The 144,179-nt window shown below is 36.0% G+C and overlaps 6 protein-coding genes, 1 long non-coding RNA gene and 2 pseudogenes across 14 annotated transcripts in view; 4 read left to right on the forward strand and 5 right to left on the reverse strand.

Moving 5' to 3' along the window:
* The first annotated feature begins 2,201 nt into the window (after positions 1–2,201).
* Positions 2,202–28,698, forward strand: LOC125668397 (cysteine-rich venom protein latisemin-like). Of its 2 annotated transcripts, none has more exons than XM_056149011.1 (12): positions 2,202–2,445; positions 9,591–9,691; positions 12,056–12,099; positions 12,726–12,804; positions 15,932–16,023; positions 18,308–18,401; positions 19,121–19,263; positions 19,541–19,626; positions 21,048–21,130; positions 22,671–22,775; positions 24,985–25,104; positions 27,985–28,698. In XM_056149011.1, exons 2-12 carry the CDS (start codon positions 9,652–9,654, stop codon positions 28,104–28,106), a joined length of 1,008 nt encoding a protein of 335 aa, XP_056004986.1. In that variant the 5' UTR covers positions 2,202–2,445; positions 9,591–9,651; the 3' UTR covers positions 28,107–28,698. The 2 variants fall into 2 exon arrangements, with proteins under 2 accessions (XP_056004986.1, XP_056004987.1); XM_056149012.1 differs by having other exon boundaries at positions 2,403–2,527.
* A 2,649-nt stretch (positions 28,699–31,347) lies between these two features.
* LOC125668407 (uncharacterized) lies at positions 31,348–35,646 on the reverse strand. Its single transcript, XM_048902558.2, has 3 exons — positions 35,484–35,646; positions 34,305–34,389; positions 31,348–31,964 (listed from the first exon to the last, which is right to left on the reverse strand). Exons 1-3 carry the CDS (start codon positions 35,502–35,504, stop codon positions 31,576–31,578), a joined length of 495 nt encoding a protein of 164 aa, XP_048758515.2. The 5' UTR covers positions 35,505–35,646; the 3' UTR covers positions 31,348–31,575.
* An 8,493-nt stretch (positions 35,647–44,139) lies between these two features.
* LOC130050114 (uncharacterized) lies at positions 44,140–46,898 on the forward strand. The gene is made up of 2 exons (XR_008798515.1): positions 44,140–44,419; positions 44,715–46,898. It is a non-coding gene; the product is annotated as an uncharacterized LOC130050114 (long non-coding RNA).
* Positions 46,899–50,183: 3,285 nt separating this feature from the next.
* LOC125668372 (uncharacterized) lies at positions 50,184–61,915 on the reverse strand. 3 transcript variants are annotated; one of them, XM_056149013.1, is made up of 6 exons: positions 61,594–61,915; positions 60,501–60,615; positions 60,087–60,281; positions 59,144–59,373; positions 55,538–55,709; positions 50,184–53,902 (listed from the first exon to the last, which is right to left on the reverse strand). In XM_056149013.1, exons 2-6 carry the CDS (start codon positions 60,610–60,612, stop codon positions 51,135–51,137), a joined length of 3,477 nt encoding a protein of 1,158 aa, XP_056004988.1. In that variant the 5' UTR covers positions 60,613–60,615; positions 61,594–61,915; the 3' UTR covers positions 50,184–51,134. The 3 variants fall into 3 exon arrangements, with proteins under 3 accessions (XP_056004988.1, XP_048758447.2, XP_048758456.2); XM_048902490.2 differs by lacking the exon at positions 61,594–61,915 and adding an exon at positions 61,259–61,575; XM_048902499.2 differs by lacking the exon at positions 61,594–61,915 and adding an exon at positions 60,976–61,292.
* Positions 61,916–68,304: 6,389 nt separating this feature from the next.
* On the forward strand, positions 68,305–69,906 carry LOC125657615 (leukocyte elastase inhibitor-like). The gene has a single exon (XM_048888309.2). The coding sequence runs from the start codon at positions 68,598–68,600 to the stop codon at positions 69,720–69,722; it is 1,125 nt and encodes a 374-aa protein (XP_048744266.2). The 5' UTR covers positions 68,305–68,597; the 3' UTR covers positions 69,723–69,906.
* A 6,461-nt stretch (positions 69,907–76,367) lies between these two features.
* On the forward strand, positions 76,368–77,991 carry LOC125657622 (leukocyte elastase inhibitor-like; annotated as a pseudogene).
* A 23,443-nt stretch (positions 77,992–101,434) lies between these two features.
* Positions 101,435–102,488, reverse strand: LOC125657626 (heat shock 70 kDa protein 12A-like; annotated as a pseudogene).
* Positions 102,489–123,029: 20,541 nt separating this feature from the next.
* Positions 123,030–134,510, reverse strand: LOC125657604 (heat shock 70 kDa protein 12A-like). Of its 5 annotated transcripts, none has more exons than XM_056149019.1 (7): positions 134,303–134,510; positions 134,137–134,211; positions 128,771–128,840; positions 128,352–128,672; positions 127,629–127,865; positions 126,728–126,875; positions 123,030–124,151 (listed from the first exon to the last, which is right to left on the reverse strand). In XM_056149019.1, the coding sequence occupies exons 4-7, from the start codon at positions 128,670–128,672 to the stop codon at positions 123,097–123,099; spliced, it is 1,761 nt and encodes a 586-aa protein (XP_056004994.1). In that variant the 5' UTR covers positions 128,771–128,840; positions 134,137–134,211; positions 134,303–134,510; the 3' UTR covers positions 123,030–123,096. The 5 variants fall into 5 exon arrangements, with proteins under 5 accessions (XP_056004994.1, XP_056004992.1, XP_056004990.1 ...); XM_056149017.1 differs by having other exon boundaries at positions 128,752–128,840; positions 134,303–134,439; XM_056149015.1 differs by having other exon boundaries at positions 128,352–128,840.
* Positions 134,511–140,790: 6,280 nt separating this feature from the next.
* LOC125657624 (uncharacterized) overlaps positions 140,791–144,179 on the reverse strand; it is a 7,030-nt gene continuing 3,641 nt past the window's right edge. The window contains exons 2-3 of the mRNA XM_048888321.2: positions 143,739–143,862; positions 140,791–141,230 (exon numbers count right to left, since the gene is read on the reverse strand). Of these exons, the coding sequence (XP_048744278.1) occupies positions 140,839–141,230; positions 143,739–143,862 (516 nt within the window). The 3' untranslated portion in view covers positions 140,791–140,838. The remainder of the gene's footprint in view (positions 141,231–143,738; positions 143,863–144,179) is intronic.

Here is a 144,179-nt window from a genome sequence, read left to right on the forward strand (position 1 = left end):
TTAATGATAATATTCAGAATGTTATTATAAATGAATTTATATTATATGTAGGCAGGTCCTTAGGGGTAGAGTGGGGTTTTCAAAATTTCAATTATTCTCTGTAGAAATTCTCCGTGAATGAACACATTTTTTGAATATCATTTAAGAATGATCTAAATAGCATTTTCATTTCATTTCCGCATGTTAACGGTTATAACGGTTCTACAGCGGGGGACGTCTTAAAAGTTTGGTCAAAGATTAATCTCCACTGAGATTCGGCTTGGCTGAATATTTGGACTGACGCCTTCACCGAATCTCGGAGCAGTCCTTCATAATTCATGTCTGGAATATTGAATATTGTTTTACGTCCCTCTCGGGAATATTTCACTCATCTGGAAATTCACTTTCAGCTTCGGCCGGTTCTAGCAATTAATGTGCACTTAGGTGACACTGCTGTTTAATAATGCTGCATTAAGTAATAAATGTATGGCTGGACCAACAGAATAAGTATCGAACCAGTATCTACACAGTTACTGTCCTCAAAAAACGGAGGAACCAACTCCTTAACTGGCAATGCAAATTTTTGGGACGATTGAATACGAGTTACCGTACCTATATTGGATTCATAAACTTCACAAAAACTCACACAAACTTTCCATATTTATGTAGCAATACAGTGAAACTTCTCCAAACCGGCCCCTCAGAATACCGGTTCTCCCTGAATATCGGCCGATTTTCAAAGTCCCGGCAGAAATCTTAACATTTCCTTACAAAGAAAGTCTTACAAAACCGGCCACCCCTGAAAACCGGACATCGGCCACTTTTTAAAGTACATTCGTTAACAAACATGTGTAATTTGCCCTTAACATACCGGCCACTTTTTGAAGACAAGAAAATCTTGGCCAAAGGTTAATTAAGATCGTCCAGGTGTGCAAATTGACTGACCGACTGGCCAGGTATGAAATTATCCATCGGAGGTGTGAAAAACACTAGTGGCCTCTTTAATTTCTATTGTTTACCTGTGCTGTCAAGGGTGTTAATTGACACTTAACTATTCCAAGAGACCCTTCCAAATTCTGTACAAAATGTAAAACACAGTTGGGAAATTATTGAATGAATACCGTATCAAACGCCATATTGTTTCACCATACTTTCGTATGGATATAAGCGGTAGTTAATAAAGAACAAACCCATGACTGTTAATGATAATTATTAAAAGATAGATTAATTTTCTTGGTTTCCATAGACTTAAAATTCCAAAGAAATATATTCAAATTACAATTTCGTATTTACTACTGTACTTTTTATAAACGTCAAAACAAAATTGTTAATGATATAAGCGATGAATGTAAACAGAGTTTTTATAGGTAAGAGGAATTCCAATAATAGGCCTATGTGTTTTCTTTATGTATCCTGTTATAGATTTTCAGTTTAAAATTAGATGATTTCAGCGAGAATATTTCTTGTAATTCATAATTATCTTTAGGCACAAGCGGACTAATTTAATCTCCACCGATAATTGATCATAGATCACCAGGTCAAGGTGAACAGTACCTACTTTGTGAATATTGAGATAAAATGTCTATAATTGCTAAATTCTCGGTATACCGGCCATCCCTCTAAACCGGCCGTTTTTTCCGGTCCGAGAGCCGGCCGGTTTAGAGAAGTTTCACTGTATTCCATTGTCGCCTGCATATGACATATGGTGTTTATGTGTCTCAAGAGTCGATACGCATGAGCTTGTTCTGCGTATGATCAGTTTTTAAATCATGGCAGGCTATTGGCATGCAAATGAAGTTAATGGGATTTCAACAGCCTTGTTTAAAGTCTTTCGCAAATTCTATGGTCGTTATAACGATCTAGTTTGCCAATACAACCTGTCATTGGGTTAAATGCTGTCTGATGTGTTTCATACCAATTGTTAGGCCGCACTTTTTACATTGGTATTGACTACAGATTACTAAGATATAGGGCTCACGGCGGGCGTATATATATATATATATATATATATATATATATATATATATATATATATATATAAATCAAATGTATAACCCATTCGCTTATAAAAACTTGTGAAGCAAAGTGGTCCGGGTTGGGCCCACAGATTTTTCTGATTTGTTCGTATTTACTTGATATATGAAAAAACTTGAACATGGCAAAATGCCAAATAAAAGAAATAGTGATAGTGCACATATAGAGGTGTATTAAATACAGTTGTACAAAGGACGAGACGAACAGGAAGCACGATAAGGACCTATAGTTTGTGACATCTTTTGAGCTATACTTTTAATTTTGCAAATACATGTATGTGCAATACGAGAGATCTTCCACAATTTTGGAAATTTGCCAAAGGACAATGATAGACTAAATCATATTTTAAGAGGTTTGAGAATAGATAAGGCTATATTTTGGAGCATTCTAGGTGGTATACCATCAGGATCCGGACGTTCGTTTATATTCAAGGTCAGTAGCTGATCCGGTACTTCTTGATCTGATATGATAAAATTATCGAGATGACATAGAGGAGGTCCTGGATCATGTAATGGTACTTCAGGCTCTTGTTGTGTGTTGGAGATATTGATAAATGTATTAGTTGATCATGAGGTAGAACGTAGGTAGTTTCCTGCAAAACCTTGAAAAGGTACTAGTATATAGAAATAATAGGCAATAGTCGGATTGGGTTAAGGAAACGTCAAGGCTAATATTGTGGCAACTTTTGGCGATATATCTGAGACAAAATGGTTCCTCATTTAGAATTATGGACACTAGAAGCTGCAGTTCCTCGGGGCTCTAGAAGCTGGGCTTCCTTGGGGCTCTAGAAGCTGGGTTTCCTTGGGACTCCAGAAGCTGGGCTTCCTTGGGGCTCTAGAAGATGGGCTTCCTTGGGACTATAGAAGTTGTACTTCCTTGGGGATCTAAAAGCTGGAGGTCTTTGGGGTTCTAGAAACTGGTGTTCCACAGGGATCTAGAAGCTGGGCTTACTTGGGGCTTTGTTACGGCACGTTTGGTCGCATTGGCACGTTCGGTCGCCTGGCGACGATACGTGCGGCACGTTTGGTCGCCGACGACCATTCGTTCCGCACATTTCGTCGCCAGCGACCAAACATGCCGCATGTATATCGTCGCCCGGTGACCGAATGTGCCGTGAGGGTGGACACTAATGGTCGTCAATTTTAGGCCATACCCTAGCACGAATGGTCGCCACCCAAGCCCCCTGTCCCAACAAAATGGGTGTGTGTTCATGTGTGTGTGTTTGTGTGTATGTATTTGAGTGACGGTGTGAGTGTGTGTGCATATACGTGTATGTGTGTATATATATGCGTGTGTGTTTTGCATTACACATACACATACGTACACACTTTTGTGACACAAATCAAGTACGATACAAAGCCAACAAACAAAAAAAAAAAAAAAAACTGGACATTTCTGGATGGAATTTGATGGGAATTTATTTTGCAAACACACGAGTTGCAACATTTTAGCAAGACAATACTCTTACGTACCATCCTTATGGCACGCCGTTTTTATATTCATTCCTCTTCAAAGATAACTCATAAATCTTAAAAGACATCTTATAAAAGATATAAAATATCTTAATATGTTTTTATACGAGATATCTTATATATAAATATATCTCATATAAACTTTATAAGATGTCTTATTAACGTTTTTGATTTAAGATATCTCATTAACTCTTATAAGATATTTTATAACTTTTATAAGGTATCTTATAAAAGAAATTTTATAATATATCTAATATATTTTATAAGATATCTTGTAAAACATATAAGATATCATATGTTTTATAAGATATTTCTTAAACTTTATAGGATATCTTATATTTTTATAAAATATCTCATAAATGAATTTTTATAAGATATCTTATAAACTATATAAAACATCATATTGTTGTGTAATACTTGTACTTGAGTGAAATCTGTGACCTAGATTGTTGTAGAGTTCGATGTTTATCACGTAGTAGAAAGATGACGAACTGTGTCTTTCAAGAATGTACCAAAACATTTATTCTGATTATGAATACAATGTGAATTTAGCCGATGATAATACATGTACTACCATTTGTTATTTTGTTATGGTTTGATAAGAAAATAAAATCTTTGAATTCGGCATAAACAACACTGCCTGTGCAGTGCACAGTTTTAATTTTAGTGAACATAATATTCATGAACAGCACTTTACCGCTTACCATGTTAACTTATTGTAAAAAGAATCCATCAGTACTATCATGATGAACACAATAAAACAAGGAATTTAAGCCAACTACTGTACTAGCGATAAGCATGAAGTAAAATGTACAAAATAGCTACAGAATTGGTACTTTTACAAAGTACGAATCAAATTGAACAGATGGAGTAAGCAAATCTATAAATTTGCAACTTCATAGGTACATGTATGAAGCACTTTTCATACATGAAATTGGTTCTCCCAAAATACAGCCACTATCTTTTAAAGAGAGAGAGAGAGAGAGAGAGAGAGGGAATGTGAGTGTGTGTGAGAGAGAAAGATTACATGGGATGATGGTAGGGGCAGCGCGGAGATAGCCCTGACTTGTTTAAGAGTAGGCGTCTATGGAGGAATACTAGTTTTGTGGGTATATCCATGCCATTATTCGTGCACTCTCTCCTCTTGTAGGCCTACCCTTTTACCCCATATTTATGAAATGCAAGATTAGGCCCTATATTATCTGCACACTTGAAACACGTCGAAGATTTAAAGAGCTGTTTCGAATCGGAATAAGATGTACTGTGATTCTTTCTAGGGAGCGTCCACTAGTTTATCATTGTTAATCGAAGGGTATTAGAAAGCGCCATATCTCACTTATAGCTATTACATGCCAATTCAAAAGACTCGTTCAGTTTGATCAAACCGGAAAAAATTGATGAAGAATTTGGAGAAGAAGGTGGAGGAGATTAGAAGGGAGGAAGAGAAGGAAGGGGAATAGATGCTGGAGGAGGAAAAAAAAAAAAAGGAAAGTTGGGGTACGTTTGGAGTTGGGGCCTGGGTGGCGACCATTCGTGCTCGGGTATGGCCTAAAATTGGCGATCAATCGTGTCCACCCTCACGGCACGTTCGATCGCTCGGCGACGATACGTGCGGCACGAATGGTCGCCGGCGACCAAACGTGCGGCACGAATGGTCGTCGGCGACCAAACGTGCAAACACGACCAAACGTGCCGTAACAGGGCTTTAAAACTGGACTTCTTTGGTGCTCTAGAAGCTGGATTTCCTTAGGGCTCTAGAAGCTGGACTTTCTATGGATTCTAAAAGCTAGGCTTCCTTGGTGCTCTAGAAACTGTGCTTCCTTTGGGGCTTTAGAAGCTGGGCTTCCTTGGAGATCTAGAAACTGGAGTTCTTCGGGGTTCTAGAATCTGGTGTTCCTGGTGGTTCTAGAAGCTGGCATTCCTGGGGGGCGGGTTCTAGAAGATGGAGTTCCTTAGTGCTCTAGAAGCGGGGAATCCTTAAAGCTCACTCTGAAGGAATAAAATAATGTTCCAGAACGTATGTTTGATTGTAATTGTGAGACCTGTTTTGTTAATTTTCACAATCCAGAAGTCTTTTGGACATCATTATGGTATTAACGAACATTATACACGTGATCACGTGTATGTAGAACTAACTCTTGAGTCAGCCGTGCTTAACTATAGCCCAGTCATTTCAATTGTGTTGAATATTTGACCACGCCATTGATATATATGAACTGGCACAAAGCGTTGACCTTGACATTTGAGTTCTTAATGAATAGAGGGGTCTATCTTGAATAGTTCAAGCGTTATGACCGGGTTAAGGAAATGTTTGAGCATAACTGTGCAGAATGCTATAAGTTTAACTGTGTAGATAATGATTCAATACTTATTCTATTTGTCCAGATATGTTATATGTATACTACTTCAACCTGTCCTGTTTGAAAATTTGTATGTTGATTCTAATTTTGAAAGGGTTTGGGAAGGACTACATTTTGTGGCGGAAGGATTCTTTAATAAAAAAATATATATCTAAATTTGCACGATTTTACAGTTTTTGTTTTATGCAACATATTGTCAATAATTATACATCTAGGTATTTATTCAATTTTGTGATTTATGATACAAATAGTAAAGATTTGGAACTGATTCAAATGTTGTAAATTCATTAATTTGGTTTATGCATTTTTGTAAACAGTACACCGAACATCTCTACTGATTTATCCGAAATATTTTATTCAGGAAAATTCAGCATTTTTGACCAATTATTCAATGTGTGATTTATATGCAACATAAGAAAATAACACTACCCCTACTACAAGTGTATATTCTAATATTTACATTTGCAACTGTTTTCTCCTACATAACACTATTACGAGCAATACGTATTTATTTCTGGATAAATCTACTACGGGGTCAACAAAGGTCACGGCTGTGCGTATGAACATTTGTTAAAAGTAGGTAACAGGTACTACTTTTACTAAGGCAATACACATCTAGCAATCGCTCTCACTTACTACAGAAATCTTTCAATAGATGAAATCAACATCACAATATGTATTTACGGTTTTATTTGTATTCCAAGCAGTGAACTTTCATCAATAATTGATAAAAACATTTCTGTAAACAATGTCTTTAGTTACTATCCTACTAGGCCTAATGTATGTCTAAAATTTCGTCTGCTACAACTTCACCCTGGTCATCGGTGATGCGGAATTGTACCTACTGCTAGACGATGACATTAGGCTTTAGCAAAAAGGTCATTCACAGGATGTATGGCCGATAAGTCGTCAAAGTGCATTAGACCTACACACCACACTGCTTCCGTGCCACAGCAGCCATAGTGCTTGATGTCGGTTTCCAAGTTTATGTCGGGACATCGAAGCGAGGCGTCGTTAAAAACCTATTACAAAAAATTATCGAGTCAAAAGAAGCGTTCAGTGAGCTCATGTTTATCAACAATTACATATCCAAATCCAAACCGTCCCTTACCTTCGTGCAGTTCCACATTCTCTGCGATGTTCAGTTCTTTCCGGAGATTTATCTGAGCTGCGTCCTCTGTCCTGTCTATAAAAGATTTGTCTACACCTGACGACTGCCGCCCTGTTCTTCATGTTCCTCCATCTCAGTCTTCTGTTAACTCCGCAATATCCACAGAATATCTTTCAAAGTCGGTCTTCAACGTCTTTCTTCACTTTTCAAAAGTCAAAGCGCATCACAACTCTAAGTGTAACACTGCGCATCCCCGTTTAAATCATAATTCCCCCACTCCCTAAAATTAGACATATGGAAGAGTTTTCCATTATATACTCCCGAGTTAATGTATAAGTATATGTTGATATACTTGCTTTCTAGCGTCTTAATAATTAAAACAGTTCTTCATTTTATAGAACTTTGTTTTGTGTTGTCGTCATTTTGAACATCTATGACGCTTCGTTGTGGACGTCAACAATTTGAAATGTATGGAAACGTGTTGTTAACACAATTCAGCAATGTTACCAACCAAAAATGTAAATATAAGTAATAAGGTATCATTTAAAAATATTTATCGGGATATAAATACGGGTTGGTACATGATCAAATTTTCCATAAAGCCCTTCGGGCTTTATGGAATTTGATCACGTGACCAACCCGTATTTATATCCCGATAAATATTTTTAAATGATACCTTATTTCTTAATTGAACTCTCGAATTCCATAGCATGAATTTTTCCGTATCTTAAAGAGGTTCGCACCTGACATTTGGAGTAATTTCAATTTTTGGGGAAGTGTATTTTTGATTTCTACATTGAAGGAGAATTAGGAAATTAAAAAGAAAAACTGGGGTTACAACGCTTGTTATTGAGCTATATTGTTCTAAACATGACCTTTTTGCATTTAAAATTTATTCAATTAAACTTGATGTTTCTGTTAATGTCAACACAACATAAGCAACACAAATTAATCAGTACATAAAATAGATACATAATCATGTCTTCTAACACTACAAATATAAAAAAATAATAATAATAGTAATGGAAATATACGAAAAACTTCATGATATCAAAATTGAGAGTTTAAAAGGACATATTAGGGGTAATGTCAATTTCTAAAATTTTACATAATTTTCAAGGTTTGGTCTTCCAATTTAAAATACAACTAAAAAAAAAGTGGGGTTGGAAATCAAATTTTTGAATTATTGGCTAAAATACTAAATTTTTATAAAAAAAAAATTCGAGTAAATTAATTAAAACTTTTTTAAGAATCGGTGTTCTGTTTGGTAAATATATATCAACCAAGTTAATAAATTACAATAGTTGAACTAGTTCCAAGTCTCAACTACCTGTATCATAAATTATAAAACTGAAATACACGTATAGGGGTATAAAATAGACGATACATTGGATGAAACAGAAACTGTAATATCGTGCAGAATTAGAACTGTTTGATTAATGAATCCTTCCGCCACAAAAAATAGTCCCTGTCAAACTCTTTCAAAATTTGAATTGAAACAAAAAATTTCAACTGGATAGGGTTCAGCAATAGATGTGTACTATATTTGCACCAATGTGATCAGTATTGAACCAGTGAATACTTAGTTGTAGCATCCTGCGCAGTTGTACTCAAAAGGTAACTTCCTTAAGTGCAAAAAGGTCATTATTATTTCAGTTTTTTAAAAATATGTTTATATACTGCAAGAAGACATGAGTGTGTATTTATTTGATATAAAGATTGATTCGTGATGCTTACACCAACAGACATATCGAGTTTTTGTGAATAAATCGATAGTAAAAATAAGTGCGAAAAGGTAAAGGCTAACACACTGCAACTCAATAACAAGCACTCCGACCCCAGTTTTTAATTTTAATTTCTCCTTCAATTTATGACACAGCCCAGTAGTTAAGTACTTCGTTACTAGCTTGAAAATACGGATGTATATTTAATTGATGTGATGAAATTTAGAAATTCATTTCAAAATTAAGGATTATCTCCCTCATGCATAGCTCTGATCCTTAAACGAATTTGACTCCAGTCTTTGACACTCTGTTTTTTCTCTTTAGTTCTTGCAAGTTTATTGTTATTTCGGATTTCCAATATTTCGGCTTGAGCATCACTGAAGAGACATTATTTGTCGAAATGCGCATCTGGTGCATCAAAAATTGGTACCGTATAAGTTTTACGCGTCAACCGTAACTCGACACGTGTGTGACGGCATAATCCTATTACGTGTTTTACGTCATCAACGTTCTAACGTTAGACGTTTTTATGATCCTTCACTCACCCGTAAGTTTTATAATTTTCTTTTCCTTTCTAATAAATCTAGGCTCTTTTGATAGCTGAAACTGTTTTTTTTTTTTTAATTCCACAACGATGTCTGGGTATATCTCGTTATAATTTTCAATAGTTTGACAAATAAAATGAAAATTTATAAAATGAATAAAGTAAAAGAAGGAATACCGAGGATTTTGTGATATATATTATGATTTAAACAACAATCAACGAGATAGTTTGAAAATACAATAAATTCCTCACTAACCAATTAAAATCAAACATTGCTTTCATCAGTTACGACGTTATATTTAGGACATGGATCATTAATCTCTATAGGTTTTCTCTGTCAGGCGCGCTGTGTCATTTTTCCTGTAGGTAATCTAAAGCTCGGGGCGTTGACTCCTTGTTTAGACATCTCAGCTGTTGGACCTTCGGAATGGAACCAAGCACCTGCCTAGCTCTGCTGGCGTGGACAGGTAAGAGTAATTAATGAATTTTAACTGATTGGAATTCTGGGTAAAAAAAGAAATCTTTAAACCTTTTTTTTTTCAATCACATCAGCTTTTCTGTATTTTTTTTTTTTTTCATATGAAAAAAGAAAAAAACCTCACACGGGCCTTTCTGCATTCTCATTTCACGCAATGCATTTTAACGCACACGAGACGTGTTTTATGCATTTTTTTGATTGTGATTTGATGACAGATGAGTGCACGCGCAACAGATGTCCGAGTGGATAATATCTATAGATTATGCATAATTCTGTTAATGAAGTTAAAGTTTGGAGAATAAAGTTCAAGAAATAACACTGAGACTCTTGATGTGAAATAATCGTAGTCAGAGCACAGCAATATAGTAGTAAAACATCAGATAAACACAGCCCAGCATAGATATACTAAAACATCTTATAAATAGAATACAGCACTATTGTAATAAAAGATCTTATAAAATATTTGATTACTTTATTACCATGATTATTCACGTTTGATTGATATACACATATTTATGAAATGAATATATCAATGTCACACACGGTGTATCGAGAGTACGACGAGGAGGACATTGGAAAATAAAACTGATTGGTTTCCAATTATTCATTTTCCTTCCCTGAAAATCAGTTCTCAGTCGCGAATCCAGGTATTTTTTTCGCCCATGGCAATTTGTTTTTTCGGAAAAGGGTGATAGGGGTCTACCATTAAATAGTTCAATACGGAAACTGTATGAAATATAGACAAAAGTTTGTTTTGTTTTTCTAACTTGAGGGGAGATGAATCCATATATGCGTTTTCAAGTCGTTTGTAAATTTAAAATTAGGATAAATTACTGAATTCAATAAATGAATGGAATTGTTTTGTATGTTTCCTCTCTGAAATGTTTTCGTTTTTATGTTGATATTCTTTTAAAGGTAATAAAGTCACATAACGATGAATGGCACGTATTGGTACAGATTCGATCATCTGAATTGTTATTTATCTTAATTTGTTTATAGGTATTGGTTAATGGGGATGACAGCGAGTTGAAAACCATTAACAAACTGAATTCTATTGTTGAAAAAAGAATTAAAAACCAAAACATACACAGTATAATAAATAAAAAGAACTATAAATTCAAAAGATGGCGAAAAAAAATAACAAACCAAAACAAAGATAGTATGGATCCAGGCATGTTCAAATCACCAGCCCCCGGGGCCAGGACGGACCCACAATCAAAATTGAACATAAATTAAAAATTCTATGATAGTCTCCCAAGAATGATATCCGTTAAAGGTCGTATCCGAAAGACCTGTTATTCTCACTTCTAATTGCCGAGTGTTTGGCGAAGGAGCAATCACTACCTACTATGTTAGTCTTAGGTATGACACGGCCATGGCACGATCGAGGATCCGACTCGCGACCTCCCGGTTACGAAGTGAACGCTCTACCACAGAGCTACCGCGACCCTTGGAAGTTATCTTGTGTAGTGGGTAATTTTAAAATTTTCTTTTCAAGAACACAATATTGATTTACAAGTACATGTAGATTAATCAATATGAAAGTGTTGTCATGTAGCAGAGATTCAATATTACTCGCAACAGAATTGACGAACTTACACTGTCCCAAACTTACGAGACTTAATCCATGTATGTGCAAAGTGACACCGGCGAGTGTTGTGGCCTATGAACACCCTTGTAACTAATACAGAAAAGTTTGAACTGAAAAGAGAACATCGACTTCATGAATCAACTTTACATAAAACTTGAAATACCACTGTTGACTGAAACAAAATATTTCTTCTGCATTTCTCAAGTACTTTTCAAGTCCTTTGTAATTACATGAAGTATTATTATTATTTTTTTTTTTTTTTTTTAGATCTGTGTCGCGTTGAATAGACCCAATGCTTTCTATCAATGTGATTTCCCCCCAAACATTTCACACGTGAGAATATCACCCACAAAGTGTTCAATACTTGCACACGTATGTAAAAACAGTTTGGGACAGACAGAATAGCGTTTTATTATTTATCAATATACGGCGATATATACATGGACTTGTCACGGTCTATCAAACATTGTAGGTTTCGCCATTTAGGAAAACACAGAGATATGTACATTGTACAGGCACGGAGAATCAGTCTCTCCCCCCTCTCTTAGACTGTCCCAACTTCGACTGTACGATCAGGTTATAATAGGGTCATCCGTGGATCGAGAGCGCGTTAGAGTAACTGGTCTGTCCGGGCCTATTATACCTACCTCTCACCTGTAATTACAGGTGCTTGTTGATGTTTATTTTTGTCCACTGTGTCTGTGATGAACTACATTGGGAGCGTATTGTTGGACTTCTTGAAATGTTTGTTTCATGTTTTAGGTGTGTTATCTGTGATAGCTTCCGGTCATCGCCTCAAGAGATCCGTACGTAATGAAATTATTTTGAATATTTTTGAGAACAATATTTATCAGTGATCTCTCTCTCTCTCTCTCTCTCTCTCTCTCTCTCTCTCTCTCTCTCTCTCTCTCTCTAACAAATATATATAACAAAGACGTTGCTAATTGTTTTTGGTATATTTGAACTGCCTGATAAACCATGTAGACATGGAGAAAGTGCTAACAGTAAATGATTGGTTTTTTTATGGAATTTGTCATTCTGATTTTCATTGCTTATTTACAACTGTACCGAATCAACTTCTAATATATATATATATATATATATATATATATATATATATATATATATATTAAAAGAAATAGAATAAACAGTACACAAAGTTAAAAATTTAACGCAAGCGCTTTCATAAACACAATTTGGATATATATATATATATATGTGTGTGTGTGTGTGTGTGTATTTTGTATATTGAAACAAGCGATTGGCACTCTTCAGTAGATTGGAGGGTGGGCACTCTTCAGTAGATTGGAGGGGTGGGATGGGTATGCGAGAAGTGTCGGCTGGGAACTACTAGTACAATATATTCGTTCAGACCTCTTGTCTAGACAAAAGAATCCTTCGCATTGTTTCAAATGTCCACTGTTTGTTACAGACAAGCTGCGCTAAGAAGTATGAAGTCATCCCAAACCATTCAGCGTGTCTCCCTAAGTCCTCCACGGCGAGCGCGTCAGGTACGGTGATTTAGACAGCTACGGTGATTTAGACAGGTAAGGTGATTTAGACAGGGATTAAGACAGGTACGGTGATTTAGACAGGTACGGTGATTTAGACAGGTATGGTAATTTAGACAGGTACGGTGATTTAGACAGGTACGGTGATTTAGACAGGTAAGGTGATTTAGACAGGTACGGTGATTTAGACAGGTATGGTGATTTGGTTTAGACAGGTAAGGTGATTTAGACAGGGATTTAGACAGGTATGGTGATTTAGACAGGTACGGTGATTTGGTTTAGACAGGTATGGTGATTTAGACAGGGATTTAGACAGGTACGGTGATTTAGACAGGGATTTAGACAGGTATGGTGATTTAGACAGATATGGTGATTTAGACAGGTATGGTGATTTAGACAGGTACGGTGGTTTAGACAGGTATGTTGATTTCGACAGGTACGGTGGTTTAGACAGGTACGGTGATTTCGACAGGTACGGTGATTTCGACAGGTAGGGTGATTTAGACAGTTATGTTGATTTAGACAGTTATGTTGATTTAGACAGGTACGACGGTTTAGACAGGTACGGTGATATGGTTTAGACAGGTAAGGTGATTTAGACAGGGATTTAGACAGGCACGGTGATTTAGACAGGTATGGTGATTTCGACAGGTACGGTGATTTCGACAGGTAGGGTGATTTCGACAGGTATGTTGATTTCGACAGGTACGGTGATTTCGACAGGTATGGTGATTTTGACAGGTATGATGATTTAGACATAGACAGGTATGGTAATTTATACAGGTATGACAATTCATACAGGTATGGTAATTTAGACAGGTATCATGATTTAGACATAGACAGGTATCATGATTTAGACAGGTATGTTGATTTAAACAGGTATGTTGATTTAGACAGGTATCATTATTTGGACATAGACGTATATGGTGATTTAGACATAGACAGGTATGTTGATTTAGACATACACAGGTGTGGTGATTTAGACAGGTATGTTGATTTAGACAGGTATGATGATTTGGACATAGACATATATGATGATTTAGACATAGACATATATGATGATTTAGACAGGTATGATGATTTAGACATGGACAGGTATAATGATTTAGACTTAGACAGGTATGGTAATTTATACAGGTATGACAATTCATACAGGTATGGTAATTTAGACAGGTATCATGATTTAGACATAGACAGGTATCATGATTTAGACAGGTATGTTGATTTAAACAGGTATGTTGATTTAGACAGGTATCATTATTTGGACATAGACGTATATGGTGATTTAGACATAGACAGGTATGTTGATTTAGACATACACAGGTGTGGTGATTTAGACAGGTATGTTGATTTAGACAGGTATGATGATTTGGACATAGACATATATGATGATTTAGACATAGACATATATGATGGTTTAGACAGGTATGATGATTTAGACATGGACAGGTATGATGATTTAGACAGGTATGTTGATTTAGACATAGACAGGTGTGATGATTTAGAAAGGTATGGAAATTTAGACAGATATGTTGACTTAGACAGGTATGATGATTTAGACATAGACAGGTGAAAGAAAGGTGAAGATAACGAACAGTGATCAATCTCACTACTCCTATAAGCAATACAAAATAGTTAGGCAAACACGGACCCCTGGATATACCAGAGGTGGGATCAGGTGCCTAGGAGGAGTAAGCATCCTCTATCGACCGGTCACACCCGCTGTGAGTCCTATATCTTGATCAGGTAAACGGAGTTATCCGTAGTCAAAATCAGTGAACCAAGAACGGTCTAACAATCGGTATGAAACACGTCAGACTGTATAGGATGTTTTGCTCAGTGATATAGACGCGTTGTGTTTTAACCGGTAACCTTAACACTTTTATATTGTACAGAACATTGTGCTCAGTGACATAGACGCGTTGTGTTGTAAACGGTAACCTTAATACTTTTATATTGTACAGAACATTGTGCTCAGTGATATAGACGCGTTGTGTTGTAAACGGTAACCTTAATACTTTTATATTGTACAGAACATTGTGCTCAGTGACATAGACGCGTTGTGTTGTAAACGGTAACCTTAATACTTTTATATTGTACAGAACATTGTGCTCAGTGATATAGACGCGTTGTGTTGTAAACGGTAACCTTAATACTTTTATATTGTACAGAACATTGTGCTCAGTGATATAGACGCGTTGTGTTGTAACCGGCACCCTTAACACTTTTATATTGTATAGAATGTTGTGCTCAGTGACATAGACGCGTTGTGTTGTAACCGGTAACCTTAATACTTTTATATTGTATAGAATGTTGTGCTCAGTGACATAGACGCGTTGTGTTGCAACCGGCACCCTTAACACTTTTATATTGTATAGAACGTTGTGCTCAGTGATATAGACTCGTTGTGTTGTAACCGGTAACCTTAATACCTTTATATTGTACAGAACATTCATAGGCGTAGCTTGGGTTAGAATATTACCGAGGCAGGGGGTCTGGGCTATCGACATTTTAACAACGTAAAAGGTGTTTTTTTTTACCGAGGCAGCTGCCTCGGTTGCCTCAATGGAAGCTACGCCACTGACATTGAGCTCAGTGATATAGATGCGTTGTGTTGTAACCGGTAACCTTAACACTTTTATATTGTATATAACGTTGTGCTCAGTGATATAGACGCGTTGTGTTGTAACCGGTAACCTTAACACTTTTATATTGTATAGAACGTTGTGTTCAATGATGTAGACGCGTTGTGTTGTAACCGGTAACCTTAACACTTTTATATTGTGAAGGTGGTCCTGTTATTTGATTTCTGTGTATTGACGTCATCAAAAGATTATATTTGTACTTTGATAATTAGCGATGCTAGTATACCAACATTATGTTATGCAGTTTGAATGAACTATCTAAGTCATTGTTGGTACATTAAAACAATACCCATTTGAATGGGAGCATGTGTGTATGATGTAGTGTTGTGTACAACTCTTTTTAACATGTAGGTTTTATATCATGGGGAAAAGTCAAATGTTTTGATCGAGAAATGAAATACATTGAAACGTGATGGGTTTTAATGATATCTCTGAAGTTTGTCAGCTCAATTATCATTACAATTTCTTTACATAATTTTAAGGCGTCTCAGATGCTGACAAGAGAGCCATTGTTGATAAACACAACGAGTTCCGATCAGGTGTGCAGCCCACAGCAGTCGCCATGGCTAAAATGGTGAGTTGGATAAACCTGCACATGCGCGGTGATTGTTGTCAAATTCAAGGGTGCAGAACATACTATTTAAGTACACTTATTATATTTAGTGTAAGTCATTAAAACGAGATGTGTTTATGAAACACTGATGCCCCCGCATGACAGCACAGTAATTCTGGTAACAAAAGAAAGATCTTGCCACAAGGAATATACATGTGAAACATGCAAGCTCAAGAACTAATCTTTCAAAAGATATAGCCAAGGTTATAACGTTTTTGCGGACAAACAGACAAACCAACCAGGGCCGTAAATTACATGGAGGCGGAGGAGGCAGCTGCCTCCTCCAACTTTTGAGCCAAAAAAAATTTAAATTTAAAGTTCATTAGAATTTATGTTGTTTCCAATAACTAAGAACATGATACCTCCCTTAAAAAGCATTCCAAATCTTTCTTTTAGAATGAGTTAATCAAGTAACATCTTAGAAGGCGCTAGAATCAAGGATTTTGCACGAAACGTGTTCAGTGTGCACAGTGTGCACAGACCCCCGCCTATTTTCCTGCCTCCTCCAAATTGAAGGTTAATTTACGGCCCTGCCAACCAGTAGGCGCCCTCTGAAATCGCGGATTACGGGGCATAAAAAGACTGTTTATGTTGGACTCATCAAGTTTTGTTTCATCTAGCAGCATTACATTGATAACAGCATTCTTACTCAGGAAACTTGTCAAAGGTAGCTCACTACACTAAAGCTTATACTATTTACGACTCTACGTCACAAGATGGCGATTTAAATGTTTTGTGAAAGTATTTGTATCGATCGATTTGTTTGTCTAACATTGTAGTTCAGAAGTTAAAGCATTGGGTTGGAAAAAGAGAGAGAAAAAAGCATTGGGTTGGCGAACCGCATATCTCGAGTTCAAATCCGCCAAGTCTTTTGTTCATATGTGTTGAAATATTTTTGTTGTTGAAAATTATGGTTTTTATCCAAATTGGCATATTTTCTGCCTTTTTGACATGTATACTTATCATATACATTGTATCATCATATCTTTTAATGATTAAATCAATTCGTACTGATTTGAAAAACTATTTCTGGGTGTAGTGAGCCACTTAAATTGCATCTAGATCGACTCTTTTCCAATGTCCCTTTGACGTTTTATGATTAAGCAGGGCAAATGTTTATTTAATTAAGTAATTTCTCAGCCTTGATCTAATGTCACTTCATGTGAAATTTGAACTAAAAATCATAAATTGTTGCAAATGAAAGAAATACGATTGATTTTGATTATAATTCGGGAATTTCTCAGAGGCCCTACAAGCTATGTAGGTGAAGTGCTACAAATTTCTCAGGCGCTACCAGCTATATAGCCGAAGTGCTACAGATTTCTCAGAGGTGCTACCAGCTATAGGGGAAGCGCTACTTTGTCAGAGGAGCTACCAGCTATATAGCCAAAGTGCTACAAATTTCTCAGAGGTGCTTTCAGCTATAGGCGAAGCGCTACAAATTTCTCTGAGGCGCTGCCGCTATAGGTGAAGTGTCACAAATTTCCCAGAGGCGTTACCAGCTATATAGACGAAGTGCTACATATTTTTCAGAGGCGCTACCAGCTATAGGCAAAGCGCTACAAATTTTTCAGGCGATTCCAGATAAAGGCAAAAAGCGCTACAAACTTCTCAGAGGTGCTACCAGCTATAGGGGAAGTGCTACGAACTTCTCAGAGGCGCTACCAGCTATAGGGGAAGTGCTACGAATTTCTCAGAGGCGCTACCAGCTATAGGGGAAGTGCTACGAATTTCTCAGAGGCGCTTCCAGATAGAGGCGAAGTGCTACAACCTTCTCAGAGGCGCTACCAGCTATAGGGGAGGTGCTACAAATTTTATATTGTGTATGACGCTCATGGCCAGTGTGGGGCAATATCATGCCCATACCTACCGTGACAATTAAATGAAATAGCCATGATTTAAGTCTGTCTTTGTTTCTCTATTTACAGTCGTGGGACGATGAAATACACTCACGAATTAAAATTTTTCGCTTTAATTTTTCTGTTGTTAAAATACATGTAAAAACTCTCAAAGATTCACAGATCAGACGCGAATTCATGTCCACGAGTTTTGACGTATACGAGTGATTTCGCTATATCAAGTACTCGCGTAAAGTAGTCATGATTTAAGTTAGTGTTGGTTTCTGTGTTTACAGTCGTGGGATGATGAACTGGCCATAATTTAAGTTAGTGTTGTTTCTGTGTTTACAGGCATTTGATTATGAAATAGCCATGGTTTAATTTCGTGTTTGTTTCTCTGTTTACAGTCGTGGGACGATGAAATAGCCATGGTCGCCCAGAAGTATGCTGACGCCTGTAAAGGACTCGTTCATGACGGTGGACGACAACGGGGCATCCCTGGTAAGTGACTCGATCCTCAGGTATCAATGTGTAAGCAAACTAAACGCGGCGACCTTCATACCCATCAGTACTGTATTCCAAGCGATTAAATCAATCGCACCAGGAACCACGAGCTCGTTATCAACTGATACAGATTAAACGGAGGACATTAAAAATCCATGCGAGGAGAGCAGGCAAAAAATAAACGATGAGGATGTCAATATTCAAATAATGTCAGTTAACTTAATTAGCAACCATACATCACATATGATGTCAGCTAACTTAGCAATGATACATCACATGATGTCAGCTAACTTAGTAACGATACATCACATGATGTTAGCTAACTTAGCAACGATACATCACATGATGTCAACTAATTTAGCAACGATACATCACATGATGTCAGCTAACTTAGCAACGATACATCACATGATGCCAGCTAACTTAGCAACGATATATCAAATGATTTTATTACACCTTCCCACTTCAAACGGCCGCCTGGATCTCAAGTACATCTGAATTCTTTATAGTGAAGAAATGCATTCGTCAGCCACTTTATTGCTTCGAACTAAACTCACCAAGGAAAATATACTTGTAACGCCTCCCATAACTAATATACAATTAGTGCCTCTAGAAACTGAACACAACAAAGCATGTCTAGAATATTAGTAATACAAATTTATTTAGATGTGTCGATTGTGTGACCTTGACATTAACTACATGCTATTTGATGACAGGTCGTTTCTCTGTTGGCCAGAACTTAGCCAGCGCCTCCTATGACCTGGGGTGGCCTAAAGTTGTGAAGCTGTGGTACGACGAAGTAAAAGATTTCACCCTGGGTGGGACCAACCAGCTTTCCCTAGTGGGCCACTATACACAGGTAACGTCCAAATAGCCCTTCTGACATAATACCTCTGAAGCCTCTGACAATGTCTAAAAGCCATCATACAAAGAGTTGTAATCTATTTTCTGCTGAAACACAAGACCTGGAGGGGATTTCAGCATTCCAGTATCCCTCTACCAGAGAGAGAGAGAGAGAGAGAGAGAGAGAGAGAGAGAGAGATTTATTGTGTGTTTCAACACAACACAATCAATGGTAGAGGACCATATAAAACAGCTGTAGATATGATAAACTGACATTTGATATTTACGTCTAGGTTGTTTGGGCGAAATCAATAAAAATCGGATGTGGATACGCCATATGTGGTTCAACAAGAAGTTACGTCTGCAATTACGGACCGGGGTAAGCACAATTTCATCTGATTGAAGATGAACGATCAGAAACTGTGTTGGACTGAATATACCAGTAAACCAGTGGCGTAGCCTGAGTTAATTAATGTGTACGCCTATTGTACGACGAGGGGTCTGGGGGCCGCTCAAGGCCCCCAGCGGGTCCAGGGCAGCACCCTGGTAGGGGGTCCGGGGGAGACTAATGTACCGCAGATACTGCAGACACTTATTTTTCACCTATGTTTGTAGCATTTAATAGGTATTTTTTTGTTTTTTGATGTGTACGCCCGGGCGTTTTGACGTAAACGTAGCTACGCGCCTGTAAACAGATGCATACTGAGGACACTTTCCAGTTACCTGTTAATATCTGGCAGTGTCGCCTTCATCACGGGATGTCGAGTGATTTCATAACTTCCGTGTTTGCCAGCGAGGCAATGTGTTAACGAAAAGCACGTTTACAAAAGAATTGGAAATTCATTCAGTTCATGTACAGCCGAGAATATTTCGATGGAAATATAATCTCAAGATATTTCACGCAAAGCTTTTTATTAGGTCACCTGAGTTACATCGTCGTCCGTCGTGCCTTAACAATTGAATTTGTTTAACTTCTTGTTAAAACTACCTTTCCAATTATCTTCTATTTGGTATGAAGCATCTTTGGGATAAGGGGGATAAATTGTAAATTTCAGGACTCCTACACTCCAAGCCTTAAGGGCGGGGTAAAAAACTGTCAAAAAATGACAAATTTTCAAAAATCTTTTCTACAACCATACATCTGTAAAAATATTTTAATGCATTGTCATGTAAAGCAGATAGGCCTCTACCAAAATTGTAAATTTCATTATCCCCACTCCCCAGGGTAAAGGTTCTGACCTAAGGGTACGGCGAAATTTGGCATATAGTGTTTATGGTTCTAAATTTAAGCTAAGTGAATATTTAGAAGGAGCAGGTAGCCCTTTACCAAAATTGTAAATTTCATGATCTCAGGCACAAGTCTTTCATTAGCTAGGACACTTTCTGGGGCATTTGTGTTTCTAGAACATATTGTTTTATACTGCTGCTGAGTATTGAAACTTAGCTTAGATATGCAGAACAAGAAAATTATAGATTTTATAGTCCTTGGGGCTAGTGATACTTTTACCGTAACTAAAAATCAGGTTACCGGTAAGGCTTGTGGGCCTCTTGTTCTTCATTGAGATGGAAACTATACCAAGAATTAAACATCGAGTGAGTAGAACTCGATGAGATCAGACTGATGTGATGAAATATTACTTTAGAAGTTTTACAAGCTGTACGCTTACAGAACAAATGGCTTTAACATATATCCACTCTATATATGAAACTTTTTATTTTATTTCCTCTAGAAATATTTTATTTGGTAGTTCATTTTTTGCACAATACTTTAAGAAAATGATGGGATTATATTTTGGACAGAGGTAATTTGGACATAAACAATCCCTACACATCTGGAACGTCATGCAGCCAGTGTCAAAGTAACTGTGCCAATAATTTATGTGGTAAGTAACTGTGTAAGAGTTATCGTCCTTCTTTGTTCGGGATATCGCTCTTATAAACTATTTGCACACGCTGAATGTAATGTAAGTATATAGTACTTTAATCAGACTTATCTTTTTGTATTCTCTTTAGAGAAGTTGAGAGGCATAGCCTTCATCGACTTCTCTTCGCAAACATTCATCTTTTCATGTTTTGATTCTGAAAAACGTGTAAATGCTGGAGTCGGTGACGGTTTATGCTTCCACCGACCTTTCGACTCAGATGTGCCTGGATTTACGCAATAGATAAGTTGTTTTCAATTATTTACATGTAACAGTAATGCACAAAACTGCCACAAGGAAATCAACACTTACTTGCTTTTAATCCATTTTCAACATGTCCCCTGTCCCGGGTTTACGTCAACTGGTATTGGGAGAAGCTGTCACAATAGGGGACCAGTTAAGAGAAAAGCAGAAAAGCAGGCTGACGTTATCAGAGTTGTGATTTAAACCCGGGACAGGGGACACGTTGAAAATAGCACATCTGAGTCGAAATGTCGGGTGAAGCATAAACCGTCACCGACTACGGCATTTACACGTTTTCCAGAATCAAAACACGAATGCTTGCAAAGAGAAGTCGATGAAGGCTATGCCTCCATTCTCTACCCAGAGTTCCGTGCGCTCCTCGCACTACACCTCTGTCAACGGCTTTATACAGAAATCTTGTAAAAGTTTCTAACATCCAACATTTATGTTTTGGACTAAATATCTAGTTATATTATGAAATGTTTTTGGTGCAATTAAATTGATGCTTACTGTAAATTGTTTAAAATCGCCGTTTTCTGATCCTAAAATTGAAACTACTTCGTAATATGCGTATGAATGTAGGACATTCACGTGGTGGAGATTTAAATATAAACATGGAATCAAAAGTAAGAAAGACTTTAAAAATACGATAAAATTTTTAAAATAAGAGACAAACAGCTAAATGGTAAATATGTACTTATCAACGTGCCAGTGGGCTATGAAAAGAGTCTTATGTATCACCTGTTGCCAGAACTTTTAAAAGGAAAAGAAACCGAGAATGATTGTTTATATCATGTGATTATATTGTCACATGATTCCAAGCGTTGACAGAGGTGTGTTTAAAGCTTGCGTAACGCGCCCTCTGGTGAGAGAATGGCTATGCCTCTCGACTTCTCTAAAGAGAATAATCTATTTGATGTCCTTATCATAATTTCTTGGGAAATCTTTTTGTTTAGAAAAGTATTTTCGTCTATTTTGTTTGTATGGTTTTTATTTTCGCCACCGTGTACCGTGACTTCCTTTATAAGTTATAAGCTTCCGTTTTTTAAGTTTTATCCGAGAGACCCGTCAGTTTCACCTCTAATTCTGAGCGCTTAGTGAAAGAATAGCCACTACCTAAGTTAACTCAGTCGCGCCGTTGCCATGGTTACCGCGATCAGTAGAAGCCAGCTACCAAAGAAAATATATTCCTTTGCATGTTGTATGAATTCAAACTCTATCTACAATGTTTCAGAACTTTTTTGATTTTACTTCCTAGATTGTCAGGGGAAGGCATGTGAAAATGGCGGTACAATGGATTTCAATACATGCACATGCACATGCAAAACGCCTTCAACAACGTATTTTGGGCCATCCTGCCGATGTAAGTGTTGAACTTACACTGGAACAAACATTGTTTCTTTTTGTATCAAAGTGTTTAACCTTGTGACCTTGAAGTTTGACCTTTCATTTGATACTATGTTTGACATCGGAATTCGGCTCAAATTTTAAAAAATTAATTCAAACTTTAACCTTGCTTATACTTTATGAATGTTAAGTGAAAGGGCTGTCATATTTCATATGCGCAGTCCTTGTGACAAGACTTTTTTGGGGACCAATTTTTATTATTATACTTTCATGTAAAATACTCGAATCTGATTGGTCGAGAAGCATTTGAAAAAACATATTGTTACCCTCTGAGAACAGAAAGCACGCGCCCCAGGGTGATAGTATCTAGCAACGGGTAACAGTACTTGACAACGGGTGATATTATAAAAAATTATCACATGCGTCAAATTTATGCGCTTACGGTTCGCCGTAGATCGTTTGTAAGATCAAATGTACACAGACGAAAGTTTTCTGCTTTCCAGTTTACATAATATTCAGTATAATAAAACAAATATTGCATGTAGTTGTGGGTAACATTGAATTTTCACCCTTCGAGAAACCATTGTCAACCTCGGCTTCGCCTCGGTTGACAATGGTTTTCTCGGGGTGAAAATTTTCAATGCTACCCTCAAATACATGCAATATTTATATATTACCATATTAGCTCACCAGAGTTAAAAGCTCAAGTGAATTTTCTGATCTGCCTGCTTTCTCAAAAGCCTCAGGACCAAAAATGTTGAACTCTTCCTGACATAGTGTAGATTCCAGTTTGCTTAAATCAAGTCCCCAAGTTTGGGTGAGGCCACATTACAAAATCAAAGTTTTACATAGGAATATATAGGGAAATCCCGATGACAGCAGTGCCATGATTAGTCATACTGTTATGCAAGCATACCCACCTTGGTGAATCACGTGACCTTGACATAATAATGGCGACGAAAGTCAACACAAGGGAAAATTCAAACGAGTAACACATTAATCAATAACGAATTGTCGCGTGATTATATGAACATTTGAAAGGTTTTCTCAGGAACAAATCTATAACAAATCTATAATAAATGGTAGTTCTACGTGCGATAGAAGCATAGAACAATGACATAGTTTGTTGGCGATCGGAAAGTTTTTAACTGAAAAAAAAACCCGTCAGTGTTGTCTGCTTCTATCGCTAGTACAACAATCAGTTTAGTATGGACTTGTTCCTGAGACAATTCTTCAAATGTTGATAGAAGTTATGTGACAATTTGTTATTGATAAAGGTGTTACTCGTTTGAGTTTTCCTTTGTGTTGACTTTCGTCGCCAGTTTTGCGTGTGATTAATCATGTTTGTAACGTGATTCGCCTCCGTGATACCCAGGTAGTGCAGTAAGGTTGTTCAAATTATGGTCCTCAGGAGTAGGGTAGGGCCACAATAAGGGATCAAAGTTTTAAAGAATGTAAAGAAGACATTTTTTAAAATCTTCATCGCAATAACAGAAAGCCATGATGAGTCATATTAACATAATAGCATCTTAAAAGATGTTCAAATTCATTTGTTTTGATTTGGGAGCCTCGGGGGGTATGGTATGGTGGTGCCACCATAGGGGATCAAAGTTTTATATGGGAATATACAGGAAATTAATTTAAATAAATTATTTTCAATATGTAGCAAGGAAACACTGATCACAAATCATATCACAATGCAAACGCAAGTTTCCCCCACTGGGGTTAGGGTAGATCAAATGTTATATAAAGCATCTACAGGAAAGAAAATCTCTCAAAAAGTCTTCTTTCAAAACAGCAAGGTCATGTTAGTCATATTGGTATTGAGGCGTCCCCTTGTTGTGTGAATTCGGTTATGTTGTGATCAATTGGGGCTAGGTTGGGGCCAAAATATGAGGTTAAGATTTTTCAATGGAATAACGATAGTAAAATATGTTTTTAAAAAAGCATTACAGTTGAACGACATGAGGGTCAAGGGGACTCAAGTGAGCGATGTGGCCTGTAGGCTTTTTGTCAATATCGATCCAAAGGGAGGATTGCTATCTAGGATGAATATGTTTAATAACCAAGTTTCTGTAATTTATGGGTCAAGGGACTGATGATGTCATATCAATAAAAACATCTATTTCTAAAATATACATTGCAAATTTCATTTCATAATATTTTACTCTATTTTGTAATTATTTATTATGCAATATATAACATGGTGTTTCTTTCTCGTTTAGTGAATTGTACGGGACAGAAGGACGCATCTTATCTGTGTGGGCCACAGTATACCCCCGTCATGTGTGGTACATACACTAATGTACCCGTGGATTGTCCCGCGATGTGTGACGTCTGCCCGTGTAAGTCTTAGAGCTAACCTGCACCTTTTGTACTTACAGCTACTTTGATTGATGTCATAAGATACAAATTGTTAGGTCATTTTTTACACACTGATTTTGACTACCGATTACTCCGTTTACCCGATTTTATAGGGCTCACAGTGGGTGTGATCTGTCGACACGGAATGTTTACTCCTCCTAAACATCAGATCCCACCTCTGGTATATCCAGAGGTCCGTGTTTTACCAAACTCTTCATTTTGTATTCCTTATAGGAGTTATGAGATTCATCACTATTCGTTATTTTAACCTTTTCATACAGCTAAACAGTGCGCGAGTAGCCACTTTGAATATACAAGAGTTAACACTGGGAATAGAATCTCTCACTTGAAGTTTCAGTGATATAAAACACCTTGGACTTTATATCACTTTAATTTTGGAAAATAAAACAACAGTCGTTGTACTTGTGCATCTTGGATTGCTGAGTCTGATTGAGATCAGCTAAGGGTATTCGAGGAAGACCCAGGCTTGCCGAGCCTGATTGAGATCAGCTGAAGGTACCCTAGGAAGACCCAGGATTGCTGAGCCTTATTGAGATCAACTGAGGGTACCCGGAGAAGGTCAAGGATTGCCGAGTCTGAGAGTACCCAGGGAAGGCCCAGGTTTGCCGAGCCTGATTGCTATCAGCTTAGGGTACCCAAGGAAGGCTTATGGTTGCTGAGCCTGATTGATCATGTATCAGCTGAGGGTACTCGAGGAAGGCCCTTGATTGCCGAGCCTGATTGAGATTAGCAGAGGGTACCCAGGGAAGGCCCAGGATTGCTGAGTCTGATTAAGATCAACAGGGGGTACCCGAGGAAGGACAAGGATTGCCGAGCCCGATTGAGATCAGTTGAGGGTACCCGGGGAAGGCCCAGGATTGCTAAGCCTGATTGAGATTAGCAGAGGACACCCGAGGAAAGCCCAGGATTGCCGAGTCTGATTGAGATCAGCTGAGGGTACCCTGTGAAGGCCCAGGATTGCCGAGTCTGATTGAGATCAGCAGGGGGTACTCGAGGGAGGCCCAGGATTGCCGAGTCTGATTGAGATCAGCAGGGGGTACTCGAGGGAGGCCCAGGATTGCCGAGTCTGATTGAGATCAGCAGGGGGTACTCGAGGGAGGCCCAAGATTGTCGAGTCTGATTGAGATCAGCTGCGGGTACCCGAGGAAGGCCCAGGATTGCCGAGCCTGATTGAGATCAGCAGAGGGTACCCAAGGAAGGCCCAGGATTCACGAGTCAAGGTTTTGTGATTACGTACACTCCAAACAAACCCTTGACGAATGTAGCTATGTAAATTTCGGGTTCAAGCTTTACAATGCGTAATATGCTAAAATAAACTGTCCAGTGAAATGGTCTCTTTTCAATACGAATTTCGGACTGGGCACAAAGGTCTTTTCACCTTTTGTTCGCAGTTATCATTGTTACGTCTATCACGTGTTTAGAATGAGAACCGCATTTTGATTGGCTCCATTGTATGACTTGGACCCAATGAAATGCGGACTCCTAAGGCCGAAATTTCAATAGCTACAATCGTCAAGGGTTTGTGTGGAGTGTACATAATCACAAAACCTTGACATGTGAGGATGTTTATTATTATGCGACATACATTTTTTTTAATTGGTCTCGAAATTTGGGAATGACTGTTCATCAAGGTGTTCATATCGATTTAACTCACACTGTAGTCGAGCAAAAAGTCACCCTAAAACCCGTGCAGTCATTGTATGTATTAGTAACGTTACAGCCGGAATTACAGTAACGCTAGGTAACAAATTACATAATCAAATAACTCATTTTAATTACTGCTACCACTAATGAAATTATTAATAATAAAATTTATATAGCGCCTTATATAAAACAAATTACTCTAATTTTACAATTGAATTGCATTACTAATTGAGTTTGCTTGGATTTCCTTCCTTGGAATCAAGTTGAATTACAAACAAAACTCGCTCGATTGACTTCAGACGAAATTGGAACAAGAAAAAAATTACAATTACAAAATGTCCAAGTTTTCCGACTTCTCGTTCTCGAATGATCAGGTTAACTGAAAGTCGTGGTAGTTGTTTGAAAGGTGAAGATAACGAACAGTGATCATTCTCATAACTCCTACATGTACAAGCAATACAAAATAGAGAGTTGGGCAAACACGGACCCCTGGATATACCAGAGGTGAGATTAGGTGCCTAGGAAAAGTAAGCATCCCCTGTCAACCGGTCACACCCGCCATGAGCCCTATATTACACCACAACTAGTGACGGTGTTTTTCAGTAATTTTACACCACGGCTAGTGACGGTGGTTTTTTTTTTTTGGGGGGGGGGGGTTGTTCGGTTTTTTTATAGTAATTTTACACCACGACTAGTGGCAATGTTTTTTAGTTTTTGATTAGGGGCGGTGTTTGAGTAACAATACACTGTTATTAGGGGCGGTGTTTGAGTAACAATACACTGTGATTAGGGGTGGTGTTTGAGTAACAATACACGGTGATTAGGGGTGGTGTTTGAGTAACAATACACTGTGATTAGGGGTGGTGTTTGAGTAACAATACACTGTTATTAGGGGCGGTGTTTGAGTGACAATGCACTGTGATTAGGGACGGTGTCTGAGTAACAATACACTGTGATTAGGGGTGGTGTTTGAGTAACAATACACGGTGATTAGGGGTGGTGTTTGAGTAACAATACACTGTGATTAGGGGTGGTGTTTGAGTAACAATACACTGTGATTAGGAGTTGTATGAAGGTCCAATAACACACTGCTTGTATGTTAGGACCCAAAAGATGGGCGGACTGTCGAGTACAATGAACACATTTCTCTTTATACAGCTACGTGTGATTTAAACAATAAACATGGTGTTTTTCAGATGCCGGGGTTGGATACGATAGTTCTAGTTCGCCCGGCGGTGGACAAAGTAGACTGGAGTCCCAGACGCAGTTATCGTTCCTGTCTACAATTCTCTTCATTGTACTCCAGTTTACTCTTTAACGTGCAGTCTATCACCTGAATGGTAGATTTAGAGGAGGTGGGAGACGCGTTATTTACCAAAAGGATTTCATATTGTCATTTAGGGGCTGTTACCTCCCTTTTGGGGGCGGAAAAAGTACCATTACATGTCGGAACGCCAGCCCAGACAACTAACTATTATACCTTCAATATGTGCAATGTATACATGTAACATAATACTGTTTTCTATAGTTGGAACAGTTAAATTAATACTCATTCGTTAATAAAGTCACTGTTAGGTCTGGGTGAGTAGGTTATGATATTGATGTGTATTTTGATTTACTCTGTGGCAATGACGGGGTGCTTGTTTCACTGTAAGTCTAATGTCAGTCTGTCAGAAATGAAAAATTGACTATTAGTTAATACAGTTCAATCTCTCGTAATTTTTCTATCTCTATGTTAATGCTATTTTCATGTATAAGATATAATATGTAATCTACACGGTGTAAGTAACTGATTATAACACACGAACGGTGAGGTGACGTCATTTTGTTATTTGTTTATAAGAGGTTTCTATGTAACTGTATCAGTTTGTTAATTATGACATTCATATAAACTGTATGTCAAAATGGAATGTAACAAGAATTATCTTTAACCACAGGGGCTAAGCCCGTTTTGGGCCCGAATTCTGTGATACCATAAATATAGAAAGGGGTCTAACTCTGACACAGATAAAAAAAACTAACCACTCGCTTCAAATGCCTAAAAAATCCTAAACTAGGTCAGATATGAGTAGTTTGTCTTTTTCCGTGCATAAATTAATGTTTTAACTACTTGCATGCCAAATCTCAAGTCACTTATTTTTCCTCAGCCGCATCAACTGTTGACAAGATCTGCCATTTTAATGAATACACTAAATACCCGAAATGTGTAAAACTTTAAAGAAGGGGAAATGGGTGATAATAATCTAAATGAAATAGAATAAACAAAAACAAAAAATTAAAAAAGCCAAGAAATAATGTTCAATTTCCTTCTCTCAGTGCAATATCACAAGAATAATGTTTTGATCAGTTTTAAGGTATTTGAGATTTTAAGTCTATCGGGTATTTAGTGCGTTCATTAAAACGGCAGCTCTTGTCAACAGTTGATGCGGCTGAGGAAAAATAAGTCGTGTAACGTCTACACGAAGAACATTATTAAAATATGAGGAAGTAAGTAGCGTATAATTGATGTGAAATTTTAATTGACAGGTCCGAAATCTTCCATACTAGTCTGAATTTCGCTGCTGTCATAGGCGAGAAACGACTCCATGACCTGGACCGGTAAATGTCCTAGTAAAAATAAACAAGTGAAATCGAGAGAACGATGATGTATATCTTTGTTATTTTAAGAACCAGTGACTTGAGATTTGGCATGCAAGTAGTTAAAACATTAATTTATGCAAGGAAAACGACAAACTACGCATATCTGACCTAGTTTAAGATTTTTTAGGCATTTGAAGCGAGTGGTTAGTTTTTTATCTGTGTCAGAGTTAGACCCCTTTCTATATTTATGGTATCACAGAGTTCGAGCCCAAAACGGGCTTAGCCCCTGTGTCTTTAACACAATCTCCAAAGTCACGGGCAAATCTTCACGACTTGTTGCTTATTACATGTAGCTGAACAGCACAGCAAGACATGTACAAACGCAATCCGTATTGATGAAACTGACGTTGTAGTTTGTAGATAAGTTGAATGAGGGTGAAGGGGAAGTAGTTCACTTTTATTTAGCATATCCATTGTGGTCGCTGTCTGTCACATTTCTGAGAAGCCGATCGGTTACATTGGTGCATATGGTTGAGCATATCCTGTTTATGGGCACACAGGTTTTTGAATTTCGATTCATGTCCAGGCGGTTTGAAAGGGGACCAGAAAGAGTCGGAATTTTGCGAATACTTGTAACTGGAGCACCTTTTATAGTTCAGGGAGAATAATTATAACGTTCTAATGGTATGGTTCTGTTCAGGGAGAAGGATTTTGACGTGATGGAATGGTACTGTTTATCCTGTAAATGTCAAGTGATGGGATGCAATAAATGACCTATATTTTCCGGACTTTTCTTCATGATATGACACGGAAGTTCTACAAATGACCTATATTTCCCGGACTTTTCTTCATGATATGACACGGAAGTTCTACAATTGACCTATATTTTCCGGATTTTTCTTCATGATATGACACGGAAGTTCTACAATTGACATATTTTCCGGACTTTTCTTTATGGTATGACACGGAAGTTCTACAATTGACCTACATTTTCCGGACTTTTCTTCATGATATGACACGGAAGTTCTACAATTGACCTATATTTTCCGGATTTTTCTTCATGATATGACACGGAAGTTCTACAATTGACATATTTTCCGGACTTTTCTTTATGGTATGACACGGAAGTTCTACAATTGACCTACATTTTCCGGACTTTTCTTCATGATATGACACGGAAGTTCTACAATTGACATATATTTTCCGGACTTTTCTTTATGGTATGACACGGAAGTTCTACAATTGACCTATATTTTCCGGACTTTTCTTCATGATATGACACGGAAGTTCTACAATTGACATATATTTTCCGGACTTTTCTTTATGGTATGACACGGAAGTTCTACAATTGACCTATATTTTCCGGACTTTTCTTCATGATATGACACGGAAGTTTTACAACTGACCTATATTTTCCGGACTTTTCTTTATGGTATGACACGGAAGTTCTACAATTGACCTATATTTTCCGGACTTTTCTTCATGATATGACACGGAAGTTTTACAACTGACCTATATTTTCCGGACTTTTCTTTATGGTACGACACGGAAGTTCTACAATCGACCTATATTTTCCGGACTTTTCTTCATGATAGGACACGAAAGTTCTACAATTGACCTATATTTTCCGTACTTTTCTTTATGGTATGACACGGAAGTTCCACAATTGACCTATATTTTCCGTACTTTTTTTTATGGTATGACACGGAAGTTCTACAATTGACCTACATTTTCCGGACTTTTCTTCATATGACACGGAAGTTCTACAATTGACCTATATTTTCCGAAGTTTTCTTCATGGTATGACACGGAAGTTCTCTCTGATGGTATGAATGACGGGCGAGTAAAGGCACAAACCTATCCATTGCTCTTCATTAGTATTATCCTGTCTGTGAGGTCGATGTCGGTAAGGTCGATATCGGTAAAGTCGATGTCGATGGGTCAATGATCATTGTTTAAAAAAACTAACACAAATAGTATTTTTGTTTTGTTTTGAACATATTTTATTGATGAAATCAAAAGGATTGGGAATAAGTTCTGACAACTTACACAAGTAGTAAAAGATTTTGAAAATAATCCTATAAAAGATAGGGGACAAAACGGAACATGATTTTGCTTTCAAAGTCAAGATAAGGGTTGTCCACATTTTAGATATTCAATGAATGTCATCGTAACATAAACAGAGTTTAACGTTTTATTAAATAAATCTAAGCCAAACACCAGTGTGGACATACAGTGTTATAACAAAGAATTTCCGCCATTCTGTTTGTAAACATGTGGCAATTATTCTTCATCTTGCTAAATTTACCGAACACGCGTTCATAGTTTCGTGCGCATCCAATGATGCATTGCACTGGTAGAACACTGTAGCCGGCGGGTTTCTTCTCCATTTTGGTCGGACAAAAATCGCCAACCATTGGGTGGGTGTTTCTGATGACGACACTAGCGTGGGGGCGAGTTCCAAACTCTAAATAATGACCGTCGTACCAAATCCAGCGATGGGAAATGCCGAACGGGTTACGGTGTACAGAGCGGGACACACGGCGCGGAAACAGAGACATGCACCAGATGTTCGTTTTTCCGAAGTAAAATGGCTCTGAAACAAGAGAAATTTAAAACCCTTGAGTTTGATATGTTAAAGAATCAACTATAAAGAAACACAAACTTATGAAATGTCGAGTTTTCGACTGAGAAGTTTTGAAAAGGAAGTGTGTAGTTGAATAATAAAGGTCTACGTTGTTAATATTATGGAGGTTAAAAACAATGGACGCTTGCATACTGAGTATACTACGCATCTGTTTTTATATCCTCAGATTACAATCAAACTACTATATCTTTTATATTTTGTAATTCATCTTGTTTAGGTCAGTATTTTTATGAAGAAATTACATGTATAGGTTTATATTCTGTTTAATAAGCTCATTTTTCGTGTCAGTTTTTTCAGCTTAGGCTGGTGCAAAAAGCCAGGATGTAATATACACCTTTAAGAAATAGAGTACAGGGTAAATGAATGCTATAAACCCCCTTTAATTTTCACCACTGTTTAATTTTCGCTATTTCTATTGTAAATCAAAATTTTATGACTTTAACTGTTCAAAGCGAATATACCAAAAATATCAACATTAAACCGTCGGACGGCGTGAAAATTCACGTACACGAAAATGTGTGAAATTGACAGCTATTCGAGGGTGTTTACACAGCGTTACTTCATCACAGAAAAAGTGCTCATTTTCTGCATATTCAATCATATATCTTAGTTGGTAAAATATTTTTAGCATACAGTTCGCCTCGGGGAACAGGAATTTTGCTGACTCCCGTTATGAATAAGTCAAGTAGGTGTGTAATCAATTCATCAACCTAACGTACTTTTTCTGCAGGGAAATCAGTCGTTTTACAATGATTTTCAGGGATCAGCTAGATATATAGATTTACTCTTACACAGTGAATGGTCATTTGAGGTATGATAAACAACATTGAATTCAGCCCTTTAGTGGCCAAGGAACAAACTTCAATATGCTTATGATATCTACAATATAGATTCTATCGGGAAATGATAAATTTATGGGGAAATAAGGCTTATCTTTCTTTTACTTAAATTCGTGTTCTATTATAATGGATGGTGCATGACTAGTTAAGACAAATTGATGTTAATGAAGCGTATCCGGAAGTAATAGGAAAAGTCAACGTGTCGTTTATTTGTAGTTCGATTTGCATGTCAACACTTTGCAGAGACGTAGGTAACAAATAAATTGTTAAACGATCTTATTTTAAAACATAAATGAGCGGATGTTTTAGAATATAGTTAAGCAGTTTTTATGTCAAATTATTACATCTCTGCTGATTTTTCACTTTATAAATGCAAGTCGACATATTTTACCGATTCACTGCAAAAAGGTGCGCCAATCCTATTCGGAACACCTAGCATGAAAAGTTCTGACAAGTTCCAAATGGAATCATTAATATTCATTGCATCTCAATTGAATTTGTCCCCGAATAAGAACCAGTTTACGGTAACCAAACGACAACAATCGTGGCGAATAGGTCACGTGGATCCAGTTTTCAAACTTTATTCTGGTCTTAATGTTTGTATCGGTATAATGTTACGGTTAAAGTACATCGTTGAAGTAGTCTGCAAGATTCCAGATCCCCTTAAGTAAGTCCATTTCCCTGGGCTTCACCTCGAGAAATAGGCTAACTCTCGGGGCATACTACCCTAAGTCCTCTATGTCTCCGCACACAAAGACGGCTTGTGTACTCACGAACTCTGGCGAAAGTTTGGCTCTCGGAGAAATGGAATCTTACTGACTCACTCAATGATAACTTTAAAAAATTAGGCACCCCTCCCGTTTTATCATGGCAGTTAATCGAGCAGCATGAAGTAGCTCAGGGTGTGCGTTTGACCAAAAAAAATGTAAAATTGCATGACTGCAACACCATTCTTGCTTAAGTTTAACTTTTTCATCGTCACTGTGGAACAAAACCCATCAAATTCAAACTGAAGCGGATATAACCAGACATGATATTTATTTAAAACTCATGAATTTAAAACGACATGAAAAAATGGATTTAACAGACACTGTAAATCAGTTCGCAGTCGATGTTGTCCTGCATATTTTTTTTCGATCATGTGTAGATTTAATTATCTAAACTCTGTTTTTGGTTATGTGTAGATTTAATTATTTAAACTCTGTTTTTGGTTATGTGGAGATTTAACCCCGTTTTTGGTCACGTGGCGGATTCTGGCTTGGTAAATCGGAACACCTCATACTTTACTCTGTTACTTCGTAGTAAAGGGCGATGGGTTTCGATTGCTGTCTTGGTGTGTATTGTCGGTTATATTTTTGCCTAAACTTATTATTCTTTCTTGATCATGATTCTTAGTTATGATATTACTCAAGAAAGACACTGTGCACTTCTAGAAATTCGACAATCTTACTTCCTACTGGTTGGCAAACGGCGGTTTTCTTCTGAAAAAGCCATGCTGACGTCCCCTGAAGAACAGCGGAAATAAGGAAGAGTCCCTGCAATACAACAAACATATACCATTTACGTATAAATCCTTTTCAAGCTTTAATTAGCTACGGTAGTGATTGATTGCAAGACATCGCGTGGGTTATCAAATAGTCAAGAAAATATTTATTTTCGGAGAGGGCACTGAGGGAGAAAATAACTATAAATAAGGTATACACAGGTAAATGTTCACAACATATTCAGAATAAACTCTGGAACACATATATACAAAAAGAAAGAAGACGAAACTCTAACAAACAACCGAAAAATCCGAAACTTTAAAAGATGAGTCCAGTTTAATCAACAATTATCATAATTAGTTGTTTACGTCATCTATGTTATATGTACATGAAAGGTGAAGATAACGAACAGTGATCAATCTCATAACTCCTAAAAGTCGTAACTTGTAGACATGATTGCGAGGCATGCCAAGAGGCTTTTACACTCAATACATATAAGAGTAAGTTTCAATTTACATTCATCATATGAAATAGCTATACGTGTACATTTAAGAAATGAATTTTAGTTTGAAAAAAAAAACACCCCAACAACATAAGGGCATGATCTGCGTCACTACGCCAGCATACTTTTCATGAAGCGCGTTCGTGAAGTATGCTGGCCTAAAGCATATCGCAGTTCACGCCCTCGTGTAATTTTCAAAAAAGAAATCCACTTTTTAATATATACATTGTACACGTTCATTTCTGTCAGAATATTCTCAGCCGTTAAGAAAGTTCTACTATACTTTTCAAAATTCATACGCACATTGTTCACATTCATGAGGAAATGGCTAAAATGGCTACCATTTCTATTGGTAGAGGTATCGAAGGCAAAAACATTGGAAATGTAAATATTTCTTGATAACATCGCTGACCTTTCAACTTAGCTTGACATTAATCTTACAAAATATGATATAAGGCGAATCTGACGATAAACATTACCCCATTCCTCCCATGTTACGTAACACCGTGTAAAGTAAGGTTGCAGTTTGACCAATAGAAAGAATGAGACTAAACTTCACGAGTTGTGTATATAATCATATAATAAAGCGAACTTTACACACAATACAGATACAGGAGGCAAATGAATTTAAAGTTTTACTCACCAACACACCGTTACTCTTCATTCTGAATTTTATTGCACTGAGGACGGGGAAGCCATTGTCATCAGTTTTAAAAGCTTGTGTTCAATGAGAGTTAATGACGGTTAGTAAATCCATCACGAAACAAGATGAAATTGTATGTCTTACCTGATTAAGGGTTAGGTTTGTTCGGCGGTATGTATGCACTTCCTTTTGTAGGTTAATTACATTAATTATGTTAATGAATGTTTCTCCCACACCTCTGATTCGAACGAGTGTTAATTAGGGTTTTTCTCAGGGTACAACTGCACGTATAGAAAGCTAGCTTTTGTGTAACTAAGCCCGGATGTACAAGTGCTCGTTGATATAAGATAGGTAAATTTCATGCTTATAGAGAATTTATGGTAAAGAATGATCACAGCGGACTCTGCATTATTACACGTAATCTACTGATATTCAGCTTTGAGTGGGTCTTATTGTATACTGAGTGATTCCAGACACAAGTCCTGAAAACTGATAGTGTCCAGTACAGTCCAACTGAGGTCAATATCTACCGGTGAGGTCAATATCTACTTGTGTTTACAAATTCACCAAATTTGTATTTTCATTGTTTGTTGTTGTTTTTTTTTGTTTTTGTTTTTGTTGTTGTTGTTGTTGACAAAACAACGAAATTTAATGATCGTCAAAGACATGGTTTTTCTTTTTATTAGAAAAATCCCCCAAACGTTTTGCTGCCCCTGATTTTACATCTCAGTCAACTGTACTGCACCAGGAACTCCCTGTAACCAATCAGAGATTGTCGTGTACCTGCTTGTCATGCAACCCAATGAATTATTCATCAATTGATGTTAGTCAAGCAATCAGAGCTTGTTCTACATGTTTATTGTCTTCTTCAAAAATGTTGAATTTACCGGGTAAAAATAAATCAAAATTAATCCTTTTCTCTCCCTCCATCCGCGCTAAAAGAATAGCAATAAGGGATTTTCACGCAGTCTGTGTAAGTGAAGGAAAAGGAACATGTATGAGGACTCCAGAATGTTGTTAGATATCATTGAAGTGGTACACACATGTAAGCATCACAAAAGGACCCGCTTTGTGGTATTATTTGCTGGGTTTAAGGTCCCTTAAAGACGTTCGCAACTGAGATTTGGAGTAATGTCAATTTTTTGGGGGAAGTGTATTTTTGATTTTTACATTGAAGGAGAATTAGGAAATTAAAAAGAAAAGGGGTCGCAACGCTTGTTATCGAGATACAGTGTTCTAAACATGACCTTTTTGCACTTAAGATTGGCTCAGGATTTATTCAATTAAACTTGATTTGCCTGTTGGTGTCAACACAACATAAGCAACACAAATCAATAATTACATAAAATAAATACATAATCATGCCTTCTAACAATACAGATAAAAAAGTTTAATACTAGTAATGGAAATAAATGATTATCTTTTTGCACTTGATATACAAAAAATCAAAATCAAAATATCAATTTTGAGAGTTTAAAAGGACATATTAAGAGTAATGATCAATTTCATAACTCCTATAGACAATACAAAATAGAAAGTTGGGCAAACACGGACCTCTGGATATACCAGAGGTGGGATCAGGTGCCTAGGAGGAGTAAGCATTCCCTGTCGACCGGTCACCTCCGCCATCAAATAGTCCCTGACAAACCCTTTCAAAATTTGAATTGACACAAAATGTTTTACCTGGATGAAGATCAGTAATAGATGTGTAATATGTTTGCACCAATGGGATCAGTATTGAACCAGTAAATACTTAGTTGTAGCAGCCTGCGCAGTTGTACTCAAAAGCTCATGAGCTAACCTCCTCAACTCTTTAAAAAAGGTCAACAAAGCCCAAATTCTACGTTGATCTGTAACCCATTGATATAATCTCATGTATACCTTTTCATATCAATAACTGTAAGGACAGTCCGAAAAAGTCTGGAAAACAGTTATTGATAACAATTATTAATAAATACATGAAATATGCTAAGTTCAAGCCGTAATACTTCAACCATAGGTGATATAAGTTCACAAGAATTCAATAGCTTCAGGAAGAATCCCCAAAAGCTCGGAAAAATGTCAGTGCACGGACAGACCCAAACACGGACTGATCAATATAGGGCACCTGCCTAAGCGGGGACTAATAACTGGTTGGCACCCTCTCTTTTTTCTCTGAATGTGTGTGATTATATAAAGCACTAATTACAGAAATAGAATGACGTATCTGACACGCCTAATTACTTCAATGGACTTTTCTGTACAAATTCATCCGTAAAGTTTATCACATCATTCAAAATAAATTCTTTGTCCAGGTGAATGTACGGTGCTACATTTGTAAAATCATGAAGGTAAGTCAACGAAGTTTTCATTTCTGGGACTATTTACTCCATTCGCTAAACAATCAGACATTTCGTTTGTCACTTGGACAAGTTAACACGAACAGTATCAAGGGTGTATTCATACTCACACATGTACTTGTTATAATAGTCAGTTATTGTGTTTAGTGCATGAGTTCTAATACTATCCACTGCTAGCAAATGTCCACCTGTTCGTCCGTCCGTAGACGTATTTTTTTCCTGAAAAATTTCTCAAAAGTTGTTTAATTACTTTTTACAAATTTTCGTGGAAATGTTGTACACTATCATGTAAAGCTGTTCTCCTGCTATTTTTAGATTGATTCGTACAATGTTTAGAAAGTCATATAACCATCTGTAATCATTTCTTCAGGATTTTTCTAGTACATACTCTGCCAGAATCCTTTTCTACATACAAAGACCAAGTGGGGTGTATTAGTTTCATCTTGTCTGTCTTTCATTCTTACAACCAATTGGTCTCACTTAGTTAAGGATGGAATGAAGCTCGTGACCAAAAAGTTATGTTATGCAATTGGCATTTTCTCTTTTTTACAAAAAGACAATAACGAGATCAAATTAATTTAGTGTATAATAAAAATTACGTGAACGTGGCGTGAGTAATACAACTGGTTTAGTACTCGCAGTCTTAGCATATATAATCAGTACATACGACTGCTCTAATGCTTGCATTACGTACATGTGTTATCAGTAAGGCGACTTAACGGATCGTGAGACGAGAAAAACTGAAGCCCTGTACACACCAGGTGTGGTACAATAAAGATCCCTCCCTGCTCAAAGGCCCTGAGCACCGAGTATAGGCCTAAATTTTGGTGCTCTTCACTGGCAATGGTGACATCTCCATATGAGTAAAATATTCTCGAACAGGGCGTAAAACTACAAATAATCAATCAATCATTTAAATTGTACCACTAATCGGTTTAATCCGGAAAAATTAACCTGAGCAGTACCATTCTAAAACTACTTTTAAATTTTACATTGCACCGCGTACATACGTCATTCGTCCTGTCATATTGGTTGTTCACATCAGAATAAGTTTTATTTGTCTATATTACCATCTTGTCATTGATAGAATTTCGTTTGTACATATTTGATTATCTTTATTTACCTTTCGTAATTGATACTGAACAGAAAGATAACGGTTCACAATGGATGGCAATTCCAGAGTATCATTTTTCGAGAAAATACTATGTGAAGCTCTGAATGCATCAACGAAAGGGTGGGTAGCACTGAAATTCCTAGTCATGTTGAAAAAGAAAAGCATAGAGGATGTATGTTTACCATCCGTATCTCAGAGCGATTTTGAAAGCAAGATTTTCAATGACGATCAATCTTTGACCTTGTATCCTTCTGACGCTCCTCAAGGTCAAACTCCAGTGAAAGTGTTAGGTGATGGTAATTGTTTTTACCGCTCAACTTCCCTTTCAATATTTGGATGTGAAAAGCACCATGTTGAAATGCGAGTTAGAACTTTATTTGAAGTGGTTCATAATGAGAATTATTATACTTTCATGTAAAATACTCGAACCTGATTGGTCGAGAAGCATTTGAAAAAAACATATTGTTACCCTCTGAGAACGGAAAACACGCGCCCCAGGGTGATAGTATCTAGCAACGGGTAACAGTACTTAACAACGGGTGATATTATAAAAAAATTTTATCACATGCGTCATATTTATGCGCGTACGGTTCGCCGTAGATTGCTAGACGACGTCGTTTGAGCGTTTGTAATAAACGCGAGTACCCGCATCGAAATACGAAATATCGCATGACAGTGATTGATTAAATGTCAACAGACGTAAGTTTTTCTGCTTTCCAGTTTACATAACATTCAGTATAATAAAACAAATATTGCATGTAGTTGAGGGTAACATTGAAATTTTCACCCCTCGAGAAACCATTGTCAACCTCGGCTACGCCTCGGTTGACAATGGTTTTCTCGGGGTGAAAATTTTCAATGTTACCCTCAACTACATGCAATATTTATATAATGGTATTTGAATGCTAAAAGTTTGGGCAAAATGTTGGAAAGTGCATTCTTGATGCCATATTTTATCAGACTTCGCTTTCAGATAAATGCATAGTAACTGGTAATGCAACAACATCTCTGCGGAATGAAATTCTTAAAACTGCAAAATTAGGCGAGTATTCCTCATTGATGCACATTTATGCTTTTTGCAATGCAATTTGTAGGCCCATCCGAAGCATTTTCCCAGAGATGATAAATGCTGCTATCTACAGAGACTGCCATAATCAGCTAGTAAAGCCGTTCAAGGACTACGATGTGACTTGGAATGAAATATGTGTGATGTGGACTCATACATCCAATGTGATACGACAGAGTTGGTCTTCCATCGGATGTTCTTACCGAGGGTTCAAGAAACCCTAGCAGCTCTGATTTGGAAAGCGGTTATGAAGCGGAGCTTCTGTATATGCTCGAAAATCCTTTTACATTCAGAATGGGTGATGGAGATTTAAAACGTAAGAAGTCTGAGCTTGAAGATAGTCCAAGTAATAATTCAACGCCCAAAAAGCAAAAACTGAACAAGGACGGAACAGAAATCTTAGAACATTCTGTCGGATGGCCTAGACCTGATATATAAGAGTTTCCTTTCCAACCCACCAATTTCAAATAAACTTTTATCAAGTTTAGGGGGTCAGAAAAGGTCTTTTCAGGGATCTAGGTGTGAGAAATGAAAATGGCTCCACTATGATGTGTCCTTAGATGCAGCATTTTGTTTCTGCTGTATAACATCTTACAAGGTGGTATGTTGTCCAATCATAATAAGGAGAAGTCATTTTTGTCAACGGGATTTCGTAATTGGAAGAAAGCCACAATGCGCTTAAAAAACATGCCAACAGCAAGTGTCATAGAGAAGCAGTTGAGAGATCGTTTACACTTCCAAAAGTATTTAAGGATGTTGGTGAATCTCTCAGTAAACACAACTCGGAACAGAAAAAAGACAACAGAGATTGTTTCCTGAAAATACTTGGGAGTTTAAGATATCTAGCAAAACAAAATATTCCAATCAAGGGGAAACGGGAGTTCTTCTAATTTTCACGACTTGGTTAAACTTCAGACAAAGAGTGATCCTGTTTTGCAGGCATGGATTCAGAGAAAAACTGACAAATATATTTGTTTCAATACATGTTCAAAACGACGCACTTAAAGGGCAGTTCGAGCAGATGCTCTTAAGAGTGTAATACTTAACTACAAAGTATCATTGGGCGTATGGGAGGAATCGATGGAGTATGTAAAAGTTTCAGACATGAGATGCAAAATAAGAGGAGTTATGACCTACATAAACAAATTTGATTTCCTCTTTGGTTGTCTGTTGGGTGAACAGTTGCTCCGTCATAGCGATATTCTTAGCAAAGCCCTTCAGATAAAAACTTTGTCTGCTGCAGAAGGTCAGAAATGGCTCTCGGCACGATGGCAATTCTGGAATCTCTTAGAACAGACGAAGCTTTTCTCTCATTCTATGAAGATGCCACAGATTTTGATATTGATGATCCTGCAGTGCCTCGTCGAAGACGTCCTTCGAAAAATATTGACGAAGGATCTTTGTATCACCACGACACTTGCGAAGATTTGTACAGAATTAAATATTTTGAGGCGATTGATTTACTTGTGAATGGGATTAAAAATCGTTTTGATCAGCCAGGATATGCCAAATATATGCAGCTGGAATTGTTGTTGTTTTTAGGGACCAGGGGAGGAAATTCTGATAAGGAATTTGAGCGGGTCACAAATTTTTACAGTACAAATATCAATGCCAAAATTTGAGAATTCAATTTCAAACACTCAGGTGCAATCTCCCCTAAAGACATCACTCCTTCCATTCAAACAATAACCGAATTCATCAAAACAGAAGGCATTACTCTATAGCAAAATTGCAATTTTGATTGAACTTTTCCTTGTAATGCCAGCAACAAATGCTACCAGCGAAAGAATGTTCAGCACACTGCGCCGCATGGAATCATATCTGCGATCAACTATGACCCAAGTTGGACTAAATAACCTGATGATCCTTCGCGTATATCAAGAAGAGACGGAGAATTTAAATCTACAGGGCGTGGTAAATGAATTTGTTAGTGAGAATGATCACACAGACTATCCGTTTTTGGAGAAATCTAATGAAAGGACTGAAAAGTTGGGACATTTTGATGAGCCATTAGCCAATTCCTGCGCACTCAAGTACTGTAGTTTCAGTTACAATTTGTATATGAATTCAATAGTCAATAGGAAGTAGCTTGTGTGTGTGCTCGACGTAGATACTTTTTTGTTCGTTTAGCCCCCTCCCCCCTTTTCAATTTGCTTCCGACACCTATGCATATCAATAATAACAATTGTTTAGGTTTGGTCAATGAAATTATTATATATCTCCTCCTCTGCATGAGTGATACTTTTATCAAAGAAAGATGGAAAGATGGTGATAATCGATTTCTGTTTGAGCTATTTCATTATGCAAGGTGAAGATAACGAACAGTGATCAATCTCATAACTCCTATAAGCAATACAAAATAGATAGTTGGGCAAACACGGACCCCTGGACACACCAGAGGTGGGATCAGGTGCCTAGGAGGAGTAAGCATCCCCTGTTGACCGGTCACACCCGCCGTGAACCCCATATCCTGATCAGGTATCCGCAGTCAAAATCAGTGTGCCAAGAACGGCTTAACAATCGGTATGAAACACGTCAGACAGCATTTGACCCAATGCGAGGTTGTATTGACGAACTAGATCGTTATAACGACCATAGAATTTGCGAAATGCTGACTTCAATCGAGACTGTTGAAATCCCTGTACCATCAACTTGTTTGTCAGTAGCTTACCTCGATTTAAAAACTGACTATACCCAGAACAAGCTCTTGCATATCGAATCAGTTGAGATATATAAACACTAACAAACTTACTAAAATTGTTTGTCCTTGTAGTTTGGTTGCATGATGTCTGGTACTCATCCTTTAGACAATATATGACGGCAACGATAAGCATTTATACCCACCGCGTGAGGACGAACATATGTTTTTTCATTTCACTGTGCGTAGGACTTCATCAAAGGGAAAGAACTAATGAGCAGCTCAGAAATTGCGTATTCGACTGTTTTATACGGATATTATGTGCATACCTTGTCAATGTCACGACTGTTTTATACCCACACTACGTGTATACCCTATCAGTAATTAGACTGTTTTATACTCACACTACGTGTATACCCTATCAGTAATTAGACTGTTTTATACCCACACTACGTGTATACCCTATCAGTAATTAGACTGTTTTATACTCACACTACGTGTATACCCTATCAGTAATTAGACTGTTTTATACTCACACTACGTGTATACCCTATCAGTAATTAGACTGTTTTATACCCACACTACGTGTATACCCTATCAGTAATTAGACTGTTTTATACTCGCACTACGTGTATACCCTATCAGTAATTAGACTGTTTTATACTCGCACTACGTGTATACCCTATCAGTAATTAGACTGTTTTATACTCGCACTACGTGTATACCCTATCAGTAATTAGACTGTTTTATACTCACACTACGTGTATACCCTATCAGTAATTAGACTGTTTTATACTCACACTACGTGTATACCCTATCAGTAATTAGACTGTTTTATACCCACACTACGTGTATACCCTATCAGTAATTAGACTGTTTTATACCCACACTACGTGTATACCCTATCAGTAATTAGACTGTTTTATACTCACACTACGTGTATACCCTATCAGTAATTAGACTGTTTTATACTCACACTACGTGTATACCCTATCAGTAATTAGACTGTTTTATACTCACACTACGTGTATACCCTATCAGTAATTAGACTGTTTTATACTCACACTACGTGTATACCCTATCAGTAATTAGACTGTTTTATACCCACACTACGTGTATACCCTATCAGTAATTAGACTGTTTTATACCCACACTACGTGTATACCCTATCAGTAATTAGACTGTTTTATACTCACACTACGTGTATACCCTATCAGTAATTAGACTGTTTTATACTCACACTACGTGTATACCCTATCAGTAATTAGACTGTTTTATACCCACACTACGTGTATACCCTATCAGTAATTAGACTGTTTTATACTCACACTACGTGTATACCCTATCAGTAATTAGACTGTTTTATACTCACACTACGTGTATACCCTATCAGTAATTAGACTGTTTTATACCCACACTACGTGTATACCCTATCAGTAATTAGACTGTTTTATACCCACACTACGTGTATACCCTATCAGTAATTAGACTGTTTTATACTCACACTACGTGTATACCCTATCAGTAATTAGACTGTTTTATACTCACACTACGTGTATACCCTATCAGTAATTAGACTGTTTTATACTCACGTGCCCGTGTTGTAAGTAATAGGAATAGGAATGTTTTAATTCTCACACTACGTGCACGTGTTATCAGTTATAAGACTGTTTTTATTCTCACAGACCGTCTACCTGTTGTGTGGATCCCTGCTGTTCATAAGACTTTCCTCCCTCCCCGTTATAAAACCAAGAAGAGCTGACTGCAGGTATCTTGAACGTAAGTATTTAAATTATACCAAATACTAATTCCTTCCGGTTAGTCAGAGTTGGACATTCCCAAATGGCGAAACCACAGGGAATAAATTCATACAACAGTTTGTTTCTTCGTGAATGAACTGACTTCAAGATCTCGAGTTGAACTGATCTTAATATCCCATTACTGGTACACAGTGAAGAAATGATCGTGGAAAATCCTGCAAACTTGACTACATGTATGAGGTTTCCCCCGATTTATTGCTGTATTGATGACCAAGTAACAAATGCAGTTAGATGATCTTATTCTTTACTTTCAGATGGATCGAAGCCTTATTTCATTGGAAGTACACACTTAATATGTCTCATGTAAAATGCAGGTATCGAGTTAGCTAAAGATTTAATTACATCTGGGAGAAGAAAGAGAGCTCTTCAGGTTCAGGAGATAGATATGTCACATTCCTATCTGTATTATGACGGAGTGTTATTAGAATTCGGAGTAAATGGAACAAGAATAGAACCAGAGGGTCTACCAATGTTCTCTCAGAGTTGTCCCTCTGCTTATCTCCCTTTGCCGGCCGGGTTTTCTTATTTATCTGTGGACTGTGTTGTGAAATGTGCTATGAATTATCATCTGCGGTTTGGAAATTACAAACTCTTCACAAACAACTGTAACACATTTACAAACAGACTGTCGGATATTCTCTGTCATGAAATCCACTGTCCGTCCTGGTGTTAGAAACATTAAGAGACAGAGAGTTCCTTGTTAGGTATCCGTGCTGAATCAGGGAAATAAGAGATACATGTAAATAGTATATCGTCTATAGTAAACTCATGTGATGTATATACATACTGTACATATTATCTATGTTTTATTTGGTAGAAATAGTTTGGTCAATCTATATAATTATTTTTTCTCGTGTACTGAAATTAAACAGTAGTCTGGGCATGTCTTGATGGTGATCGCTTTTTATCTGTCACACGTGATGAAAGGAATGTACATGATAAGTGTTCTATTTGCCCATCAAATTTGTTTCAACATTAAGATGACGGTTTGCCGCCATTTTCAGTAGTTTGACATGAAATTGTTATTTTCGTGCAGTTGTCCTTTTAGAAACATTAAACGCAAGCCTGGATAAACTTTGTATTTAATCTATTTATACCATAGCCTTTTCTCTCCAATACATGAATTTGATTGTTTAAAGCTCCGTTCTATGTTTTCTATACATGAAAATGTTCATGAAAATAAGTATTCTGATTAAATGTTAATTTCTTTTAAATGCCTCTCTTTCAATGCTATGTACTTCGATCAAAGACAGATCATAGCTCTGTGCTGTTTGACATCTTTCTTTGAAGTAAAATGTTTCGTCTTTCATTAAAGTGTTAGAAGTTTGACGTGGATCATAACATTATCCTGTCCAGATTTTGTGCTATCTCTGTTCTACATGACATTTAGGAGATTGATCACCGTTCGTTATCTTAACCTTTTTCATAGCACTGATTACATATTTAGAACAATATAATTGACTGCGGGTCTGAAACCTGACTTCACATAAAAATGTTTGAAATAGTCGCCAAGGACAGGAAAGAGGGAATTTTTTGATATCGATTTCATTGAAATTGTTGATTCTTTGATATATCGATATCCGATCAAAATATATAACAAGAACACCTATTGATACAAGCGTCGAATTCGGCCTCATCTACTTTGTAACTATCAAAACAATGTAAAGTGAAAATAGAAGATAACGAACAGTGATCAATCTCATAAATACATGTACCATAAAGAATACGAAATTGAGAGTAGGGCAAACACGCCCCCTAGAAATATCAGAGGAGGAAGCTTCCCCTGTTAACTGGCAAATTACACAACGAAAGCCAATAAATCCTTCATGTCTTAAATTGAAGCTTATTTTTCTCTGCATTAGTCTTTCACATTTTAGATAAAGTCTTGCTTTAGATAATATTCCACTGTTTTCAGTAGCTTCAATTTCTAAAGACATAAAAAAATACTTACATGTAAAATGTATTTATTAATATATATTTATAAAATACCAATTTCAAGTTTTAATGAATATATATATATATATATATATATATATATATATATATATATATATATATATTAAAAAGTAACTTATCTATACTTGGAAATTAACAAATTTTGCCAATAAACCCCGAAACCCTTGCTCCAGAGTTATTACTTGCACTTTTAATATTGTTTCACATGTGAGGTGAAATCCGGAAGCTATTGTATAATCTTACTTCATTGGTAAATATCGTAAAATTGATTAAAAATCTTTCATTTTCGATAAAGTACCCTGGAATAGGAAAAATGAGAAAAAAAATGAGAAAAAAGTGGCAGATGTAAGCCAGTTTTTTAAAAAAAAAATGAAAACTTAAGACAATACGATGTGAAGTAAATCTGTTGTTTATCGATGCTTGATTTTGATCTTACAGTAGAAATAAGTTTTGATAGTTGTTGAATAAATAAAATATGCCTGTTTGTTTCTTCCAATTCGTGAATTTAATCTGGAATTAGCCGTATGGAAATTTGGAGAACGACGCGAGGCAACACCACAACCAATCGCACACTGTCGAGCCTTTCCGGCAAGCCGAGAAGTTACAATTGGTTTACAACACGATCAGCATAAAATTGTGTTGATGTTCAGTGTTAGTTATACTTATAAAAGTTTTAACTAGGCCCATGACACCCCCCTCCTGTGACCTACGATCTGACTCATCGATAGGTCGTTTTAAATACGATATTCTTCTGATATTGTCGATGTTCTTCATGTTTTTTCCGTGATTATAGAAGTCAGTGTTTCGACTTTTTGTAATAATCTAGCAACAGTTACTGATATATAAAGCTAGTAAACAACATTGTCTTTGTTTGTAAGGGTCGTTATTACAACTGTATTTTAAACGAACTTGTCATTAATTCCACTTTTGGTAATTGCACTTATACTCCAACTGCCCTTTCGAAAGATGAAGTTCTTCAAAGCCATGCTTCAGTTTTAGACACATTTAATATTCCAGTCAATGGATCGAATGAATATGAATTACCGTACGTCTACTGGATTCCTAAACTACATAAAAACCCTTAGAAACAAAGATACATTGCTGGATCCAGTAAGTGCTCTACCAAGCCCCTATCTTTGCTCCTCCCGAAAATATTAACAGCTGTGAAGGAGAAACTTACTGTGCAACTTCATATGCCAGAAGTGGTATTAATCAATTGTGGATTCTAAAAAATTCTAAAGAACTTTTTAGTAAAGTTGAAATCGCAGAATTTTCCCCAAATCAATCACATTAAAACCTATGACTTTTCAACACTATACACGACCATTCCTCACGATAAATTAAAGACCAGACATTTTGATATCATAGAAAGTTGCTTCTTCAACAAAAAAGAAAACGGAAATATTGATATCTAGTGATCAGTCATTCAAAAACTTACTTTATTAAACACCACTCTGATTCCACGCACAAGTACTCTGAATTTGAAATAAAAAATATGCTAGAGTTCCTCATTGACAATATCTTCGTGGTCTTTGGTGATCAGATCTTCCAACAGTGTTGGAATTCCCATGGGCACGAATTGTGCTCCTTTGTTAGCTGACCTGTTTCTATATTCATATGAAGCAGAATTTATTCAAAAATTTCTACATGAGAAGAAAAAATCTCTCGCTGTAGCCTTCAATTCGACATTTTGATATATCGATGACGTTATGTCTATTAACAATAATAACTTTCATTCATATGTCGATTTGATATATCCCTGTGAGCTCGAAAGGACACCACAGAGTCGTCCACTTCTGCTTCATACTTAAATATTTTATTGAAAATAGACATTAACTGCAAACTGACAACTCAACTGTATGACAAACGGGATGCTTTCAGCTTCTCTATCTTCAACTTCCCATATTTATGTAGCTATATTCCATTATCACCTGCATATGGTGTTTATATATCTCAACTGATTCGATATGCAAGAGCTTGTTCTGCGTATAGTCAATTTTTAAATCGAGGTAAGCTACTGACACATAAGTTGATGGTACAGGGGTTTCAACAGTCTCGATTAAAGTCAGCATTTCGCAAATTCTATGGTCGTTATAACGATCTAGTTCGTCAATACAACCTCGCATTGGGTCAAATGCTGTCTGACGTGTTTCATACCGATTGTTAAGCCGTTCTTGGCACACTGATTTTGACTGCGGATAACTCTGTTTACCTGATCAGGATATGGGGCTCGCGGCGGGTGTGACCGGTCAACAGAGGATGCTTACTCCTCCTAGGCACCTGATCCCACCTCTGGTGTGTCCAGGGGTCCGTGTTTGTCCAACTATCTATTTTGTATTGCTTATAGGAATTATGAGATTGATCACTGTTCGTTATCTTCACCTTGCATATACAAACACATGATATAAACACAAAAAGTTTTTAATTTTGTTGAACATGTATTATGATGATGCAGGTCTTGAAAGTAAATAATAAGTCGAAAACTGTCCAATATGTCAGATATCGAATGGTCTGAGACTGTTCTGGGAAAATGCGCCTAATAACTTTTAACATTTTACCGAAATTAGGTTGTACACTACGTGGCAATGCCACTGTTTACAATATAGCAGTTTATCTGTTTGTCATTCATAAAGTGTATTGTTTTCGATTATTGCGTTTGACGAAAAGAAATGACGTATATTCATAAGTTTGCGCTTAAATTGTCGCACTGAACAAAAACTACCATTATAAACACATTCCCAATACTGAGTTTCAAATTTTGAAATTATGAACGACTGTACATTTTGTCTTCGGTCACCTATTTGGCATGACGGATTCCGATTGCATTCGTAAAATCATCATCAAATTTTCATTTCGTAGAGAGATCATTTATGTTACATAAGGCAAAATTTAATTCGGAGCTACAAATGACTTCTTAATAATCAAGTTTTATTTACTGTATTATTCTTATATTCAATTGAATTAAAGATATCGTTCATATAATTCATGGATATGCCCAAAATATTCAAACACGCATTAAAATATTCCCTCGTCTCTACAATATTATAATATTATTTAATTGTAATTTCCTACGCTTGCGCGAGGTTCCAAATAGTGAATATAGAAAAACCCGAATAAAACAAAGCGTGCAAGAAAGTGAAAATGAATATTACAAACTTCTTACTTGAAATAAAACCATGAAGTTAAATTGTCTCTTTCTATGCGAATGCCAACAGTACCAATAAACAGATTCTGTATACCAAGACTTAGTATTATTATTTATCAAAATCGTGATTAGATAGTATGGTGGCTTTAAATATGAATATGTCCTACTGCAGGCAGAGAAATCTAGGTAATTGATATTGGACGACAAGCCGGGAGGCCATGTACCCTGCCAAGAATAGATGGGATACAAAATGGCTTCAATAGATCTATACACTTCACCGCTTCGTAAAATAAACCTTATTTGTGTTTTTTGTTTTGTTTGTAATGATCACTCTGCAGTAGGATATATTCGTTATATGGATTCTTGGCAGAGTATATGAACATTCCCTGTCAAAATATGTATTCAGCCTAACGGCTCAGGAGAATATAAACTTTGACAGAAAAAGTGAGTCCATATACCCTGCCAAGGATCCATTTAACTAATAATATATATCAGTTCATCGTCTTATAATGTAGACCTGCAGTAAATCCGCGTCGTCTGTCTGAAACCAGAACACAATCACCCACCTTCTGGTGGCCGATAATAGCATTAATATTACTGTAACCGAGCAGGAAGGCAGATATTGGTTTTATTAATTTATTGAGTAGAAAATAAAGGCATTGGCCTACAATAACAGATAGATAATATTACAAATCAATAAAGAAAAACATAAGTGAGATATGACAATTGTAAATTGTACCAACAGTAAACGTTTTAGAAGCATACTATACTTTATAAAAATATGTACATGTGTTCTGTAAATAATTTAGATTAAGATCTTACAGACTCATATAATAATTACGACTTTGAAAGCAAAATTACAATAAAGTAAAGAACTTGCAATCAAAATAATTATGTATATCGGTTCTTTATATGGAAATGAAACATATACTTTAATATAGAAATAACATACCATAAGATACGGAAGATATCAGCTGGTTGTAACTCTTCAAAACGTATTACTGCTCTAACTACATAGGTAAGCGCGGTAGATTTATACATATACTGAAATACTATTATTGGATAAAGAAATATGAAATGACCAATGAAATCAAAGAACAAATGAAATAACAGAATAAAACTTTACTCAGCCAAATCAATCCAGATGCGCAATTGAACTTACGGTAAAGTGAATTTTAAGATTGTATTTAGCAAAACGATCAATGCAAAATATCAAAACGAATAAATACATATAGAAATTCATATTTATACTATCACATTACTGTAGTGAAGAAAATATGACTGATCTCAAATGGACGTAAAATGATTTAGATTCGATCAACCAACACTCCTTTTAATTACGCCTGTGCGTGATGTGTCACTCATAAGGAAAAACAGAAATGATTATACACGATCAAGAAGATTTGTAAAATATACAATGATTAATTTTCTAAAGCATTTATTAGCTAAAAATATAGCGTTAAACATAAGTCACAGATAGAACTAGTATATTTGTTCTAAATTGAAGTCATTTATATCCGATACATTACAGGAAATGTAATACAAAGATTATGTGCATTTGCAGTAGCTGATTTTAGTAGAAATAGTTCAACAAATAGTCCACAACCTGTTCGTGACCACACTGACATGCAATTTCCAGACCCTGGTTTATATCAGCACCGTGTTGTACAAGACATCTAACTACTTCTAACTTATCTTTCTCTGCAGCACAGTAGAGGGGGCTATCATTAGAGGAGCTCAGTAAATTAATATCCGCCCCATGTTCTATCAGATACTCCACAATATTCAAGTGACCACAACTAGATGCAGCATGAAGTGCGGGATCACACAAGACGCCTACCTGATTCACATCCACCTTATCGGTTAGATATTTCACAACATCTAAATGCCCACCAGAACACGCACAAGATAAACAGCTCACACCAATATTGACATCCGCGTTTTTCTCCATCAAATATATAACAATCTCCAGATGACCTGCACCTGATGCACTAGACAATGGAGAATCGCCATCATTGTCACAGAGATTGACATCTGCCCCACTCTCAATTAGATTCTTCACAATCTCCAGATGACCTTTATAGGATGCAATAGACAATGGAGATACACCATCATTGTCACAGAGATTAACATCCGCCCCACTCTTAATTAGATACTTCACAATCTCCAGATGATCATTAAGGTATGCAATAGACAATGGAAAGTTGCCATCATTGTCACAGAGATTGACATCTGCCCCACTCTCAATTAGATTCTTCACAATCTCCAGATGACCTTTATAGGATGCAATATACAATGGAGATATACCATCATTGTCACAGAGATTAACATCCGCCCCACTCTCAATTAGATATTTCACAATCTCCAGATGACCATATCTAGACGCAGCATACAGTGGAGACATACCCTTACAGTTACAGAAATTGACAATAGCACCATGCTTAATAAGATTCTTCACGATCTCTATATAACCAGCAGCGGAAGCATAAAACAACGATGGACCTATCTCGGCGTAAGAAAAATTAACATCACATCCATGAGTGATTAAATTCGCTACAACTTCATCATGTCCAAAGAGGCAAGCCACCGTTATAGCGCAATTCTGCTCGTCGCTAGCTCCTTCTCTCAACAAAACATTCACAATGTCACTGCGACCATTTAATGAAGCCACAAATAACGGTCTAGACTCTTTATCAGCGTTATCATATTTGTGATTGATACATTCAGGTTTCACGTGATCTAACACTAGGTTGACCATTTCTACATCACCACTAGCACAGGCCAGTGCTAAGCAGGTTGACTGGGATTCCAGGTCCTTACCAAACATGATTTCTGAAGTTTCTGTAACGTTTGCGCCACTACCAGGAATGTTCCTGTTCTCACTGAGGGTCTTACTGTGGACAAGTTCAACGACACTGGATAATAGATGCACATGACCATATCCAATTATCCAATACAAAACCTTAAAAACTTGTCGATTTAAAATCTTAAATTTACAATCCCACTCAGACAGTGTTCTTTTCGTAACCCCACGACCATTCTCCAGGTTGTCGAAGACCATATCTGATATTTTCTCCATTTCATTTGATTTTCTATTTGTTTCTTCATATAACATTTCGCAGTGGGTATCCTCAAAGAGCAGTGTCTTGATTTCGTGAAGAGAAAAATCACGGCAAACCTTGCAAAACTCGGAAACGAATGCTGTAGATTTCAATATATTACAATTAAACACTTCGTACAAATGGAAACGCCTTATATCACAAATAACACAATTAACCAAAACAGGAAAGTGAATTTCTGAGACAGCAATGCGACTTTCATTGACGATTGACCCATTCTCATCAAATTCTATAAACTTGTAGATAAAGCTGGAAGTAACGTACTTAATCAGACAGTCTGGAAATTGTTTACCGAAATGGACTGCAACAATTTCAAACAGTTTGTCATGAATAAAAGAAAATCTACCATCAGTGTCCTGCACTAGATATGACCCAACCAATACTCTCAGCGCGTTTCTAAGTTTCCAGTCAGAGGTTGACTTGTTTACTCTGCAGCAGTTGTAGACATCCTCTAGGCATCCTAGGTCTAAATCATGTGATGAGACACGGTTATCTTTCATGACACAGTAAACCAGGGATGCATATTGCATTTTCTTCATTTCTCGCATTTTATTCAGCTCTGAGAATAAACATCGATATGGTAAATGAAAAAAATTCTGGCCCATTTCTTGGTATTTTTCGTCAGATGAAAACAACCGACAAAGCAGAGGGAACATTGGTAATGAGTTAGACAAACAAAAATTCTCAAAACATTCCTGTCTTAATTGTCTATGTCTACAATGAATGCCAAGCATGGCATTTTTATCCTCATCGGTCAACTGATGTTCCTCATCACCCAAATCAATGACATGATCTAAATGTGTAACCAAACTATCCAGTTGTTTTGACTCTTTCAAAACGACAGACCTACATGTCATCAGCAATTTTGATCCTGATTCAAGTAGATTGAATATTCTTTCGGACTTTGCCATCCAACTGTTATACAAACCAACGTCAACACCATGGACTCCTAAAACATCATCTACAACAAATACTTGTTTAACACCCAGGTTTCCACAAATGATAATCTCGTCAATTGACGACATCGGAAGGATCTCAAATCCCTCGCGAGCGAGCTGCAAAGCGACATGGCGGATGAGAGATGTCTTTCCTATACCACCTCCTCCCGTGACTGTCACGTGATCTAATCTCTTTATATTTTCAATGATTGTTTTATAGCTGTGAATTTCTAAGAAGAACTTGTCATCTTCTCGCCATTTCTGTAACAATTTCCTATGTTGCTCTGTGGAGAAAAAAATATTATGAAAACCGCTTACAATTTTTAGATTGGAGATATTTTCTTTCAATATTCACCATGAAATAATAACCATCATATTTATATCGCTAACGATTTGTTAACATAAGAATGAATTTGAGTGCAATACCTAGGCCATTACTGAACGCCAATTTATTAAACACTCTTGTTACAAGATAACGGTTTTACACTCTGGCATTGAACCAGGATAGCGGGCAAAATATTGTTATGTTAAGGTTGTTAGCCGGGGTCGATGTTTTATTAATCAAAGACCAATTAATTATTTATCCTGATTTACAATAAAGGACCAGAAAAATGTTGATCAAAATTTGAAATTTTTTACATGCATTGTTGGACGCAGTTCTGTGGAGATTGAAAATGTATGTTACGGTGTTCCACGGTGTCATATAAGTATCAATAATTCATTTTGTAATCTTCAAGACCAAATGAATAAACACAAAAGAACAGAAATCCAACATTAAACCTAACATTAAATATTTGATGCTATAAGATTACATTTTAGAACTGTTTACAGAATTTTAAACGTTTTATTGATTGATTGATTTTATATTGTTTGATGTCTCGCCTATTCTGGGCGCTTACGGCTTTCAGTGATACGGGGCTTTGGATTTTGCGGTCTTATTCGAAGGACCGTTCCATTAAGTCGCCTCTTACGACAAGCAAGGGGGTACTGAAATGAGTATTCACAAAGTATGATTTACTTCATATCATCGGGAACGCATAATCTTGGGAATATATATTTGAATTCCATCGCTTTCAAACTCAAATACTACCGGAAATATTTCAGTTAAAATGACTCACTAAAGCTTGATTCTTTTTTTTTTTTTATCAAATCAGCACATGATTCAATCAAAAAGATACAATAAGTACATGTATATATGCCACAAAGGCAAATATATGCAATTTTGAATAGAACAAAATTTATTTCAATACATTTATACAAAAGACACTACCAGATTCCTTATAACTTGAGATTTTATCTAATCATAATATTGTATTTATGATTTTTTTATATTGTAGTTTTTAGGATTCAGTGCAAAGAAACTACATATAATTTTGCGCTTTATAAATGAATAAAATAATAATAATAATTGTGGCATGTTTGTAATGTTTTATTAGTCACAATTCCTTAGCATGAATTGCAGTATGTTATATTTTTAACTATTTTATATGATGTTTTGGCATAATATTTTGTCATTTATTAGTTAATAAATGACCATTCTAATTCCTCAAACCGTGTGATGTGTTTAATTGTGTCAAACAGAGCACCACCCTATCAGTAATCCATAAAGACATTATGGGATTTGAGCCAAGGATTTGCGCGTCAGTAATCCGATATCTTATCTACTACTATATAGATATAAACGAATCGATCGATACAAACAATTGTACAAAGGATTTGGGTCGTCTTATTGTGACGCAGTGCCATAAAATGTATCAGTCTTGATGTAGTGAAATACTTTAAAAATCATTTCTAGCATGCAGAGAATTTGCTTTAAAAATGACAGTGTTTAGTAAGATGCGATGAATGGCGAAGATAACGAACAGTGATATGCTCTTTAAGATGTAATTATGAAAGTCTATATAAAGAATTTTGTGAACCTTTTAGATTTGGTGGAATGTGATGTGCAATGGATATCTCCACGTCGTGAACTCTTTCGCGTAATGCTGCTAGATCCAGTCTTAAGGAGTTTCTGGTTGAACAATCCAAGATCTTGTCTTTCAAGGAATCAAGTTTTCTGTCAAGCTGACCTTTTCCGAGTCTTCTTATTACCTAAATGTGAGACACATGAACAAGACAGTTATAGAAAGATGCAAATTTGTTGAGTATTATTTTTTGGCTAGTTATACTTTGTCCTATAAATAGTAACATTTGATTATTGACAAAGTGTGTGATAAACTATATAGTCATGCCGTGATTTATGATCTATCAATATAATTCTATATTTGAGGAAAATAATTTTCTAAATATTCCATTGTAACACCGGTCATACACTTCGTCATATCATATTCTAACTTAACCAAGACGGATGCAGTTCCCTAAGGTTCTACTGTTGTAATATCTTTCAAAGAAACGTTTTTCATAGATTTTACAACTGAAATTCTAAAAAAGATGTTAAAATATTTAACTATTCAAAATCATATACAACATTTTTCTTCTCTAAAATTGATGTAAAGATGCTAGTGCCCGGTTTAGTGACTTGAAATACAGAATGGAGGAGTAGTATGAAAGTAAGTATGACAGTATCTTCGTAGTCTTTAGAGATCAGATCTCTCGGCAGTCTGTTGTAATTCTGATGGGCATAAATTTTACTTCATTCTTATGAGACGGAAGTTATTCGAAATCTTCTACATGAGAAGGAAATTTCGCTTAATGTGGTCTGTAATTCGATATTTAAATACATGTACATAAATCACGTTCTATCTATTAAGATATCTATTTCATTCATCACTGTATGTCGATTTAAGGGAACAAAGAAAAAAGCCCCACAGAGGCTTCGAAATCTGCTTCCCATTTGGATATTTTACTGAAGATAGACGTTAACTCCAAACTAAAGCTCAATTTCATAACATACGAAATGACTTCAGACTCTCCATCATCAACTATCCATTCTTATTTAGCAATATTTCATTATCACTTGCATATGATCTTAATGTTTCTCAACTGATTCGATACATGCATAGCTCTTATCCTTAGACGAATTTGACTCCACTTTTTTTGGCACGCTGTTTTTTGCTATAATAGCTCTAAAACTTCATTGTTATTTCGGATTTCAAACATTTCGGTTGAGCATCACTGAAGAGACATTATTTGTCGAAATGCGCATCTGGTGTATCAAAATTGGTACCGTATAAGTTTTACATGAGAGCTATTTCTAACTATGATCAATTTTTAAACCGAGAGAGGCTACTGACAAGTAAGTTGATATTACAGAGCTTCAAAGGGCTGGTTGGAAGTCAACATTTGGCAAATGTTATGATCTTTATATTAATCTTATTTGCAAATGTAATCTTTCATTCGGTTGAATGCTGTATGACGTATTCTATACCAATCGTTAGATCGTTATTTACATACAAATTTTAAGTGACTCTGTTTTTGATCAACATATAGGGTTCCCATCGAGTGCGGTTGGTGAACAGGGGGTACTTAATCCTTCTAAACACCTGATCAAACCTCTAGTGTTTACAGGGGTCCATGTTTGTCTTACTGTCAATTATGTATTCTTTATTTATGAATTTGATCACTGATCATCATCTTCACTATTTCATACCATCAGAAACTACGAGGGTGAGTCAATCAGTAACCAGCCTACCGAAAACGTATTTCCGGTTGAGATCCACCTCTTCTTTTTCGATGTAATTGCCTTCTAGTGTGATGCACTTAGACAAAAGGTGTTCAAGTGTCATCAGCCCAGAACTGAAAAAATCAGGGTCCTTTCCATTGACCCACTCCTCAACTGCCATTACGACTTCTTCGTCAGACCGGAAATCACATCCATGGATATCCTTTTTCAGGTTTGGGAATAGAAAGAAGCCGCTAGGAGCTAGGTCAGGCGAATAGGCAGGATGTGGTATTAATTCATGGGCTAGCGTTAGGTGTGTTCTCAGCTGGTCTAGCAAGCTTGCATAGTACACTCCAGTTATTGTACTTCTCTTGGGTACAAAGTCCAACATAATAACGCCTTCTGCGTCCCCAAATACTGTGGCCATTAACTTACCAGCAGATGGTTGCATCTTCAATTTCTTTGGCCTCGGGGACCCAGAACCTACCCACTGATGACTCCGAGCTTTATTCACTCGCTAATAATAGTGAACCCAAGTCTCATCTACAGTCACCAGACGCAAAAGAAAATCATCTTTTTACCTAAAACGCTTCAAAGAGGCGCTGCATACTGATGCTCTGATTGCCATTTGCTCATCGCTAAGGGATTGGGAAACTAACGGGCTGTTAGCTTTCGCATATCTAAACGATCATGTAAGATTGTTGAAACGCTACCATGTGAAATGCCTCATGCCTGCGGTATTTCTTCAAGCTGAATTCGCTTATCAGAGTATACCAGATTCCCAACTTTCTTACACATTTCTTCGTCGGTGGCATCCAGTGGGCATCCAGACCTGGCTTCATCTTCTAAAGACGTTCTACTGCGTTTGAATTCCCCTACCCAGAATATCAACCTGAGCATAAGATGGTGCAGAATACCCATAACCATCGGCTAACTCGCCGTGTATTTCCTTGCATGTTTTACGTTTTAAATACAAGTACCGAATTATAGCAAGATACCCAACTTTAGATGAAAAGCATGCCTTTGCATCACTAGCCATGTTTGACATTCAATATCTTATTAAAGAAAGGCTCGATACGGGTGCAATTTTGTATCCATGTGTAAAACATGTATTGAAACAAAGCATGAAAATCGTGACTGTCTAGGTCAATCAGAAATGGGATAGGCTGGTTACTTATTGACTCACCCTCGTATATTGACCATTTGATATCACATCAGCTTTAAAAGTAAGTATAGTCGTCAACATGGCAAAGTACCTTGACCTAAAATTGTCATACACTGCAGAGGACTTGTCTGTGTAAAATTACATGGACTGATTTGTTTCAGAGCTATTGTGTTTGGGTTTTATTTTTCTGCCGAGTTCCTGTTATTTATTGATCGTTCAAAATAAACTAATTGTTTAACCACTGTATTTTTTTTTTTTAATTTTTAACACGTCACTGAACGCAAATTATCTTTTGTAGCCACTATAGGTTCTGTTGATGGTTTGGAGTCATTCAACAAGAAACTTACTATTAACCGCTGTAGGTTCTGTTGAAGGTTTGGAGTCATTCAACAAGAAACTTACTCTTAACCGCTGTAGGTTTTGTTGACAGTTTGGAGTCATTCAACAAGAAACTTACTCTTAACCGCTGTAGGTTTTGTTGACAGTTTGGAGTCATTCAACAAGAAACTTACTCTTAACCGCTGTAGGTTTTGTTGATGGATCATTTAAAATGAAACTATTTAGCAGTTTCTATTGATGGGGTCATTCAATCCAACTGTTTTAGCTACTGATGGGTCATTCAACCTAAAATTACGATATCCGAAGCTTTAGTTTCTATTGATTTATCATTCAACTCATAATCAACTGTTTTATCTGGTGTACGTTTCATTGACTGGTCACGACCCAAACCTTTTAGCTGCTGTAGTTTTATGTACATACCTCGCTTAAATCCTTCCACTTTCTTTTAAACTCCCCATCGCTGACTGACGGTGGACAATGACTGAGAGAATTTCGACATATCCGGACTCGTTCCAAGTCATCGGCGGGCTCTGTATCTGAAGGTTCCGGTTCTTCTCCCCAACCTTTCGTTGGTCTCTTAACATCCGTAGTATTTCGTATTATCTTATAGAAAAGAGTGATGTCAAAATTTTCGGACGTGACTGGATTCTCTGTAAAATTTTTAATGAGGATGTGCTTAAAAGACATATGAAAATGTTCTTTAAGCTACAAACTATGATATTCTCACACATATTGCTAGTACTTGATTGGTCGCAATGGCTCGGTGGTTGAGCGCTTACTTCATTAACGGAAGGTCGAAGATGCGAGGCTCGCTCATGCCTTGGGTGCCTCCAACCTACGACGTCAAATAGGTAAAGTGATCCATAGCCACATACATACAGTAGTATATAGAGGTAAAAGTCACGGGGGTTTTGGATGATAATGTATAAATTGAGCTTCTGTAACACAGAAAACTTTAGTGCGATGAAGAACCTTCACTGCTACAATATTGACCGCCATGCATATGTCTAAATTTCAGGCACTTTATCTACACGCTTACAGTGAATTTCTGGGGATGAACAATTTTGATTTGTTATAAATGTAATTCGTTAAGTTATATCCAATATGTTCATTAAATTGTATATATTTTAAATTTACAGGAAATGAAATGTAAGGGTGACCTCATTATAAGCGTTTTCGTTATAACCGAGTTTTTCTGTAAAGTAAACAAGTTTATATATTTTTCTGTGAACATGAACAAAGGTAACAGATATTTGGCCTATTGCCGCATTTGCTTTTGTTTCAACAAATGAATAGTAAAGATTCGTCCATTGATTTACCAGAAATCTATTGTATGTTGCAAGATCAAGAATTAATTCTTTACCTGGAAACAATATGCCCTTTTGTTCATCGCTACAATTCTTGAAAGCTTTTCTCTTGTGTCGTTTTAAATGTTTTTCTAATTTCCGTGGTGGAACTATGGTATCAAACCAGATACGAACAGCGTCCACTGCAAGGTGAGCTTGCAAGAAATATCGAAGGAAATTGTCCTCTTCTCTGGAAATACCAACCACGTGATCTGAAAAGTTTCTGACATGGAGTGACTCTAAAGAGTTTGAGGACACAAATGGAGATTAACCACAACATATGATGCTAAGATTCTGTTTATATTCAATTTAATAGAGTTATATTTCAAATGATTGTCAATCGCAGGATTTCTATAAAACACTTTCTAATAACATAGCAAAGCCGTCATTGACGAATCAAATGCATACACGCATAGTGAGTGAGTTTTTACCATTTATCATCGCTGAGGCTTCAGATCCTCCATCTTCCAGTGAGTCGTTTACATCTGAATCGTCCGACGTCTCTGACTCAGAATCGTCTGTCCCCGAAAGTGTTTCAGCCATGTTCTATGAAAATTTTCAATAGAGTATTATCTTAATATTCAAATATCTATTGTATCACCAGAGCGTGTCACCAAATTAGAGATCAAAACTAGGGAATTGTTTTGTATACATAAGCACCAATTGTAGAATGTGAAAAGATTTTCTTTGCAGTTATAAGGCATATTAAGAAAGGAAATGAAACAATTGAATTTCACTCTACATGAATTAACTAAAACGGAATTATGCTTTGTTTATCCTAGGAGACTAAGTTTCATTATGTAATGGATCGCAACAGCCCATGGCCCCAGGACTGTATTACAGTACTTATTGTATCAAACTGAAAGTAGAAATTCCAGAAGTTCGTTCTCGCTCTATATAAGTTACCTATAACGGAATTATGCTTTGTTTATGCCAAGTTTCATTATGTCATAGATCCCAGCAGTCCAGGACAACGTTTTGTAATAGGCGGTGTTATAATGGACGGGAACACTCTTCCGGAAGTGTATAATCAAAACAAAAATCTTTAAGAAATAGGCATGGTGTTGTTAATGCATAAATTCAACAGATTATAAAAGACCCAGAGTACACAACAAGAACATAAAACCTTACTGATTACAGAAAACGAATTATTTCTTAAATTTCTACAAGATTAATAAAATAAACCTACCAATAAAGGTACGTTTTTCAAAACGAAACCAGAAAATCCGGTATGGACTTTACTTATCTTTCTAGTCTAGGTCACCTACACGTTTGTCAATGCAGTGTTCTACGAGACAAACGTCTAGGAGCATTCTACGATAAACATTTACACTCCATAACGAGGCTTATCCGAATTCTGATAAAGCAGCTGATTGGTTGATCAATGCATAACGATGACGGATGCAGTCGAACAGAAGATAAACAAAGTTTTATCAGATTTAAAAATCGAATTCTCACTGAAACCTTTACAGAAAGAGTGTTTACTTAAATTAGCAAATAGGTCAGACGTGTTGACAGTATTACCAACAGGCTATGGGAAATCGTTATTGTATACGATTCTACCGCAATTAATGTTTGAAGAAGACCTGCATAGTAATACTAGTTCTCGTGAAGTCAGCATAATTCTGGTCATATCGTCACTGGTTTCTCTAATGAAGGACCAAATTTCGAACTTCCAAAAACTCAACGTTTGCTTTCTTTAGAACAAGCGACACATAAACTGACATTTGGAACAACAGTTGTGGTCTTTGTTTTCTTCGGTGTCGCTTTCCGTTTTTCGATAGCGCCCCCTCGCGGTGTAATATTTTTAAATAGAACGCTCCAAGGCGTTTGAGTGGGAAGTCAAACGGCTTGTGTGACCTAGGCTACTTATCTTTCTTGATTTACATAACCTCTATACGACAGCCGACACGGGTCATTTAATTTAGAACTGTCTACCTATAGTTGTTCTTCGTTATTCACCCACACCCACACCTCTGTCTACGTCTCAGGTCATGTGGCATTCTTTTAACCCCCCCCCCCCCTATCTGAATAAGTATATATATATATATATATATATATATATATATATATATATAGGTAGGTATCAGGACAACTCGCCCCCAAGACAACTCGCCCTCAAGACAACTCGCCCCCTCATCGGGACAACTCGCCCCAAAGACAACTCGCCCTCAAGACAACTTGCCCCCTCTTCGGAACAACTCACCCCCTCTCTTGAGATATCTCGCTCCTTCATATCATACATATAATACATGTTTACAATTGTTATTTTTGGTCTAAATCCAAGAGGTGTTTAGTAAAAATTAATGAATTTCTTATGGATAGTATATACATCACAGACAATAAGACATCTTCACATAAACACCGAACTTCGTGTCTTTTTATGCAAGACGAAAGATTTTAGTGAAAATCTGGTGTTTGGGTTCAGTAAATTCATCATCACTTTTATGTACATGTAAAATATATAATTTCAGCGGAAACAAGTTAGCGTTTGGTATAGGAAGAGTATTAGCTTGGTCTACAGCTGACGTAGTATAATTAGCAATAATCTGAGTCTGTTGTTAAATCTAATTGTTTGATTTCCCCCAAGCTGTTATAAATTTACTTCAAACGTTATGAGGTACTCATCATCAGAGTTCTTTACACTTTGAAATCGCCGCGTAAAAAGAATCACCCCGCGTAAAAAGAATCACTTCAATCAGTAAAGCAGAGCCGTTATACAATTTCTAAAATGGGAATTTTATTATTTTTCAACGGGAATTAGTTGAGAAACGCATTAAAAGATAATTACATGTATCAGAATATTCATGCTTCACCTTTACACTTATGTACATTGTATACTGTATCGATAAAAAAAACCAACAACAAAAAACCCCACACACACCCAAACCCCAAAATTTTCTCAGTATTGGAGACATTTAATCAATTACCTGAAGATCAGTAAATATAATTTTCCTTGCCAATTGATTTATGAAAAATATAACTTTTTCAGAAATGCAATAATAAAATCTGTGCATAATTCTATTAGAATTTACCATTGGTGTTAAAGTATGTAATAAAAAGACGTATCTTTATAGGGTTAAAAGTGTAAATAACACACACACACACAACATAAAAATAAAATGTGATAATATATTTATATATAATATTGGGGGCGAGTTGTCTCAAGAGAAGGGGGCGACTTGTCCTAAGAGAGGGCGAGTTGTCCTAAGAGGGGGCGACTTGTCTTGAGGGCGAGTTGTCTTGGGGGCGAGTTGTCCAGCATTATATATATATATATATATATATATATATATATATATATAATTAAAATGTACTTTCTGGAAGTCAAAACGGCAATAAGACTTTTATAATTATCGTTTCATTTGTCCTCATAAATCTTGCTTATATTCCAAGTGTTTGATATGATTTTTCATACATGTAAATGACAGTATCAATATCTAAAGTTTTGTTAATTTAGTTTTTTTCTCTCCAAAATTCATTTCCGATCGGTAGTAACTTACCACATTTTGGTTCTTTGGTTTACTTCTTTTTTTTCCCAAGAACCCCTTCACGCTTTCAGGGACTATAGGCAGTACAGAATCGCTGTGATTTATGTAAGAAATACATCTAGATATTACTTCCGGTCTCATAAAGATTATGAGATATGTTATAAAAATATTTATGAGATACCTTATAGAATATATAAGATATTTTATAAAGTTTATGAGATATTTTATAAAGCATATAAGATAATTTATATCTTATCTTATATGTTTTATAAAACATTTGATAAAGAAAAAATAAGAAATCTCATATCTTTTATAAGATATCTTATAAAAAATATGATATCTCATAAACTTTAGAAAACATCTTGTAACTTTTATGATATATCTTATAAATTGATGAGATATCTGAATGGAAAAACGACATGCATAATTATAAGATATCTTATAAAAGTTGTTATGTGAGATACTGTATCCTATAAGATATATGAGATATCTTATAATTTTTTTTAAATAAAAGTTATTATACGTAATCTTATAAAGTTTATGAGATATCTTATATACTATGTAAGCTATATAATATATTTGATAAAATATCTTACAAATAAAAAATAAAAAGATATCTCATATTTTTTATTATAAGATATCTTATTATAAAGGATACAATATATTAGAGGATATCTTATAACGTTTATAAGATATCTTATAAGATTCATAAGATCTCTTTAAAAGAGGTATAAAATAAAGTAAAAACCAGTATGCCATAATTTGTTTTACTATCTTTAATTACATATACATGTATATAGTTAATTTAATGTTACGTACATCGCTAATGTAATATTAATATCTGTGTGGGGGTATTAGCAACACTTTCTAATGTTTATTGATATAACATTGTGCAATGGAAACTATGATGAACATTATATAATGGAGAATGCGAAACAGATTGGGAGGCTGACCACGTGTTGATTATGAGGGACAGTATCCATGGCGCGGGTATACAATATGGGACACTTAGTAGTAACGGACAGTATCCAATTTGTGACACTTGTTGATAGCAGTAGATTGTATCCATTACCCGGGTATATATTCTGTGACACTAGATTATGAGGGACAATATTTATGGACCGGTTATCTTGATAGTGACGGACAGTATTCATGGCTCGGGTATATATTCTGTGAGACTTGATAGTGACGGACAGTATCCATGGCCCGGGTATGTATTCTGTGACACAAGATAGTGACGGACAGTATCCATGGCCCGGGTATGTATTCTGTGACACTTGATAGTGACGGACAGTATCCATGGCCCGGGTATGTATTCTGTGACACTAGATAGTGACGGACAGTATCCATGGCCCGGATATATATTCTGTGACACTAGATAGTGACGGACAGTATCCATGGCCCGGGTATGTATTCTGTGACACTAGATAGTGACGGACAGTATCCATGGCCCGGGTATGTATTCTGTGACACTAGATAGTGACGGACAGTATCCATGGCCCGGGTATGTATTCTGTGACACTAGATAGTGACGGACAGTATCCATGGCCCGGATATATATTCTGTGACACTAGATAGTGACGGACAGTATCCATGGCCCGGGTATGTATTCTGTGACACTAGATAGTGACGGACAGTATTCATGGCCCGGGTATGTATTCTGTGACACTAGATAGTGACGGACAGTATCCATGGCCCGGGTATGTATTCTGTGACACTTGATAGTGACGGACAGTATCCATGGCCCGGGTATGTATTCTGTGACACTAGATAGTGACGGACAGTATCCATGGCCCGGATATATATTCTGTGACACTAGATAGTGACGGACAGTATCCATGGCCCGGATATATATTCTGTGACACTAGATAGTGACGGACAGTATCCATGGCCCGGGTATATATTCTGTGACACTTGATGGTGACGGACAGTATCCATGGCCCGGGTGTAGAATCTGTGACACTAGATAGTAACGGACAGTATCCATGGCCCGGGTATGTATTCTGTGACACTAGATAGTGACGGACAGTATCCATGGCCCGGGTATATATTCTGTGACACTTGATGGTGACGGACAGTATCCATGGCCCGGGTGTAGAATCTGTGACGTGTAAATATTCGGCAGATTCCCCATTATATGATCTATGAAGAACAATGCGAACTACATCTTCCTTGCACCAGCGTTATTATCGAGCCGGTCTATTTGTGGTGGTGTTAAAAAGTGCATATATAGGGAGCATAGGGAATTACATTTCATTGTTTCGATAGAATAATTAATGTATAAAAGTTCTGAATAAAAGATCTTTAAAACATATTTAAAATAATACTTTATTACTATTATCTGTACGTTTCATTTTAATTCATTAAAATCAAATATTATTGATTTACGATTTTGCCGAAAGCTTTTACAAGTACTCCCCGGAATAGCATGTGTAAAGTTTACAAACAACTGATTGTGAGTTTCCAGTTGTTGTCGGTTCCTTTTTATTTCCGTGCAGAATCACGGGTAGTGTCCACACTAGTGGGCCCCCTTCCAGGTATCTGGCTAGCTACACGCATGGCAGATCTCACCTCAGATCTCCATTCTTTCCGGTCTTGAGGGTCGGCAGTAGAGAGCTTCCATTCTCTACGATCTTTCTCTGTCAGTTCTCTCCAAGATAGCATTGGCCGACCAACTCTACGTCTCCCAGGAACTTGTATATTTAGAGCGCACTTGACTGCACTGCTGGATCTGACAACGTGGCCATACCAGTGGAGTATCCTTTCCCTTAAGATGAGGTCGAGGTCATCGATGTCAAGCCGCCCCAGCAATTCAGTTGAACTTACAGTGGCCATATATTCAGGCTTGATGTTACAGATCTGTCTTATCATGGCCCTGTCATTGCGTAGTAGGCGATGAAGATTTGGCTTAGTCAAATAATATTATTAATATATATATATATATATATATATATATATATATATATATATATATATATATAAACCAAAAACCGTTTTATTTTAGTTTGTTATGTTACAGACATAACATGACCAGCCCAGTAAATAGCATCACCATCATCACGTGATACAGATCCCGGGGTAGGTCTTACCATTGCACTGTATTGATAAACTATGTGACACATTGAGCACATTTCTGAAGTATGTTTGATTTCTGCAACCCATTGAAACTCAAAATCTACTAATATTCATGCTGGCTTCCTCAAAGCAATTTTCCTTATAAGCAGCGGCGGATCTAGGATTTCGGCTTAGAGGGACGTGGAAGAAATCTGAGAAACAAGGGATCTGTGGGCCGCTTTTAGATCCCCATTGGGCCCTAGTAGGTCCCAGGAGGCATCCCCTCTCCCCGGAACGTCCCGTGTTTTGCTATATGTTTGATGATGAATCAGGCGTAAAACTGATATTCAAGTACACAGGCTGTTATCTAATGTAGGAATACATATTGTGTTTGTTTTAAAATTTCACCCCACAATCCTGTATGATAACACTGCGGGCTCCCTGTGTCTTGCGTCCTTTTTCATTGACAAATTTGGGTAACATGCAAATATTTATACCGAAAGGTTGAAGATGTGGGGAAATAATTGATTTTTATTATTATCTCAATTTGATATTGAACAAAGTGTTAATCGGGAATATTTCATGATCATATTCATTCCTTTATTCACTCATGTACTGTGATTCAATTTCTTCATGAAAAATTGATATTTACATCAGTCCTCCCGAAATCTTCAGACACTAGCCTAGTATCACTACCTAATTAGAGTGATTAACTTGCTCAATGTCCAATATCTCTAGCCCGTAAATAAAATGTATATGTACACACAAACATTTAAGGCATGAAGATGAATTCAAAATACATGAAGATGTTTTAAAAGGATTGTAATGTTTGGCAAACACAAATCAGATCCAAATGCAGAAAAAGGGAGGGTGGTAGATTTTTACAATGTAAGATTTTTATTGATCCAATATCTATCGCTAGACGGGTTAGTGCTGAGACATTTTGTACGAGACAGTATACTTATTGGGGAGTTGATTAGTTCATCTTCACGGGTTTTAATTAAGACCCCTACATTGCACATGTATAAATTTATGATGAACATCTTTCGTCAATATTAATTCTTTCTCTGAACTCCCTCGACATACATGTTTTAGTACTTGTCAGATTTTTGAGGAGCGCCTGTTGATTTGAAAATGACTAATTTTACGTTCTGCTGCATTTTCAACTGGGCTCATCGATATCCACTAAACTTCATAATACACATCTTAGGAAAGTTTTATAAGCATGCCTGCTGCTGGTATATATTTTTGTACTTGGTGAAATTTAAACCGGTCAAATTATTTTCAATTGGATAAAGGAGGGAAAATCTGTTTTTGAATTTTTATTTAAATATATATTTTTTTCATTGCTTTGATTTGAATAAAAAATAAAAATAAAACGGCTGTTCTAGAAAACTCGATTTTTTTTTATTTGTTGTAATATATATAATCCACTTCAAAACATTTCACTATTTCCCCATGCTGCATTACATGTATACAAATAACCTATCAATGTTATATTTTGTATTTGTCAGCACAAACCTTTGTAGAATTATATTTATTAATTTAGAATAATTTCATATTCTATATATATATATATATATATATATATATATATATATAAGAAACTCTGACTATTGTTATGTGTGTTCCCGGTGCATTGGATTATAACAATTCTCAGTGACACTGTACACTCCCCTACTGCGAACCCCGGGTTAAAGGTCAACGCGTACGTTATACATGTAAATAAACATTCCAGGTGTCGATCTAGTCTGCTTTATATGACGCATGTGTAAACAAGGTTTACTGCGGGACAGGTATACTGTGCACGTAAAAATTATCCCAGGATTAATAATATAACTTTATTGCTCATAATAAAAGTGGCAGAAAAGAAGAATTTACATCCTGCGTGCTGTCTCACGCCATTTTCACACGGAAGGAATACTTCATTCACTGAACGCAAGTTGTCGTTGGATTTAGATTGAGATTATAACAGTTTATACAATGGAAGGTGCTGTGAATGAGTTTTCGTTTAAGCTGTACCGAGTTTTATCCCAAGGAAATGACAATCTTTTCCTTTCTCCGTACAGTGTGTCGGCCGCCCTAATGCTAACCATGCTGGGCACCAAAGGGGAATCCGAATTACAAATTAAGCAGACACTGGGCGTCTCCGGAATCTCCGATCCCCATCAAGCGTATAAAGAACTGCACGAGACACTGACGGGCAAATCTAAACAAGGGGCTAAACTTGCTATAGCAAACCGAATCTTTTCCAAACTCGGTCTGGATATTAGAGCGGAATATAAGAAAGAGTCGTTAGAGAATTACAATAGTGAAGTGGAGTTGCTAGATTTCGTGGGAAATTCGGAGGGATCCAGAAGAAGAATTAACGCATGGGTTGAAGAACAAACCAATAACAAAATTAAAGATCTGATTCCAGAAGGAGGGATTAACGCGCTTTCCCTAATAGTACTGACGAATGCAATTTACTTCAAAGGTGATTGGGAAAACGCATTTCAGTCCTCAAGAACAAAAAGAGAACAATTTAACATTTCCGAGACGAAAAAGGGCATGGTGGACATGATGCACATGGAAAAAAAGAAATGGTTGGTCGGGATATCGGATTCCTTTGACTGCAAAGTTCTCAGTCTCCCCTACAAAGGAGAGGAACTGAGCATGATCATAGTTCTTCCAAATAAGGTTGACGGATTATCCAAATTAGAGTCAAGCCTTTCCTCGGACACTTTTAAAGAACTTACAAAGGAAATGTTCCGAGAAGACGTTATTGTCTCCATACCAAAATTCAAACTGGAAAGTTCGTTCCAGCTCGATAAAGTTCTTTCAGAGATGGGAATCACCGACATTTTCTCCCGAAAGGCTGATTTTGGCGCCATGATGGATAATCCACCAGAGGGCACTTTTGTTTCTGACGTCATTCACAAAGCATTCGTAGAGGTAAATGAGGAAGGCACAGAGGCTGCCGCGGCTACCGCTGTAATGATGAGAATGATGTGCATGCCAATGGACCCTATTGTATTTAATGCAGACCACCCATTCTTGTTCCTTATCAGAGAAAATTCAACCGGAAGTGTTTTATTCATCGGTCGTTTTACAGAGCCAGCCAAGTAACTGGTGAAAATCTTGCGATTACTCAGACTTTTTCCATAGAAAACGGGAATGGTGTTATTAAGTTTATGTGTACATTCCTTGTGAAATATTCATCTGGTTTTATATACACTTACAAAAATTTATCTCTAATTTCTTTGATGTATAATGTGTACTTTTTATCACAATATATTTGATCAATTAATCACCTTGAGTTTGAGTCTTGATCACATTGGACTAAGATATAAGATCATTGTATTGGTGTGTTTTGTCAATTACAACAGTCCCACGTGTACTGTTACAGACATAAATACAACAGTCCCACGTGTACTGTTACAGACATAAATACAACAGTTCCACGTGTACTGTTAAATACATAAATACAACAGTCCCATGTGTACCGTTACAGACATAAATACAACAGTCCCACGTGTGCTGTTACAGACATAAATACAGCAGTCGCACGTGTACTGTTACATACCTAAATACAATAGTACCACGTGTACTGTTACAGACATAAATACAACAGTACCACGTGTACGGTTACAAACATAAATACAACAGTCCCACGTGTACTATTACAGACATAAATACAGCAGTCCCACGTGTACTGTTACATACCTAAATACAATAGTTCCACGTGTACTGTTACAGACATAAATACAACAGTCCCACGTGTACTGTTACATACCTAAATACAATAGTACCACGTGTACTGTTACATACCTAAATACAATAGTACCACGTGTACTGTTACAAACATAAATACAGCAGTCTCATGTGTACTGTTACATACTAAATACAATAGTACCACTTGTACTGTTAGAGACATAAATACAACAGTCCCACGTGTACCGTTACAGACATAAATACAACAGTCCCACGTGTGCTGTTACAGACATAAATACAACAGTACCACGTGTACTGTTACAGACATAAATACAATAGTACCACGTGTACTGTTACAAACATAAATACAGCAGTCTCACGTGTACTGTTACATACTAAATACAATAGTACCACGTGTACTGTTAAATACATAAATACAACAGTCCCATGTGTACCGTTACAGACATAAATACAACAGTCCCACGTGTGCTGTTACAGACATAAATACAGCAGTCGCACGTGTACTGTTACATACCTAAATACAATAGTACCACGTGTACTGTTACAGACATAAATACAACAGTACCACGTGTACGGTTACAAACATAAATACAACAGTCCCACGTGTACTATTACAGACATAAATACAGCAGTACCACGTGTACTGTTACATACCTAAATACAATAGTTCCACGTGTACTGTTACAGACATAAATACAACAGTCCCACGTGTATTGTTACATACCTAAATACAATAGTACCACGTGTACTGTTACATACCTAAATACAATAGTACCACGTGTACTGTTACAAACATAAATACAGCAGTCTCACGTGTACTGTTACATACTAAATACAATAGTACCACTTGTACTGTTACAGACATAAATACAACAGTCCCACGTGTACTGTTGCAGACATAAATACAGCAGTCCCACGTGTACTGTTACATACCTAAATACAACAGTCCCACGTCTACTGGTACAGACATAAATACAACAGTCCCATGTGTACTGTTACAGACATAAATACAACAGTTCCACGTGTGCTGTTACAGACATAAATACAACAGTTCCACGTGTACTGTTAAATACATAAAAAAACCAGTCCCATGTGAACTGTTACGGACATAAATACAACAGTACCACGTGTGCTGCTACAGGCATAAATACAGCAGTCCCACGTGTACTGTTACATACCTAAATACAATAGTACCACGTGTACTGTTACAGACATAAATACAACAGTACCACGTGTACTGTTACAGACATAAATACAACAGTCCCACGTGTACTGTTACAGACATAAATACAACAGTCCCACGTGTACTGTTAGACACATAAATACAACAGTCCCACGTGTACTGTTACAGACATAAATACAACAGTCACACGTGTACTGTTACAAACATAAATACAACAGTTCCACGTGTGCTGTTACAGACATAAATACAACAGTCCCACGTGTACTGTTAAATACATAAAAAAAAACAGTCCCATGTGTACTGTTACGGACATAAATACAACAGTCCCACGTGTGCTGTTACAGACATAAATACAGCAGTCCCACGTGTACTGTTACATACCTAAATACAATAGTACCACGTGTACTGTTACAGACATAAATACAACAGTACCACGTGTACTGTTACATACTTAAATACAACAGTCCCACGTCTACTGTTACAGACATAAATACAACAGTCCCACGTGTACTGTTAGACACATAAATACAACAGTCCCACGTGTACTGTTACAGACATAAATACAACAGTCACACGTGTACTGTTACAAACATAAATACAACAGTTCCACGTGTGCTGTTACAGACATAAATACAACAGTCCCACGTGTACTGTTAAATACATAAAAAAAAACAGTCCCATGTGTACTGTTACGGACATAAATACAACAGTCCCACGTGTGCTGTTACAGACATAAATACAGCAGTCCCACGTGTACTGTTACATACCTAAATACAATAGTACCACGTGTACTGTTACAGACATAAATACAACAGTACCACGTGTACTGTTACATACTTAAATACAACAGTCCCACGTCTACTGTTACAGACATAAATACAACAGTCCCACGTGTACTGTTAGACACATAAATACAACAGTCCCACGTGTACTGTTACAGACATAAATACAACAGTCACACGTGTACTGTTACAAACATAAATACAACAGTCCCACGTGTACTGTTACAGACATAAATACAACAGTCACACGTGTACTGTTACAAACATAAATACAACAGTTCCACGTGTGCTGTTACAGACATAAATACAGCAGTCCCACGTGTACTGTTACATACCTAAATACAATAGTACCACGTGTACTGTTACAGACATAAATACAATAGTACCACGTGTACTGTTACAGACATAAATACAACAGTACCACGTGTACTGTTACAGACATAAATACAACAGTCTCACGTCTACTGTTACAGACATAAATTCAGCAGTCCCACGTGTACTGTTACATACCTAAATACAACAGTTCCACGTGTACTGTTACATACATAAATACAACAGTCCCATGTGTACTGTTAGACACATAAATACAACAGTCCCACGTGTACTGTTACAGACATAAATACAACAGTCACACGTGTACTGTTACAAACATAAATACAGCAGTCCCACGTGTACTGTTACATACCTAAATACAATAGTACCACTTGTACTGTTACATACCTAAATACAACAGTCCCACGTGTACTGTTACAGACATAAATACAACAGTCCCATGTATACTGTTACAGACTAAAATACAACAGTACCATGTGTACTGTTACATACTTAAATACAACAGTCCCAGGTCTACTGTTACAGACATAGATACAACAGTACCGCGTGTACTATTACAGGCATAAATACAACAGTACAGCATGTACTGATACAGACATAAATACAACAGATCTACGTGTACTGGTACAGACGTAAATACAACAGTACCACGTGTACTGTTACATACTTAAATACAACAGTCCCACGTCTACTGTTACAGACATAGATACAACAGTACCGCGTGTACTATTACAGGCATAAATACAACAGTACAGCATATACTGGTACAGACATAAATACAACAGATCTACGTGTACTGGTACAGACGTAAATACAACAGTACCATGTGTACTGGTACATACATAAATACAACAGTCCCACGTGTACTGGTACAACCATAAATACAACGGTCTCACGTGTACTGGTACAGACATAAATACAACAGTACCGCGTGTACTGGTACATACATAAATACAATAATCCCACATGTACTGGTACAGACACAGATACAACAATCCCACGTGTACTGGTACAGACATAAATACAACAGTCCCACGTGTACTGTTACATACATAAATACAGCAGTCCCACGTGTACTGTACATACCTGAATACAACAGTTCCACGTGTACTGGTACAGCCATAAATACAACGCTCCCACGTGTACTGTACAGACATAAATACAACAGTCCCGAGTGTACTGGTGCATACATAAATACAACAGTACCGCGTGTACTGGTACAGACATAAATACAATAATCCCACATATACTGGTACAGACACAGATATAACAATCCCACGTGTACTGGTACATACATAGATACAACAGTCCTACGTGTACTGTACAGACATAAATATAATAATACCACATGTACTGGTACAGACAACAGTCCCACGTGTACCGGTAAATGTGAAGACATCAATACAATAGATCTACGTGTTCTGGTACATATATAAATACAACAGTCCCACGTGTACTGTACAGACATAAATATAATAATACCACATGTACTGGTACAGACAACAGTCCCACGTGTACCGGTAAATGTGTAGACATCAATACAATAGATCTACGTGTTCTGGTACAGACATAAATACAACAGTCCCACGTGCACTGTACATACATAAATACAACAGTCGCACGTGTACTGTACATACATAAATACAACAGTCCCAAGTGTACTGTTATATACATAAATACAACAGTCCCACGTGTACTGTTACATACATAAATACCAGAATCCCACGCGTACTGTACATACATAAATACAACATATCTACGTGTACTGGTACAGACATAAATAAGATTTTCAAGGGAAAGGAATAGTGAACGATTTAGATTGTTGAAGGAGTAAAGGTTGCAAAATAGTTAGGATATTGAAGGAGTAATAATGGTGCATGGAGTTACGAAGTTTCGATAGCGTTTAAGTTTTGACCTGGCAGCGCTTTACCTCTTTGCGCCATTCCAAAACTTCTCGCCGCTGAAACTGTCAATGTGTGAATAAGTTGTTAATTGAAAATTCAATGTTTTGTAATTAACAAACTGCCCTCATCAACCAAATATTCCTTATTCATATTAAAACACGCCTGTTGAACAACTGACGATGTGAAAAAATTATCCCAGATTTTATCCCTACTCCGACTCCCGATCCAATTTCACAAGGAACCTTAGCAAATTGATTAGACTTAGTTTGATCGTAATACTCTTAAGATAAAAAAGAATTATATATGAAAAAACTTTGATCCACTTTACAATTTGTATTCACTGAACCCCATGTTTATGGAAAGGCTCACGTGTGCAAAACACGAGCTATCGCATGCCTATCCAAGCCAGTGATTGGCTACCAAACTTGAGGCCCCCAACGGGTTAAAGTTCTGCGAGGTCCCCAACAGGGTAAATACACATATATACGCTTTAAACATAAATGTTATTATATTCCCATATATTGATTATTGGTCATGAGAAGTAAATCTCGAGAACTTCCTTATAATTTTGTATGTAAGAATTTACGTTGTGACCCCACGCTACCCTCCATGATAATGGTTTGAATAAATTGGTATCTGTACCATCTGAGGATGATTGCTAATTAATGTAACTAGTCATGACATTTACAGTCTTTAAAGCACGTTCATTTGTCCCATTGACTGGAATACCATATAGCGATTTTTTCCGCAGGTCTCAAATTTGGTGATTTCCTGGTTCAAAAGTATGCTAATAATTTTAGCGGAATAAATTTGGCGGACATGTTATAATCTATCTCTCTTGCAAATGCTGAAGTCGAAAAGGGGTGCATATTTGGAAAGTGAAAGTTTGGCGGAATTCTATATAATCGCTAAAATAAGCCAAATTTAATCACCCCGCGGGAAAAAACCGCTAAATGTACTTAAAACTGAGGCATGGTTTTGAAGAATTTCATCTTTTGAAAGGACAGTTAGAGTATAAGTATGATTACTAAATGTGGAATTTATGCCAAGTTCGTTTAAAATACAGTTGTAATAATGAGCCTTACAAAGAAAGACATATTGTTACAAGCTTTCTCAGCTGGAACCAAATCATCTTCCTAATTTAGCAAATCTAATTCTTTTATCACTTTTGGTTTACTAAATACAGCAGGATAGGTGGTTATGTATTCCGTTGTGCTTTAGTTTTATTTCATATGCACACCATTTGGAGGTATTACAAATGTGTACATGTATTAAAGTTTGCAATTTTAGTATCTCTTTGGACTTGAAATAGATTTGAAATATTCAAACCAGTGAACCTGACTTTGGTTAAAGGAGGACGGAAGCACGGTTTTTAAGGAAATCTTTTCGAATATCATTACCTTAATTTGAACATACGAAATGAAATTATCAGTTTTTATAGCGAGTTATTCTAGTTTGTGTTTTAATTATATACATAATCTACTTCAAAAGATTTGACTCAATACAGGCACTAACGTCTCTTGCATTTGCTTTTCCTTACTACATTTGTAAAGTACGAAACTTTCAGATAAGATCTACCGTACAATAGCTATTAGATTAATTTCGTATTTGCCTTTGTTTCGGTCGGTAGGTGAACCTTCAGAGAATTTCATCTTGACAATGTATTCATATTACACCCCCCCCACCCCCACCCCCAAAAAGAAGAAGAAAAAACCACTGTGTAAATTTTATTTGAGTTTCCCGTATTGAAGTATTACAATCTTCAATTGTTCATAACACGTCGATACAGTTATCAAGTATCTATTTCCTTTATTGTGAACCATGGGTTAAAGGTCAATGTTATAGATGTAAATTACATCCCAGAGGTCAGGGGAGGGTCTAGCCCACTTTATGTCGGTATGTGTTAACAAGGTTTACTACAGGACAGATATACCGTGTACGCACAAATTATCCTTGGATTAAAAAAAATAGATTTATTGGAAATACAGACAGAACCAAATAATTTACATCTTGTATGCAGTCTGACATTATTTTCATGAGGAAGTAAGGAAGAATCTAATGTACTTAGGCTGGCGTTAAATCTAGCTAGAGATTTAATACATGTACAATGGAGAGTGCTGTGAACGAGTTTTCGTTTAAGCTGTACCGAGTTTTATCCCAGGGGAATGGCAATCTTTTCCTTTCTCCGTACAGTGTGTCGGCCGCCCTAATGCTAACCATGTTGAGCACCAAAGGGGAATCTGAGTCACAAATCAAGCAGACACTGGGCGTCTCCGGAATCTCCGATCCCCATCAAGCGTATAAAGAACTGCACGAGACTGTAACATCGAAATCTAAACAGCGGTGTAAGCTTGCCATAGCAAACCGGATCTTTTCCAAACTCGGTCTGGATATTAGAGCGGAATATAAGAAAGAGTCGTTAGAGAATTACATTAGTGAAGCGGAGTTGCTAGATTTCGTGGGAAATTCAGAGGGATCCAGAAGAAGAATTAACGTATGGGTTGAAGAACAAACCAATAACAAAATTAAAGATCTGATTCCAGAAGGAGGGATTAACGCACTTTCGCTGATAGTACTGACGAATGCAATTTACTTCAAAGGTGATTGGGAAAACGCATTTCAGTCTTCAAGAACGCAAAGAGAGCAATTTCACATTTCCGAGACGAAAAGTGGCATGGTGGACATGATGCACATGGGAAACAAGAAGTGGTTGATTGGGATATCGGATTCCTTTGACTGCAAAGTTCTCAGTCTCCCCTACAAGGGAGAGAACTGAGCATGATCATAGTTCTTCCAAATAAGGTTGACGGATTATCCAAGTTAGAGTCAAGCCTTTCCTCGGACACTTTTAAAGAACTTACAAAAGAAATGTTCCGAAAAGACGTTATTGTCTCCATACCAAAATTCAAACTGGAAAGTTCGTTCCAACTCGAGAAAGTTCTTTCAAAGATGGGAATTACTGATATTTTTTCCAGTAAGGCTGATTTTGGTGACATGATGGATAATCCGCCAAAGGACACTTTAGTTTCTGACGTCATTCACAAAGCATTCCTAGAAGTTAATGAGGAAGGCACAGAGGCTGCCACGGCTACCGCTGTAATGATGATACCGTCATGTTTTCCACCAAAACCTCTGACATTTAATGCCGAGCACCCCTTCCTGTTCCTTATCAGAGAAAATTCGACCGGAAGTGTTTTATTCATTGGTCGGTTCAAAGAGTCAACCAAGTAACTGGCGAAAGTTTTGCAAATTTTTACTTGAATTACTCAAACTGTTTTATTATTTTTTAAAATGGAATGTCTGAAATTGAAGTCGTAGACACAACAAATTTTTTCAGTGAAAATTTGCATTGTAAAGTTCATTTTGCTTTGATATACACCTGCAAAATTTTAACTCTAATTTCTTTAATGCATTGAGTCCTTTTATAGAAATATATCTGACGAATAAATCATCTGAGGTTTGATTGAGTTGGACTTTAATAGAGTAATGTTTGGATATCATTTATAACAAAGCAAAGTCTCACATGTACTGGTACAGAGACAATTAAGAAACCTTACTGCATGTGGATGTCAACCTATATGTCTTGATATTACGTCGACATACCGCAACGAGTATTTTCTTAAGTTGTCCTGTTTTTCCGAATTTATGGGATAAGAAAAATCTGCAAAAATTACAATCGCAAAATGTACTAAACAACAGCATTAAGATGCTATCTAAATGCGTCGAATCGCAAAATGTACTAAACAACAGCATTAAGATGCTATCTAAATGCGTCGCTATCATGCAACCGCAGAAGTTGAAAATGCAGAATATAATTTTCTACCTTTTAGGGGATAAAATCGTAGCAATTTCCACCCGTTATACAATCTTTGTCGCCGAAGAGTTCTATACCAAGGCGACACGAATACCATCACATACAGAACATAACATTTTAATTCAATAAAGTGTAAAATGAACTTCGCTACCATGTTTGGGCAAATACAACCGTTAAAATCAATCAACATGTAATGCTTATACACAGAAAAGTAAATCATTGATCTCTTTATCCATATTTTATATATAGAACTTCATTTGCTGTAAAAAAAAAAAATAAAAAAAAAGAAGAGAAACATATTGTCGAAATGAGACCATGAAATAAAGTTTCTAGAGTATCCGAATTTAGTAGCAAATGATTATTGAACGTCACTTAATAAATTGCAAGGAAGTGTACATTTTGACGGGAATAAAAGAGTACAATTTTTTTAACTTGGATAATTAGTTTGTCAGAACGCCCTCCCCTCAGCATGACATATAATAGATGCACCTGTTGTAAAATCCTTGGTATCAGTTGGACCCATCGAAAACTTTGCATGAAGTGGAACTCATTCTCCTGAGAAAAATTCTAGATCCGCACCTGTATATATAGTTGTTCTTGCCCTAACGGTAGCACAGTTAACATATCATTTATGCAGACAATACGGTAGATATTAACAGCAAACTGACAACTCAACTGTTTGACAAACGGGATGATTTCAGCTTCTCCATCGTCAACTTCCCATATTTATGTAGCAATATTCCATTATCACCTGCAAATGGTGTTTATATCTCTCAACTGATTCGATACGCAATAGCTTGTTCTGCGTATAGTCAGATTTTAAATCGAGGCAAGCTACTGACAAACAAGTTGATGGTACAGGAGTTTCAACAGTCTCGATTGAAGTCAGCATTTCACAAAGTCTATGGTCATTATAACGATCTAGTTCGTCAATACAACCTATCATAACGATCTAGTTTGTCAATACAACCTATCATTGGGTCAAATGCTGTCTGACATGTTTCATACCGATTGTTAGGCCGTTCTTGACACACTGATTTTGACTACGAATAACTCCGTTTACCTGATTAGGATATAGGGCTCACGGCGGGTGTGACCGGTCGACAGGGGATGCTTACTCCTCCTAGGCACCTGATCCCACCTCTGGTGTGTCCAGGGGTCCGTGTTTGCCCATCTCTCTGTTTTGTATTGCTTATAGAAGTTAGGAGATTGATCACTGTTCGTTATCTTCGCTTTTCATATGTAAACATGGCGATGAACAGACAGGTGTTTCTTGAACTGTATTCAAAACAATTGATATAGTCCATTAACATCAAACTAAATGCTTGAAATATTGTTTTCAACTAGATTTAGAATGCCCCTATCATCTCACCCTGTTCGTCAGCAAAAAGAATGTAGGTCGTTTTGGAAACTGCCATGACGTCACAACAGCGTCGCAGTTATATAGTAAAACGACCGGCTGTATATATACATGTATTTCTGAGCCATAGTAGAAAAGCGATCACTATTTCTCAAATATAACACCACTTGAGTTTTTGTTATAAAATAAATGCAGAAAATATGGATGTATTCAATGAGAATGCCCACACGACATGTACATATATAAATTGATGCCATATTTAAAAAGAGGTAACGAATAATATTTGTTTTAAAAAATGAAGAAGAAAATAAAACGGCATAACAAAGAGAATATAAAAGTTCAAATTTTGATTACTTGAAGGAACCATAAGCTTAAACGCTTGAAAGCTTAAATAAAAAAGCTTAAAAGCTTTGTCTCTTTCATTACGATAGTACATGTAAATTGTACAAGTTGACAAATTCCATTTTGTAATATTCCGGAAATATATAGCGTGAACAGCCATGGTTTAGATGTAAACATCCGTGTTGTGGTCACATGACAAAAAGTTATAAAAAGTTTGTATACCGGTGTTTATTTGTCATTCCAGTGCATGTTGTTGTAGGTAGAAGACGTGTTTAAAGTGAGACATTGAAGTCAGCTTACAGAAATGGTTAACCGTATGGTACAAGTAAGGTCTGAAAGGATAACAGTTACATGTTGTATTTTGGAGTGGCAAGCCATTCAGAGGCTAACCAGCAGCAGAGTTTAGCCTTCAGGAATTATGTAATTTATCTTCTTGACCTGCCTGGCGACCAGGCTGTTGTGCGCATTGCGTCTGCCTGAATAAGTCTTGCAGTGTCCACAGCAGTTGAAGGGCTGTCCTTTATACTGTTTGTCCTGAATATCGTATAGCGGGTTTATTCTGCAGGTCTAAAATTTGGCGATTTGCTGGCTGAGAGGCATGCTAATAATTTTAGCGGAATAAATTTGGCGGACAGGGAAGAGTTTTCTCTCTTTCAAATACTGAAGCCGCAATTGAATGCATATTTGGCGATTGAAATTTTGGCGGAAAGCTATCTAACTGTTAAAATAAGCCAATATTATAACCCCGCGGAAAAACCCCGCTATACGGTATAAGACTACTGTGTAACCGGTAGTCCGTCCATGGTTGGCCAGTGTAAGTGTTAATCTACCCACTGCAAATTACCCAATCATTAAATACTATTTGATTTCTTATCCCATATTGTCTTCGTGATTATTAACCTAGATAAGATTAGGCCATACTATTAGTATACATTTGCAGGCCTTTGTTTTCAATCATTTTGCACATCATTTATTAAGGAAAACTGTTATATTGAAGTCAATCCCCAAACCCTTGAATAGACAAGATACGTAGCTGGCGTCTAAGTCAATACGTTACAATATACCAAAAATTTGATTCAGAGAAAGAAATATCATGTTGTTTATCAAAATTGTGATTAAATATAAATTTAACTACCGTAGTTTGATCCAACAGAATAATTAAACAACTATGATGGCTTTTGAAATATATAATTAAAAGTTTATCATTTTATAATGTTGGCCTGCAGTTAACCCAAATCGTGTATCTAAAACCATCTCATATTTAATCGTTCTCCTCATGTTGGCCGATAAAACGTAAAGTTAGGATGGACACTTAAAAACACATTAGTGAAAAAGAACTGTCGTATCGTAAGTTAAAACTTACGAAATTTATGTCGGATTATCTTTTTCATGAAAAAAGATGTTTAGTAAACTTGCGCTAGGCAATGTAAGATATAACTGGCGGTAAATAAATTGAAAATAACAGAACAAATAGAATGGCACATTTGTTATTGAATATATATAACTTCATAGAATCAGAGTGGATCTGAAGTAATGAATCAGTCAAATCAACAGAAAATGTCGATTCATGAATTATTGTTTTCCTGACAATAATTTTCGATGTACATTAATCTTAGAGGTCACTAGTTCGGGATAGTGCGGAAGTGAGGCACTGCGCAAGTGTCAGATTCGTAGACAATTTATTCAATATGCCAATCTTATAGAAAATTCATTATCAAAAATTTCATTTGACTGGCACGTTTGCGTAATTATTCCTTTTTTTTTTTTACACTTATAATTGTTATGGGTCAGAACAAACCCTTCATATAGCGCAGCAGAATTTACTAACAAAGGACAATTAAACAATTGATAATATTCATTTACAATTAATAACTGAAAGAAAATTGTAACAATAGCAAAATACTAACTTACTGTAATTGAATAATGAATCCAAACAGAATCTACACACACAAAACTAATAATTCTAAAATCGTAGTTCCCAGTATAATAACCCAGAAGGCATAAAAAGTGTCTAACCAGAGTTTTTTTTATCAAAAGAATTTCAGTGTATATATAAAAGGAATGAATTTTCTAGTACCATCTTGATAGACAATGATGCAACCATTACGTCATCTTTCTAGTAAAAATATAACACCGATTCTAGAACAATTTCGGTCACAGGTGTCAATGAAATAAACATCACTTTCTAGAACTATCTAGGTCAATTTAGTGCAAATAGCAATACACAACATAATACATTAAAGTCATTCATGACACGATTCCATCTCAGCAACCCGGTTAATTTCGGCGATCATCGTTCCCGGGTCCGAGTATACGACGAGTGCGTCCGAGACAACCCGGTTAATTTCGGCGATCATCGTTCCCGTGTCCGAGTATACGACGAGTGCGTCCGAGACATTCATGGCCGTTTACACGAAACACTAATTATATACTCTTAAGCAATATTTCCTCGTTTATTTTGCTGAATTTTTCATTAGATCTTGGGGATCATATTATTTATACCGACAGGTGTGTATTGGTGCATATTTGAGGGGGTGAAAAAATACCGTCAGTTACAACTTGTTGTTTCAAACTTAAAATGTAGAAATTGTGGAACCTTTTTGATTCTTTGTACTTCAAATACGTTTAAATTTCAGAGACAAATTAGATTTACCCTTTAAATTTTGGGTTTTAAGACGTCCAGAAAAGCAGTGTTCATACATAGTTCTTTAAGACTATATCTTATTTCAAATACATAATCCATGCACTAGTCTTCACTACCTTCACAGTTTGATAGCTGTAGATGGATAGGTAAAGTTTCGTCAGTTACAGGGTCTGGTTATCCAATACATATTATCGCCTTACAATATAGAATAACATATGTCTATGATATAATGATTTTATAGAATATCATTAGTGTGCTTATGTTACCTAAACTAATTGATCACGCACCAGACACGCTAGAATTTCACAGATGTGTCGTTGGTCACAATATCTTTTTACCCCAAGCTTCATCTTAGATAACGGAAACTTGAAACTGGGTATTACACTGAATGATCACTTTACGTGGTATTGTTTGTTCGAGAATTTTTCATTCATATTGAAACATCACCAGCTATAGTTGAAGTACAACAGATCTAGATGTGCCCACGTCGGTCGCGATCTCCATTTCTAAGGATTAATTCGAAAGACCCACGATTCTAACTTCTAAGGCCGAGCGTTTGGCGAAGGAGCTATCACTACCGGAGCTCCAACTCCCAACTTTCCAGTCACAAAGCTAACACTCTTCTATTGAGCTACCGTGACCGGATTTACGTGGTACTGCGTTACGTAACAAAAGATTCGGAAATAAGGGAAACATTTCAATTCACTGTTTATGATTACAAGATATAGTTGTACATGTAATGGGGCTCCAGGTTAGAAAAGGTCCTCGGTACCCCTTGCTTGTCGGAAGAAGTGACTAGATGGGGCCGTCCTTCGGATGAGAATGTAAAAAACTAGGTCCCGTGTCACAGTCGGTGTCCCTCCCTGCTCAAAGGCAGTAAGCACCAAGGATATGCCTAAACTTTACAGCCCTTCACCGGTAATGGTGTTCAGGTCTCTAATGAGGGAAATTCATGTATTCTCGAGAGGGGCGTTAAATAATATACAACCAACCAAACATCTAATAAAATATTTAGTCAACGGAAGTGTTGTTAGATTTTTAATAAAAGCGTCAGTGCGAAAAGCAGCATTTCTGAAAGTTTTTCAAAGAACCATTTTGGAAAATCTGTGAATTTTAAATCCATCTTCAAACAAGCAACTCTCTTTCTTTTTAGAAGCTCTGAAAATCCTCCGAAATCTAAAACCAATAATTGCAGATGACCACGCGGAGAAACTGGTAATCAGTGAAATTTGTTACAACAGAGTGTGAGTACTACTTCTAATGGACTCCACGTGATGTTACCCGATATCTACAAAGCTGTGTGCCTCTCATGAAATTCTAGCATCACAGCAGTCCAGTGAAAATGATATTGGGGGTAGTTATACACTTTATTAGATTAATATGCTATCGTGTTTCCCTCCAGCTGTGATATAGCCTTCGTACGTGGGATATATTCCGGGGCTCGGGGACGGACAGACCATTGTGGAGGAGAGCTGTCGAGCCTAAGACAATGGCAAAGTTTTACATCGGATGTGTTGTTACTGTAAGTTACAGTTTTACTTTCAATGTATTTCTCTTTAATGTGTTCGAGTTTTAAGAATGTAAAATTCAAAAAGAAGCTATAGAAAGTTATCAGAAGCTGGAACATTGATCGAGAAAATCAAACTTTTAAAAATCCTCTTTATACGTTTATGAAGAAAGCATCATCATTATGCAAGATTGATATGATTAGAATTTACGAAACCCTATTAGTGCAAACCAAAACTAAATTCAAAATACGAAATCATGAGATAAAAAACGAAATTAATAAAAAGATAAATAAATACAAGGTAATTAAATAAAAAACGAAGTTCATAAACAAAACACAAAATAATTAGACATAAAACGAAATCATTAAATGAAAGGGGGAAAAAAAACAATAATTAGATACAAGAAACGAAATTATTAGTTAAAAAACGAAATTAATAGATAAAAGACTTTTTGACTGTTATTACTACCAAAACACCTCACTTGGGTAACTCCAGACCACAGTCTCTGCAGATGTCACTCCACCCGAGATCTATAATTGTTAAATGTTTGAATGACAGGCGACTTACCATTTGGGGGTGTTAACTTAAAATTCAAAATTAGGTAGAAAAATATGTTCCTTAAAATCAGGCTTTAAAACGCCATAGATTTTAAAATGCTTATTGGCATCAGTAAATAACCATTACTTAATATCATTGAGTAAAATATGATTAATCTTTATTTTTTCATAGGTTGGCTTCATTCGCAATTGATTAAAGAGTGAAAATGTTTGCTGTGATTTGGTCTGTAAACATACACATGTATATAAACATATCCGTAATATTAAACGAATAGTTGTATAATTGTGGACTCGAACCCTGGGCCACGCCCTTGCCCAATCGGATCACCTCGCCCATTTCCGTGGTATGCTAGAAAATGAACTCGAAAGTAAGTACACTGCATATGAATTTCCTCGAATGGAACATTTTAGCGAAATATTTGGAAGCAATGTAAATCCAGTTAGATGTGTATTTTGATTTTTTTTCTACATATAGTACAACAAAATGATAAATCAAAATTACACTTTTATCAAAATCAGTTGCTTTCCTTTTAAACAACCTTTGGTCGATCTGAATAACGCCAAGCAACCAGCTTCGCTTTTAGTTTAAAAAGTTTCAAGCTTTGAAATTGTTTTATGAATGCCATCGTTACTGTAGTAAAAGAGTACCATCTTCAAACTTTTTACCTCATATGATGCAAAGAAAATTCAATTTGATTCGCCAAAAGTACTGGTAGTTTCAGTATATTCTTAACTTACTTTCGAGTCTTTTTTTTTCTGGCATGTGACGGAAAACGGCGAGATGATCGATGTTCTCATTCTTGTGGTGCATATTGCTAGCCTAATATACCATATGTACCTGGTGGGTAAATCAACTTCCGGTCTGACCTACCTTTTTGGTTCATCTCCGCTTCGATATTACCTAGTTCCTTTTTATCAATAGGATACATGAATAAACCCAACTGTAAAATAATTTTTTTTAAATCTTTAAAACAATATTTATCATCTTTAAGTACATGTATAAAAAATATTATAATTCTTTTTATTTGTTTATCAAACAAAAACCCGGAACATGTAACAACTCTATCGAAAAAAAATTATCATATATCTAAAAAGCAGTTTAAATTTTACTACTTGATACAAGTACCAAAAACTATTTTGTACAAAAATTGCGATAGAAAATAACATTGGTTCTACTGATATAATGCAAGTCATAGTGTATAAAATGTAAACACGAAAACAAATACTCAGAAGGTAAACAAAGAGAGATGTCAACAATTACTGTATATTCCTAAGAATATGCGAGTTTGTTTTTTGTTGTTGTTGTTGTGTTTTTTTTTAGGGTGGTGGTGGCATAATTTCGCGAGAAGCATCACTCGCAAAATAAAAATACTCGCTTTTATTTTTATATTGATAATATACATGTAAAAGCTCACGACTCACGACTACACGTTCTCGCGAATTGACGTCTCACGAATCATTTCGCGATATTAAGTGCTCGCGTAAAATAAGGAATCTACAGTACGGTCAACAAGGAACTAGTCCGCCCCGGCGGACCATACATAGACGGCCCAGCAACTCGACCAGCTGAAATAGCATGAAGTACAGCTGCAGTAGCAGGAAGTACAGCTGCAGTAGCAGGAAGTATAAGGCCACATCTCTCTTCTCTGTAGCTATTCTAGACGTAACAAATATAAACATCAAAGTCATCAAAGTGTCTCGTAGGAATTCCTAATCCTCCCCTTCAATATCCAAGAAAACACGTGGAACTTGAATTAAAAACATTGTAATTCCAATAACAAACTAAATTACTGCTCCGGGTTAGTCGATTTATCTAAATTACAGTAATATTAATCCAAAGTCATTGATTGTTCATGTGAGTTCAAAAAGTCTCAACCAAACCTTTTTCAAGCGTGCGTCAGTGATGTTACGTCAACAAAATAAACACTCAGTAAAGTTTTGAAAGAAATATGTTTATTAATTATTTCATTTCAATATATATCGACATTCAGCGTGATGATGACGATGATGATGATGCGTTTTTCGTATAGCGTGCCAAAATAGTAGTTGGGTCTGTAGTTGGGTCTTGTCAAAGCCCTGACTTTTATATTGGCATAACAAACTGAGAATGTAACATTATTATATTATCATCACACTTCATGCATCTACTCATGCAAAATAGTTATGTCTGAAATTGTCCTTCACCTTTATAACTTTTTATTGCTTCCCCCCCCTGTGTAGATACTCTTTACCTGTCTCAGAATTTGTTTGGCGGAGGACACCATTTCCCTCTACAGATTTGCAATTATAGGAAACAGTACCCCGGGCTCAATCAAATTCCCTGACCACCAACCCCGCGTCCTGAACTGGACTCGGGGAATTGAAGACAACCTGACACGCTTCCTGGTCAGTCGATACATGATTTATTGTCCTAACCATGTCATGTGCTACGATAACAGAGAGTTTTACACAAACTATTCCTTGCCACTGACGTCGATTGCAAACAGTCAGGCATGCAGGTGCGAAAGCGACTGTTTACGAAAATCTAATTGCTGCCCCACCAAATACATGGAGTCTAAAAACTCCTCAACAGAAGCTTCTCAAGATCGATTTCAATCAGTTCCTTTAACCTGCTCTCCAACAGTTTTCGGCGGCAATTTAGTAACAAAACGTGTGGTGAAAATTGATGAGAGATATTGGTTAATCACAACCTGTCCCGAAAACTACCCCAGAAATATGGTATGGAGAAAATGTCGAAAATTTTTACCACAGCTAGAACTGAATGTTGAAGAAATTAATAGGCCTGTTCACTCGACGAAAACGAGACAGAACTATCAGAATATCTACTGTGCAATGTGTTTTGGAGAAAACCCCGAGGAAATATTTTTATGGAAGGCAACTATATATGCGCGCTGGAATGCGCCTGACATCAGTGTGAAAGACTTTTTTCCGGAATTGCATAGAGAATCCTTTCGAGTACTTTTTCGGCCACCTCAATTTCTATCCAATAGCACTCGATGTTATAACGGATATATTGAGAAGTGCAACACAACGGGCTTATGGACGCACTGGGACAAACGTCTTGTGTGGGCGTGTGAATCACTTCCAATGATCGTTCTGTTTGCAAATTGTAAATGGCCAATTTACAAAAATTTGTACTGTGCTCTTTGCAACTTACCTGAAAGAACGTTACCGTACGACTGTGAAAGCCTGACTGTTAAAAGTTTTGAAGAATTCCTTAAAGTAGTCCAATATCAACCAGCACTTGGATATTTTTCTGCCCTTTTAAATATTGGAACCTTTGATGTCATTGAGCAGTTTCAAATAGACGAAAAGTGTTCCCACCAAATGGTATACAGTCCAATACTAGTAAGTCATCAAGATTCACTATTTCTCTTCACACGTGTGTGTGTGTGTGTGTGTGTGTGTGTGTGTGTGTGTGTACGTCATCTGTCTATATCTTGTCCATGTCTTTTCCCTATATGGCTGACAATGTTTGTCTATATCTGCTCTCTAGATAGATAGAACGTTCTATCTCTAATGTGATAATGTCCTACGGACTCGGTTTAACGATAGAATGCGCCCCATATACCTGCAATGTAGCGAAATAAAAATTGCACCCAGTACATGTTTCAGTAAACTTATGTCACATATCATTGATATACAACCAAAAAGGTTACCTTTCCTTCACAACTCTCTCGCCGTTAATTCCATTTTCATTAGCGTAGAAGGAGAACTAAAACCTACGAATGTGAATTTTGCTGTCTACAGCTTCCATTTTACCAGAGCTTGTCATTGAATCACTCATTGCGTAAACTCCCAGATATGACCCTTTACGGAAAATATTACTATGATATTTACTACGCCCTTCTTTTACGGGAAATTGTATGTACTTATATTTTAAAATAAACGCTGTAGATTAAAAATATCCGTTAAGTCAACACACCTTGTAATGTCAAATTAAATTAGTATGAAGGATTAATATTCTTCTTTTGATGAAAATTGCTTTCATTAGGCCTAATTGAATAAAGAAAATTAAACAAATTGTACTGGCAAACACATCTTTTGCCTCTAGCACTGCAGAGATTATTTTTGTCTGTTCGTCTTTCAAGTCTACAGGGTAATTCTGTGTCCAGTGCACATCGTACTCTTTTTATTTTCAAGCTCTTTGTGAATGGTACGTTTCACTGTTTTCCATATATGGTAGTGTGTGGTTCTTCATTGAACATTACTTTTGGAAAACAGCAGGGTGTTCCAATGACAGTTTCCAGTAAAAATGCAATCAATATGAATCGAGAAAAGTGATATTTCAAAGTATTCAGTTTACAATAGAGTTTTACAATTCTTTACAATGACAAGGACTTCGAATTATCAATGAAGTTAGTTGAATTTAATTTTAACTTTGAATTTACGCGTTTATTCTTTGGTGAATTTAAAATCATTTTGGAGCAATTCTGCAATTTTCTGCTACATTACGAGTATATGGGAGGCATTCTAACTGTGGTGAGGGCCGAGACACAGTTAGATTATTCTAACTATTCTCTAAACAATGGTTAATTAAGTTCGTTTACACCTAATTTCTAGACAATTGTTCATCAAGTTTCTCTAGATCCGATTCTTAGATAATGGTTATTGTCTTATTCCTAGAAAGACAACACTATCTATCAACCACTGTCCGGGAAACAGCTTATAAACAAAAGGCTTTTTTGTCTTTTCTACATCTTCACGTAAAAGTCAATTTCAAAATCTAGTACTATACTTACAATATAAGAATCATACAATCTACATTTGTTTCCTTTTTTTCAGAGAAAGTGTCTGTTGGTATATTGCGAAGACGGCTATACTTTGCAAGGACGAAAATGCTATCGAAAATTTGCTACGTATATGGTACACGAATACAGTTCTATATTGTCATTGTGTCAGAAGAACACGACAGTAGAATTCAGCGTCATTTTCGATGCTGTGATCAATTTTTTCCAATCTTCTTCCCTGGTATTATATAGCTTCAATATAAAACATCTCACACCATACATCTTACAATCAAAACTTGTATGCCTGCCATTTTTCTTCAAAATCATCGTTAGAAAATCCCACAATTACATGTCTGTGTTTAATCAAATACTGACAACATTTCAAAATTTCGACAAAATCATGAATAGGGGTTTTTCAGAAAACTTTTATGCAGTAATTGGAGGACATAATCATCTTTCACCTTTTAGTTTTTACGGCACAAAAATAAAGAAATCTTACACATATGATAAGTATTCAAATGAATCACGTAATGAAATACCGATCTCTTTTGTGTATCCGGTGGCTTTCTGGCAATTATGTGAGAAAGTGATGCTACCCAATAGCTATCAATTAAATCAAAGTGATAACATAATTTGTATTCTAGAATACGATTCCTGTATTGATGCCCAATATTTTAAAGTTTACGACAATTCTTCAGTAAGCATTTGTCTTCAGCAGTACCAGGAAATAATCACTAATCACACCCGTGCTATCAGTAATCAAGACCAGTCTGAAATGTATTACTCTGTCATATGTCTCTCTTCCTCCTCGGTAGGCTGCCTTTTCACAATAGTGCTATCCTTGGTTTTTCAAGACCCTACACAACTTCCTTGTTTGATAAAGATGGCGCTCTGCTTTACTCTGTTCTTAGCCAATACTATTTACACTGTATCCGGTTTGTTCGAGTCCTACCACCACATCTGTATCATAATGGGCATGTTGTCCCACTTTCTGTGGATCTCTGTAATGTGTTGGATGAACATTTCTTGTTTTGATATTTACTTGGCAGTTACGGATTTGCTGTACCTTCGAAGAGATCGAAATATTTCCTTAAAGATTTTGCTCTACTTTTTAATCAATTTTGCAGTATCTACCCTAATGGTCGCTCTTCATACCTTGCTCAACTTTCAACAAAGTCAAGGATCTAGTTTGGGTTATTCAACATCAACCTGCTTCCTACTACAGAATGAATCGAAAATATACACGTTTGGTCTACCATTAGGATTAATGGTAGTCCTCAATGTCATATTGTTTACATACACCCATGTCCGCATACGTCAAAACCTGTACGTTATTGAATACAGGAACGCTACAATGCTAAAAGTGTACTTTAAGCTATCGACAACATCTGGGATGTCCTGGGTTCTCGGATTCCTGTACCAATACACAGAAATCAACATTTTCTCTCACGTACATACCCTCTTAACAGGAAGTCAAGGAATCTTGATCTTATGGGCATTTGGAACAACATTCAAGACAAAGACAAGCATAAATCAATCAAGCGGTGTAGAATAGTTGAAAGAGCAAAACACAGACTAATGGTTTTTAAGCGCGAAGTGCATGCGCAAGCACTTATTAGGGGTAATCCAGATAACGGAAGTTCTCCGGTCAGAGTCCTCTAGCGAACAATTATTTCCTGACGTCACGGCATAACTAAGGTTGGGTATTGTTGTGCGAACAACATCAACAATAAAAACTGATACCTTGCATGAAAAAGAAATATATTGCATTTTATTAGTGTTTATAACGAGGAAAAATTATTAAACAATCGCAAGTACATTGTAAAAAATCTGCCGAGTACATTGTAAACAATCTATAAATATTGTCTGACGTCACAGTATCAGAAGGGTGTTTCATGATGCATGTAAAAAATGTTCAAAAAGGAAAGCAGTCCATTCCTGAAATGAAAGTTTATTCCATTTTTGCATAATTATTCTTATGTACAACTAAAAATTCAGTTTCTTGTGCTGATAATTGCAAAAATAATTAAACAATCGTATGTAAATCGTAAACAATGAATCAATCCACATGAATTGCGTAAAAGACGAAAAGTCGTAGGATCAAATATTGGACGATCTCATTCATTTGATAGGGGAGGTTTTTTTGTCATGCATGCGTATAAAAAACTTCAAATAGGAAAACAGTCCACTTCTTAAATGAATTTTTACTTATTTATACACCATTCTTTTCTTATATAGAATTAAAACATTCTTCTAACGTTACAAAAATAAAAAATGTTAATATTTGATCAGCTTGTCCCCAATCTGGACGAGTTCATTCATGCTACTCGCTCGCAATGTGTTTATCATTACGTAATGGTAAAAATGCAGTGGACCTCACGAGCAATGCCCTACATGTAAATATTGGGAAAATACGGGGTTGTCACTAACGCAAGAATCTGTGTTCTAGACGCGGACAATTAATTTGGGACGTAAGGGTGTCTCGGAAGCGAGCAGAAATATGACTAAAATCCAATTTTCCTTGAAGCTCTGTTATTTGTGTATTAATTTAAAAAAAACACAAATGAAAAATCCATGTGTCATGTTACGCTCTAGTGAACCGAGATGCCGCAAAGCAAGGAAAGTATCAGCTTGTGTTCATTTTGTCATAGTGAATTAATTAACTGTTAACATGCTTGAGAAATAATAAAGGATAGTAAAAAAAAAAAATGAAGAAAAATTATAGCATACGTATATTGCTTGACTGAAATGTTTGAAGTTTTTATTAAATTTCTAGCATCTTTATGACAAATTATGTGTACTGAGGAAATGTGAGAACCTGTGAAAATAACAGAGGCAAGTTTGAGCTTTCGGATTTCAAACATTTCGGTTGAGCATCACTGAAGAGACATTATCTGTCGAAATGCGCATCTGGTGCATCAAAATTGGTACCGTATAAGTTTGAGATCGACGTGGGTTACTTATTGGGGTAGCGGGCTGAACGTGACCGGAACATCTCATACTCTAATGCAACATTGGCCAGGTGAAAATAAGCTTGGACGTATCCTCGACGGCATGGCAGCCAAATTGCAGCGTACGGACGAAAATTCAGCTACCAACAATTCCTCTAGATCAACAAGAAACAAGCAGGGCAAAAAACAGAGTTAAGTCTACCAAACAAAAACAAAAACAACAACAAAAAAACAAAAAAACCCGCTAGTCAGTCATACGCATGAACAAGTTAAATATTATTTCAGTGAACTGCAGGGGTTTAAATACTGCAGAAAAACGTATAAAATTTTATACCTGGATTAATGATAGCTGTTTTGATGTAATATTTATGCAAGAAACCCACTATATTGAAAAAAATGTACTAAATTATGATGCAAGGTGGAAAGGTATATCAATACATTGCTTTTCCGATTCAATTTTCAGTAGAGGAGTTTCAATATTATTTAATAAAGATTTGAATTTCAAAATACTAAATATACATAAATCTAATGAAGGCAGGAAACTCATGGTTAACATAGCATATGATGAAAAAATTATTACATTAGTTAATTTATATGCTCCAAACGATATCAATTATAGATGTGATTTTTTTAAACGGGCTAAAGAATGGATTAGTAAATATACAGCAAATTTTGATAATCTATTGATATGTGGTGACCTTAATTGCTCAACAGAAAATGAATCAGATAAAAGTGTTATAATTTTAAAACAACTACTGAACAAGCTCGATTTACACGACATGTGGAAAACTATGAAAAGCGGAAAAAAAGGATATTCATGGTGTAACGGAGTAAATATCCCAACAAGTAGAATAGATTATATTTTACTATCCGATACCTTTTGTTTTCAATGTGAAAATATAAGGCTTCAAAACATTCCTGGTTCACACTCAAACGGTACTAGGATGTCTGATCATAAGTGTTTAATTTTTTCTTTGATTGTAAATGAAAACCTTAGAGGTCCAGGATACTGGAAATTTAACACATCTTTAATTGAAAATGAAACCTTCATGAACGAAATGAATACATTCCTGAAAAACTATAATTTCGATAAAGAAAATGCACTAGATTCATGGGAAAATTTGAAAAGGAATATAAAAACAAAATGTATAAATTTATCGAAAAATATATCTAAATCTTACAAAAACAAAATAAATTCTATTCAAGGAGAAATAAGTAAGATAGAAGACTTGCCATATGAAAAAATAGATATGAATAGAAAAAGAAAATTAGAAAATGAATTGACAGAATTAATAAACAAAAAGGCAAAAGGTGCACAGGTAAGATCAAGGGCAAAATGGATTGAAGAGGGAGAAAGAAATACCTCTTATTTTTTAAATTTAGAAAAGAGACGACAAATATCAAATGTGATAAAATCATTAAAAAATGAAAAAGGTACAGTTTTTGATGAAGATGAAATATTAGATTCTACATGCAATTTTTATGAAAAATTGTATACATCAAATAATGAAAATGATAATAAAGTGAATGAATATTTAAGTAATATACAATTAGAATATAGTCTAAATGATGAAGAAAAAAATGAATTAGACACCCTTCCCTCACTATCAGAATGTACGGAAACAGTATTCATTATGAAAAAAAATAAATCACCCGGATCTGATGGATTACCGTGTGAATTCTATCAAACTTTCTGGGAAAACATAAAACAACATTATTATTGCACTCTTCAAGAGATCTTCCAAAAGAATACAATGACATATTCACAAAGACTATCTTTAATTACTCTCTTATTTAAAAAAGGAGACCCGCAGAGTCTTAACAATTATAGGCCTATTAGTCTTACAAATACTGATTATAAAATAATAGCTTTTCTTTTAGCTAATAGACTACAAAAAGTGTTGGATAAAGCAATACATGTTAATCAATCAGCTTATATAAAAGGGAGAAATATAGCTCTGAATGCAAGGTTAATTATTGATATTTTTGAATATTGTGAAGAAAATGATATAGATTCAATAATGTTATTTCTTGATTTCCAAAAAGCGTTCGACTCTGTGGAATGGAACTTTATGACGAAAGTTCTTAAAAAATTTAACTTTGGCGAAAACTTTCTCAAATGGGTCAACATACTATACAATAAACCTATATTTAAAATAAAAAATAATGGATGGATGTCCAAAACATGCAATATGCAGAGAGGTATAAGACAAGGATGTCCCATCTCTGCAATATTATTTCTTTTTGTTATAGAAATATTAGCGGTAAATATTAGATCGAATTCAAATATTAATGGATTTCAAAAACCAGAAATGACTAACAGTATTAAGATTATACAACATGCAGATGATTGTACTCTTCCTCTTAAAGATGAAACCTCTCTAGAACATTCTTTAAAAGTCATAGCAAAATTCAGCAATGTTTCGGGTATGTATTTAAATATGTCAAAAACAGAATGTATATTAACGGGTCCTCACAAATATCATTATAAACAAATTAGAAATGTTAACGTAAACAATGATAGCATAAAAACTCTTGGAATTTATATAGGACACAACAAAGAAATATGTTATAAAAACAATTGGACAAAAATTGTAGATGACTTAGAAAAACTGTTTGAATCATGGAAAAAAAGAAAACTAACCATTTTTGGTAAAGTTTGTGTCATCAATAGCCTAGCAATATCAAAGATTATATATGTTGGATCAGTTCTGAGCTTTCCAAATGAAGAAGTAATTAAGAAATTTCAAAGTTTGTTATATAACTATATATGGAACAAAAGAGATAGAATTAAAAGAAATACACAGATTGGAAATGTCCTAAAGGGAGGCATTGGAATTGTCGATGTATCTTTGAAATTAAAATCCATAAAAGTATCTTGGATAAACAGGATTTCAAGCGAGAGAAACTCTCTATTCTTTTTTGTAGATAGTTTGTGCAAAGAAAGAGACTTTGATTTTGAATATCTATGTAAAACAAATATTACGAAATCAAATGATTATCAAATAATGGAACATTTTCCTCTATTCTACAAGGAAATGCTTGTATTTTTCAACGAATGTAAAAAAAATAAAAAACAATTTTATCTGAATGCATTATTGAAAGAACCGTTGTGGTGTAATAAAAATTTTATGTACAAAAACAAGCCAATATTTTTTCATAATTGGCTGAGGAGCGGTTTTAAATTTTTGAATGATATTGTAAATGAAAATGGCATAAAACCTTTGGAATGGTTTGATGACAAACTTATATGTAAAAAAAAACTGGATGTGTGAATATATGATTATAAAAACAGTTATAACAAAAACCTTCAAAAGTTATGAATTTTCAAATATACGATACGAAAACATTTTTCATGGGAATACATCATACGATTTATTATGTAAAGGACATGTTAAAGTGTGTGATATCAATTCAAAGTTGATTTACGAAATTCTTTGTCATGAAAAATTTATACCTCCATTACACCAAACATATTACGGAAAGGTTTTTGAAATAACAAAAACGGCTTGGAAATCTATTTATGAACAAAAAATCTTATCCATAAGAGACAGAAGTATATCAGAATTTAATTATAAATTATTAAATAATCTATTGTGTAACAGAGAATTGCTGAAGAAATGGAAGATAGTAGAAAATGATTTTTGTGTCTTTTGCAGAGATGCTAAAGAAAACAATGAACATCTTATCTTAAAATGTAAAAATGTTTCTCATATATGGGACATTGTTAAACAAATTTTAAAATTTGATATATCGTGGAAAACAATTGTGATAGGATTTTACTATGAAAACAATGAAAAGACACTCTTTTTGAATAGCATAATATCTCTTATTGCCTGTAAAATATACAAGTATAAAATGTATTGTAGATTAGATAACAAAGACGAAAAACCTCAAGAAATATGTAACCACATAAAAAGTAAATTGAATTTTTATACAGAAGTGTACACAAAAATTCAGGATAAAAAATATGCTAAAGTTATGAAAGCAATTAAAGATAAATTGTAATTTATACACCTTTGCAGGTATGACTTTTTATAATATGAAACCTCTGACAAATATCTGTCTATGCACATTTTTAACTATGTTACAATGTGAGTTTATTTTGAACAATTTGAATTGATTACAAACAACTATATTTCTATATCAAATAAAATTTTGTAATAAACCTTTTATATACTGGTATTTTGCAAAAAGTTCCCACTATGAGGAGGGGTCCTGTCCTCCTATAGTGCTGCCATGGGGGTTGTGATATGAACTTTTGAATTGTTAACCCCGCATATGGCAGTTTCAGGTTCTTTATGTACATAATTATATTGTTGTGTTGTTGGTTTTTCCGTAAAAATAAGAACCTTTTTTGCCATAGCATGTTAATAAATTTTGTTATATAACAGTATATTATATGTGTGTGTGTTTGTATGTATGCATATATGTTTGTGTTTTCTATATGTAGAAATTTATATGATAAATTTATATATATGTATATGTATGCCTATATACATCTAATCCAAGGGGCCCCTGGCACCCTAGGTAAAGATTATAAGGGGGTCTCTGCGGAGACTTTACCCCGAAATAGTAATGTATTTTGGAATTAAAGACTGATATATGTGGAAAAAAAAAAAAAAAAGTTTGAGATTTAACAAGGGATCTGAATGTTACATGTAAACACAGAGTCTTAAAATATTTCAAAGAATGTCTTGAAATATCAGAACCTACGTGCTGCAATAAATGTGAGATTCAAAGTAGAAACTTGAAACATTTTGAGAAAAATATTTGAATTTGTGATAAATCTAAGATTTATAGAAAATGTGACAAATTAAAACATGTACAAGATATTCTTGGAAATCATTACATGAGAAAATATTACAGGTTTATTTTGAGAAAATGTAATACACACATGTTGATGAGTACTCTTTTTCTTTGTGTTTTGTTTTTTTGAAATTACATATCACAAGCAATCACTACAGTGCATATTAGTAAATCCGTGTACATATAATTTAGTCTCTTTCATTATGTCAGTTTTGAAGTTATAATTACATTTTTGTATATGTATTTATTTATCATTCATATTTTTTTGAAACTTGTAGAAGATTGAAGTATGATGTATGTACATAATAGATGTGTGTTTTTATGTACCATATGAATTTAAAGGGGGCATGGACACGATTTCAGCTTAACATTTTTGAATTTTATTTTTATATTTTTAACCTTTAGAATGCTTAACTAACGTATTTCTAATGATCATCAAAATTGTGAATGTCAATTGTTGAGGTAAATGGGAGATTCAGCGCTCATTATTCTTTGTTATGTAAACAAGGCTCGTGTCATGTTTTTGTTTACATAGGCTAAATATACAAGTAAAAGTTTCGTTTAAAGCAGATTTTTTAAATGTACAAGTTAATTCTGAACACAATTGAGTGGTTTCTAGTGTTTGACACATTAAAGATGCTATTTTCTATTAAGTAATCTATTTGTAAACAAAAACATGGCACGTGCCTTGTTTACATAACAAAGAATTGTGAGTACTGTATCTCACTTGTAACTCAACAACAGATACTCAGATTTTGGTTGACCATTAGAATTGCTTTAGTTAAACATTGCAAACCCAAAACAAAATGGAAAAATAAGATTTTAAAATTTTCGGCTCAAATCTTGTCCATGTTCCTTTAAGTAGAAAGTTTTTTGTTGAATTTTACAGTATAAGCTTATGGAGGTTGTTGGTATATCCCCTTGCACTGGTAACATGAACTGTACAACTTTCATGTTAACAAATGAGTTCTTGCCACTCTTGCTGAAAATCAGCATTCACTTTTTGTCCATGTATAATAACCATCTCTTTTTTAAATAACTTCCTAGTTTGTTTCTATTGACATTCTTGGCAACCTGATCTTGAGTTGAAATCAACCTCTTGATCAGTTACAAAAATTAAGTCTACTCTCATGTTTTGCTATAGGTAATTATTCATTAAACTCTGTAGTATAAGTCATAAAGATGCATACTTGTGTACATCTAAATGATTTATAGAAAAGGTAGTAAAGTGTTTCAGATTCCTTTTTATTATGCTGGTGTGTTTTGACACGAACATTTGTGGCACTTGTTACTTGGTATGTGTAATATGTGTATTTTTCTTTCCTTTTTTGTTCAGTTGTTTGTTTCTTCTTCCCTTCCTTGGTTGACAAGTATCGAACTATAGATTAATTTCATTTTAACTGTATTCTAAAAATATGTCATGCATTAATAAACTAGAACACAGTAGTTAGTTATTTATTAGATATGTAGTTGTGAATGATAGACTTGGGAGTTTCCATTCATTTCTATTGCATTTGGGCAGCATCCGTCGTGCGTTCACAACTGAGCACTTTTACCTTCCGATAACTACCATTAAAAATCTTTTTAAATTTTCCTGCCAAAACTTTACCAATTTTAAGATATCTTCTCTACAACCTCACATTTGTTAGAAAAATCAATTGCCAAATTTCTTTAGGATGGAGGTTCTCACTGCAGGGTGGGACCAAACTTGGTAGATAATTTTTGTGTAAAACGTTTCAATAGCATCTTCTTTAATGCTATTGATACTAAAATTAAGACTAGATAGATATTTTAAAGGAACAGGTAACCCTTTACCAAATTGCAAATTTCATGATCCAAGGGGTGTAGTTGTGGTTCCCGGGACAGGCTGGCTTAAATTTATTATAATGACTATGGTATTTACCAACGTCATATGCAGTTTATATTTTTTTTAATCGAGCCAGGCTACTGACAAACAAGTTGATGTTACAAGGATTTCAACAGCCTCGTTTAAAGTCAGTATTTTGCAAATTATATGATCGTTATAATGATCTAGTTTGTCAATACAACCTGTTAGTGGGTCAAATACTGTCTGGTGTGTTTCATACCAATGGTTAGACTGTTCTTTACACTCTGATTTTAACTGCAAATTACTCCGTTTACCTGGTTGAGATATAGGGATCATGGCGGTTGTGACCGTTCGACAGTGGAATGCTTACTCGTCCTAGGCACCTGATCCCACCTCTGGTATGTCCAGGGGTCCGTGTTTGCCCAACTATCTATTTTGTTTTGCTTATAGGAGTTTCCCGGTATGAGGGTGATCTTTTTCCCGCTATCTTCGCCTTTTCGTTTAGTCCATTGCTAGTTATAATCCTCAACAGAATCCATTATACAGATGAACGTCTGTTGCTCATTCAAAGACCGGGATTCTCTGAATTTAAGACCTTTTACAATAAGCGATCTCAGGTCCTCTATATCGACATCGCCATAAGAAATATATAAAAATAAAAATAAAGCACTTGTAAAACATGATTAATGTTGTGTTTAAGCTGCTGGTCCCCTGATTTCTTTTTTTCATAGTTCAGAGTTGTCTTCCTTTATCAAATCACATGTTAGTCCAATGAATGAAAATTCTACACAACAATTGAAAAACAAACTGCAGTACACATATACCTCAACTGATTCGATATGCAAGAGCATGTTCTGCGAATAGTCAGTTTTTAAATCGAGGTAAGCTACTGACAAACAAGTTGATGGTACAGTGATTTCAACAGTCTCGATTGAAGTCTGCATTTCGCAAATTCTATGGTCGTTATAACGATCTAGTTCGTCAATACAACATAACATTGGGTCAAATGCTGTCTGACGTGTTTCATACCGATTGTTAAGTCGTTCTTGGCACACTGATTTTGACTGCTGATAACTCCGTTTACCTGATCAGGATATAGGGCTCACGGCGGGTGTGACCGGTCAACAGGGGATGCTTACTCCTCCTAGGCACCTGATCCCACCTCTGGTGTGTCCAGGGGTCTGTGTTTGCCCAACTATCTATTTTGTTTTGCTTATAGGGGTTATGAGATTGATAATTGTTCGTTATCTTCACTTTGCATGCATACATTTGCCATGATTATTCACATTTCTATATTGTAAAAGCAGAAATGACATACGCTTTATGTTACACACTTAATTCACTGAATATGACGTACTTTCAATCTTCAAAATAATGCAGTGTGATTCTGAATCAATCATTTAGAATTTTACGTCAGACTATAGCCCTCGAATTAATTCCGCCACCCTGAACATGCTGAAACATTTCCCGGGCATTACAATAACATTGGAAGACAGAAAATGCTGTTGACCAGACTGGGATTCGAACATGGACCTTTAAAGTCTTCTTTCTCAAACCCCTACAACTCGGGATCTTTATCCCCTAGCAGGTATTAGTTCGAGATTCTGGTTTAAGGCCCCAAATGTAAAAAGCAGCAAATGCAATGGATCAAAAGGAGACAGTGTGGTTTTCATCAGACTGCATGAATCTCTAATCAGGTGCTTTATAAACTGAGCTATCTGGCCATCAGCAATCAAAGCGGACTTCACCCACTGTACAACACTAGTAGTCTTCCATATCAACAAGAGTTCTGATAAAGAGATATCATGAGCCAACCTTGATCACTCCCATACAGCCAGAAATCAGCAAGGCTTACATTTACATGTATCGTTTATTCTAATCCATAAAAACATGTACATGTTGACTGACAACGTCTAAAAAATAAGGAGAAGTTCGCGGCCTGAACGTAAAATTCATTCCAGACGAGTGAATGGATTTACCAGCCTCAAATAAAAGATTATAATATTTACATTTATCTCTCTGTTTTCTGTCTAGTTATCTTAATATCTTTTTTCCCTATGTATCTATCTAGTTCTCTCTTTGTATACTTTACATTCCGGAAGAGTCGGCACTAAGTATGTATTTGAATAATCAAGAACATCTGGAGTTTTTGGTGCTTGGAAAGTAATTATCAATTGAAAACCATAGATAACGAGATCCTTGCATGATTTGGAGTACACTATCCCGTACATCAGAGGTATCAAAGTTTACAACAATTGTCCAGTGACTCACATTCTTTTTGTGAAGAGATGACATGATAGAATATAGTTCGACATTTTTGAAAGTTAATACACATTATAAACAGATGCAGTAGGTACAGTATCATGAAGATCCTTCCAGAAAATCAAATCTGACATCGACTGATTTTTAGACGTTTCGTCAATACCCTCGACGGTTATCTCAGTTCCTCCGAATTGGATTCTTGCTTTTACTCTAGATCTCCTACCAGTTCCTCCACTAGTGTCCGGCATTGGAACAGTCAAAGACCCGATTTCCTTACATCCCTTGTCGTGTATGTATTGTGGGTTGGTATGATCACACGTGAAAACTTTTAACTTCATGGACGTTTGCAATTGCTCCTCGTAAATTGGATAATATGTTTCCTCTGTCCATTCGTTATAATGTACCAATTTCCCACTTTCCACGTGGATGTCGAAATTGTCTTTGCTGTATACTTTTCCATTCATGACTGTTTTCTTTGATTCAGGGTGAGTGCCCTCAATGAATTTTATGTTAGTAACCACACCGTATGTGTATTTCACCACCCTGGCTGCGATCATTTCTGGGTCGTGACCAAACATAACAGCACCTTTTAGAACAGCTAGACCACAGTCCGGAGGAACCACAGCGCTACAGATTGGAAAGGAGTCTTATCCTCTCTTGCAGAAAGTGACATTCGGAGAACCCTCCCACCATAACAATGATGTTAGTTCCCTTTGCAGTGTCCGAAACTAACATTTCCTCAACTTTCACAACGATTTTAACCGTAATTTCGCTGACAAAAGTCAAATATTTATCAATCGTGATATGACCTTTATCTCGTTTCCATTCCACGCTTTTCTCAAGCTCTTTATATTTTGCTAATTTACTAATATCATCATCTGCTATATTTAGAAAAAGAGTGTGGAAACTGCATGCGTACGCTCTTGCACAAATCTGTCTGTTTTTATCTTTTCTTTCTTTCGAAAAACCGGAAGAGGTCGATGTAGTATCCAGTGTATTCCGTGCGGAAGCCCTCAAAGATTGATATGGACACAATTTCCTCCAGCAGCTGTTTAAATTATGCGTCCACATCAATCCCTACCCAGTCACCACCTTGGACGAGACCTATCTCCTGTAGTTTTCCGTCCTCCCTTACTTCCTGTATCGCCATATCAATTGTGCTACCTGAAATTTATGTACAACATCAGTAATGAAAAAGTGAATATAACTAACAGTGATCAATATCATAACTCCTATAAAGAATACAAAATTAAGAGTAGAGTAAACACGGATTCCTGGACAGATCAGAGGTGGGATCAGGTGTCTAGGAGGATTAAGCATCCCCTATCGACCAGCCATACCCGCTGTGAGTCATATAGCTTGATTAGGTAAACAGAGTAAAACATTTTAGCTCATATCAGGCAAGGTATTTCCTTACCAAAATGTATCCATCATACATCGTTGTCATTCGTCGTTCGTCATCATTGTTGTAAATTTTTCAGATTTGTGATCTTTACAGAACTGGGTAAATTTAAGTCAACCTGGTATAACGCATTCTTCATAAAATGGATTCGAGTTTATTGAAATGAATGGATATGACTCCACCTAACGTTAAGGTCATTAAGAAAGAATAAGAATAGTTTGAGAGTTTTAAAACAGTCTTTCCCTCAAGATCTAGTGAATCCGAAATGTATAAAATACCTTTTGTAGTATGAAGATTGAGTTCTGTTTAAACTGAGCCCTGGGCTAGGGTGGGTCATAATTAGGGTTCAAATTTCTAAATTCGATATCATGATATGAAAATTATATTCACATTTTACTGCAAAATAACCCAAACAATACAACACATCAAACTGATAAACAAGCATTGTAATGTAGAGTAGATTCAATGTGTGCAGACTGTTTCCCTGGGTCAGAGTAGAGTCATAATATTGATTTAGATTTTATATTGGAATATGGAATAGAATTCTTAAAATCTTGTATACAACCACAAAGCCACAATTTATTGGATTAGTATATTCCTGTAGTGTATATACAAGTTTGTTCATACCATGACCCCCGGGCCAGGGTCCTACAATAGAGCTTGTAAATTTTAGAAAGGATTTTTTGAAAATGTTTTCGATATGTTGTATGATACAATGTACAAGATATTGCCATATGTAATCTAGTTTCTGAGAAATGGAAAAAAAAATGTTTTATCTTAGAATGCGGTGTTTGAGGAATTCAATCGAAACGTGATGCAATCTTCACTTAAACTGTAAACTTTCTAGAAATAGATTTATCTAGTATATTGATGTTATAGACACATTGTATATAGACTTTGTAGTTTGTAAAATCAGCACTCTGCAGAAGCACACTGGATATTACAGAACTGGGGACTGGACTTAACGGCCGATTTCCACACCACTATAAACAGGGTAATTCTCGTGTGTGTGTGTGTGTGTGTGTGTGTGTGTGTGTGTGTGTGTGTGTGTGTGTTGTGTGTGTGAATTCAGTTCTATGGTGAACAATGAACATTGTTTTGTGAACTTTGATTACTATAAGTCAATATTTTGATTGGTGTATTTACGGTAAATAATTGTGACTATAGGTCAATATTTTCATTGGTGTATTTACGGTAAATAATTGTGAATAAATCATTAACTCTTTAAAACTCTGCTATCAATTGTAGTTAGACTTACAGTTATTCTAGTTTTCTGTCGAATTAGTAATATGCAAACAGTTTTTTGTGATACATTGAATCTGCATTCCATCACACAATGAATGCAGAGTAGGTCAATTGTAAGGACTTTAGGATTTACACTTCTATATCAATTTAAGTACTAGTATGTAATTAATACATAAAGTGCATTTCTTAAAGTAAATCATGATGCACTGGATTACTGGACATATGAAGCAGAATTTATTCAAAAACTTCTACGCGAGAAGAAAAAATCTCTCGCTGTGGCCTTCAATTCGACATTTAGATATATCGATGACGTTTTGTCTATTAACAATCATAGCTTTCATTCATATGTCGATTTGATATATCCCTGTGAGCTCGAAATAAAGGACATCACAGAGTCGTCCACTTCTGCTTCATACTTAGATATTTTATTGAAAGTAGACATTAACGGCAAACTGACAACTCAAATGTGTGACAAACGAGATGAGTTCAGCTTCTCCATCGTCAACTTCCCATATCTATGTAGCAATATTCCATTATCATCTGCATATGGTGTTTATATATCTCATCTGATCTGATATGCAACAACTTTTTCTGCGTATAGTCAGTTTTTAAATCGAGGTAAGCTACTGACAAACAAGTTGATGATACAGGGGTTTCAACAGTCTCGTTTGAAGTCAGCATTTCGCAAATTATATGGCTGTTATATTAATCTAATTTAAAAACAACAACCTGCCATTAATGTTGAAACCCCTGTAACATTAATCTATTTCTCAGTAGCCTACCTCGATTTAAAAATTCATCTTACGCAGAACATGCTCGCGTATATCGAATCAGTTGAAACATAAATACTATATGTAAATGATTATGTTATATTGCTGCATAAATATTTTTTTTTACTTTTAGAAATGTTTTTTTTTTCTTCATGCAAAAATCGTTTGCCTTCCTGCTCTACATCACTATGCATTTACTTTTTCTTTCACATGTGTGGTTCTTGAGAAGAAGTTTTTTGAAAAATGGTATATTTTGGACAGTTTCTGCCCCACCCCCAGGGGTGATGGAGTCCTGAAATTTACAATTGATGCCCCCTTGTCCTAATGAGGCATCATACCAAATTTGAAAAGAATTGTAATGATAGTTATCAAGAAGAAGTTAAAAATGTTTTATTGTTAACTCACGACGCACGACGGACGACGACGGACGACAACCAATTGCAATAGGTCACCTGAGTTTACTCAGGTGACCTAACAAAGGTTGTAGGTAAGTGTCAGAAAAGGGTCGCCACTTGTACCATCACATGAAAATGTCAATCGATATCTACCTGATGTTTCCTAGTATTAATGATGGTTAACTTCTTAGGAATAATTCATTTAGGAAGAGTTTCCAACAGGGAAAGCAGTGTCTGGAAGTTTAGAGGTAAGCGCATTATTGTGTGAGTGTGTAATTGTACAAAAATTTACACTTTAAACCCTATAACGATAGTACGTCTTTTTATTTCATACTTTAACACGAATAGTAAACTCTAATAGGATTATACACAGCTTTAAGTATTGCATTTCAGAAAAAAATGATCAATTGGCAAGGAAAATTGTATTTACTGATCTTGAGGTAATTGATTAAGTGTCTCCAATACTGAGAAAAAAAATTGGGGGGGGAGAGGTGCGTGTGTTTTTTGTTTTTTTTTTTTGGTTTTTTTTTTGTTTTTTGTTATCGATACAGTATACATAAGTGTAAATGTGAAGCATGAATATTCTGATACATGTAATTATCTTTTAATGCGTTTCTCAACTAATTCCCGTTGAAAAATCATAAAATTCCCATTTTAGAAATTTTATAACGGCTTTGCTTTACTGATTCTTTTTACGCGGCGATTTCAAAGTGCAAAGTACTCTGATTATGAGTTCCGTAATGTTTGAAGTAAATTTAAAACAGCTTGGGGGAAATCAAACATTTAGATTTAACAACAGATGCAGATTATAAATAATTATCCCACGTCAGCTGTAGACCAAGCTAAAACTGACCCTACCAAACGCTAACTTGTTTCCGCTGAATTTGTAAAATTAATATGTATGATATGAAGGGGCGAGTTATCTCAAGAGGGCGAGTTGTCTTGAGGGTGAGTTGTCCTGATACCTTTGACGCGGCCATGGCACAATCGGGGCTCGAACGCACGACCTTCCGGTCACGAAGTGAACATTCGTTCGTTGTACCACTGAGCTACGGGCTTTCAACAGTTTCTCTGAAAGTTAACATTCCGAAAATTATATAGTCGTAATCATTCAATTTTAAATATAAAATCTGTCTTTGGGTCGAATGTTTTCTGATACCCAGTGATAGACCGTTCTTTACATTCTGATTTTCACTGCTGATTGCTCCATTTATGTGATTATGAGAGATGTCACATAGCTGCTGTGACCGGTCAACAGGGTATGCTTACTTCTCCCAGGTATCTGATCCCACCCTTAGTGTTTTCAGGGATCTATGTTTCCCAACTTTTAATTTTGTTCTTTATAAAGATGGATAAGATTGATTGTTCGTTATCTTCATTCTCTCGTGTAGATTTATGGGGTATCCCATAAACATTCCGTTTTCCAATACATTTGCTGTATCCATGTTTTACAGTATTCGTACGTTATGATGATTATTTGTAAGATTTTTAAAACAATGTCATTTCAGTTTGAGACATTTCCACTTTTTCGGAAAACACAGATTGCGGTAACCAGTGTTGTGCTGTGTTGAGGACTCATACGCATCAATTTCAAAGAAACTACCAAAGGCAAACATGAATGAAGTGGCAACCCAAGGCTGTTCACAAAATACTTCCTTTAACTGTTCCCTTCATGATGAACAACAGAACCATGATTCGATACCTGCCATCGTATTAACATTGCTCATTGGAATTCTGACACTTCTGTTCAACAGTGGTGTATTAGTTCTTATTGTTAGGGAAACGAAGATAAGACTTAACCCGTACCATTTCATAGTTCTTATGTTGTGTGTGAGTGATTTTCTTGTAGGTCTGGGAGCCACTTTGAGTGTTCTCCGCCGTACCATTCCAGTTTTTCAGATGAGCAATGTTTTTCCGATATTCAACACTCTTTTGATGATAACAGGGCTCTATCTGTCGCTCTACCACACATTTTTGATTAGCTTACAAAGGTTTTTGGTCATATGCAAAGAAAAATGGAACTCTTATGTTTTTTGTGAAAATCGTAAGTACTTTGTATGTTTCGGTGGTTCCATTGTCATACTGATATTCAACTGTGTCCTGATTTCGCCGCCTATGGATGAATTTGAGCCACCTGATGATGTAAACATATTACCATTTGTCTATAATGGTCATTATACGGTATACTCAATATACATAAGGTTTTTTACTCTGTTTCTGCTATCGTCTACAGTGATTCTATACCTAGTTACAATTGCATATGTGCTCAGAACATACAAGAACATTAGTCCCATTGGTAACTCCAACGCGTTACTTGTTAAAACCATCAACGTTCAAACGATTCAGCTACGTCCTACTGAAACGACATGCACTCCATCCTCTGTGCAAGATCAAGTCAACGTCGGTCCAGGAAGATCACGTGTTGAACAGTCTAATCAGATGGATTCACTCAGACGTAAAAAGGTTGTCAGTACACTACAGCTAGTGGGTCTGCTGATCATCGTCCTTATGATTTTTACAGGACCTCTTATCATAACGCTGTCTTGGATTGATACTGTCTCTGCTAGAATCAGGGGTATACTATTTGGTTTGTTTTGCATAAATTCAATGTTGAATCCATTCATATATGTGTGGAAGCTGGTAGATATCAGGGGGATTGTCAAATCGGCACTGTGTTGTTTCAAAAGATAGACCTCTGGTATATCCAGGGAACCGTGTTTCCTCAACTCTCTATTTTGTATTCTTTACAGGAGTTATGAGATCAATCATTGTGCGTTATCTTCACCTTTTATAGATATGTACACCAAATAGCAATAGGCAGACATTGTTCGATTTTACTACTTTTAGAAATGACTGAAGTGTTCTTAATGCGAAAGTACATGTAGTTCATGGATATCAACGAAAGTGTATAATATAGAGTATAATAATTGAGGCAAGCTACGAACAAACAAGTTGATGGTACAGGGGTTTCAACAGTCTCGATTGAAGTTAGCATTTCGCAAATTCTATGGTCGGTATAACGATCTAGTTCGTCAATACAACATAACATTGGATCAAATGCTGTCTGACGTGTTTCATAACGATTGTTAGGCCGTTCTTGGCTCACTGATTTGGACTAAGGATAACTCCGTTTACCTGATCAGGATGTAGGGCTCACGGCGGGTGTGACCGGTCGACAGGGGATGGTTACTCCTCATAGGCACCTGATCCCACCTCTGATGTGTCCACGAGTGCGTGTTTGCCCAATTATCTATTTTATATTGCTTATAGGAGTTATGAGATTGATCACTGTTCGTTATCTTCATCTTTCATTAAAAAGAGTGAGATTCAGGTTAAAATTTTAAAATATTTTAAAAGTGTGTGAGATGTTGTTTCTTGTGCATCATAACGTAGTGTAATTCTTCAGTAAATAAAAGATAGAAATACTTTACGAGCATTGTCAGTATATTATGTTATTAGATAATGAAGATTTTTAATTAGTCAGGAAAATAACAGGAAATTTGCCATGGAGGTTATCACGAAGCTCTAGAAGATGTAGAAAATTGCCTTAAGTATAACACCCGAAACAGCAAGGTTTAAGGACACAATGTGATGTAATAATGACTTCAAAGGGGTTTTTGGGGGTGTTTTTTGTTTTTTGCCTAAACGATATATATGCAATCATTCTCGGCGATTCATATTATGTTTAAATGTGCTTCATATGATAGGGGAATGACTTATCTATTTTAAAATATTTTCTTCTCTTTTATTTGGGTGTTTGTTACCTGGCTAGAAATATATCAAATAATCATACTGCAGCCATTTTCCTGATATTCAAATGAGGAAACCTGTATGATTTACAGGAGAACTGCATGGCACGGCGGATTTAGTGGATAACTGTATGATACGGCTGATTTAGTGGATAAGTGTAGGATATGGCTGATTTAGTGGATAACTGTATGATACGGCTGATTTAGTGGATAACTGTATGGTACGGCTGATTTAGTGGATAACTGTATGATACGGCTGATTTAGTGGATAACTGTATGATACGGCTGATTTAGTGGATAACTGTATGATACGGCTGATTTAGTGGATAACTGTATGATACGGCTGATTTCGAGGCACTACAACACCATGAGTCTAACAATCCTAGAGCGTGTAACAGAACTTGTTTTGGTTTGAATTGTTACGCGTGAAATGAATTTCAAATACAGGGAATCTTATATCGGGTAACTAATAACTGAGAATGGGTTGTTTTGAACAATATTTTATTGATGTCATCAAAGGTATTGAAAACAAGCTTTACAACTTACAAGTTCTTTTTCTGACAGAATCAACACAATTATCGTGACTGCACAAGTTATGATTTTAGAATATAGGAATTTGAAACATATAATAAGATATAAATTAGTTACCTATGTTAGTAAATAAGAAATGGATGGACATTAGCAACCACAAAATTATTTATCTGACACCGGTATATTATTACATGTAGTTATCCACGTTTAACTCAGGATGAGCAGTCAGGTACAGGGCTTTCACTGCGATATCTCCTATAATTTTGGCGTGGAATTACACGTCAGATTTCGAAGCATAATTACAAATCTTACGATTAAATTCTGGAAAAACACTACCCTTGTGATGACTGTGAGCAAGTTACCATATATTCCCTCATAATCCTTTTCCTTGACGTCAACTTATGATCAAGTAACACGTTGGGTTTTTTTAAGAAGAAGAAAACACCAACAGGTCCTACTAATGAGCAAAAGTTCGGGTGTATACGGGTTACCTACTGATATTTTAATGATATGAAACACTTTCAATGAAAAGTGCTGGGAGCAACATCTGTATACTCAAACTAAACATGCTATAATTTAATAACATATCGACAGTGATCAGCAAACTACCGGGGTGGCACGAATTTCTTTAAATACTATACCATTTAAATGAAGATCAGAAGTTTCCAGTACTTTTCAAACATATCAGTATTTCCTGAAATTTGTAATACTGGTTATAAAAGTTGCATCTGAACTTTTCAACTGTCTACATTAGATGCGATTATTTATGCAAAAGAGCCCATTGTTTGAAAAATCTCACTGCTCGCAACTTTAGGACTAGACTACTGTGCATGTGCAAAATTATGGAGGGTAATCGTGTTCAAAAATCCAAGCATGTAAACTTGTTATCCAAACTTGCAACCATGCTCATTTTTCAGCTTCAGCTATGTATATGTGTAACTCTGGGGGTGTACGTTGTTTCTCAGAAATGTATACCTCAGCGTTACATATATGTATACTCTTCATTTGTGTAATCGTTTGATTTCTTATCTTACATTTCTACTTTATAAAAATGCATCATTGTTTCCTAAGTTATACGCGGTCATCCCTACAGTATTTCCGTTTGTAGACTTAGTATTTACATAGCTGTACCTTACAACATCGCATCTTTGCGAAGCATAATAACAGATGCACCTTTTATAGCCAGTATTACAAATTTCAGGACATACTGATATATTTGAAAAGTACTGGAAACTTCTGATCTTCATCTAAATGGTATAGTATTTAAAGAAATTCGTGCCACCCCGGTAGTTTGCTGATCACTGTCGATATGTTATTAAATTATAGCATGTTTAGTTTGAGTATACAGATGTTGCTCCCATCTTTCGGTTGAGCATCACTGAAGAGACATTTGTCAAAATGCGCATCTGGTGCATCAAAATTGGTACCGTATAAGTTTTACATTATGACCCCTGGGTCGAGGCCTCTGCTGGTGGACTGTTAGTCCCCGAGGGTCTCTACAGCCCAGTAGCTAAGTACTTCGTTACTAGCTTGAAAATACGGATGTATATTTAATTGCTGTTATAAAATTTAGAAATTCATTTCAAAATTAAGGATTATCTCCCTCATGCATAGCTCTTATCCTTAGACGAATTTGACTCCACTTATTTTGGCACGCTGTTTTTGGCTATAATAGCTCTAAAACTTCATTGTTATTTCGGATTCCAAACATTTCGGTTGAGCATCACTGAAGAGACATTATTTGTCGAAATGCGCATCTGGTGCATCAAAATTGGTACCATATAAGTTTTACATTATGACCCCTGGGTCGAGGCCTCTGCTGGTGGACTGTTAGTCCCCGAGGGTCTCTACAGCCCAGTAGCTAAGTACTTCGTTACTAGCTTGAAAATACGGATGTATATTTAATTGCTGTTATAAAATTTAGAAATTCATTTCAAAATTAAGGATTATCTCCCTCATGCATAGCTCTTATCCTTAGACGAATTTGACTCCACTTATTTTGGCACGCTGATTTTGGCTATAATAGCTCTAAAACTTCATTGTTATTTCGGATTCCAAACATTTCGGTTGAGCATCACTGAAGAGACATTATTTGTCGAAATGTGCATCTGGTGCATCAAAATTGGTACCGTATAAGTTTTACATCTTACACATTACAGGTCAACAAATGTCAAGTTTACATGTTTGTCGAATTTCGATATGACCATATATGGAAAGACAACGGAAATCCACGATTATTACGTTTGGATAACAAGTATACACGATATACTCTCCATATAAAATACCGACAACATAACGTGCAGCTCGAATTTGTTCAGTTTTTACATATAAAAGACTAACCGATGTGTGCTGAACACAGAAAAAAGATTAGCATCACACTTATAATGTACGACCACAAGAACTGTTGATTTTGTCTGTAATATATTCCTGTAAGATTACTGAGAAAACTCCTGAAGAATTATAGAAACTAGTTGTATAGTAAAAAAAATTTCATCAACGCCAAATAATAAGCATATCATTTCGTTACGTATTACGACCATATATACACTTCACGTATATTTATTTGAGATTATATATCTATGACACACAATGACACACCACTGGTACATACCTACAATTATTAATATAATACAATACGGCCCATATTTATCTAGTTTTATGTTCACCTGATCGAGAATTACTTTACTCCTGAAAAAGATCGCACTATGACTCAGAATAAGATGTCTTAATGAGCTACATCTTGCAAATTCCCTTTCAGTATTCCATGGATTCAAATGGAACCTTTAGCGTAAACATTATTTTGTTTATTCTTAATTGTAATAGTGCCTAGCATCTGCTGTGTCTTCTTGATTAAGCAAGAAAATTGTGTCTGAATTAGATGGACGAAATTCACATAAGGAATACGGATACTAAAACTAGCCTAAAACAATTTTGATAGTGATTAACATTCATATTGCTACAAAACTGACAAGTCAGAAATTAGTTAGAATTAGTTTTTGTTTTAATATAAAAAATCCAAGGGCCTTAAAGGTCACCAGAGTACTATGCATCATGTTTCCCAAAGCTCATGACTTGTGTGCATGAAATTTTAAAAACCATTCAAACACTACAGATAGCAATACTTAGGTCACCTGGTGATTCAAGTGAGCTAAAAACTCTGTAACGACAAAGCCGATCAATATTAACATCCAAAGTCTCTCTGCCAAATCCAAGTATCATGTACAAAATTGATGAAGATCTCATCATGTAACAGACAGTACTGATGAACGGACCAGCAGACAGGTTGATCACTACGACACCTGCCATATAATGGGGACCAAATTACTGGGATTTCGTATTAATAAATATGTATGAAAATGAATCCCTCGATGATGGAGAGAATCGATTAGAAACACCCGAGGGTAACCGACGATGGATAAGTATATATCCTTCGATGTTCTTTCCACTGAGCTTGTGCAACCTTTAACTCTGTCTATGCTGACAGGTGCATATAAGTAACTACTGTTTACTACATCTGTATAAATGTATTAGTGTTTTCAATAAATCAATTAAATCAGGCATAGATCGCGAGAAAATATTACTCGTTCCTTTCACAAAAACAACAAAAAGGAGTTGATGCATCAACTTTGTACACATACTTTCTCAGGAACATGATCTCTATAAAGTTGGCTCTGATAATTTTGTGCACAATTTTCATTTTGAACAAATTCGGAGTTAATCATAGTAATAAAACTATTTTATACCTTTTAATATCTGGTTCCACTTCACGTAATTATGCAAATATATTGTAAATCCAAGTGGCATGGTAGAGCTAAGCTGTAAGTGAACTTGATTGGCAATAATCATTTTCATTACATTTTATTATGGTGTTTTAAATAAATTAGCCTTTCACATTACATGTCATTTTTAAGATCCTCAATGACGTGTATAACCAATTAGCGTGGACATTTTTTTTTTACAGCTAACATCTGTATGTCCAAGTGTAGTTTCTCGGTTTCAACACCCTTCTTCAGTTGATCCAAAACATGGACAGCGTACTTTTTTCACAACAGACTACATGTACAATTTACCATCAATGTACGGTCACATGGCCAGAGTTATCCCGTACAGCTTAGGGGAATAATTATTATTCGTATACGATTTTCATGCAACGGGTCAATAAAACTATTGTTCTGATGTGCCCTACAAACATCCAGCAGGGCAAGGGGACTTGTTGCTACTGGTACGTTCGATTTCTTACCAAGTTTTATTGACGAACGGAATGATGATTTCATGAGCGTACTGAACCATAGATTAGGATATTGACCAATGGTTTTCGGTGTGTAGAGTGTATAATACATCAGTCGTTTGGAAATTTTGCAGACGGGTGCCATCTATCTGTAAGTCCCTTATAGATTGACCGAGGTGGCAAAACAACCCCAGTCATGCATACACCGATCACAGTCCTCATATCGTCGAGTGCAGTTTTGCTGTTTTTCGATCTTTTATCTTCAAGAGTCCACTGGCTTACCGTACGTACCATTTTAAGACCAGTCTGATCAAAGTTGATGATAAGTTCATAGGGGTAACATTGTCATTAACATATTTTGATATCTTCTGGAGGAATCATTAAAGTTTTGGGCAATTTTATGGTTGTTTTTGTTCTTTTTTGTTTGACTAAATCCCTACACTTTAATGATGAGCGTGTGTACTCCTGGAATAAGTCAATGCTGCCGCCATAATCGGTAAGAAGATTGATTGATTATGGTTTTACGCCATTTTGGGGCAATATTTCAGCCATTTTACGGTAAGATGAGCTTTGTTTTTCGATTCTACAATTCCATGAGCAGCTGCTAATAGAATGTTTGAATTTACAATACTCTCTGCCAGACGTCTGATACAATTGTTGAATTTACAATACTCTCTGCCAGACGTCTGATACAATTGTTGAATTTTCAATACTCTCTACCAGACATCTGATACAATTGTTGAATTTACAATGCTCTCTACCAGACATCTGATAAAATTGTTGAATTTACAATACTCTCTACCAGAAGTCTGATACAATTGTTGAATTTACAATACTCTCTACCAGAAGTCTGATACAATTGTTGAATTTACAATAATCTCTGCCAGACATCTGATACAATTGTTGAATTTACAATACTCTCTGCCAGACGTCTTATACAATTATTGAATTTACAATACTCTCTACCAGAAGTCTGATACAATTCTTGAATTTACAATACCTCCTGATGGACAACTGGTACAATTGTTCAATTTACAATACTCTCTGCCAGACGTCTGATACAATTGTTGAATTTACAATACTCTCTGCCAGACGTCTGATACAATTCTTGAATTTACAATACTCTCTACCAGACATCTGATACAATTGTTGAATTTACAATACTCTCTGCCAGACGTCTGATACAATTCTTGAATTTACAATACTCTCTACCAGACATCTGATACAATTGTTGAATTTACAATACTCTCTGCCAGACGTCTGATACAATTGTTGAATTTACAATACTCTCTGCCAGACGTCTGATACAATTCTTGAATTTACAATACTCTCTACGAGACGTCTGATACAATTGTTGAATTTACAATACTCTCTGCCAGACGTCTTATACAATTGTTGAATTTACAATACTCTCTACCAGACGTCTGATACAATTGTTGAATTTACAATACTCTCTACCAGACGTCTGATACAATCGTTGAATTTACAATACTCTCTGCCAGACATCTGATAAAATTGTTGAATTTACAATACTCTCTGCCAGACGTCTGATACAATTGTTAAATTTACAATACTCTCTACCAGACATCTGATATAATTGTTGAATTTACAATACTCTCTGCCAGACATCTGATACAGTTGTTGAATTTACAATACTCTCTGCCAGACGTCGGATACAATTTTTGAATTTACAATACTCTCTACCAGACATCTGATACAATTGTTGAATTTACAATACTCTCTGCCAGACGTCTGACACAATCGTTGAATTTACAATACTCTCTGCCAGACGTCTTATACAATTGTTTAATTTACAATACTCTCTACCAGACGTCTGATACAAATGTTGAATTTACAATACCTCCTGACAGTCAACTGATACAATTGTTGAATTTACAATACCAAATGGAGAGTTTTATTGTATGATTTCACTTCATTATCAATTTTTTCTCTTACCATCTTAAACTTGATTCCTAAACTTCACAAAAAGCCCTTACAAAAAAATACATTGCTGGATTGAATAAATGTTTTATCAAGCCCCTATCTTTACTCCTCACGAAAATAATCAAGGGTTGTCCTCGTTGATTTCCCAGTAACTCGGTAATGGTTTCATAAATTTATTTTCAAGATTGACTTTCATCTTCTGACGATCCCGCATACTACAGACAGATGTTTCAGAGACCTATGTCCCTAATCGTGTATATGCTTTTTCTAGTGCTATCCTAACACCCATTTCAACAGCCCAACATGCGTTCTGCAATCTTTGATTAAGAAAATAGACTGCATATTCTCCAGGCTTTTATGTGCGGCTTGAGGAATCTGACGGCAAACTTTTTTTTAGGGGTTCAACTGCATTAGAAGTATAAGTAATTGCAATTGCCTCTTCGGAGTGTGCATAACTTGGCGAGGTGAGCCGGGCGAACTTGGTTCCTTTATTTTGGAAGATTGGATCTTCGTATCTAGTATTGATTTGAAGGTGAAGAGGTTGTTAACACCGGTATGCTTCATTGAACAACATAGAGTCGTGTGTATCGTAACGGTATTCTTGCAGATAAAGACATTGTTTATGTTTGGTATACATAATATGGAATTTTAAGTGATCAAAACAATGAAAATTAATCCACACGAAATCGTGTTCAACACAAAAAACAACTAAATTAAATACTTTACATTAAGCGCAAAGCACGAGAAAATTAACATCAAATTATGGAATGTAGGCAGAGATAACTCTACAATGCACACTACAAAAAACTGAGGCAGCACACCCCCCGCCTGATGTGTATAACATCACTAAATCATTTTGACTATAATCCTAAAATAGTTCATATGAAATATTGTTTGTCTACAACAATGCAAGCATCATGTGTAAAATAAAATTCACGCCAGTCACGATAAGTCATATACTGAACAAATAAAAATTTATAAATTGCTAACAGCACAGTGCAAACAATGGGATAATTTCACAGATTGGTTTAGTGAGAACTACATAAACATTGTTTCTAAACAAATTCACTCATACTTCCCTATCTAAAGAGTCTCACTATCAAAGATTTTCTCAATCACTGCTAAAGGCCATTAACCACAGGCACTTTCATTCTTAACGAACACAATGTCACCCTCCTTCAATTTTTTTGTGAGCGTTTCCATTCAGTTATCTTTATGGTCAATATCATAAAGAAAGGTGAATATAACGAAAAGTTACCAATCACACAACCCCTATAAGCAATACAAAATAGATAGTTGGGCAAACACGGACCCCTGGACACACCAGAGGTGGGATCAGGTGTCTAGGAGGAGTAAGCATCCCCTGTCGACCGGTCATTCTTGCCATGTGCATTATATCTTGATCAGGGAAATGGAAATCTATTTTGCATTGCTTATAGGGGTTGTGTGATTGGTAACTTTTCGTTATCACTTGCAAATATCTGAGTAAGCAACACAGATAATAGTCTAGTCAATATACAAAATGAAATCAAGAAAATTGCTACAAAAGGTTTTATTGCTTTAACTTATACTACAATACAGTCTTAAGAACATATTAAAATATGCCAAAATATAAATTGCAGAGGACGTTGAAAAGGGGATCTTTATTGTGATCACGAACCGTAAAATTTGAATTTTCATTTATGCTACGATTCGTCCTCCATACACAGAAATATGACGCCATGATGACACAATACCAAGAGACACGCTGTGAAGGCATGATTATTGTTAGGTGAGAAAGATATTATATAAACTGCAATAATCATTGATGTCAAATAAGTACATCAAAATGGGGTTCTTGACTAGTTAAATTTGCGTATCAAAACAATCGTTCATTGCCCGATTCCAGATTTATACCAGCAGAAATATATTAAGTCCATAATCTTAAATCAAAAATTTTAAAGCAGATCTCCAAAATTAAATAGTCTTATTGAGGGTAAAATCGCCTTCATACGCTTGGAAAAATAATCTATGGTGAGCCATATGTGACATTTTTATGCATTCTATACGCATATAAGGTAAAACAACAATTTTCAAGGCAATTTTCAAAATCCGGTTTCGATTTAAAAAATTTGTAGTCAAAAAATTTAAGATTTCTTGTAATCAGAATATTATTTAACAAATCAAAGCACAGAATCAAAAAAGGGTAATATTTTATCTGCTGAATTGAATGAATATAGAAATGGATTTGTGTGTTTTCTGCAACAATGGTCTAGGTACCAGCCACAAACTTTTCTTACAAGTGACAAAATACTTGGAAGAAAATGACGACAAACAGACAACAATCAAAGATCTAGTAGACCACATGAAAAGTCTTTCTGGAGACGACGCATATTCCCATCAACACATGAAAATCAAATTGAAGGAGCATTATGGTATGTCCATTGTAATATCTGAATTGAACGGCAAAGAAAATGTAATCACATTTCGTCAGAATGCCGCAACCATATTGCATAATTTCTATAAGGAATCACAAGTTCTAAAGTCCGACGAAGAGAATAAAAAAGTTTCTGATAAAAACAACGGCAACACTTATGAAGAATGATATACGAAACATGCCGGTAGATAAAGCATTCTATTCAAGTGTTCAAGATATTCTGTCAAAAGAGGGTCATTTTCCAGACAGTTTATCATCATTTCTGAAAATTATAACTTCTTAGAATGCCTCATCTACCAAAGTTAATTCAATTTGACAAGCTATCATACAAGCCACAAGACTAAGACTAGTGACAGAACCTCTTCAAATTGGACTTGCAGTGCAACTGCATAATATGTTTGGATCCATGTAAAACTTATACGGTACCAATTTTAATGCACCAGATGCGCATTTCGACAAATAATGTCTCTTCAGTGATGCTCAACCGAAATGTTTGAAATCCGAAATGTTTCTAATAAATACACTAAACAGCATGGGATGTTGTTCATCATACTCTGATATCTCACTTGTAACTCAACAGCTGATACTCAAATTTTGGTTGACCATTAGAATTGCTTTAGTTAAGCATTGTAAACCAAAAACAAAAAACGAGGAAAAATAAAAAAAAACATTAATTTTCAACTCAAATTTTGTCCATGCCCTTTAAGTAGAAAGTCTCTGTTGAATTTTACAGTATATGCTTTTGGATGTTGTTGGTATATCCTCTTGCGATTGTAACATGAACTGTACAACTTTAATGCTAACAAATGAGTTCTTTCCATTCTTGCTGAAAACCAGCATTCACTTTTTACACATGTATAATAACCACCTCTTTTTAAAATAACTTCCTAGTTTTTTTGTATTGACATTCTCGGCAGCATGATCTTCAGTTGAAATCAGCCTCGTGATCGGTTGCAAAAAATTAAGTCTACTCTCATGTTTTCTATAGGTAAACTCTGTAGTATAAGTCATAAAGATGCATATTTGTGTATATCTAAATGATTTCTAGAAAAGGGAGTAAAGTGTTTCAGATTCCTTTTTATTATGCTGGTGTATTTTGACACGAACATTTGTGGACTTGTTACTTGGTATGTATTTTTTTCTATTTTTTTTTTGTTCAGTTGTTTGTTTCGTCTTCCCTTCCTTGCTTGACAAGTATCAAACTATAGATTAATTTCATTTTAATTGTATTCTAAAAATATGTCATGCACTGATTAATTAGAACACAGTAGTTAGGGTTAGAAATGTAGTTGTGAATGATAAGCTTGGGAGTTTCCATTCATTTCTATTGCATTTGGTCAGCATCCGTCGTGCGTTCACAATTGATCACTTTAACCTTCCGATAACTACCATTAAAATCTTTTTAAATTTTCAAACACTGCCAAAGCTTCACCAAATTTCAAACATCTTTTCTCTACAACCTCACATTTGTTAGAAAAATGAATTGCCAAATTTGTAAATTTCATGATCTTCAGGATGGAGGTTCTGACTACAGGGCGGGACCATAGGTAGTTTTTATGTGTAAAACGTTTCAAAAGCATCTTCTTTAATGCTATTGATACTAAAATTAAGACTAAATAGATATTTAAAAGGAGCAGATGACCCTTTAACAAATTGTAAATTTCATGATCCAAGGAGTAGCGCTTTGGTCCCCGGGACAGACTGGCCTAAAATTATTATAATTATCATTGTATTTACTATTGTATTTACCAACGTCATATGCAATTTATATATTTTTTAACCGAGGCACGCTACTGATGAACAAGTTGATGTTACAGGGGTTTCAACAGTCTCGTTTAAAGTCAGCATTTCGCAAATTCTATTTCCGTTATAATGATCTAGTTTGCCAGTACAACCTGTTAGTGGGTCAAATACTGTCTCATGTGTTTCATACCAATGGTTAGACCGTTCTTTACACTCTGATTTTAACTGCAAATTACTCCGTTTACCTGATTGAGATAAAGGGATCATGGCGGTTGTGATCGTTTGACAGGAGATGCTTACTCCTCCTAAACACCTCATCCGACCTCCAGTATATCCAGGAGTCCGTGCTTACCCAACTCTTTATTTTGTATTCCTTATAGGAGTTGAGATTGATCACTGTTCGTATTGTTTATATGAGTTTGAGATTTTTTCGCTATCTTCACGTTTTCGTTTCGCCCATTGCCAGGTATAATCCTCGACAGAATCAATTATAAAGATAAAAGTCTGCTATTAAATCAGAGACAGGGATTTTCTGAATTTAGGACCTTTTACAATAAGCGATTTCATGTCCTCTTTTTAACTATACCGACATCGCCATAAGAAATATAAATAAAAAATAAAACACTTATTATGAACGTACGAAGGAAAACATGAATAATGTCTTCAAAATAAATCACAAATCAGTTTTGGTAATTAGTCAAAATCTGAATTATTAGTATGTAGGTAAATTCTTCTTTTGACAATTATTAAGTAAAAATACAATTTTTATCATATTGTCCACATTAATTTTACAAATTACACTTTTGAGCATGTATATCCCCACGTTAAATAAGTTTTTAAGTCCTTCTGCCGGATGAAATGTCGATACTTGTCCCAAGATTTCCTTTTTCACAGTACAGAGTTGTCTTCCTTTAACAAATCACATGTGAGTCTAGTGAATCAAATTTTTTTTTACTAAAATTGAAAAAAAACTGCATGCATTTGCCATGATTATTCATATTTCTATATTGTAAAAGCAGAAATGACATGCACCTTATGTTACACATATAATTCACTGAGTATGACGTATATGTTTTGACGCAATTTCAGTCTTCAAAACAATGCAGTGTGATTCTGAATCAGTCATTTAGAATTTTACGTCAGACCATAGCCCTTTAATCATTCCGCCACCTTGAACATGCTGTAACAATTTCTGGACATTATCATAACATTGGAAGGCAGAAAATGTTGTGGACCAGACCAAGAATCGAACATCGAACTTAAAGGTCTTCACATTCAAAACCCTATAACCTTGCAAGGTGAAGATAACGAACAGTGATCAATCTCATAACTCCTATAAGCAATACAAAATAGATAGTTGGGCAAACATGGACCCCTGGACACACCAGATATATCTTGTATCTTTATCCCTATAACCCGGGATCTTTATCCCTATAACATGGGATCTTTATCCCCTATAACCCATGATCTTTATCCTATAACCTGGGATCTTTATCCCCTATAACCCAGGATCTGTATCCTATAACCTGGGATCTTTATCCCTATAACCCAGGATCTGTATCCTATAACCTGGGATCTTTATCCCTATAACCTGGGATCTTTATCCCCTATAACCTGGGATCTTTATCCCCTATAGCCCAGGATCTTTATCCCTATAACCTGGGATCTTTATCCCCTATAACCCAGGATCTGTATCCTATAACCTGGGATCTTTATCCCTATAACCCAGGATCTGTATCTTATAACCTGGGATCTTTATCCCTATAACCTGGGATCTTTATCCCTATAACCTGGGATCTTTATCCCCTATAGCCCAGGATCTTTATCCCTATAACCTGGGATCTTTATCCTATAACCTGGGATCTTTATCCCCTATAGCCCAGGATCTTTATCCCTATAACCTGGGATCTTTATCCCTATAACCTGGGATCTTTATCTTCTATAACCCAGGATCTGTATCCTATAACCTGGGATCTTTATCCCTATAACCTGGGATCTTTATCTTCTATAACCCAGGATCTGTATCCTATAACCTGGGATCTTTATCCCTATAACCTGGGATCTTTATCCCCTATAACCTGGGATCTTTATCTTCTATAACACGGGATCTTTATCCCCTATAACGTCTACCTTTATCCCCAGCAGGTGTTAGTTCTAGGGTCTGGTTTAATACCCCAAATGTATAAAGGAACTAAATGCAATGGATCAGAACAGGATTTGAAGCTGGGTCCCGTGAATCTAAGTCTGATTACAACCATTTCCTCAACCTTACACCCCTGACGAGTGTAAAGAGAAATTATAGTTTTAATCAGACTGTATGAATCTTTAATCAGGCGTTCTACAAACTGAGCTATCTGGCTATCAGCAATCAAAGCGGACTTCACCCACTGTACAACACTAGTAGTCTTCCATATCAACAAGAGTTCTGATACAGAGATATCATGAGTCAACCTTGATCACTCCCATACAGCCAGAAATCAGCAAGGCTTACATTTACATGTATCGTTTATTCTAATCCATAAAAACATGTACATGTTGACTCTGACAACGGCTAAACAATAACGAGAAGTTCGCAGCCTGAATGTAAAATTCATTTCAGACGCGTGGATGGATTTACCAGCCTCAAATAAAAGATTATAATATTTACATGTATCTCTCTGTTTACTTTTCTATCTAGTTATCTTAATATCTTTTTACTATGTATCTATCTAGTTCTCTATCTGTATATTTTACATTCCGGAAGTGTCGACACTAATTATGTATTTGAATAATCAAGAACATCTGGAGTTGTTGGTACTAAGAAAGTAATTATAAATTGAAAACCATAGATAACGAGATTCTTCCATGATTTGGAGTACACTGTCCCGTACATCAGAGGTAATCAAAGTTTACTATAACAGCCCAGTGTATCACATTCTTTTTGTGAAGAGATGACACGATAGAATATAGTTCGACGTTTTTAAAAGTTATAAACAGATGCAGTAGGTACTATAGGATTAAACATTCTTTTTGAAGAATTTATCGATGTGTAAACTCCGGCCATTTTACTCACAAACTGAATAAAAGTGCGAAGCACTTTTATGTTAAGTTTGTGAGTAAAATGGCCGGAGTTTACACATCGATAAATTCTTCAAAAAGAATGTTTGATTCTTATAATTCCAATTCATTCACTTCATTAACAATTGCAAAAATTTGAATAGTTTCCCCGCACTATGTTATTTGTTTTCAGGCGTGTATGAATACATCGCGTTTTCGGATTTATTGATGTATAAACTCTTGTTCAGCTTTATTTTTGTCCAATCAAAACACTTGTAATAAATAACATTGGAATTACAGTATCATGAAGATCCTTCCAGAAAATCAAATCTGACATCAACTGATTTTTTAGACGTTTCGTCAATACCCTCGACAGTTATCTTCGTTCCTCCAAATTGGATTCTTGCTTTTACTCTCCTACCAGTTCCACCACTAGTGTTCGGCATTGGAACAGTCAAAGACCCGATTTCCTTACATCCCTCGTCGTCTATGTATTGTGGGTAGGTATGATCACACGTAAAAACTCTGAACTTCACGGACGTCTGGTCTTCATAAATTGGATTATATGTTTCCTCTGTCCATTCCTTATAATGTACCAATTTCCCACTTTCCACGTGGATGTCGAATTTGTCTTTGCAGTATTCTTTTCCATTCATGACTGTTTTCTTTGATTCAGGATGAGTGCCCTCAATGAATTTTGTGTTAGTAGCCACGCCGTATGTGTATTTCACCACCCTGGCTGCAATCATTTCTGGGTCGTGACCAAACATAACAGCACCTTTTAGAACAGCTAGACCACAGTCCGGAGGAACCACAACGCTACAGTTTGGAAAGGAGTGTTTTATCCTCTCTTGCAGAAAATGACATTCGGAGAACCCTCCCACCATAAGAATGATGTTGGTTCCCATTGCGGTCTCCGACACCAACATTTCCTCAACTTTCACAACGATTTTGTCTATAACTTCGCTGAAAAAAGTGAAATATTTATCAATCGTGATATGAACTTTATCTCGTTTCCATTCCACGATTTTCTCAAGCCCTCTAGATTTTGTCAATTTACTAATATCATCATCTGCTATATTCAGAAAAGACTGTGGAACCTGCATCCGTACGCTCTTGCACAAACTTGTCTGTTTTTCTCTTTTCTTTCTTTCGAAAAACCGGAACAGGTCGATGTAGTCCCCAGTGTATTTCGCGCGGAAGCCCTCAAAGATTGGTTTGGACACAATTTCCTCCAGCAGTTGTTTAAACTCTCCGTCCACATAAATCCCTCCCCAGTCACCACCTTGGACGCGACCTATCTCCTGTAGTTTTCCGTCCTCCCGCACTTCCTGTATCGCCATATCAATTGTGCCACCTGAAATTTATGTACACCATCAGTAATGAAAAAGTGAAGATAACTAACAGTGATCAATATCCCATCTCCTATAAAGAATATAAAATTAAGAGTAGGACAAACACGGAATCCTGTACACACCAGAGGTGGGAGCAGGTGCCTAGGAGGAGTAAACATTCCCTGTTGACCGGTCATGACCTGGATTTCTCCAGAGGAAAATCTTAACTTAAGTTTCAGTTTTCTTTTATTTGAGCAATCAAAATTTGAGCAAACTCTCAGATTTGCAAGTCCAAGTTTCTTTCGAGGAATCCGGCCCAGACAAACAGAGTAATACATTTCCAGCTGATATCAGGCGAGGTATTTTCTTATCAAAATGTATCCGTCATCCGTCGTCGTCATCGGTCGTTCGTTATCATTGTTGTGAATTTTTCAGATTTGTGATCTTTACAGAATTGGGTGAATTTAAATCTACCTGGAATAACGCATTCTTGGTAAAATGGGTTCGGGTTTGCTGAAATGAATGAGTATTACTCCTCCTTTAACGGAGAGGTCATTAAGAAAGAATGAGAAAAGGCTGAGAGTTTTAAAACAGTCTTTCCCTCAAGGTAAATCCGACATGTATAAAATACCTTTTGTAGTATAAAGTTTCAGTTCTGTTTAAACTTAGCCCTGGGCTAGGGTGGGACATAATTAGGGTTCAAATTTAAAAATTAAATATCACGAAAATCATTTTAGAATTCTACTGAACCCAAATAGTACAACACACCTAACTGATAAGCAAGCATCGTAATGTAGAGTAGAGTCAATGTCTGCACATTGTTTCCCGGGGTCAGAGTAGAGTCATAATAGAGATTTAGATTTTACATTGGAATATGGAATTGGTATAGAACCATAAGGGCGCAATTCATTGGAATATTGAACTTTGTTCATACCATGACCCCAGGGGTCAGGGGTTTACAATAAAGCTTCAAAGTTTTTGAAAGGATTTGTTTTAAATCTTGATATGTTGTGTAGTACAATGTACTAGATATTATTAACATATGTGATCTAATTTCAGAAAAATGGAAAAGATGGTCAATTTCAGAAAGGTGTATGGTGGAATTTAATCAAAATGTGATGTAATAAACTTTACACTTCCTAGAAATGGAATTATCTAGTATATTAGTGTTAGAGTTACATTGTATATAGACTGTGTAGTATGTAAAAGCAGCATTCTGCAGAATTACAATGGATATTACAGTACTGGGATCTGGACTTAATCGCTGATTTCGACAGCTCTATAAATAGGGTCATTCTCGGGTGTGAATTCAGTGGTGAACAGTGGACACTGTTCTGTGAACTTAAAGTCAATATTTTCATTGGCGTATTTACTGTAAATAATTGTGAATAAATCATTAAATCTTTAAAATTCTGATATGAAGTTTTCCTAGACTTAAGGTTATTCTAATCCATACCAACAGCAATAAGAGTGTTTTCTGTCGAATTAGTAATATGCAAGTAGTTTTTGTGTGATACATTGAATCTTCATTCCATCACACAATGAATGCAGAGTGGGTCAATTTTAAGGACTTTAGAATTTACGCTTTTCTATCAATTTATGTACTAGTATGTGATAGATACATGAAAGGTTTAGATAACGAACAGTGATCAATCTCATAACTCCTATAAGCAATACAAAATAGAGAGTTGGGCAAACACGGACCCCTAGACACACCAGAGGTGGGATCAGGGGCCAAAGAGGTGTAAGCATCCCCCGTCGACCGGTCACACCCGCCGTAATCCCTATATCTTGATCAGGTAAACGGAGTCAGAATCAGTGTGCCAAGAACGACCTAACAATCGGTATGAAACACGTCAGACAGCATTTGACCCAATGGTAGGTTGTATTGGCAAACTAGATCGTCATAACGACCATAGAATTTGCGAAATGCTGACTTTAAACGAGACTGTTGAAACCCCTGCAGCATCAACTTGTTGCATTTTTTTTTAAGTAAATCATGATGCACTGGATTAAAGCTGGTCACAACAGAAATCCAAAGACTCAAGATAGTTACGGAAATCTTATAGAACCTTTCCAGCTATAGATTACAGTTTGTTAAAATGATATCCAAGCATAGAAGCACCCGGAGACATGCAGTGTATTTAGATGTCAAATAGCAGGACTTTTCCCGGGGACACGCAGAATAGTTAGATGTCAAATAGCAGGACTTTTCCCGGGGACATGCAGAATAGTTAGATGTCAAATAGCAGAACTTTGCCCGGATACATGCAGTGTATTTAGATGTCAATAACCAGGACTTTTCCCGGGGACATGCAGTGTATTTAGATGTCAATTAGCAGGACTTTTCCCGGGGACATGTAGTGTATTTAGATGTCAATTAGTAGGACTTTGCCCGGGGACATACAGTGTATATAGATGTATGTTAGCAGGACTTTGTTTATTGCTGAGTACATGTATCTATTGCCCTAAAGTAAAATTTTTGTAAAAGCAAGCTGACTCAGGTAAGCATTGTGGTCCCTGGGCATCTTGTTTGAATATAAACACCCATCGCCATATCACATTCACATCATTCAAACTAATATTTGAAAAAACAAACCTCCGGCATCCAACACTATAAACCTTCGTCCCGGCTTCATTGCATCCAAACACTCGTTGTTGCCCTTCTCTATGTGAAGCCATTTGCAGTATATGGCTGCAGCCTCTGGTTCTAAGCAGAGAAGCAGAGAAGCTCTTGGAATCCCAGCCTAACATCAAATACATGTTTGATATTTCATCACAAAAGAACTCTTAACAAATATCCAAATACTGTATACATATATTCAAATATGTTCTTGGTTTACAACGGGTTCCTTTCTAAATCTATTTTCACACAATTTAAATTCACGACTTTCATGTTCATACAAAAAAAAATGTTATGATTATGTTATGGAGCAAGTGATAGAGCGGGGAGAAGTGGAAAGAGAAGATAGAGAATTGAAAAGTAGCGATATATACATCAAAAGACACATCACGTTTACAAAGAATACAAAATTATATGATTTTGCCTTTCTTATGCATATAATAATTCTTTGTAATAGATCGCCAAAATATTCAGCATTTCTCAAATTCAATGGTCGTTATTGCGATCTAGTTTGCCAATACAACCTATCATTGGGTTAAATGCTACCGAGTATCATACCGATTGTTAGACCGTTCTTGACACATTGATTCTCACTACGGATTACTCCGTTTACCTGACCAAGATATAGGGATCACAGCGGATGTGACCGGTCAACAGGTGATGTTTACTCCTCCTAGGCTCCTGATCCTATCTCTGGTATATTCAGGGGCCCATGCTTCTCCAACTCTCTATTTTGTATTGCTTATAGGAGTTATGAGATTGATCACTGTTCGTTATCTTCATCTTTTCATAAAACGGATTTATTTCTAAGCCCCTATTGCAAAACATATCGTTATTTATTTAGGTAGTCACGATTGTATGAAAATGTAGGGCATACCTTTTCTGCAGCTTCTTGCATGAACTGTTTGGCAGGTTCATCCCATATAGCAGGAACTGTCAGAACCCACATTATTGAGATACTTTCGTCATGAGACATGAAATGCTTCTTCAAATCCCTCTTCTCTAAATTCTTCTCGAAATGGTCCTTGAGATATCTGATGGAGTGAGTAAAAATATCGATGGCTAACATCTCCTTGTTTTTCATGTCCTTCAGAATTGTCCTCCTGGTTAGTTTCTGAAAACAAATATATCTGAGAAATTTTCAAAATAAACAAGTTGGTTGTTCTATATCGTTCAAAGTCCTGCTTGACATTTTTTACTCGTATGGAGACGTCACCATTTCCGGTGAAGGACTGCCTTTGAGCAGAGAGGACTCTTAATTCTGCCACACCTGCTATGACGCGGCGTCTTGGTTTCTGTGGCTTCATCCGTAGGAACAGGTCTTACAGGGGAGTACTGAGGACAAATTATAACCAAGATCCACACAGGATTCAAAATAAATCGCAAAAGATAATTTGCAAATGCATATTCTAGGATTACAGAAAACACACACAACGGAAAGACTTTAACAATGACGGCTCGCTCATTCTTTTCTTTCGTTTCAGCTTTTGTCCGCTGAAAATCCGTCATCATAAATACATATTTAAGATGTTGACAAGAATGTATATACCAGATATACAAATCTTTTAACACATCGGCTCAATGTTTGTATTGTACTTACCAGTTTCCCGTCTTTGTCGTAAAGCATCATTTTAAACCGGTGGAAGTAATAATTGTCTTTCCTTTCTTCTTCCGTCATTTTACCATACATGTTTTCAGCATCAAACCCAAAGCTGACGAATTTTTGGTCTTTGTCAAGCAGCAGGGCCGTCGGAGTCTTTTCAGACAGTAAATTCCCAGAATTCCAATTGTATGTATTTATTTCCCCGATGTGTCTCTCTCTGTCGTTCAAAAAATCGGAGCGGAAGGAAAAAGCATATCCAGAATAAGTTGTTCCAAAATCTATTGCCACCACAACAGGGGTCATTTTAGCTGTTGACATCTGCAGACAAAACATATACGTTTAACAGAGTTCAACTTGAAATGAATTCTCAAATTCATGTCTTGTCAATCCACCATACTTTTGTTTAGATGACCTACTTTACTGTGCCCATATGGTTATTGGTATTCCAGCCAATGAGAGACCCTGGCCGCAATTTCAAGGTCCTTGCTAGTTTTTAAAAAAAAAAATACTATTTGTTAATAGTTAGTGAGTTCTTAGACAGAATACCCTGTCTTAACAAATGTGTTACTGTTACATTTCAGCAAATCTAAAGCTTTTGGACTGTTTGATACAACACCTTTACCTGCAAATAAATAAGCTATTAAAAATCTTTTAAATCGTTTCTTTAATTATAAACAATAAATAAATGAGAAAGATATTTTATCAAAATCAGATATTCAAACTTATATAAAAGAGGAGAATGGAAGTTGGTAAAAGTTTGTTTAGCTCTTGCGAGTTTTTCTTCTAATTCATACATTCTCAACTACCTATTTCAATACCATGTATTTTAAAACACAATTTTCTGTACTTGAAAGTTTTTGTGCAGTACAATCAACATACATCGTGTTTTCTTTAAGTTAATCCTAAGTTTATTACTTTCCATTCATTTCATAGAGTTTTTAAAAAGGTCATCGGGCAGCCATTGTTCAATAGCATCAATAGATTTATGCAAACTATCCTTTGATTTATCATCTGCATATGTAGAAACATGTAAGTGCTCCAGACATTCGGGATAATCATTAACAAATAAAATGAAGAACAATGGACCCAATATTGACCCCTGTAGTACTCCTATAGTAACATCTTTCTCATTAGACAAGACACCATTTCATCTAGCACATTGCGATCTTCCGTTAAGATAAAACTGAAACCATTCAAAAGAGTGTATGCGGTCAAAGCCGTATTGCCATTTATAATTGATTAATGTTATAGGAACAGTTTGTTAGATATAGTATACTATGTAATGACAAAAAAAATTATTTTTATCAGCTATATTTACTTATTTTATTATATCTACTGAATGTAACGGAATTGTACACCAAAGAGACTTAAAATGAATAAAGGATCCATGTTCGTCCTGCTACTTCTATTTTGTACAGGATTTGTGAGATTATCAAACAGTCATCAATTTCATCAATCGTATAAAAATCAAAAACATGGTAATTACAGACAGCAAGAAACACAAAAAATGGAAATATGTCTGGTGTAGTCGCCGATGCGATGTATGAAAAAATGAAGATAAAGAACAGTGATCAGTCTCGTAAAAATGGTAAAAATAAATAATGGTAAGAAATACAAGGTCTTTCCATAAGGAATCTTTATACAACACATAAAATCCCTACCTTAGACAGTTCTGAGGATATTGTCTAAGTTAACTTTTTGTAAAAGTCAGTCAAAGTTCAAGATCAAGGTTACAACGTCAAAATCGTTGGTACCAAAAAGAATGGTCTTGTCACAAGGAATGCATATATGAACTGTAAAAGATGTAACACTCACTATTCAAAAGTTATAAGCAGGTAAAACTTTAGATTAAAATTTGAAATTTGAGTCAACTCCAAGGTCAAGGTCACATGGTCAAATATCATGACATCAAATGAGCTTCTTGCCATAAAGAATCTTCACACAAAATATGAAAAACCTACAGATATCAAGAGATATTGCCTAGGTTAGATTTTCTTGAAAGCAGGTCAAACTTAAAGGCAAAGGTCACAAGATCAAAAACTTTGATACCAAAAGAAAAGTCCTGCCACAAGAAATACACATATGAAATATGAGAGCTTTATCGCTCGTCATTCAAAGGTTATGAGCAACATTCAAGTTTCAGACATACAGGACAAAACCAATATGCCCCCACCCCAACCCTACACATACAGTCTTCAGTCCTGATGCAATTTAAATCTACGCTATGTCAGGAAGTCGCCATGTAAATTCTAAGTTTTCTGGCATAGTGGTACTTAAGTAGATATCTAAACGACCTCATCCTATTTTTTTCTTTTATTGATTATCTTTGTTTTGATTTTTGAGAGGGTCCATGAGTCCATGACCCTTCATTTGAACAAACTTGAATCCCATTAACCCAAGGATTATTTGTGCCAAGTTTGATGAATAATGGCTCATAGATTCTGGAGAAGATAAAAATGTAAGTCAACGACCACGACGACAACAAAGACAAACTTCGATCAGAACCGTTAACAGTTATTGGCTCAGGTGAGCTAAAATCGAGACCATGTTCAATGACAAACTTCAATGATGTTCTGTAGTCTTAATTGTATCGATATCTTGAATTAACAAGAGGCCAATAGGCCTTAACGGCCACCTGAGCCCATGCATGGACCTGTCTGAAAGGTTCTTATTTGTATAATCCCCCAAAGCCTTTACAATTGAAATATTTGGTAGACTGCATTATATAATCTCTTTACAAAAGTATTCTGTGTTCAATATCTCAATATATTTTGGCAGATTAATAGACGGAATTTCAGACCACAACCCCCCTCCCCCCTTCCAGTAAAGTCTTTCCCCAAAAGTATTACTCGGGTTGGCAGCATCTTGATCACCTCATCTTTCATCTTTTTATTGATCTAGTTTTCATATAACATCAAAAGAACTAGACAGAAGATTTTATGCATTATAAACATTAACTCTTTTTGATCACCCCCCCCCCCCCTCCCCTATCCTGAAACCCTGCAACCTGGTTTACAAAATAAACAATTTTGTTAGATCATGAAATTTACAATTTTGTTAGAGGCTTCCTTGCCCATCATTACTATATGCTCAGTTTGTCTGTTATTTACCTAGTAGTAGAGACGGTTTTTAAAGGAATAATGCATTTTCACTGTATGACTTTTATGACCACGCCCTAACACAGGAGCCCCTGCCCCGGGGGTCATGAAATTTACAATTTTGGTAGAGGCTTTCTGGCTCATCATTACCATATATTCAGTTAGTCTGCTATATGCGTAGGAGTAGAGAAGATTATTTAAAAATTGCATAAATTTGACAGTTTTTACCCCAACATTAAGGCTCCTTGGGATGGTGGGTCATGAAATTTACATTTTCTGGTTCCCTTCTCCTACAGATGTTACATATCAAATTGGGTAAAGATTGGTCCAGTAGTTTTTGAGAGGTTATTAACGCTGGACGGGCGATGGACAAGAGACGACGACTGACGCAGATCAATAGCATTAGGTCATCTGAGTGACCCAGGTGACCTAAAAATGTTTATTATAAATGGTATTTATAAGATGTTATACCGAATTCATTTACGACTTTAAACTGTATCGGAAAACAGTTACGTAATCTATACTCCGAAAACGGCTCAAGTAGCAAGGTATTAGCATTTTACAAGGAGACAAATTAGAGAGAAAATTAGTGAATCTTTTATATTCACCTTTAGATGAATATTTATAGGATTTCCAGCTGCATTCTAGAAATGAGTTTGAAACATTCAAGAATAATCACCCTTTCATTTTATTTGTAAAAGAATATTAACAAAATAAAATCCACAGATCAGAGAGAAACGCACATGAATGCAACTGCAAGACTGCAGTTTTAACACTTGAATAATTATATCCTACAATTTCATAAAATTGTTAAATGAAACTTAAAAAGTAACGAGAGGCCCATAAGCAACGTCGCTCACCTGAGCAGCAGGTCCTAGCAATAAACAAACTTTAGCAAAACTATCATTATACCAGTACTTTGATTCAGAAAACAATTTAAAGGTAACAAAAAAAAATCATTATTTGATTATTATATCCCCTTGTAGAGGCCCAATGACCCTTCATTTAAACAGATTTAACCTAAGAATGCGTTGTGCCAAGTTTGGTTGAAATTGGCCCAGTGGTTTTGGAGAAGAAGATTTTTAAAAGTTATCAATGCATTTTTACTATTTCGCTGTTAGTGTGGCCTTTCATTTTTAACCTTGAATCCTCATTACCCCCAGGTAGTTTTGTGCCAAGTTTGGTTGAAATTGGTCCACTGGTTCTGGAGAAGAAGTCGAAAATGTGGAAAGGTTACACACGGACAGACAACGAACAAGAAGTGATCAGAAAAGTTCAGTTGAGTGAACTAAAAACGTTTTAGGAATGCATACTAAAAATCAAAACTTTTCCAGAATATTCTTCGTATAGGAATAAAATATGATGACGTTGTCCATCTGTCAGATTCAAAATAAATTCATATATGGAGAAATTTTGTAAACGAATATGTATAAATCAAAGTACTGACAGTACAGCTGGGACTGAGTTGCACCGCCTGGAATAAGTACGATTATATCATGTTCACATTTATTAATCCACCAATGACCTGAGAACAGTTGGGGGAAAGTTACTCTCAAAAACATCTAATTCAATTGAAAAATCCCACTTCCCCCTAATGAGGTGTAAAGAACCATGTCTAGCGAGAGAGCGAGTTGATTCCTTAGTAGCGGCAATTTGGAATCAAGGGTAGGCAATCAACAGAGTTGTAGAATTTAAGTTTACTCCACTATTTGTATGAACAGTTCAATTGGAGAGAGACAATTTTGATTCCTCGAACGATAAATACTTATTCATTTAATTAGCAAATTCTGAGTTGCCTAAATAGGTGCTGTTTTAAAAGCACGAACTATTCTGATTTTACATTCTAAATACGTATGTGATTGTTTTATATAACATTCGACTGAATGAAACGACGTTTGTTGAATCAATATATATTTCCAAAAATCCCAATCAAGGGAAATCGGAAATTAACGATCCATTAAGGATATAAAAGAAATGAATAGCCAGAAAAGGATTAATTTCAGAATGGAAAGAATATGTATGGGAATGGTCCGCGCCGTAAACGTAACCGGAATGAAAAGAAGGCGGAAAATCTACTATATAGTAGGTTTTCCGTGGGGGTCATCTGGCTATAAAGGGGGGGGGTCCTACTATATAGCCACATTTCCGTGGGAGAAGATCTACTATATAGCCATTTTTCCGGGGGGAAAACTACTATATAGCCATTTTCCCGGGGGAAAGATGGCTAAGGGGAAAGGCTAGTATACAACACCGGTATTTCAGTTATATGCGGAATGCGTAGTTGATCAAAGTTAGAATTGATCCCTCCTCCTTTTAAATGAGCCATATTTCGTCATAGATGTATGATTTGTAGTCCTACACAAAGTCGGAAAGATGATGATAATAGATTGAAAATCCCTGGTCGGATCCGCCCCTAATAGTAAAATCACCCAAACACATAAAGATCTTCCTGAGAATGTGCTGTATTACATGTACACATGTGAAACACTGTTTACTATTGAATAAATATAGGCATTTGTTTTGACAATATTGACGATTTCGAAATCGAAAGTAGATTTAACAAGCACCATAGTCTGGTTAAAGTGAATGAATCTAGGTAAACATTTTCCATCCATCTTTTGCTAACTTCTATTATTAGATCAATCAATATCATATTGAATACAGAAAACCAAAATTCTACGTACCTTGGCAATCCCCGACAAGATGTCAGAGTATCTATTTTTAGGTTTAGTATATTTCCGCTGTCGTCTTGTCAAAGTCTACAAAGGGAATTAGCACGTGATACTTGTACATATGACTACAATCGTATAAAATTCAGCAAAATCCGTTCAGATTCCGCGAGACCCTTACCGTCTATCTTTGAATTAAAAGCTATTGAACACACACAAGAGGTGGTATAAGCTTTAACGTATCGATGAATGAATTTTGACAATATAAATAAGAAACGTTTGCTCGCTCCAGAATTACTGCTTACAATTTAATATTGTTTCTTATATGATGGAAAGTTCGTGAGCTATAATTGAATAATGCTTCATCAGTAATTATTGTGAAATCAATTAAAACCCTACTTTCGTTTTCGATAAAGCAAAAACAAGAGTAAAGTGGTGTACCCGCTTTGGCGGATCTAAGCCACGTGCGAATTGCTTTAAATGACACCCGTATATATAGCGGTTATGCTCGTCCGCATTCAGTAGTTGACGTATATTAGATAATTCATTATATTTAAGTTAAAAAATTTAACTAGTAATAGTCATTGATATCATTGATTGAATTATAATTAAAGTATTATATCAATTTATGAAATGTCGATTATTTGAAAAGAAAATAGCTATTTTCAACTAATTAAATTTCGCGATAAAACTTGCTAATAAGGAACTCAAATTCTATTTATGAATTATCGTATCATCAACTTATCAGTTTAACGATCGACGCTGACGTACATTATTATAAGTGGACATAAGAAGACGAGAATGTTTCCTTAACAAGTATCGAAAAAAGAGAGACCATCTATTTAAAACTAATTGCACTGAAACAATTCAGTATACAGCACGATATACTAGAAAACGCAATAGTAATACCATATAACATACTCTATATCTTGATATGGGGATCCTCCAAACTTGTTGAAATACATTTAAACAATTGAGGTCCAACTAGTTAATAATTAAGTGATTGACCCCTCAATCATATTTTCTGCTGAACATATCAAGATGCATTTAGTATTCTGATGGCCAAGTGCCCCGGGGTCATCCCATCCCCCATATTTTTTTATTGTTCAAATATCTTTACCATGGCTGAGATTTGAATGCTTAACACAAATATATTCCGGTTGCATAGAACATAATTTATATTCAATAATTTTGAAGATAAGCGATGTATAATATTGGAAGGACCTCTGGCATTCCGAGGCTCCTTTTTTGTCACAACTGACTATTATTATGATGAAATAACAATATTGTTGAGTGATTATGTCATTTATTGAAACAAATGACGACAGAGAAAAAATACAACATAGTTCAAATTTTTTACAAAATTAATTGGCTGGGACCACTTAATATAAAAAATAGAACTAGATTTGCAACTGCGCAAATAAACATATACATTACACAAATTGATCCCAGCCAATATACAACTAAAACACTAATGACGTCAAAAAGGTGGCGCACAAAAAAGGCCACCAAGCAATGAGACATGCAACGAGGTGCATGTAAGTTGCTGCGCCACCCAAGAAATGCCAGATGAAAAATGATAAAAGTATCCCGATCAAATGATAAATATGGCTAATTGAATATAAGATACAGATGCTGTAATTATCTATAGTAACATAAATTAGACATTAATAAATACTAGGATCCGTAATAAAATATAGCTTATACAAGATAATTTGAGCCGGGGGTAAACCAGTCAAAATGCAAACGTAGTAATGAAAAAACAAAACTAAACAAAGCAGCAGACAACCTCTGACCTGCTTGGAGAAGGGAACTTTTTTAAAATGACACAGAAATTACAACAAAAATGAGCAGCAGACAACTTCTGACCTGCTCCGCATACGAAATGTTATTTACATCTATATGTACAACGCTAATGAGCAGCAGACAAATTCTGACCTGCTCCATATATGAACTGCTACCTACAACTATATATTGAGCAGCAGACAACTTCTGACTTGCTCAATTAAAAATAAAGTCTAATATCTAGGAAATTAACAGGTCTATACAAATATTGAGCAGCAGACAACTTCTGACCTGTCCAGGGTAATATTGTTATTTAAAGAAAAAATAAAACAGATTTGAACAACAGACAACTTATGTGACCTGTTCAAAAAAGGGGTTTGACTCATAAAATAGGGGTGAAATTTGTATATACTGGTAATGATCTGCTGAAATTACATGCCGTGAAAAGGGATTGTTGTTGGGTTTAAATTCAAGAATCTTGACGACAGTCAAATATTGGCCAAACTGCAGTATTTACATGGAAAATGAAGATATGCGGATATATAACTTTTAATGGCATTTGACTGCCATCTACCAAGCTGCTAGATGTAATTTTCAGAGTAGCCTAATTTTGCAGCTTCTGTTGCGGCTCCAATTCGAAAACTGCGACCTTTGTACTGAAGTGGATTGAGATCACAGTATACAAGAGCCAATTTGAGTTGTTGCACTACAAAGGAGTGCATGACTGGGGCTCCAGATTGAAATGAAAACAAAGGACCAGATATATGCCGAAAGGTATTGGTATACAATTGCAGAGCCCGTACAGGGCATATGTTAAGAGTTTTTACTTGGAGATAGCATAATCGTAGCAGGTTGATTATTTTTTAAACTAAATTACATCAGTCTGTGTAAAAATAAAATCGTAAACGATACTGCTATGAATGAAATAATTTTAAAAAATTCGCAGACCAAAGAATGTATTGATGCATTGTGATGTCACAATGCAAGCAAGAAAATGTGACCGTCTTTACTTTTACGAAAAAATGCATAAAACATATTATCCACAATCGTACCATTTAAGTACTTGTATGGACAAAGAAAGTAAAGAGGAGTACAAACTTCTGAATATAAAATAATTTAACGTTCCATTAAATATTTATGCCTTTGTTCTTGATTTTTCCACACCATTTCTTCCTTAAGGTGAAAAAGAAAATTTCCGAAAAAATATTTTACATCTAAAGGAAACCACCAATCACCTCCCAAACGATGATTTGTCTACTGTAAAAAATGGAAGAGTTCTGGTAACCCGGATTTGTCTACTGTATAAAATGTAAGAGTTCTGGGAACCCGGATTTGTCTACTGTATAAAATGAAAGAGTTCTCGGAACCCGGTTTTTCTATAGATTAAAAATACTTCGTTTTTCTATCCCCGTTTTGCCCCACAGTGAAAATAAAAATTCTGAAACTTTATTGCACATTTACAGGTAATCTCGGCTGAGATTCGGCTTGGCTGAATATTGGACTGACGCCTTCACCGTAGAGATTTTGTACACTGTAATTCAGGTCGAGTTTCGTTTTATTCTTGAATGTAAATCAATGTGTGCCAGAAGAAAACAATTTTTACATTCAAGGTATTGTACAAAACCAAATGTGGTTAAATTTTCTGAAATAATGTCAACTACAAGTGCTAAAAAATTGAGAAACCTATGTTTGTTTATAACAAAAATATACGATTTGGTCTGTCCTCCATAACTCGTACGTGTATACAAAATATTCTATTTTGTTTTGGGTTTTTTTCTCTCGCTTCCTTTTTCTCTCTCCTTATTTGAACATGATTATGTTTGTGTTTCTCTTCCCTGTATCCCTTTTTCCATTGGAATGTATCACATGTACTTGACCTCATGTACCACGTATTGTTGGTTTGAGTGAATAAAGAAACTTAAAACCGAATCTCGGAGCAGTCCTTCATAATTCATGTCTGGAAATTTACTTTCAGCTTCGGCCGATTCTAGCTTCTAGATAGTGCACTAAGGTGACACTGCTGTTCGCTTCAAATAAGTTACTTGACTATTAAATAAAATCTGTATCATTATTAATGCTGCATTTGTTACCGTCTAAGTATTAAATTCCATAAAATATACTATTACTAAATTTTCCGTTCAAATGATGAAATTGAAGAGTTCCAATAGTTTGTTTTCTAAATTAGCGATATACAAGACGGTATGTGGAGATACACTGTATCAGTAACTAGATAATACAGACTATAAAAACTCTTCAATTTCAGGAGATAAGATATTGTGCCATGGAGGCCATCATTTAAACGGAAAATTTAGTGACTCTTTTCATTTTAGGATTTTTATACCTAAACGGTAAGCAATGCAAAGTTAATAGTGATATAAAGTTAGTTCAATAGTCAAATCACTTATTTGAAGAGAACAGTAGTGTCACCCAAGTGCACATTAATTGCTAGAACCGGCCGAAGCTGAAAGTAAATTTCCAGACATGAATTATGAAGGACTGCTCCAAGATTCGGTGAAGGTGTCAGTCTAAATATTCAGCCAAGCCGAATCTCAACCGAGATTAATCTACAGGACACTACTAATCATTTTCGGAAAGATTATTGTAGCTATTGTATGAAATATGTTATTATGAGTTCTGGGAATCAGTTTTATAAAGAAAACAACATCGTTTTTATCCCCATTTTGCCCCCGGGTACAATTGAAAATCCCGGAATGTTATTGCACATCTACAGGACACTACCTATCATTTCCTAAAAGATTAATTGGTTGCTGTTTAAAATAAAAGAGGAATTTGAGGAAGAAGAAAGTGTGACAGACGGACGAAGAGACCAGGATAACGACAATATACCCAAACTTTCTTCACAAGTGAAATGTATTCAAAATCGTCGTTTGATCAAATACCTATGTCAGCAAATGTGAGTTTGTATCATTAAAAAAATGTAAAGATGCCTGAGGACTCATGAGGTAAACTAATGCATTTAGTGCTGTTTAATTTTACTTTCTGATATGCTCCTAACATTGAGAATGTATATTCTAATGTTTAGTTTGGGTCCCACTTTCAGGCCCCACGGGGATGATTGGAACAAACCTTAACCTCCACTATAGCAGGAAGCGTTCATATAATAGTAATTTTTCTGGCTCTGTGCATGGTTCTTGAGAAGCTTTTTTTAATTACCCCCACCCTATTTTTGCTTTTTCTTGATTATTTTCCCCTGGAAGGAGGAATTACCCTTCATTTGAACAAACTTGAATCCCTTTCACCCATGGATGGTTTGAGGCAATATTGGTTGAAATTGGTCCACGTGTTCTGGAAAAGTTGAAAAGGTAAAAAGTTTATGCACGACGGACAGAAACAGATATCAATAACTCAACTGAGTGACCCAGGTAACCTAAAACACATCAGGTCTCTTGCACAATAGCAATCTTATATTTTAGTGAAATAAAAGATTGATGTTTCATCCGTTAACGGTACTAATTTTTAATCATATGTTGATTCGATATATCCCAGTAAATTCGGAACAAAAGACATCACAGAGTCTTCCATATCCACTACATATTTGGATATTTTATAGCACATATATGTTAAAAGCAAACTAGCAACTCAGCTTTATGACAAACGGGATGATTTCAGCTTTCCCATCTTCACTTATCTACGTCACAATGTTCCATTATCACCTGCATATGGTGTTTATATCTCTCAACTGATTAGATACGCAAGAGTTTGTTCTCCTTATCATCATTTTTTTAATCGAGACAAGCTACTGACAAAAACAAAAGTGATGTTACAGAGAAATCAACAGTCTAACGTTTAAAGTCAGCATTTTGCAAATTCTATGATCGTTATGATAATCTAATTTGCAAATACAACCTGCATTAGGTAGAATGCTGTCCGACGTGTTTCATACCAATTGTTAGTTTGTTCTTTACACATGATTTTGACTACGGATAACTCCGTTTACATTATCAAGATATAGGGCTCAAAGTGGGTGTGAACCGACAATATAGGATCCTTGATCTTCCTAGGCACCTGATCCCACCTCTGGTGTGTCCAGGGGTCCGTGTTTGCCCAACTCTTTTTTTTTGTATTGCCTATGGGATTTGTGAGATTGATCACTGTTCGTTATCTTCACCTTTCATTGGTATCTTTTCGTTATCTTCAACACAGGTTTCCTTGTTGAAAGCTGCATATTCTGTTTTGATAATCATTTTGAGAGAAAATTTAAATTTTGGTAGCCTCTACATCATGAAACTTAAATATTGGCATTACCTTCAACATATCGAGTAGCAGAACTGCTTTCTTCTAGTTTTAAAAGAAGCATACATGTGACCGATTGACAGGAGATGCTTACTCCTCCTAGGCACCTAATCCCACTTCTGGTATATCCAGGGTCCGTGTTTGCCGAACTCTTTACTCTGTATTCTTTCCAAATACAACCTATCATTGGGTCAAATGATGTCTGACGTGTTTCATACCGATTGTTAGAACGTTCTTGGCACACTGATTTTGACAACGGATAACTCAGTTTACCTGATCAAGATATAGGGCTCACGGTGGGTGTGACCAATCGACATGGGAAGCTTACTCCTCCTAGGCACCTGATTCCACATCTGGTGTGTCCAGGGGTCCGTGTTTGCCCAACTCTCTATTTTGTACTGCTTATAGGAGTTATGAGATTGATCACTGTACGTTATCTTCACCTTTTCATATTTAATCACCATCAAACTTTATTTAAATGACTTACCATAATGGTACGGTGCTAATGAAACACTGAGAAAATCTATTTTTAGCAATATAAACCTTACACGTACCTTACGTACATTGTTAGTGTTGTAACATTTAACACTGTATACATACACGTGTATAAAACAAAAATCAAACTGCGTCTAAGTTTCTTTCATTTCCTGTCTTTAATAAAGAAGAATTTACAAACAGTCATAAACACCATGGAGGACACGTTACTTCGTGACACAACAGCTCCATCATCCGGTTCGAGAAATAATGGCAATTGTTTTTAAACAGGTGATAATTTCCAAACACAGAATGATACTTGGAGGCGCATCTTCTCAGACAATCAAAAGGTAGTTTGGAGAAGCCGGCAGGCCGAACGTTGAGCTGGGGACGGCATTGTGGGTATCGCGGGCTCTGTCGGCGAAGAGTCGTTTTCTTGGTGCCAAACTCGGAGAACCAGCCCTTGTAATAGATAAAGCTATGGGCAAAGTTGTGGACCGGAAGCTGAATTGAACGTTTCCGACGATGTTTTCCCATCCTTGTAAGGTAGATGCAAGCTAGATTGTTGAAGCCATAATAGAACGGTGTCGATCCCACTGTAAACAAATAAATAAATGAAAATAAATAATTGAAATGGTTAGATATCGGATCTTTTTCTAATTACTGGTCTTTAAAACCAGGAAATGAAATGTTAGAGTAGTGACAAGTTCACCAACTAAAACATACTATGTACAGTAAAGCAATGCATTCGTTATACGATAATTATTTACAGTTTGCTCCAGTACAAACTTTGAATAAAAGAGTTGAAATGTTGATCTACTATAATAAGAAAAACTTAGAATTTCTATAGTTCACTTTGCTATGTTTTACATGTTTAACGGCACCAGCTTTAAAACCTGGTTTACATTCGCCACGGTGTCCGTGCGATTGGGGTAGCTTACTACACCAAGTCATGCATAGTCTTTATGACACCAAGTCAAAAGATAGCAATTTAAATGTTTTGTGGAATTATTTGTATCGATCGATTAGTTTGTCTGTCATCGTAGCTCAGTCATTAAGGCATCAGATTGGGAAAACCGCAAATCCGCCAATCTTTTGTTCATATGTACTGAAATGAATTTTTGATAATCATGGGGTTTTTTAAAATCTAGAATTGCAAAATTTCTGCTTTTTGACATATGTACTTATTACATGTACATGCCATCAAATCTTTCTTAATTAAGGTGGCTCACTACAACCAGAAATAGTTTCTCAAATCAGTACGAATTGGTTTAATTATAAAAGACATGATGATATACAATAAGTATATATGCCAAAAATGCAAGAAATATACAAATTTGGATAAAAACATAAATTACAAAAAAAATATTTCAACATATATGAACAAAAGACGCTGACGGATTTGAACTCGAGATCTGCGGTTCGCCAGCTTTTTTGTTTGTTTGTTATATTCTGATCAAAATGTGTCTGTCGTCTGTACCAACCCAATGCTTTAACCACTGAGCTACGATGATAGACAAACAAATCGATCGATACAAATAATTTCACAATACATTTAAATCGCCATCTTGTGACGTGGTGTCATACAGAGTATAAACTTTAATGTAGTGAGCTACCTTAAACCATTTCGTGTTGATTTGCGAAACTTTTTTCAAGATGTAGTGAGCCACCTTGATTTGTGCACGATTTTCTGTGCGAATTTTAGGACATCGTAAGAAGCTATGCCGTTTGCGTTTACATTACATACGAACATCGTGTCATTTTTGGTAAGGATGTCGTACTAACTATGCAAGATGGTTATGTAGAAATTGTTCGAACACTGTGCATTTATATAACAGTTCCCGTACGATCTCCACAGGTCTCTCTTGGAAATCGTGCGGTGTGCGGAGTCCTCGCGACTCCCTTGCAAGAGCCTTTGTTATGTCTCACGTGACTACAATCTCCGTACGATTAACTTGTAGCCTAAACATGTCTTAAAATATCGTGCAATTGCTGTTCGATCAGTACACTTCTTTCGTAAAACGACCGTGCGGAGATCATGCAATGCATTGTACGTCAAGTGCACAATTTGCTGAAAACTTTGTACAACTTTAAACTAAACAATATCGTAGAGGCCACGTAGTCCGTTATTCCGTATGAAAATCTCAGCCATCGCCTGTCACCGCACGGCAAGGCAAAATACGGCCGGTTCACGGGCTCAGTGGGAGAATCGCAGGCCAAATGTTAACTAGGCTTTAACTGTGCCTCAAATGACCTATGCGTGGCGCTGTGGGGCCCTTTATCGCGGCAAAACCTATCGTGACACGGAATCTCCGAAAAACCCGTGACTTTCGCTTCTAATGCTGGGCAGATGGCATGGAACAGTGATAGCAGCGTTAACGGGACTGGTCATGATTTCCCCCAAATTTTGTTTTTTCACTTTTCATGATCAAACTCTCCTGTGTAACGTGTTTAAAAGGTTTCATAAAAGATTAAGAGATAGAAGCTCATTATAGATCGTTTATTATTTGTTGTGTAAACAAAGATTGGGGCATTGTTTTTAAAAATGTAAGGTTATCCATCTAAATTCATGGTGTATATATCACATTTTAAGCTGTCTTTACGTAACATGTGCCATTTAAAAGTTAAATTTCTGTCTGTGCAATTAGAATGCAGACACAAAATTAACATTTCATTGTTTGTAAACATAATCAAGACTCGAGATTATTTACATACCACAGAGTTAAGGTTAAACTATTGCTCTTACCCTTGCATTAGGAAGGCCCAAAGTTTGGTTGTCGACTTTAAATGAGTTATATTCTTAATTCTAACATGGAAAATGGAAGAATTTTTTTTTTTTAAAAACCAACAAAATACCGTGAACCAGCCCTTTTAAGTGCCTTAGGATTGATGGGGCTCCAAGAACGGTTTAAATTATCAGAATGTATGTTCAAATGAACAGAAATGAAAACCGATATTATAAGAAGTAACATTCGTTTAAAGTATCAAGATTGACGTTTAAATTCTCGTGACTCACAAACTACCAATAGTATTGACGTTTAAAGTATCAGAATCGACGCATGACGTACATGTATGACTACGATGAAGCGAAACGTGACACCTACCTTCCGGCACGGAGCAGTCTGGACGGATGGGCCTAATACTGAGATTTATACTGTGATGAAATCCTAGAGTGTCCACGGATCCTATACAGAACAAAGCGCCACAGAGAAAAATCCAGGTACTAATCTGTAGAGTACATTTATAAGTATTTTATACAAAACTTCTATACGGAACAAAGCGACACAGACAAAGCTACGGGTCCTAATCTGTAGAGTATATTTATAAGTATTTCATACTAAACTTCTATACAGAACAAAGCGCCACAGACAAAGCTACGGGTAATAATATGTAGAGTATATTTATAAGTATTTCATACAGAACTTCTATACAGAACAAAGCAACACAAAAATAATAAATGCTACGGGTAATGATCTTCCATAGAAAACATTTTTATAAGTATTTTTCTACAAATATACAACGTTCACTTTCTTGGCGCTAAAGCC

Source organism: Ostrea edulis, chromosome 9, assembly GCF_947568905.1.
Source record: "Ostrea edulis chromosome 9, xbOstEdul1.1, whole genome shotgun sequence".
NCBI lineage: Eukaryota > Metazoa > Mollusca > Bivalvia > Ostreida > Ostreidae > Ostrea > Ostrea edulis.

Coding starts and splice junctions, on each gene's coding strand:
- LOC125668407 (XM_048902558.2), bottom strand. CDS start 35,504: ATGAAGAGTAACGGTGTGTTG. Junction 34,390..35,483: donor TGAAGAGTAACGGTGTGTTG/GTGAGTAAAACT, acceptor GTTGTATTGCAG/GGACTCTTCCTTATTTCCGC. Junction 31,965..34,304: donor CGTTTGCCAACCAGTAGGAA/GTAAGATTGTCG, acceptor CTCTTGTTTCAG/AGCCATTTTACTTCGGAAAA.
- LOC125668372 (XM_056149013.1), bottom strand. CDS start 60,612: ATGGCTGAAACACTTTCGGGGACAGACGATTCTGAGTCAGAGACGTCG. Junction 55,710..59,143: donor AGTGGAAGGATTTAAGCGAG/GTATGTACATAA, acceptor TCTCACATTTAG/GTAATAAGAAGACTCGGAAA. Junction 53,903..55,537: donor CATTCCACCAAATCTAAAAG/GTTCACAAAATT, acceptor TTTTCTCCACAG/AGCAACATAGGAAATTGTTA.
- LOC125657615 (XM_048888309.2), top strand. CDS start 68,598: ATGGAAGGTGCTGTGAATGAGTTTTCGTTTAAGCTGTACCGAGTTTTA.
- LOC125657604 (XM_056149015.1), bottom strand. CDS start 128,687: ATGTTTTGTCTGCAGATGTCAACAGCTAAAATGACCCCTGTTGTGGTG. Junction 127,866..128,351: donor ACGACAAAGACGGGAAACTG/GTAAGTACAATA, acceptor ATTTGTTTTCAG/AAACTAACCAGGAGGACAAT. Junction 126,876..127,628: donor TGCAAGAAGCTGCAGAAAAG/GTATGCCCTACA, acceptor ATTTGATGTTAG/GCTGGGATTCCAAGAGCTTC.
- LOC125668397 (XM_056149011.1), top strand. CDS start 9,652: ATGGAACCAAGCACCTGCCTAGCTCTGCTGGCGTGGACAG. Junction 12,805..15,931: donor CTCCACGGCGAGCGCGTCAG/GTACGGTGATTT, acceptor CATAATTTTAAG/GCGTCTCAGATGCTGACAAG. Junction 18,402..19,120: donor ACGACAACGGGGCATCCCTG/GTAAGTGACTCG, acceptor ATTTGATGACAG/GTCGTTTCTCTGTTGGCCAG.